This window comes from Coloeus monedula, assembly GCF_965178545.1.
Source record: "Coloeus monedula genome assembly, contig: HAP1_SCAFFOLD_84, whole genome shotgun sequence".
In the NCBI taxonomy this organism is placed as follows: Eukaryota; Metazoa; Chordata; class Aves; order Passeriformes; family Corvidae; genus Coloeus; species Coloeus monedula.
In genome coordinates, this window is record NW_028120815.1 from 40490 (window position 1) to 181387 (window position 140898).

The window sequence follows — 140898 nt, forward strand, 5'->3', positions numbered from 1 at the left end:
GCCGGGGTCATCCCCCGGCGGGGGCTGCGCACCCCCTCTGCCCCCTCCCCAAATTCCCTCCCGGGGCAGCAGGGGCTGCCTCAGGAGCCCTGTGGGCAGGGAAAAGGGGGTGACACCGGGATGGGGGAGGTCACACATGCTCTGGGGGGACACACACGGCCCCTGGGGACCCCCCCTCACCTTCTCGTGCAGTGCCAGGAGGGTGAACCCCAACATGGAGCCCCCGACCCATGGCAGCATCTTGGGGGTGGGGTCTGGTGGCAGCTTTGGGGGTCTGCGGGAGAGAGCACAACTGCCCTAAAACCCCCTCCCAGCCCCACAGCCATTCCCAGACCCCTCAAATCACCCCACAGCTCCTGGCCAGGAACCCCCCAACCACTCCCTGCATCATAAATGACCCCAAGAACCACAAAATTCTCTCCAAGCCACACAGCCCAACCAAGATCACCAAAACTCTCTCAGAGACCACCCCAAAAGGCCCCTCCAAGCACCACCAATGCCCTCAAGAGACACAAAAGCCCCTCCCAGTCCCCCAAGGAGCCCCCAGACACCCTTCCACCCCCCATGGCACTGACCAGGACAGGCTGGGGCACAGGAACATCCACAGCCCAGAGCAGCTCAGGCACTTCAGCAGTGATTTGGGCACTTTGGAGGTCACACCCCAAAGGGGGAGACCCAGGCCAGGGACTGGGACAGACAACCGGAATTCCTGGAGAACAGATGGGCTCAGGTGAACATGTTCTGTCAGCACAACTACGAGACTGTGGCCCCAATCTGCCCAGCTTCAGACCCCACAACACTCAGATCCTCCCGAATATTCCCCTGAACAGCAAAGTCACCCCCAAATTCCGGTAAAATGGTGCCGCTTTAGATCTCTTTGTTTAATTTCTTTATTTTTACCCCAATTTTGGTTGTTTCAGTAGGATTAACACAGAAGTTACTTAGGCTGCAGAAGATCTCCAAGATCATCCAGGGTTGCTTGATACCACCAGAAAAAACAATTGGACAGAGTAGATGAAAATTTAGGGTGTAAAGGTAAAAAATCAGCTCTTCCCAATGAATCTCCAATGTTGATCTGAGTCCCAATGGATGTTCCTGCCCCTGCATTCACCCAGGTGCCTACAGGGATCCAGGAGAACGTGGAGAGCACCAGCCAGGGCTCTTCCCAACCTGGATCACAGGGAATGTGGGTCACCAGGGCTCTGCCAAACGTGGTTCCTCTGATGGGAGATGGAGTTGGAGCAGAGGACAAAGCTCTTGCCACAGTCGGGGCACTCGCAGGGCTTCCCTTAGCGGTGCCTCTGTTGGTGTTGGGTCAAGGTAGAGCTCTGTGAGAAGCTCTTCCCACACTCAGGACACTCGTAGGGCCTCTCCCCGGTGTGGATGCGCCGGTGGGTGATGAGGGTGGAGTTTTGCTTGAATCCCTTCCTGCAGTCGGGGCAGCAGAAGGGTCTGTCATCTGTGTGAATCCGCTGGTGCTGGAGGAGATTGGAGCTGGTCTGAAACCTCTTCCCACACTCGGGACACTCGTGGGGCCTCTCCCCGGTGTGGATGCGCTGGTGCCTGACGAGGTGGGAGTTTTGCTTGAAGCCCTTCCTGCATTTGGGGCAGCGGAAGGGCCTCTCATCCGTGTGAATCCGCTGGTGCAGGAGGAGATGGGAGCTGCTCCGAAACCTCTTCCCACACTCGGGACACTCGTAGGGCCTCTCCCCGGTGTGGATGCGCCGGTGCTTGATGAGGTCAGAGTTGTACCTGAAGCCCTTCCTGCAGTCGGGGCAGCGGAAGGGCCTCTCATCCGTGTGAATCCGCTGGTGCTGGAGGAGATTGGAGCTGGTCTGAAACCTCTTCCCACATTCCCCACACTCGTAGGGCCTCTCCCCTGTGTGGATGCGCTGGTGGACGATCAGGTGGGAGCTCCACCTGAAGCTCTTCCCACATTCCCCACACTTGTGGGGCTTCTCCCCATCGTGAAGCTGCTCATGAACCACTAGCTCTGACCTCTGGCTGCATCTCCGGCCGCCTTCCCGGCACAGGGTGGGTCTTTCCTCCTCAGAGTACCCTGGGCTGCATTTGCAGCCCCTCCTCCTGCGGGATCTCCGGGGCTTTTCCTCCCCGTTGGATTCCTGCGCTGCGGAGCCGCTCAAAACGGCCTCTTCCACCAGGTTCTGCCGCGGGGATTTGTCCTCCCTGGGCTCCGTGCTCAGCTCCTTGTCTGGGGAGGAAGGACAAGGATGAGCACTTTGACTTTACAGGTCCTTCTGCCAAGTCCATCTCTAGAAATCACTGGGCACTGTGTGTCCAACCAAAAATCTGCTCTGAAAAAGCATCTCAGGAGTTCCCCCTCTCTGGCCTCTCTGTTTTGAGGTTCTGGGGCTCCCGCCTGTCCTGGCTGCTGGCGGTCCCTCTTTTATTTGAGTCCCCCTCTCTACTTGGTCCCCGCTCTCCCCAGGCTGCTGGGAGTCCCAGGAATCCAAAAGCTCCCCCCTTTGGTCTCCCCACTTAGGGATGCTGGGGGTTATGGGATCCCCAGGTCCCTTCTCCCCTTATTCTCTGCTTCGGGGTGCAGGGGGTCCAAGGAGTCCCCCCTGCCCCTCTCCAGGCTGTTGAGGGTCCCGCAAATGGCGGCGCTCCCCCCTCTCTGGGCTCCCCACTTTGGGGCCCTGGGGGTCACAGGGGTTCGCTCCTCCAGACTGCCGGGGCTCCCCTGCTCCCGGTACTGCCCCTCTCTGCTCGTCCCACTCTGGGGCTCCCGAGGTTCCCCCTCCGGCTCTCCCAAGGGGTCCCGCAGCCCCCTGGCTCCGGGCTGGAGGTGGCCGTGCCTGACCCACCAGCATGGGGTGGACCTGACATCCCACCACCCCCCACTGAGGCTCTGCCAGCAGCCAGCACAGGGACCCCCCAAAAACACCGCCTGGGGACCCCCCAGTATCCCCTCAAGGGGCACCTACAGCTCAGCTCTGGACTCCTGCAAGATCCAAACATCCCCCCCACAAACACTGGCCCAGGGACTCCCCAGGATATTTGGGCCAAGCTCCCCCTCCCCATCACCTGTGGGATGGGGGGGTCGATGCTCCTTGGGGTGAGGGGCCTGCAAATTCTGGGACCGCTGGACCCACGAGCTCCCTCCTCTTCCTCCACCTTCTTCTCGTCTTCCTTCATCTGTCCTCCTCCTTCTCCCTAATCCCACCTCCTGCTCCTCCTCTCTCCATCCTTTCTCCTGCTTCTTCCCCCCTTCTTGTCTTCCATCCCTCCTCCCCTGTTCCCCAAGCCCCTCACATCCCACGGGAGGAATGGGAATGGAGCCAGGACAGGTCGGGATGGGCAGTGCAGGGCTCTGGGCTGCTCCCACGCCCTGGGGTAACCTGGCCAAGGGAAAAGATGCAAAATTGGTGGGTGGAGATAAAAACTTGGTGTTGTGGTCACCCTGGGTGGGGACTTCCACCCCTCTGGTCTCATGTCAGGATGGAGAGGGGAGCAGGGAATGCAGAGACTGATGGGCGATCCCAAGGGATTTTAGGGGCAGGACGAGGGCTGCTGTGAGTTCTTGTTGGGAGAGGTCAGCCCGGAGACCCCAGAGTGTTCCCAGGGCCCTGGGATGGAGAGTTGTCACCACCTTCTGCTTCAGGTGGTGGTTCTGGAGGGACCTGGGCTCCTTGGGGCTCTTCCTGCAGCCGAGAACTTGTAGGGACCCTCCTCCAGGTGGCTCCTACAGGTGTTCCAGGGGCTTGGGGCTCACGGTGAAGCCCTTCCCAGAGTCTGGGCATCCATAGGGGCTCCCCAGTGTGGATCCCCTGGTGTCTGGGGAGGCTGGAGCTCCTATGAAAGCTTTTCCTGCCCTCCTGGCCCCTGTAGGGTCTCTCTCCTCTGAGATGGCACCTCTGGGCAAAGCTTGGGCAGACACAGGACTTCTCCCCCACTTGGATCCTGTGCTGGGAGATCAGCTCCGTGCTCCGGCCAAAGCTCTTCCCACAGGAGATCAGTCCCCTGCAATGATGGCAACTTTGGGCTTCTCCAGAACCCCTCCCACTCCTCTGGAGGTCCCACCCCCCATCTTTCCCCTCCTCCACCCTTTTCCCATCATCCCCCAATCCTCATCCACCAACGGACCCCACGAAGGGGAAGGGTCCCACTCCCTTTTTCCTCCCTCTCTCCAATATCCCCCTCTCCTTTCTCATCCTCCCCCAAAGCCTCCGTGTCCCACGTACCTGGTTTGGGGCTCTCAGTTCCCTCTCCCACTCAGTCTGGGGAGTCCGATCCCCTTTTCACTGCTCTCCCCCTCTTTAAAACGGGTCTCCCTTCCCCCCCCCCCCCTCCCCGCCCCTCACCCCAGAGCTCCTCGCCCGCGGCCGGGGGGCTCCCAGCACCACCAGTGCCACCAGTGCGGCCCCAGCTGCCCCCACCCGCCCCATGCCCAGCGCCGGGCGCTGCCCACAGCCCCAAAGCAGCCGCGCTGTGCCCTGGGGGGTCCCCAGAGCGGCCCCGCCCCGCACGGCACTGGGAGCACCAGTCCGGACCAGTGCGGAGCGCGGGCGGGCGGCATCAGCCGTGCCCGGGCAGGGCCGGGCCCCGCGGGGCTCCCGCCCGCACTCGGCCCCCGCCGGGACAGCGCGGGGGGGCCCGGCCTGGCCGCCCCCACCTCCCCCTCCCCAAATTCCGCTCCGGGGGGCGCTGGCGGCGGGGGGGGCTCAGCTGGGGCCAGAGCTGCCGGAGCCACGTGTCCCCCGCTGCCGGCACCACCCCCTCAGGATTAGGGGTGCCCCAAAACTCCCTCCGAGCTGCCGGATACCCCGCACGCCCCTCAGGAGTGGGGTCCCCCCGGCCTCATCATCCCCAACCTTCGGCTGCCTCAGCCCAGGCCCCATCCCGCCCATCCCCCTCCGCCACACTTCATCCCACCCCCCAATCCACATCCCACCCTTCCCGGGCCCCATCCCGCCCCATCCCATTTCTCCCGGCAGCCGCCACCGGGACCCCAAAAACCCCGCGTGCCGGGGGCTCCCCAATATCCCCCAAGGGGCATTTCCGACTCACATTTGGAGCCCTGCAAGATCCAAACATCCGCCTCCCCCCCCGCCCCACCAAACCCCCTTCCCCCAGGAACCAACAAAGATATTTGGGGCTCGGTGCTGGAGTCCTCCAAGCTCCAAAAATCCCCTCTCCCAAAAATAACCCCAGTGACTGCCCAAGATATTTGGGGCGAGCTGTCCCTACCCGGTCACCTGCGGGATGGGGGGAGCCGAGAGCTGCGGACACAGAGAGCGATGGATGCACGTGGAGGCCCCTCTTCCTGCCTCCTCTGTCCTGCCTCTTCCTCCCGCTCCTCCCCTTTTATCTCTCCTCTTCCTCCCGCCCCTCCCCTTTTATCTCTCCTCTTCCTGCCGCTCCTGCTCCTCCATCCGCCCTCCCCCCTCGCTCTTCCTCGTCCTCTCCTGCCCCTCCCCTCCCCTCCCGTTGTTTGTGGCTCCCATCCCGGCTTTGTCTGGCATCAGCCCTGGGGCTGTCCCGTGCTCAGCAGCAGCAGCAGCAGCAGCATCCTGTGCTCTGGTAGCACTCGCTGCTCCTTAGGGAAGGCTTTGGCATTTCTGCCGGGCACAGACACTGAAGCTCACCCCGACCTGCCCCGCTCCCATTGCTGTCCCCTGGGCGCTGGGCAGCTGCTGTGCCAGGGCAGCCAGAGACACAAAGGAAGCCAAGTCCAGCCCAGCTGCCCGGGCTGATGCAGACGAGCCCCAGGGCCGAGGTCCTGCAGAGCCCCACGGAGCCCTGGGCTCCTCGCTGGGAACGGGCTGTGCTGCGGCTGCCACAGCGGCCACAGCGAGTCCTGGGGCTCCCCCGGCGCCGCTGCAGCAGCACCCAGGTTCCACCTCCTGTGCCAGGCCCTGGCCAGGGGCCATCAGATCCATGGGCTCCGTGCCGAGGGGGAACACAACAACAGTGGATCGGATGCAGCCCCCAAGGACCTCGAGCAAATCGTGCAGGAACATCCAGACCTGGACCTGACGTTTGCAAAGCTGCAGCCGGCAGAGTTCTGTGGCGCAGGAGAGACGGCTCGGGGAGAGGAGACCTGCAGGGAGCTGCAGGAGAAACGCCCTGAGCCTCAAAGGCTGCCACAGCCTGAATTTGTGCTGGGGAAAGTTCTTCCTGTCCGGGAAGAGATCCCGGGATGAGGCAAAAGCCAAGTTCATGGCTGGTGACACGATTGCCGTGCAGGGAGGGCAGAGGAGGGACTGCGGGCGGAGACTGGGAGCCCGGGAAGGAGGGAGGGGTGGGGAAGGTGTTTCTTTAGGATTTGTTTTAGTTCTCCTTGTCCTGGTGTGATTGGTTTGGAAATAAATTCCATTAATTTCCCCAGCTTGGGTCTGTTGTGGCCCTGGCAGTGAGCAGTGAGTGAGCTCTCCCTGCCCCGATCCCAGCCCACAAGCCTTTCCTTCAGTGCTCTGTGTGCTGCAGCTGTGAGCAGAGTGCCAGAGCGGCTTTTGTGGCCCCGGGCACCCGGCCAGGGCCAGCCCAGCGCAGCGGTGCCTGCAATTCATTCCCTCGGCTGCAGCGCTGAGCGGCCGCAGGGCGGGTCCGGCTGCGCGGGCAGGCGGCTCCAGAAGCACCAACTGCGCCCCACGGGACAGGAGGAGGAGGCAGGGGGTGCCGGGGGAATCTCCTTCCTCCGAGCCGGCAGGGCCAGGCGGGAGAGACTGGAGAGAAGGAAACGGAGAGGAGGGACGAGGCTGGAGCTGTGGAGAGCTGCAGGGATCCGGGGCAGCCGGGAATTTTGTTTTCCAAATCTCTGGGGCGAAAGGAAGCGCTGTGAAATCCATCATGGAAAAGAGAGGAGAAATAGCGATTGATGGAAACCGACACCCCTTGGGACTCAGTTTCTCCCTCTGGACTGCAAAAGCTGACAGACCCCGAGTGCCGACGGACACCCGTCCCCGGCGTCACGGCCCAAGGGATCGGAGCTGCGGCTGGCGGGGCTGGAAGCTCCGTCCAGCAGCTCCGCTGCCGCCCCCAACCCTCGGGCTGGACCGTGGGGTCTGGGACACAGCCCCGTGCTGGGGGGCGGCAGCGGGAGCCGCGGGGCCCGGCCCGTGGGGGCGGCCGGGCTGGAAAAGTGCGCGGGGCCCCAGCGCGGTGTCCCGGTCTTGTTCCTCACCTTAACACAATGTCTTCAACTCCCTGCGTGCCCTTCATTTAATCAGCATTTCCTAAATGCTGACCCATCCCATCATCATCTCTACCCGGAACAGAATTTCCCAGGCCATTCCAAGTCCTTTATAGTTTTGAAAATACTGGGGCCAAGCCCTACCCGTGATTTCCCCCACCCCCGCCTCCATGCAGACCTTGTTGTCTGCCAGCACCAGGATAGTTCCCACTGCCCCAGGTCTGCGTTTAGCAAAGCCAACAGTACTTCTACCACTGCTTTCTGCAAGACCCCAATTGAGTCTTTACATTTCAACATAACCAGATGATGTCTACTTAGCATGAAATGTAGTTCCTGTCCAAGAGTTGCATGTCCCAAGCAATTTCTTAGCAGAATAAATTTTAAATCCTTTGGGTTTCAGTGTTTGGAAATCATCTGCTAGTGTATATAGCAACTTCACTACATTCTTATTTTCATTATCTCTGTAGAGCTAAGGAATTCCGATTATGAAAGGCTCTATTCTGTAAGCTCATTAAAAGTTAATATCTACCACAACACTGTCTATTTTATTGGTTCTTTGCAATTGCTTAGCAAAGAAAATAAGCACCAGGCTTTTAAAGAGAGAGACACACTTTCTTACATAGAAAGACACAATCTTGTTCCCACCAAAGCACTCACACAGGTGAAAGTCACAATTTTCCTGCCTCTTCCTTCCTTTCCAAACCAGTGCAGCATGAGAGAAAGCAGCTGTTTCCCGAGGCCGATGGGTCACAGACAGGTAAGGTGACATTGAGGCTTGTTCCTCAGAGGCAGTCAGCAAGCAGCAGATGATGATCTCAAGGATCCAGGTGACACCATCACCCTCCCAAGGGAGGAATCCTTTAAGCAAGCACATTGCTCATCACTTCCATCCTGCTTTGGTTTAATGAACCAGCTCTTCCTGGCAATGAGCAGCAAGGGGATCTAATTTGACTGTTGCTATCCTTTTACATTTTATTCAATCATTCCATCAGAACAGGCATTTTACTTTTGTTTCAGTTACTCCAGAGGACCTTGGCACAAAGCAAAATGAAGTCAAATGAGAAATAGCTAGCTTAAATTTATATACACCAACAAATCATGCTGTGTTTCAACAAGTGTAAGAGAGACGTGGGACTTTCCTTCCCTCTGAGCAGCTGCAAGCATAAAAAAAGCAATGATGCAACGTTCATTAATAAAACTTTCTTAGAAATCTCTTCTTATGGACAGATTCAACATCTGCAGGAGATACCCAAAACACACTCATTGTGCTGCACTTCCCCTTTTCCATTCACGTGTTATATATACTGAAAATATGTTACCGAGTAGCTATGAACACACCATGCTCCCAGATTTTCCCTAAGTAAAACATGTATCTGTGTATGTTATAAACGATCAAACACAAGGGAGAAAAGCCTGGCACAGATACTGCAGCAAAGGAAATTAATCACATTAAGATCTCCCCTGATACTGAGATTGGCCAGGACTTTCATCAGTGATGGGAAGGAATTTCTCATCTTCCCATTTACAGCACCTGAGGCAAGAAGGACCCAACGCCTTAAGGGGTGTCCAAGATAGCACAGAAATTTAAACAGAGCCATTTACAAAGGGCAGCAACTCATCTGGCCAGTTCACACCTCAGATAACTATCTGCAGAACCCAGAGCAACACAATACTCCAAGGAGCAGTGAGATAGCCAGAAGGTTCTCAGCTCAAGAAAATCAAGCAAGAACAGGATGTTCCTTAGCCTGGCTAACCCAGATAACATCTCCCAGCCATTAGCATGAGATGAAACAGAAAGAGAGAGGTTGAATCACTTGCAGTGTACAGATACTGCCCGAGGGAAATGTGACAGGTGACCTACAACATAAAAAATGCACTTAACTGTAAAAACTAGGAAGTGAAGCTAAAAATGAGAAAAATTAAAAGCTGTTCTTGGATATGCAGTAAAAAGCACACTGACATCATAAACGGGAGAAGGAACACAAAAGCACCCAGCTGTTCAAAAGCTGTGCAGTTAAGGTACAAAGAAATCAATGTTTTTTTAAAGAAAAAATCCCTCACAAGGTGAATGAGCTCAGTAACACTCAAAACAATATTATTTGTTAGAAAAATCATCTGCTCCAGTGCCTGAAGCAAAAGGTTTGCCATTTATTCCATCATTCCTTCAAATCCAGGGATTAGTGAGAACTTCTTAACAAATTCCTGCCTTGCCTTATGGTCCTTCAGCTTCACCAGGGCCAAAGCTTGCTGCTCAGAGTCAGTACACAAATCCCTGTGGTGTTACCATCCTCTCCGAGTGAGAAAAGCACTCGAGATGGTGAACAAAGAGATGGGGCAGTTTCCTGATGCCTGAGAAGGATGTTCTTAAGATAAACAAAATTGCCCAATCAAAATTTATAAAGAAATGACATTTATTATGCTACCGAAATATCGGTTTTAAAAGCCACGATCGAGAAAAGCAGCTCCGAGCCCGGGGTCGGAGCTGGGTGAACACGCATAGATCTGATCTCGGTCGCACCAGACCTCCCAAGTTCACGGATGCTGCTTTGGCTGGTCCCTTCTTATACATTTTTTGGGCAGAGTCCGAATTAATTCTATTCTTCTCGTCATTTTAGCATATTCATGAAGTTTTCTTGTCCCGGAGTTGGGCTGCACAAAGCCTTTCCTGGATCCCAGGAATTGTCCATCCTGGGTGATGAGTGGGCCATTTCTGCTGATGAATGGGCCATCTCTGCTTCCTGGAACAGTTATTTTTAGTTCCCGGGATGTCCGATTCCTTATCAGATGAGATGTAGATATCAGAAGGTGGCAATCAAGTAGTTATGGTGCAAATGTCCCGGTGATAAGATCTAACCCCACCTGGGTGGAATCCTCACTTATTGTGAGAGAACTTCTTTTAGTGTTGTGAAATTTTTCTCTCAGCCGGGCTGGTGAAGGGATTTTGAAACTCGGTCTCTGTAGGGTCTGATTACACTCCAATTTTATACATAATAGCACGAATTACATACCTTATTTATAACGTTCTCAACTCAGTGGCACAAAGTCTGCTTTTGTTCAGACAGGAATGAAGAGGAAAAATGGCAGAAATTCATAACAGGGACGATGAGGAGAAACATTGGGCTGTGCACACATTCAGTCCAAGCAACATCAATGCCAGGTGTGGTTTAAAATTCACGTTTGTGCTTTATTAAAGCCACGCACTGTATTTATGGCTCTCAGTGAATTCTGTATCCAAAAGGGACACGTTAGCTGATTCAAAATTAGTTGGATTTCTTTCCTTCTCCTGTAGCAGTGCCAGTAGGAGAGGTAACAAAGGCAGTTCCCTGGCCTTCAGACATTGCACAGAAGTGGGATCCATAGATACAAACTCAGGCAGCCAAACTGCAGGTATTTCATTCAGGGCCTAAGACATGAAGCTAGGCTTCTTTTAATAAATCACGGACAGGGATGAGCTCCTGACATTAATATTGCACTCCTCCCTCTTTCTGCTGAGACAGTCTGGCCAACACGAATATCCCTAATACAGATGCAGGGCTCTGGTATAACAGCCACCCCAAAAAGCCATAGTTCCAGCTACCTTTCCTTTCTTTGCATCATACCAGGAGGAATCAAAAGGAATGAAACCTATTTCATTTATTATTACAGGTGAGAACCCCTCTAAGTACATAGGAAGAGAAGTTGTAGTTTGTAACCTTGTTCTCCATCTAGAAGTAAAACAGGGGCTGGTGTGAGGCAACGAGGGGAACAGAGAAAATGCTGAAAAGAAACTGAGGAATGTGAAGCCAAATTTTCAAGCATTCCAGGCAATCACACCACTCAGGGACAGTCTACAGCTCAGCAAATCACATGCTGGAATGCAGTGGAGTATGGAGTAGGGCAATAGGGAACTGCTGAACCAAATAGGTGCTACAGCCTCTTGTGCTCAGGCTCTTAGCCCAAAGTATGTTCCAGCTCCAACTGAAGGGCATTCTGAACCAGAAGAGCACTGACCTTTTGATTTTGGCAGTTCACAGTTCTCAGACAGCAGAACGTCTGTGGCTCCTCTCATCATTATTTTTGCTGTTTTCACTACTGGCCATCAAGTTTCCTGCAGTAGCCATCCATGAACCCCGGATCACTACTACATTAATAACACAGAACATGGCTCTCAGAGTGCATTAGTGAGGTACCAAGAGAAAACCCAAATGATGATCCTCCTCACAGAAAAGGTATCAGACAAAAAAAATGAAAGTGTGAAAATACTTTTTAAAAGATGGCTGAAATGAGGCAAATTCTTAAAATTAAGTAAATGTCTGAAATGAAATTTAAGCAAATTTAACTGTTGCAAAGTATTCTGAATACACATACAGTACAATATACTAGAGTCCAAAATTAGAAAAACTTCTGGTCATGGAAATATGGGGTAAGGGATATGTTTATTTGGAACAATGAGTTCAGTAGAGGTCTCTTTGCTACAAATATCTTGAATTTAATTCTTCTGCCTTGATACAATCTCCTGAGAAAATAAAAAAATAAAATATAAATCCTACAGGAAAAACTTGTGTTGGATGCAATCTCTTCACTCATACCTGATACAAAAGTCTAATTTATTCTCTTGATTTATTGTCTTAAGGAGAATGAATTAATTATTCTTCCACTCAGAAGTCTATGGCATCAATCCTGGAGTTGAATCAGAGAAAATTCAATCTCTCATGAGTTCCCACTCCATTTACTTTTCTTGTAAGTGTTCTGTTTTGTTGAAGTGAAAGCTCCTCTGGACTCAGGCCCAGAGGGAAGCCAAAGCACAGGGGTTGAATTAAAACCTTTGGACAAGCTGAGATACATGAAGTCACACCAAAGTGAAATAGAAATACAGATTTTTTAACCTTTAGTAGAAATATATGCTAAGTGCCTTAAACATTGAAAAGCTGCAGCAGAGACCTTAAACACAGTTCTTACTGCAGCAGGGTTACCTTTTCACAGAATTCTTTACTTTAGACAAAATATGGATAGAATGACACTGTTCACATTTTTTACATAGAGCATTCACGTAAACAATAAGAGCTGATAGAAACTGCATCCACAAATCTGTGTAATACCTGTGTAACACTGGTGTGAGGCTTACGACTGTTAGAATTAGACCAGGATCGGTTAAGAAAAGGAAAACTGGAATCGTGTGTTAATCTTATTGGTCAATTAACAAATATAATCCATAATTCTGTAAGACAAAATATAGAGTCTAGAGCATATAGAGCATATAGAGTATAGAGCACATAGAGCATATAGAGCATATAGAAGAAGAAGAAGAAGCTGTTTTTGCCTGTTGTTGCTGTTGCTGCTTGCCTTTATCATGTAACCCCCTTTGAACTCTGCCTTCAAGAAAGCTGTGAGACTATGAAATACAGAACTCAGCAGAACAGCAGCCTCCTCTGCTCTCTCACCCTGGTCCGGGAAGGAAGGGTACCCCGTCCAAAGCTCAACAGCGCAGAGCCCCAAGGCTGCTGTGGGCAGCAGGGCCCAGGGGCCGTTCCCACCCGCAGCGCTCCTGTCCTGGGCTGGGCCTGCACAGGGGCTGGGGCACCATGGCTGGGGCAGCGGGGCACAGAGGGGCCACGGAGCCGCTGCCGGGGCTGACAGCAAGGCCAGGGACACACAGGGAATTTCTGGGCATTGCCTGCGCTGGGCAGGGCTGAGTGTGGGGAAGGCAGAGCTCAGCTGGCCTCGGTGGCTGCAGGAAAAGCCAAGAGCCCGAAGAGCCCCCGTGGCTGTGCTGGAGAGCAAGGCTGGAGGAGGGAAATGCGGGGCTGCTGCGGGATGGGGAGGGGGATTGAATTCCAGCAGGCACCGACGGGGGGCTGAGAGACTCAAGGGCTCCTTGGCCTGAGCCTGTCCTGGAAAGGTCTCTCAGCCCTCTGTGCCCATGAAGGGCTCCAAGGAGGAGCAGAGCTCATCTTGGCAGGACCCTCATGGAATCCCTGAGGGACAAATGCCAGTGCCTGCTCAGCCTTCCCAACGTCCCTGACACCAGAGGCCTTTTCCACATCCCTCGGTTCCAGGTCAGCGCCCAGAACACAGCACAGCCTGTCCAGGTCCTGGGGGCGATTCCCAAGGGAGGCAGCTGTGATTTCTCCCCACAGACCCACCACTCCGGTGTCTCTCTGTGCAGCCCTTGGCTGTCCTGAGCACTTTCCCTGGAGCCTCCCTGCCCTGGACGTTTGTCTGCATGTAGTTCTCAGCACAGCCCAGCAAAGAATTCAGGTGCTTTCCCAGAGGACATTACTCTGGCAGTGAAGTGGCCTCAGGGCACTGTTTGTGCCCCTGGAATTGTGCCAGCCCCGAGTGCTGCTGATGGTGTTTGTGCTCACTCGGGTTCATCTCCCCACACCCACTCGATGCACTGCTGAAGGCTCCTCAGGACACAGCAAACACGGACTGCTGGCCTGGTCACTTGGTGTCCCTCCGTGCAGGGACAAACAACCTCCTGCAGGGGAGGGCAGAGGCCAGTGCTGGGATTGCTGGTGGCAGGGGCTGGTGTGGGACACTTGCCCTGGGCACCTTCCCAGGCTGTGCCCGGAACAAAGGCACAGCCCAGGCCCTGCTCTGCTGCTCCCTCAGGTCCATCCCAGGAGCTCTGGCTGTGCCAGGACACTGCTGCCTGCCCCCCCTGCACACTCCCCCCTGCCCCTGGGCACTGGGGTTTGCTTTGCCAGGGCATTCCTGGGGCACATTCCTGACAGCAGCTCTGGAGGAGAGCGAAGCCTTCCTGCCCTGCCCCCAGGAGATGCCCTTTGCTGATGGAGCTGCTGTGCTGGAGCCCGGCTGTGTCCCAGCAGTGCCCGTGGCCTGTCCCTGCCTGTGCTCACAGCACGGACACGCAGCAGGACAGTGACCGAGCTGCCCGAGCACTCCGGCCTTGCACCCTCAGAAGGGCTGGGAAAGGGAGTGTGGAGCTGGGAAGAGCAGAGGTGGGAAGAGGCTGGGCCATTGTCCCTGGCCGTGCTGCTGTGCTGGGAGTCTCTTCCCTCCAGCTCTGCCCACAGGCACTGCCCCTGCAGAGCCAGAGAAGGGCTGAGGAACAAACCTTGGACACAAAGGTCAGGGCAGCCCCTTGTTTATATTCAAATGCACAGGGAAGAAGCCTCCTGAAAGTCTTTGTGTTTCAAAAGAAAGGTAGATGTTCATGTAGAAATGCTAGGAGTAGTACTACAGTACTTTATAAAAAGCAGAATAACACCAGAAAAAGAATAAGAAAAAGCACCAATGAAAATATGGACAAAGAGGAAAAAAAAGGCCAAGATTGTAAAGAGTTACATTCTGAAGGTTCTGGAGCAGGAAAGAGAGAGTTTATTGCTTCTGAGAAGCATCCTAGTCATCATTTTCCTTGCATGGCAGAAGAAAATAGAAAGATTTTAACTTGTGAAAAGTATCCATTTTCCTCAGGGCATCCCTGAGCTCCTGGTTCCTCAGGCTGTAGATGAGGGGGTTCAGGGCTGGAGGCACCACCGAGTACAGAACTGACACTGCCACATCCAGGGATGGGAGGAGATGGAGGGGGGCTTCAGGTAGGAAAACATAACAGTGCTGAGGAACAGAGAGACCACGGCCAGGTGAGGGAGGCACGTGGAAAAGGCTTTGTGCCGGCCCTGCTCAGAGGGGATCCTCAGCACAGCCCTGAAGATCTGCACATAGGAGAAAACAATGAACACAAAACAGCCAAAGAGCAAACAGCCACTGACAGTGATGAGCCCAAGTTCCCTGAGGTGGGATTTGGAGCAGGAGAGCTTGAGGATGTGTGGGATTTCACAGAAGAACTGGCCCAGGGCATTGCCCTGGCCCAGGGGCAGGGAAAATGTATTGGCCGTGTGCCTGAGAGCGTAGAGAAAGGCACTGGCCCAGGCAGCTGCTGCCATGTGGGCACAAGCTCTGCTGCCCAGGAGGGTCCCGTAGTGCAGGGCTTTGCAGATGGACACGTAGCGCTCGTAGCACATGATGGTGAGGAGGAAATCCTCTGCTGAGAGGAAGAAGAGAAAGAAAAACACGTGAGCAGCACATGCTGAGTAGGAGATGTGGCTGGTGCCCCAGAGGGAATTGTGCATGGCCTTGGGGACAGTGGTGCAGATGGAGCCCAGGTCGGTGAGGGCCAGGCTGAGCAGGAAGAAGAACATGGGGCTGTGCAGGTGCTGGCCGCAGGCTCCGGCGCTGATGATGAGGCCGCTGCCCAGGAGGGCAGCCAGGGAGATGCCCAGGAAGAGGCAGAAGTGCAGGAGCTGCAGCTGCCGCGTGTCTGCCAATGCCAGCAGGAGGAAGGGGCTGATGGAGCTGCTGTTGGACACTCGCCGTGTCTGGCCATGGGGACCTGTTCATGGAGAAGTCAGTGACAGCTTAAGGGAAACGTCTCTCAGCAAAATCAAAGACATGCCCCACAAATCCTTCTCCTGTCACACACTGACACCTTATGGGGATTCAGAGTGTGGCCACAGAGAAGGGCTTTGGCTGGCGTGGGGCCTTGCGAGAGACGGGGCGGGCCGGGGCCGTGTCTGGCAGGAGGCGAGACAAAGAGCAAGAGGCGAGACAAAGAGTAGGATACTTAATGGGAGATTGGGCGAGGAGATGGTAATCTGTAGCCCTTGGAGATGTAAAACATAGAACCTTAGGAGCTGAAGTTTGTAGCTGCTGAACTGCTGGTTTGAACAGTATATAAAGATGGGACTTGTGCGATAGAATTTGGCTTTGCATTCAGCCGGCCAAGTCCGTGTTCGATCACCGACAACACCCTTCTGTTTTTCTAGCAGATCTTCCTTCAGCTCCAGCCGCAGCCCTGGTTGGTGCTGGCTGAGTGTGACATGAGTTTCAGGGCAGTTGCTCCGGGGGTTTTTATAATTCAGCCTTGCTGTGCAGAAGGGGGAGGGGGACAGGGACCTGTCCTGGTGTTCCACTTTGAAAGCCCAGCTAACACAAGGGCACTCCCAGGGCCCAAGAACAGGAATGGCAAAAGCTGTTAAAGTGTTCTAGAGGTTTTTATAGCTCCTCTTCATCTCCCCTGCTGACTGTTTTTGGATGTCAGAAACACTCAGCATTTCTGCTGCCCTCGGGGAGAATAGAGCGAGTTCTGTGAGGCAAGGTGGTGAGTGGAGAGTGAGGGGAGCTGGTCTGTCACTCTGTCCTGTTCCAAGATCCTCTGGCCTTTCACCCTCCTCAGACAGAGGATAATCACCCTCCCATATTTCCCTTAAAAACCATCCCAATGCTGCTGAGAGCAGATCGATCCACCACAGCCCATCAAATGTCCATCCCCTTCTCGAGCTCTCAGCCCCACACTGGTAGCCAAATACACACATGGCTCATTTCACCAACCCAACAGCCCTTTCTCCATCATAAAACTTTTGTGTCTCACTGTGGGGCTTTCAGGTAACACCAAGATGCTACACGACCTGTTTGCGCCCTGGAGGCAAGCTCAGAGTTTAGGGGGAATCCTCAAGAAGAAAGCCAAGTGTCCTAATGATGGCATTGGATGTAGGGAGATGGAGCTCCTTCCCTGGCTGCATTGCCCACAGCCGGGCTCTGGGGACAGCGTCACCCTGAGCCAGCTGTGCCCCCTCCCAGAGCCCCCAGGGCCGGGCAGCTGCTCCCAGCCCTGTGCTCTGCAGAGGGAACTGGGCCCGGGGCTGCAGAGCTGCCCCACGGCTCTGCTGCAGCTCTGCCTGCCCAGGAGGGGCTTCACGCCTTGGACCCCCGGCCCTGAGGGCAGAGGCTTGGCTGAGGGAGAGAGGAGGGGAGGGGGCTTGTTCAGAGGGAGGGGCTGCACTCGAGGGCATCCTGTGGAGGTCTCTAAGCTCTCCCTGCCACAACATTTCTGCCTTTTGTTTTCTCTCATTGCCTGATCTTCTCTCTGCTTGCTGAAGATCTTCCTCCCGGAGGTGTTTCCCTGTGCCTGACCTCTTCCTGCCAGCACTCACAGACCCCATATCTCTGTGCACTCTCCTTGGCCCTACAGAAACCTGCCTGTGTGCAGGGCACTGGCTGGGGACAGGTTCTGTTTGCAGCTGGGAGAAAGGACAGCTCAGACTGAGCCCGGTGGGTCCAGCAAAGGTGATGCCGGTGCGGTGCATGGGCAGAGGAGTGTCTTGAAAGCACTTTAGGAAACTCCTGCAGAGCACTCAAGTTACAGTTCCGATGCCTTAGGGACTCTTAAAAATGATGAATGCCTTTATCACTTCCCCCCTCCCATTCCCCAAGAGTAGGAGACTGAAAACAGTCTCAGGAAATTTCATCCCTATAGAAAGGATTGTGTTGGAAATACTACTGGACTGAGCTGAAGGCCTGAGCATGTCCTCATGTTCTACACCAGAGATACTCAGAGAATGCACTTCCTGAATCCACAGTCAGTGGCATGTTCCAGCTTGAGGAGATCACTCCAGGAACTGCAGCTGCACTGTCCTGCAGCCAGAGGCTTCCTGTGTCAAGGGCTGGGAATGATTCTCCCCCGGTCACTTCTCAGCATCTTCCCAGCCCTAACTGATGGAACCCCTCTGTGCCTCTGTGCTGTGCCCGGGCTGGCTGCAGGCAGTGCCCCAGCCGCCGGAAAGGCAGATCCTGTCCCTCCCTCATTGCTCGGGACTCTTCCCGGGGCACTGGGATGTGGGCATGTGCAATGCCAAGGGCAGGACCATGGGGTGGCCCCTGCCATGCTGCTGAGCAGGAAAAAAGAGGCAATGAGGCCCCAGGGCTGCAAGGGTCACTTGTCTCCCAACTGGCCTCAGGGCCAGGGCCAGCAGCCCTGGCCAAAGTGCTCCAGAAGTTGCCTCTGTCAGGGCCTTTCAGCTTCTGCACACCCCTCTGCCCTCTGCAGCCCAGGCTGTCCCACGGTGTCCCTGCCCTGCGCCTCTGTCCCTGCAGGCTGTCCTCATCCCCCCGGCTGCCCCACCTGGCTGGCCCCTTCCTTTGCTGGCAGCTCTGCGTCCTGCCTGCCTCTGCCTGGGCACACAGAGCCTTGGGCTGCTCCAGACTCCTTCTGGGGGACACGTTGCACCACTGCACTGCCCGGGGAGAGAAATTCCTTTCTCCTCGTGTCCAGTTTGGACCTCCCCAGCTGCCCTTTGCATTAATTCTTTCTTTTGCCGGCTGTTCTCTACTGTGTCAAAAGGATCCACCATCTCTGAAACCACCCTTCAAGCCCTCCCAGGACTCTCCTCCGCTGTCCTCAGTCTCCACTCCACTGAGCACAGAGCTCCTTTGTCCCTGTGTAGTGATCATGTGCTTGAGGCCACGGGCACCTGGACAAGAAGGTCAGTTCTTTTCTACAGCAAGGAAACCACAGAAGCCCAGTGTTTTGAAGGCAGATGAGAGGCAGCCACCAGAGGCCAAGGCAAGCCAGACCTGTGTGTCCTTGCAGCTTCTGTCTGAAAGCAACCCTTGGACATATGGGGAGTTTTGGAGGTGGAATTCCATTTCAGCTGTGCGTGCCTGGACCGGAATGACAGTTCTTCTCGCCAGGAAGGAAAGGGCAGAGCCCCAGTGTTTCAAAGGCTGATTAGTGGTGGCTCAAGGAGGCCAAGGCCAGCCAGACCTGTTTGTCTTGGCAGCTTTTGTCTTGGAGCAATCCTTGGATAGATGGAATTTGGGAGGCCAAATCCCACTTTTGTCCATGGACGTCTGACCCATAAGGACAGTTCTTTTCCACTGGCAGAAAAGTGAGGAGCCCCAGTGTTTCAAAGGCAGATGAGAGCTGGCCCTCAGGAAGCCAAGGGAAGCTGGACATTCCTGGCAGCTTTTGTCTGGGAGCTATTCCTTGGATAGATGGAATTTCAGAGGTGGATTCCCAATTTTGGCCATGGATGGCTGGACTTGAAAGATGGTTTTTTCCATGGCAAGAAAAGCACAGCCCCCCTGTGTTTTGAAGGCAGATGTGAGGTGGCCCCTAAGAGGCCAAGGCCAGCCTGAGCTGTCTGTCCTGGCAGGTTTCACATGGGAACAATCCTCGGATAGAATCCAATTTGGAGGTAGCATCCTAATTTCAGCCATGGGTCCCTGGAGGAGGACATTTCTTTCCCACAGAAAGGAAAGCATGGAACTCCAGCGTTTCAGGGGCAGAGGAGAAGCAACCCTCAACATGCCAAGGTCAGTTGGACCAGGCAGGTGGCCCCCAGGAGGCCGAGCCAACCAGACCTGTTCCACGCTGTTTGCAGCCTTGGGGCCCTGCAGCATCACAATTTTGTTCCCCTGAGGCCCAGCAATATCACAGTGGTCTCCTTGGCTCTGCAGCGGCACAAAGGCCCCTTGCTTCCATAAGGCCTTTCTGTGTCAAAACGGTTTCCTTGGTTCCATGGGGCTGCAAAATAACACAATGGCCCACTGGTTCCATGAAGTCACAGAGTGTCACAGCGGTCTCCATGATTCCATAAGGTCCTGCAGCGTCACAGTGGCTCCTTGGTTCTATTGGGCTTCCCAGGATCACAATGGCCCCTTGGTTCCACAAGGCCTGGCTGTGTCACACTGGTCCTTTGCTTCCATGAGACCTTGCAGTGTCACAATGGTTTCCTTGGTTCTATCAGGCCCTGTGGTGTCACAATGGCCCCTTGATTCCATTGGGCCTCTTACTGTTACATAGTTCTTAGTTCTGTGACGCCCTGTAGTGTCACAGTGGTCTCCTTGGCTCCATGGTGCCACGCAGTGTCACAACGGCCCCTTGGTTCTCTGAGGCCCGGCTGTGTCACAATGGCCCCTGGCTCCCATGAGGCCCTGTGATGTCACAATGGTCTCATTGGTTCCACGAGGCCCTGCAGTTCCACAATGGCCCTTTGGTCTCACAAGGCCTTGGAGTGCCATAATAGTCTCAGCGGGTTCCCCTGCTGCTTCACAATGGCCTCCTTGGTTCCATGATGCCCCGTAGCGTAACAATGGTATCCTTGCTTCCACACAGTCAGAATGGCCCCGGGGCCTCCTGGAGCCCCACAGTGTCACTACGATCCCCTTGATTCCACCAGGCCCTGCCATGCTACAATGACCCCTTGGTTATACAAGGCCCTGCAGTGTCACAATGGCCCCTTGGTTCTGAAGTGTGCAAGAGCCTAATGCTAAGAGAAAGGCGCCAAAAAACGCTTCGTCATTATCACTGCTCAACACCAGAAAGGCTTCAAAAGTGCTTCGTCATTATGGCTGCTTATCATAATCACTTTTGAACGCCTGGAAACTACGTGCCGTACGGGCCGTGCATAGCCCGCCTGGAGGCCCATAAAAAGGAAGGCAAAACTGGTGCAAAATGTGGAAGCGAAAGCAAAAGGTAGAATCCCCGCCCTTTGCCTTTCCCCCCACCACCACCATCGCCTGCTGCCAGACACCCTGAGGCCTCCGGGAGCCGACGCCGCCCGCCTGGGGAGCACCCCCCAATCCTTCACCCCTGGACTGAAATCCCGAGGGAGTTGTGCAACCCCTAGCCCTGCTCCTTCGTCCCAGGCGCACCGAGGTTCAGCTGCAAGCATCGAGCCTGCATCTCGGAGGATGGGCCGCCACTTTCCAGCCAAACTGCTCCAGACATCAGAAGAGGCAGATAGGACCCTTCAAACAGCAGGAAAAAAAAGGCAAAAACCTCTCCACTTCCCCCACCCTGTCTCAGCAGCAACAAAGGTAGCACAGTGTGGTGCTGACTTATCCTATGCTTTTTAGAGTAACCTTGGCTTTTCTAACTTTTCTCCACTTTTCTCCTTCTTTCTCTTTGCCTCTCTTACCATTAGATAAACAGATACCCATATTTTTGGCACCAACATTTAATCTCGTTTGGTTTTAATCTCGTCTTTGGGAATATTTTGAAGCTTCAAAGTTCTTTCCTTTTATACTCAGAGATTTTGTTTTCTTTGCCCTTCTGGGTGTAAATCAGATAGTAACAAAGTGTCATAATGCTCTCCACAGTTCCATGAGGCGCCACAATGTCACAACGGACTTTTGGTTCCATGAACTTTGGTACTGTCAGCAACAGTCTCCTTGGGTCCGCAGTGTCACAATGGACCCTTGGCTCCATGAGGTTCCGTAGCGTAACATGGACGCCTTGACTCCATGAGGTTGTGGAGTGTCACAAGGATCTCCTTGGTTCTGCGGCCCTGCTGTGTGACAATGGGCCTGTGCTTCCATGAAGTTCTGTACTGTCAACCATGATCTCCTTGCTTGCACAGTGTCATAACTGACCCTTGGTTCCATCAGGTGCCTGGCCTCCAACAGCCTCTAAGAGACCCTTATGGCCCCTCAAGGCCCCTCACAGCCCCTCATGACCCCTCAATGTCCCTCACAGTTCCCCATGGCCCCTCATGGCAGCTCACAGTCCTTCATAGCCCCTCACATTTCATGGCCACTCATGACCCTTCACAGCCCCCAACAATCTCTCATGGCCCCTCACAGCACCTCAGGGCCCCTCATGGCCCCTCACGACTCCTCATGACCCTTCACAGCCCCTAACAAACCCTCAAGGCACCTCACAGCCCTTCACAGCCCCTCAAAACCTCTTGGAGATCTTCTGCAGCCTAAGTAATTTCTGTGTTAATCCCACTGAAACAACCAAAAGTGGAGTAAAAATAAAGAAATTAAGCAAAGACGCCTAAAGCTGCTTAATTTTACTGGAATTTGGGGGTGAATTTGGGGTTCAGGGGAATATTCGGGAGGATCTGAGTGTTGTGGAGCCACGAAGCCAGGCAGACTGGGACCACAGTCTCACAGTTGTGCTGGCAGAACTTGTCCACCTGAGCCCATCTGTTCTCCAGGAATTCCAGTTGTCTGTCTCAGTCCCTGCCCTGAGTCTCCCCCTTTGGGGTGTGGCCTCCAAAGTGCCCAAATCGCTGCTGAAGTGCCGGAGCTGCTCCTGGCTGTGGATGTTCCTGTGCCCCAGCCTGTTCTGGTCAGTGCCATGGGGGGTGGGAGGGGGTCTGGGGGCGCCTTGGGGGACTGGGATGGGCTTTTATGGCCCTTGGAGCGGTTTGAGGTGCTGAGACAGGGTTTGGGGGCTTTTGGGGCAGTCTGTGTGGGAGTTTTGGGGTGTTGGCAGGGCTGTGTGGCTTGGAGAGAATTTGGGTGGGTGTTGGGGGAGATGGGTTGGGAATTCTGTGGCTTTTGGGGCCATTGCTATTGCTGGGAGTGGTTGGGGGAGTCCTGGCCAGGAGCTGTGGGGTGGTTTGAGGGGTCTGGGAGTGGCTGTGGAGCTGGGAGGGGGTTTTAGGGCAGATGTGACCTCCCCCCCAGATAGCCAAACTCGCCCCCAGACCCCACCCCCAAGATGCTGCTGGGGGTCGGGGGCTCCATGTTGGGGTTCATCCTCCTGGCGCTGCAGGAGAAGGTGAGGGGGGGTCCCCAGGGGCCGTGTGTGTCCCCCCAGAGCGTGTGTGAACCCCCCATGCTGGTGTCACCCCCTTTTCCCTGCCCACAGGGCTCCTGAGGCAGCCCCTGCTGCCCCGGGAGGGAATTTGGGGAGGGGGCAGAGGGGGTGCGCAGCCCCCGCCGGGGGATGACCCCGGCCCAGCGCCCTTCGTTCAGCACCGAGCTGGGCTTGGGGCCGCAGGAGGAAGAGGCCGATGGGAAGCAGATCCTGCAGGGGGGACAGGGCTTGGGCTCAGGGCAAGGTCCTGCCCTGCACACCTGGCTCAGGTGTGAGCCTGCCCCGGGAAGGGAGCGGGACATTGCCATCCCCAGGGATCAGGGCTGGGAGCAGCGCTGGGAGCACGGACATGGAAATCCTGGGAGCCACTGGGACCGCCCTGGGGGGTGAATGATCCCCCCCAGCACCTTTCCAGGCCGCCCTGCGAGCTGAGAAATGCTCGCTGGGCCTCGGCCTTGGCCAAGAGCCCCCGGGCTCAGCTGCTCTGAGCTCAGGCGCTGCCGGCTCCCGCAGCCCGCCCAGGGCCGCCCTGCCCGTGCCGGGGCTGTGCTGGAATTCTCTGCTGCTGCTGGGCCACTCGGGGGCTCTGGCCCAGCAGGAAAGGTGACCCTGAGCCAGGAGCTTTCCTTGGCCGCAGCAAAGCCTCGGCACGGAAAGACCTTCCCAGCGCTGTGCCCTGGGCCGGGAGGGATTGTGCCACCACAGCTGTCCCTCCATTTCTTCTGCCAGGCAGCTTTAGCACAGGAGAAGTGGAGAAGCCAGAGCTGCCTCTCAGCTTTCCGCAGTCCTGCAGAGGAATCCTGTGTGGGAAGCAGCCTGGGAACAGGGTTGAGGTGGCAGGGCAGGGGAATTGAGAGCCCTTTCCTCCGCCGTGGGCCCAGGCTCTGGCCCTTGCCCTTTGCAATGGCCCTGCAGCTGCCAGAGGGGCCTTTTTGGCTCAGCTGAGAGCAGTCCTGCTGCAAGGCTGTCCTCGAGCTGCTTGGGCTGCACATGTGCCCAGGGAATGCTCATTGCTTGCAGTCTCAGGCGCTGTGGGTGTGCAGGTGTAACTACTGCAGGAGGGAACAGCTCTGCTGGGGGCAGTTCTCTTTTTCTTGGTGGTTTTTCTGTTGAATGAACGTTCCCTGCCAGCTGTGGGCAGAGCTCTGTAGCTGTATGTGCCACTTGTGTGTGGCACTGTGGCTCAGGAGGTGGCCAAGGGGAGGTTGGCCGAGGTGTGGGCAGAGGAATGGCCATCAGGCCAGGCTGGGGGGTCAGCGGCCGGTCAGTTGCGTTGCGTGGCCGCGGCTCTGGAGGCTTGTGTGGGAGCGTGTGCAGGGCTGGAAGGCTGGGGCTGCCGCCGCTGTGTCCCAGAGCCGGGAAGGCCGGGGCTGGCCCGGCCCTGGCCCGGCCCCGCCAGCTCTGGCAGCTGCCGGCGGGGACACAAAGGGCAGCTCCGAGCTGCGGCCGCTGCGCTGCGGCCGCACAAAGGCAGCGCCCGCAGAGCTCCAGGGCAAGGTCCTGGCCCTGGCTCGGGGCTGGGCCGGGGCCAGCGGCAGAAAATCAACTTGCAGCTTGGGCCCCGCAGCAGGGAGGAGCAGCAATTGCTGGCTGAGAGAGACTCTTGCCAAGGGCCTGCGGGGCCGGGCCCCAGGGAACGGCTTCCCGCTGCCCGAGGGCAGGCTGAGATGGGATGTGGGGCAGCAATGGTTCCCTGGCAGGGCGCTCAGGGCCTGGCCCAGGCTGGCCCCAGAAGCTGCGGCTGCCCCCGCATCCCTGCAAGTGTCCCAGGCCGGCTCGGCCATTGGGGCTTCCTGCCCAGGAGGGCTGGGCTGGGCTGGGCTGGGCTGGGGCTGCTGAGGGCAGGATGGGCTCTGCCTGAGACAGCTGAAGGCTGCGCATGATGAGGCCGGGGGGACCCCGTTCCTCAGTGGGTTCTGGGGTATCCTGGGGCTCCTGGGGCTCCATCCTTTCCTTCCTAAGGAAAAGAACCATCCTTCTTATCCAGGCTCCCATGGCCAAAACTGAGATTCTACCTCCCAAATTCTGTCTATCCAAGGATTGCTCCCAGACAAAAGCTGCCATGAGAGACAGGTCTGGCTGCTCTTGCCCATGGTGGCCACCTCTCATCTTCTTCCAAAACTCTTGGACTTTGTGCTTTTCTTTCATGTGGAATAAACCCATCCTTCTCAACAAGGTGCCCATGGCCAAAATTGGGATTCCACCTCCTGAATTCCCAATATCCAAGGGCTGCTCCCAGACAAACCTGCCAGGACAGACAGATGTGGCTGGCCTTGGCCTCTGGTGGCTGTGTCTCCTCTGCCCCTGAAACCCTGGGGCTCGGTGCTGCCCTTCCTCTGGAGACCACTGTGACCCTGCGTGGCCTCGTGGAACCCAGGGGCCGTTGTGACCCTGCAGGGCTGGTGGCACCAAGGGGACCATTGTGACCCTGTGGCGTTCCATGGAACCAAGGGGCCACTGTGGCACTGCTGGCCCCAAAGAACCGAGGGGCCTTTGTGACCCTGCAGGGCCCACGGAACCAAGGGAACATGGAGCAGCTCTGGCTGCCTTGGGCTCCTGGGGCCGCCTGGCAGCTCCGGCTGACCTTGGCATGGCCAGAGCTGCTTCTCACCTGCCCTGCAGCGCTGGGGCTCCGTGCTTTCCTTCCTATGGAACAGAACTGTCCTTCTCCTCCAGGGGCCCATGGCCAAAACTGGGACTCTACATCCAAATTTGATTATGTAAGGATTGTTCCCATATGAAACTTGCCAGGACAGACAGCTCTGGCTGGCCTTGGCCTCTTGGGGGCCACCTCTCATCTGCCTTTGAAACACTGCGGGGCTGTGCTGCTCTTCCCAGGGAAATAAACTTCTTTCAAGTCCAGGTGTCCATGGCCAAAATTGGGAATCTGGCTCCAAAATTCCGTATATCCAAGTACAGCTCCCAGACAAAATTTGCCAGGACTGACAAGTCCAGCTTCCCTTGGCTTCCTGAGGGCCAGCTCTCAGCTGCCTTTGAAATGCTGGGGCTATGTTTTTCTTCCTGTGGAACAGAACCACCCTTCTCCTCCAGCTGCCCATGGCCAAAATTGGAATTTGGCCTCCAAAATTCCATCTATCCAAGGATTGCTGCCAGACAAAAGCTGCCAAGGCCAACAGGTCTGGCTGGCCTTGGCCTCTGGTGGCCGCCTTTCATGGATCACAGGGATACAGTTTGTTTTATCACAGATACTGTCCATGGTTAGATCCACCCCTCGGTCTCATGCCACCTATAGGTGGCATCTCTGCCCTGATGACCTGAGGCATCATGGGCCCACGAGTAGGGCTAATGAGGAACACCAAAACAACAAGCAGGTAGATCAGGCTGCAAAGATAGAAGTGTCACAGGTAGACGTGGACTGGAAACACAAGGGAGAGTTGTTCCTAGCTTGATGGGCCCATGATGCCTCAGGCCATCAGGGCAGAGATGCCACCTATAAGTGGGCACGAGACCGAGGGGTGGATCTGACCATGGACAGTATCTCCCAGGTGATCCATGACTGTGAGACATGCGCTACGATCAAGCAGGCCAAGCGGGTGAAGCCCCTGTGGTACGGTGGGCAGTGGTCCAAATACAAGTATGGGGAGGCCTGGCAGATTGATTACATCACACTGCCTCAAACCCGCCAAGGCAAGCGCTGTGTGCTCACAATGGTAGAAGGCACCACAGGATGGCTGGAGACCTACCCTGTGCCTCGCGCTACTGCCCGGAACACCATCCTGGGCCTGGAAAAGCAAGTCCTTTGGAGGCATGGCACCCCTGAGAGAATTGAATCTGACAATGGGACTCATTTTAAGAACTGCCTTATTAACACCTGGGCTAGAGAACATGGCACTGAGTGGGTGTACCACATCCCTTACCATGCACCAGCTGCAGGCAAAGTGGAACGGTGCCATGGATTGTTGAAAACCACCTTGAAGGCACTGGGTGGGGGAACTTTCAAAAACTGGGAACAGAATCTGGCAAAGGCCACCTGGTTAGTTAACACCTGAGGCTCCACCAATAGAGCTGGTTGTACTGGGTTGAACCTGAGTTGATGGACAGTCTTTTAGACCAATGACGCTTCTCACAATTTACATATTTAAACTGCATGGAAATGCAGGACTTCCCCTTTTTGTCGGAGCTCGCCTGCTGGAAGGTGGGGGGGCTCCGAGCCTCCAGGCCCCGCCGGGCCGGGCCGGGGCCACTGCCCCTTCCCCCCTTTCCCAACGCTGTGGCACGGACCCTGGGTCGCTGGGGGGGACTGTCCCAGAGCCGCAGGCAGCTCAAACCAGCCATGGACTGCCACAGCTAAACCCATCCAGCGCGGCTTCTGGGGACAGGCGGGTCCCTCTCCTCTCCATGCGGAGCCGGCGGAGCCAGCGGGAGCCGGCGGAGCCTCCTGTCTGCAGCCAGCACACTTCGTGCTGAACTGAAGAGGACACCACGCAGCCAGCAGCACAAGGGGAGCGAGGCTTTCTCCACCGTAAAGCCCGAACAAGAACACCCTTCAACGTGGCGGCTGCAGAGTCAGAGAGGAAGAGAAGTGAGTCCTGTGGGACGGAGCTGGAAATGGCGACGGGAGAAAAGAGGGCGGTGCCGCGATTCTGGTGTGCAGCTTAAAAGAAACCTTCTTGCATGCCGTGGTAAGAAACTGTAATACCACAAACTGTTTGTCTCTTTAATCCATTTGAAGAACATGGGGGGATGGAGAATCCTCGTGTGGCCTGTGAAGATTGTGAAGAGTGCCTATGCCAGGCTATATAGAAGTAGTAAGAGGCTGCTAGAGACTTGTGGCGAAGAAAAGCCTTTGTGTGCAGGCCAAAATAACTTATCCTTAAAAAGATTAATAACCCCATGTGATGGCCCATGTTTTGCAGTGTGAAGGAACTGTGAGATTTTTTCATGGAAGAGATGCTTAATACCAGAGCAGATTGATTGTTTCCGGGCGGGTCTGCTGTTGGTGGCAGTTTGGGAACCACGTGCAACTGAAGAAAAACCCTTTTTCCCTTAAGCATAAGAGAGCGACTTTTCAAGAACTGCAACACTGACTAACATCCCATGTTCTGTTATCCTTTGTGCGAGCTGGGTAAAAGGAGAGAAGTGCTGGAAAGGGGGTGGGGGGGGATTTGCTTTAATTTCTTGCTATTTTCTCTTTACTTTTAATTCTATTAGTAATAAAACTCTTTCATTGTACTGTTTAAAGTTTGTGCCTGCTTTGCTTTCTCGTAATTCTTATCTCACTGAGGAAAATAAGTAAGTAATGAATATTTTGAACCAAAACAACTACAAAAGGTAATGAAAATGAAAGAAGGAAAGGAAGAAAAAAAGAAAGACTGAAAACATGAAACCAAAAAGAAAATAAATGTTAAGAAAAGTCAAAAAAAGAAGAAAGAACAAAACAAGGAAGAAAGAAAATGACAGAAAGAAAGACATGAGAAAAAATAAAAGTCCAAGAGAACCAAAGAAAGCAAAAAAAGAAAGAAAGACGAAAAACAGCAACAAAGAAAAGAAAAAGAAAAAAGGTAAAAAAATGAAGGAAAGAAAAAGAAGGAAAGAAAACACAAATCAACAAGAAATTTTAAAAAGTAAAGAAAAAGGGAAGAAGAAAGAAAGACTAAGTAATGTGAAACAAAAAAACTTTTTTAAAAAAAGAGGAAAGAACCAAAAAAGAAAGAGAAAAGGAAAAAAAGAAAGACACAAGAAAAAATAAAAGAAGAAAGAAAGAAGAAAGCAACAAAAAAATAGGAAAAAGAAAGAAAAAAGATGAAAGAATGAAGAAAGAAAGCAAGCTAAAAGAAATCCAGGAGAAAATGAAACCCTTGTGCCACTGCGGGACCTTGTGCAGCCAAGGAGAGCATTGTGAGAGTGCGGGGCCATGGAACCAAGGGACCATTGGGACCTTGTGGGGCCTCCTGGACTCAAGGGACCATTGCCACACTGTGGGGCCTCATGGAATGAAGGGTCCATTGTGCCACTGCAGAGCCAAGGACACCATGGTTACACTGCGGGGCCATGGAACCAAGGCACCATTGGGACACCCCGTGGCCTCATCCTCTGGAATTCCAACACATCTGAGGGATGGCAGCACCTGCAGGCAGCACGGAAGGATTCTGGGGAGAGCCTTTGATCCCTGCTCCAAAGGACATCAGAGAAAGAGCCCTGCTCAGATCAAGGCACCTTTTCCTTTTCCTTTTTCCTTTTTCCTTTTTCCTTTCCCCTTTCCTTTCCCTTTTCCTTTCAAGGTGTAAACTGTTGACCTGCCTGTAAGGTGCAGCAAAAGCTTTGCAGGGTTTGGTTCAAGGTCCCCAAGGTGGGAACAGGGAAGTGTTCAAGTCCCTTCTAAGAGAAGGCTTGGAGTCTTTGTGCCATGACTGCCTGGGATGCATGGAACAAGTGTGTTCTGGCAGACTCTGGGACCTCGAGAGCAATCCCATGCAGGAGCCAGCACTGGCCCTGCACCCTGGTGGGAGCAGCGTGGTGCGGATGGGAAACGGGCAGCTGGGTGTGCAGTGGCAACCTCGAGCCAGGTCCTAGAAGGCCAGGCTTTAGCTTTGAACAGAGCAGCACAAAAAGCAGAATGAATGACCTTGCCTAGAAATCCCTGAAGGACAAAGGGTGACCATATGGACTGATTTGAACTCTGGGTTTGCAATAATACACGCCCAGGGAGCCACATGGAAGGAAAGGGCACAGAGGTCTCCAGTGAGCACAAAAAGAAATCAGTCCCCTACTGCAGAGTGTGCCAAAGCCAGAAGAAGTGGCCCTGGTGCCCTTGTAAAGCCCATGGGTTTGGAGACTCCCCAGGTAATCCAGGGAATCCATTGGCTGACCAAACAGCTCAAGAGGGTGCTGCAAAAGCTCTCCTTGCACTAATACCTAGCAAAAACTGGAATGTTCTGCAACAACAACCAGATTCCAGTGATCAGGACAGGCAGTCAGCCCCAGCAGCAGCAGCAGCTACGGAAAATCCCAGCAGGTGATTGGTAACCCCGTGTGGGCAGGTAATTGTAGCTCCACAATTAATGTAGAACGGAACTAAAACATCAGCAAACACAGGAGGAAATGGAGAATCTGGTGGCCAGTTTACAAAGGCATCTAGTAAGCAGAAAAATGGCAAAAAATAATAGATCAGTTGTTGAGAAAGATGGGATTGGTTTTGAAGGAAGAAGGCTGCCTCCAGGGCTCGTTAAATGGGAATCACCAGGTGATTTTGGCCAACTGATTTTGCAGAAGTGCCCAGGCAGAAGGGGCACTGGCACACTTTGGCATTGATGGATCCTTTTTCTGGATGGCCAGAAGCTTTCCCATGTGGCACCAACAAGACAAGGGAAGGCTCAGAAGTTTGGCTGAAATGAATATTTAATAGCCCTGGGACTAACTCTTGTAAGCCTTAAAAGGTGCATGGTTCTCAACAGATCATTGGGGCTGGACTCGCCTGTACATCCTTTCCAACCAGGAGATGCGGTGTGCACCAGAACCTGGAATTTTGGAACAATCCAGCCAAAGTGGAAGGGACCATCTCAAGTCCTCCTGGTAACCTACCCTGCACTCAAGGTAGAAGGAATCCAACTCGGGGTTCATCACATGTGGGTAAAACCAGCGAGCACACATTAAACACAGCAGAAACAAGACTGACTGACACCATGGAGTTTGGGGTTTTACATAAATCCTATTGTTTTAGGTATTGAATCTGATTTTCTAAGGGGATACTATTTATTGGATCTGGATGGAGATGATCAATAATTGTGTATTTATAATAATAATCGAAATGATGTTCCTGACTTCTGGGAAGGGAAATGCGGTTTTCAAAGTCAGTGCGAGATGTTGGCAGATGACAGAATGTAACCCCTGTAACAGCTTGTTTGCCAACACCAACCTCTGCAGGAAATCCAGTGCCATGGGGAGCTTCAGTCAGCAATTTGACAAAAATCTGGGAACACGTGTGGGAAGGAAATAGCACCCAGGGCACCTGGACAGGGATGGAAGGAGAATATTCCTTACCATGGACACATCAGAACAATAGTGCTGAGAATTGTAACATCTCCAAACCAGATCTGGAAATTACATCAGGAAATATTGATCAGCTGACAGATTGCACTGATACCCCCTGGGGCTGTCAAATTCCAGCAGTATGGAATGGCCCTCAGACAGGACACTGGGAATGTTTGCAGCCAGTTCAGGGGTGTCTGGGCTGGGCAGGGAGCCCAGGCCTCCCACAGGACCCCTTAGAGGTGGGTATAAAATATCCTGATTTAACAAGGTCAAGGCCAAAGGATCCCAGGACCAAGGAAAAGTGGGATTGCCCTGGGACAGACACTTGAGCTGTTTGGAATGCTGAGGTCCAGCGGCTCCTGGCTGTGGCCCAGGCTCTGAGGCTGGGCTGTGTTTGTAGAAATGATTCTGCCTTTCTCAGGGACACCTGGGCTGAGCCAACAAACAAGGAGCCTTGGAGAGGCACAGAATGTCAGCAGGACACGGTCAGATCCTTAGGAGCCCCAGGATGGGTGGGAAGGGATGGAATTTGGAGCACACGTTTGCCCCTGGGAGAATCAGGAGCACCATGGACACTGGGGGTATGAACGTTCCGTCCCTCGTGCAAGGAGTCACCACTGGGAACCCGACTGTGGGGAAAGGTTAAAGGGGATGGAACTGGGAAACATCCCAGTGCGGGAACTCCAGCGGGATGGATTTTAGAATCCATCTCTGCTCCGCAAAGATCTGCCTTTAGGAACAGACCAGCCCCACACCATTGGGCTCTGCCAATGGGAACTTCAGTGAATGCAGCTCCTTTGGGGTTTGCTGAAATAAAGGAACAATTGCCAGCCCCAGCTAAAATGACCTTCCAGAGCAGATTGGCTTTAGCCCTATTGCTGCTACATGGACAGGGAGTGTGTGGATTCTTGAACTGAAACAGCAACACTTGTTGTGTGTACATTCCAAATGTGATGCTGGATTGGATGATCAGGTAGAGAGGATAAAATCGGCTGCTGCATCCAGCAGGGAATTAAGGGGAGGGTTAGGCAGTAACTGGATAAAATATTTAGAGGACTTGGATTTTCCCTGACTGATGGTTGGTGTCACTTTTGCAAAGTCTAACTGGGATCACAGCACTACTTGTGCTTATGACACTTGCTTTGAGCTGTGTAAAGAACATGGCTGTGAAAGCAGCTGAGGAACTCGTGGGATGTGAGTAAAGGAGCAGAGTGAGGCTTCTGAAGGCTTGAAGGGAAGAGAAGCTTCACAGCCCTCCAAGGGGGGGAAATTTGCCAGATGAAAAACCGTTTGCACCTGGTGGGTTCATACAATGCTTCTTCTCCAAAAGCCACTGGCCATGGACCCGCCCAAGGCTGATTCTGTGGGCAGCAACCAGCCCAGGTGTGCCAACTTTCACCAGTTCACCGGGCAGTCAGGGCTGGCTTTGGGGTCAGCGACCACCAGGGACCCCCAAGGAGACCCCCAGGGCAGAAGAAGGGATGTGCAAAGGGGTGGGGGAAATCTGCAATGATTTTGGGGCAATGATGATCGTGTGTGTGTTTCTGGTGGGACAATCTGGGAATGTGTCTGTGAAGCACAGTCTGCAAACAGGAACATTCCTGAACTCGGCACCCACGGCTTTGGGAGGGGCTCTCCCCTCGTGCATCCGGCCCAATAAAGAATGCTGCTGCTTCGTACTGCGCTGGTGCTGAGGAGGTTTTGTTTCACTGAAGTTTTGGGAACACCTCTGTGCCTGTGTCACAGACCCACAGAGCAGCTGTGATGTCAGGAAGGGGCTGTGTGACATCACAGAGTGGGCTGTGACATCACAGGGTATTTGTGTGTCATCACAGAGAGGGCTGGGCCATCCCAGAACAGGCTGTGACATCACAGGGTGGGTTGTGACATCACAGGGTATTCGTGTGACATCACAGAGTGGGCTGGGCCATCCCAGAACAGGCTGTGACATCACAGAGTGGGTTGTGACATCCCAGGGTGGCTGTATGACATCATAGAGTCTACTGTGACATCATGGAGCAGCTCTGTGACATCACAGAGTGGTGCTGTGACATCACAGATTGGGTCCTGACATCACAGGTCTGAGGTCAGACATCATTAGCAGACTATGACATCACAGAACAATTGTGACATCACAGAGGAGGCTGTGACATCACAGGGTGCTGGTGTGACATCACAGTGCAGAGTTGTGATGTCATACATGAAATCCCTATTTGTGCTTGGTCTTTGCATATTAAGTGCTTTAATTAATTAATTTTGAGTTAAATATTTTTAGATTGAATCTTAAAATTAACCCATTAGCCCAGGTACAAAAATCCAGTTCCAGTATCAGTGTTTTCAATTGTTCAGGGTGGTTTATTGGGAGAGTTCACCCTTCCCAGTTGGAAATTCCCCAGTTAGAGATCACCAGCTTGCTCCCTTTTCAGGCTTCGGGCCACTTGTGCACTGTGGGAGTTGTCTTTCCTGTGTTTGCTGTGTACTTTTGCAGGTGTTTTGAGATGTGTTGGATGTATTTTAATACTTTTTTTAGGTGTTTTTACTTGCATTTGGTTCCAAGGCCAAAAATCCCAGTTCTAACAGCCAGCAGCTATTTTTAGCCCATAGCTGTTGCCCTGGGGGCAAGCTCCACGGCAACCTGGGTTTTGGTGGGGGCATTTTAGCCCCCTTGTCTCAACTAGTACCACCCCTCTGGCAGCAATGAGCCGTTGGTGGATGGAGATGATCCATCAAAGGGAAAGCACCAATCGCTTTGGACCAAAGGGGCGGGCTGTGGGCGGGCTGTGGGCGGGCTGTGGGTGGATGGGGCGGAGCAAAGACACTATAAAAACAGCGAGGCAGGGAGGTGGGGCCTCTTTCCTCTCTTTTTCTCTGCAGGCTGTCTGTGGTAGATGTCGGTGCTGGGCATTCAAAGCCTTACTCCTTTTAAGGAGCCTTTAGTAATTTTTTTACTTTTGGACCAGCCAAAAGCCAGTCCAGCACTGCAAGTTCTTTTTCTCTACCTGAGGTCTAGTGCTGTCTCAGCCAGAAGATCTCAAATCCCTGCGCTCCTGGGGCATACCATCTACCGAGCCATAGGATCTCAAATTTTTATATTTTTCTAATTTCTGTAATTTTTCAATTTTTCTGTTTTCAATGAATTAATCTTTTTAAGAGTTGTCTCATTTCTCACATGTGACATCACAGATAGCTCTGTGACATAACAGAGGGGTCGGGCGACATCCCAGAACAGGCTGTGACATCACAGAGTGGGTTGTGACATCACAGGGTGGCTGTATGACATCAGAGACTCTACTGTGGCATCATGGAACAGCTCCATGACATCACAAGTGGTGCTGTGACATCAGAGAGTGAGCTGTGACAGCACAGATAAGGCTATGATATCAGAGGGCAGAGGTCTGACATCATAGAGTGGACTATGACATCACTGAGTGGTTGTGACATCACAGAATGGGCTGTGACATCCCAGGGTGGCTGTGTGACATCCCAGGGTGGCTGTGTGACATCCCAGGGGGTTGGATGCCATGGCAACCCTCAGCAGTTCCAGTGCCCTTGGAAACCCCCCCAGGCCCCATTGCTGCAGTCAGGCTCCGTGGCCACTTGCCCGCAGAGCTGTGGCTGCCCTCGGCTGCCATGGCAGCCCTCAGGACAGAGCGGTGCCGGGCTGGTGCCAGCTACAATTGCAGTGACACTCGCTGATGCCCTCAGGTGCCACGGCAGCGGCCACAGGGACCCGTTCCTCACTTTGGTGCCACGGACACCAACGCTTGGCCCCGCTGCCATGGGCATTGGCACGGTCACCTGCACTCAGGGCCCGTGGCCGGGCACTGCTGCCATGGACACGGGCACGCAGCCCTGGGCCACAGGCGGCTGCCGTGGCCACCAGCCCAAGGTCCCGTGGCCAGGGCCGGGGCCATGGAAAGGAACCCGTGGAGCCGTGGTGATGCTGGGTGGCCATGGGGTGCTGCTGTGGGCTGGGCCACAGGGAATTTCCTTGCCAGCCCTTTCTCTGGGGCTGTGTTGGGCTCTGTGCTGAGCACAGCGTTGCTCACACTGAGATGGTTTTGTTCTTGCTCAGCTTGCACAGAGCCAAGGCCTTTCCTGCCCCTCGTCCGGCCACGCTGGCGAGGGGCTGGGGGTGCGGGGCAGCTTGGCAGGGGTCACAGCCAGGACAGCTGACCCCAACTGACCCCAGGCATATCCCAGACCACAGGACATCATGGCCAGTGTATAAAGTGGGGGGAACAAGGAGGAAGGGGGGACATTTGGAGTGAGGGGTTTTCTCTTCCCAGGTAACACTCAGGCAGGATGGGGCCCTGTTTTGCTGGTGGGCAGGGTCAGCACCAAAGACACAGACACCAACTGAAGGGGTTGTGTAATTTATAAAATGCAAATCTGCAAAAAGTCACAAAAGCATAAGCTCAGCAAAGCACATAATCATTAGCAAAGAATCACAGCAGGAGCAGCTCAGCAATGCCCCCAATCATCCCTGCCAAAGATTGCCTGCAGTGATTAACCAAGATGCAGCCCCAGTTCCCCTCAGACTTTACCAGCACCCAGAGCCACCCATCAGCTGGGGGAAGCTGTCCCAGCCAAGGACTGGAGAGCCACTCGTGGACACTGGGAATTCCTGCAGCTGCCTCCAGCCACAGCTGAGGCTCCAACCCCGCTGGGAGAGGGCCCAGCTTTGACAGTGCTGGAGAAACAAACTGACAGCACTTCTAGTGCGGGAACATCTGCTTTCATCCTCCTCTTGGCTTCCTCCTAAGCCTGGCCAGGGCTCAAGGAGGAGCCAAGGCAGCTGCCTTTGACCATACAGCCCCAAACAAGGCCAGATGTGGGATTTCATGTCCGGTTTCTAAATACAGAAAGGTAAATCTGTGTTTCACCAATGCCTGGTTACATAGAACATATTGTTAAAAGTACTTTGTTAATGAGTTAATGAGTGGGATACAAATATAACATTTGGTTTGAATGTTCATCAGGAGGTCAGCTGTGGCCCAGGGCCTGTTGTTCAGGCCTCACTCAGGGCCTGGTGTTCAGGCCTTGGAATTTCAATCAGTGCTTTGACCTAGACATGAACTGCAACCTTCATAACAATTCTTCTAATAATGGAGTCTTAGATTTAGGTATCAGGCATAAAGGCATCACCTCTTGTTCTCCAATTAAGTGCTGCTCAAGGTCATCACTCAGATCTATAATTCACATTCCTTTTAAAACATGCCTCATTAGTTGCTATTCTCTGTTCTTTATCAAATCCCCCTTTTTCGTGAGACTGTGTCTCTTTTTAGACAAGTCTCAGTGCTCCATTTCCCAGCACAAAGTGTCACAACAGCTCTAACATGGAATCATAACACACCAAGTGCTCACACTGCAGTGATTACAGTGACTGCCACAAATGCATTTCGCAGCAGCCTCCAGTTTGGCAGCCCCAAAGCCAATCCCAGCAAGGAGAATTTTCTTCTTCCTGCCACTCTTCCACTGCTCTTTCCATCGAGGTGATTCCTGACTGTTGGACTTCAAACCCATCACTGATACCAGTGCAGCATTCCTGTCCTAGAATAGCCCAGGCTCCTCCTTGGCCAGCAGGCAGATAATCCAAGGCCATGCGGGTCTGCAGAGCCCCCGTTCGTGTTTGTTGGAGCTCACAGGATGTGCTGTTGGATATTTTAACAGTATCATTTGCTGCTTCTTCTAATAATCAATTCAGCTCGTTAATGTGAACTCCACAGGATGAGGCAGCGCATGTGGGGCACAGGGTGAACCAGAATCTTTGGCTTTCTGAAATCCAAGGCACTCTTTGGGTGGAGAATGGTCTCTTAACATGAAACTCTTCCTTGCAGTTGTTGCTGAAGCACCCTAAAGGGAGGCATCACTCTTTTTCCTCAGTCTCATTGGGGTTAGGAACAATAATTCCATTGTCCATGGAGCTGGCACCTTTTTAATTCCAGAATAATGCCCCCAAGGTCCTTTGCTGTTCAGCTTTACCGCCGTGTCTGGGGGTAACAAGGCTTGGTGGGGTCCTTTCCCCTTCGGCTGGAGAGGTGCCGGGTCCCAGTCCCTGAGGGGCACCCAGGCTCCTGGCTGGAATCCGTGTGGAAGTCACTCAGAGTCACATCAGCCTTCACATGGAGCCCCGTGGATCAGAGCATTTTCCAGAGGGGCCGTGGGGGCAAACAGGGAGATTGGGTCTGGCAGGATCTGTGAAACAATATCCTGTAACATCTCCTTGTTCTCACACAGAACACTTGGCTGCAGGGACACATTCCCATCGTTCCTGCCCGGGTTCCAGGGTTCAAACAGTGCTGTCTTTCCCCGGAGCTGTTCCTTCAGCTGCCTCGGGAGGGCCATTGGGCCTCTGGACCCACACTCGGGCTCCATTATTAGGACTGCTGGATCCAAACCCTTTCTCTCCACCAACAGTGGTCATTTGAGGTGGATCTCCTTTTTTCACAATTGTTTATAAACCTGCAGTATCAGTAATTGTGCTGGCCTGTCATGGAGTTAAATAATCCAATCTTGTTCACTATTGTTTACCAGAATTCCTTTGATTTCTCCTTGATAATCTGCATCAATTCCTCCTCCCATGACATGAACACTTGTCAAGGCCAAGCTCCAGCAAGCAGTTATCAAACCAAAGTGTCCCGGAGGAATCTGAATTCCTATTCCTGCATTGATAACTCTCCCTTGCTCCTGATTTATCCCAATTAATCCTAATGCAGGAAGGCCCAGCCCTGCAGCCTCTGGGGTGGCCCTGTCAGGGCCCATCGCACCCAGAACGATTTCCCAGGAAGTCCAAGTCTCCCTGTCCATGGGTGGATTTGCAGACTGGGTGCAGCCGGGCACACCCAGGGGTTTCCATTTCCCCAGCGGGCCCATTGTTAAGGCTATGGAGCACATCTGGGAGATGGGTTCTCCATCAGGACGGGTTCCCATCTCCGCATTTTTTCAGCTGCTCTTTTAACAACCCCTTCATCTGCTCAACCAATCCTGCAGCTTGTGCATAGCCTGGGATATGAAAAACCCAGCAGTCTTCATCACTCTCTTTTTCACAGGAACAGACAAAGCATTCCAGATCACAGTATCAGCAAACCCTATAAAAACAGCCAATTCCATCCCTTCCTCCTTTATTCATTGTATGCAATCTCACAGAGTTTACCAGTAACCTTTGGGTCCTGGCCAACCATTTTCTGGAGGGTATTTAGTGTTACATCTAATTATATAGTAGTATTATATAATAATAATAGTGTTACATCTAAAGAATTCGTATTGTCAGCACTATTTCACATTATTATTTATATACAATATAAATATTCTTTTATATATATATCAACTAGGATATTATTATTAGTTCACTTGCACAAAGACATTTGAGCTCAAGATTAAAAACTTCTTCTATTGCTCCATGTGGGAGCATTCCAACAACAATTGTTCCTTCTGTTGGTGCTGCTTCCAATACGCTGTTAACAAAATCCATCCTCCTCTTCCCAAACCCACAAGCTCTTTTCCTTTTTCCATATCCAATTTTGGGATGCATTTTAAGACATCCAGCGCTTCAGCTCCTTTTAACCAACTGCCCCACTGCTCGCACGGTGCTCCGACCGCAGCCCACTCCAGAGCCAGCGAACTCCAGGGAAGCTCTTCCCATCTGGGATTTCGGACAGGACTGATTCCTTACATTTACATTTAAAAAGTGACATTTTGGTGCGATCCAGCCAGACTACGCCAGTTTTGTTGTACCAGTGGGCAGGGCCAGCACCAAAGACACAGACACCAACTGAAGGAACTGTGTCATTTGCTACAGCTCAAAGCAGCAAAGAATCACAGCAGGAGCAGCTCAGCAATGCCCCCAATCATCCCTGCCAAAGATTGCCTGCAGTGATTAACCAAGATGCAGCCTCAGTTCCCCTCAGACTTTAGCATCACCCAGAGCCACCCATCAGCTGGGGGAAGCTGTCCCAGCCAAGGACTGGAGAGCCACTCGCGGACACTGGGAATTCCTGCAGCTGCCTCCAGCCACAGCTGAGGCTCCAACCCCGCTGGGAGAGGGCCCAGCTTTGACAGTGCTGGAGAAACAAACTGACAGCACTTCCAGTGCGGGAACATCTGCTTTCATCCTCCTCTTGGCTTCCTCCTAAGCCTGGCCAGGGCTCAAGGAGGAGCCAAGGCAGCTGACTTTGACCATACAGCCCCAAACAAGGCCAGATGTGGGATTTCATGGCCTTGTCTGGTGTCTAAACACAGAAAGGTCAATACATGTTTCACTAATGAGAGGATACATCAATCACAACGCTAATGATCATGCATATCTCGGTAATGAGCAGATACAAAGATAACCTTTGGTTGGAAGGTTCATCCAGAGGTCACCTTTGGCTCAGGGCCTCTTGTCGAGGCCTTGGCACTTCAGGGATGTGGTTTAGTGCTGGGCTTGACAGTGCTGGGTTAATGGTTGGACTCGATGAGCTCAGAGGTCTTTTCCAACAGGAAGGATTCTGTCATTCCAGGATTCTGTCTGCTGCATTCAGCCAGGTCCATGGCACCAGCATTACTTTGGTCAAAAGTCTCCTCTGGCTCAGCTCTTGTGGCCTAAGGCTTCAGCTCCTTCAGCTCCTGGTGCTGAGCTGCTCATGCTGAACGAGATGACTTGGAGAGAAGAATACAGTTCATCCAATTCCTTCTGGCACACGGAGAGGGGAGGCTGTGAAAACAGGAGCATTGTTTGCTGTGGCCTCCTCTGTGCCCTTCACGCCTTTCAGCGCTTTGAAACAGCCAAGAGCTTTCTCCAAGAGTGCAATGGAGCAGCTGTTCCTGCTCCCAGCTCTCGCCCTTCCCAGTCTCTGCCCTTGGCTGCTTTTGTCCCTCTTGCTGTGCCCTCTGTGCCCCCGGGGCTCGGTGGCTGCTGCCCAGGGCTATGGCACTGGCACAGATCCAGTGCTCGAGACCCTCCTTTCTCTGCCCTCGGAGCTGCCTGCTCACAGCAGCCTTTTCCACCTGGAAGCTCCACATGGACAGGGAGTGCCCACCTCTGCTCCTTGCACACCCTCCAGGAGCCCAGGGCTGCCATCTGCAGTCCCTGCTGGCACTGAGGGCTCCCAGGTGCCCCAGGCTGCTGTGACACCGCTGCCAATGGGAGGGAACAGCAGCAGGGGCTGTGCTGAAAGTCAGCTCCATTTGCTGCTGCTGCTGCTGCTGTGGGGGTCATTTGTCCAGCCCTGCCCCAGAGCCAGGGATCAGATCCAGGCCCTGCTGCTGCTCCCTCGGGATCAGCCACAGTTTGGGTGTTGCTGTCAGTGCCAGCAGGAGCGGGCGCTGGAGCAGCGGGTGCTGACAGTGCCCCGAGCCCCGGGGCCCGAGGGGTGCCTGGGCTGCGGGGCTGGCAGGGAGCTGCCCCTTGTTCTCCCTGTGCCTCACGCAGAGCTGGGCCGCTCACAAGTGGGGCAGCACAGCAAACAGGGAGCCTGCGAGTCTCTGCCAGCCCTGTCTGCTCAGAGATTGGGCCTTGGAGCTGCAGGGGGACAAAGGCAGCTGCTTCTGCTCCCTCTGCATGTCCCCATGTTCAGCAGTGCTGCTCCATCATTTAGGATATGTTTTCTGTTTAAATAATTAGAAAAACAAAAAAGAAAAAACCCAGAAAATATTATGAAACATAAAACCAAAACCCAAATGTGGAGTGAAAAGTCTTTTGTAACTCTAGATTAAGAGGTAACTGATCTTTTCAAAAAGACAACTCAGGTATTTGTAAATATGCTGAGGGCATTGATCCATCTTACTGACCTCAGCAGTCCTTTGTTAAAGATTTTGGGCTTTGTTTCCAACACTGTTATTTTAAATTGTGGTTGAAGCAATAGGAAATTGCTTGTGCCCTGCCAGCTCCGAGCAGGAGTGGCAATCTAAACTCTGTCCCACCCCAACTCATGGAGAAGATGCCCTTCCTTCTCACCCTGCAATGAGCTGCACATTCCCTTGGAAATTGTCAGGGGGTTCTTAAAGACACCAAGTCCCACTCAGGGCTTTTTGCTCTGCTTTGGTCGTGGAGAAGGGCGATTCTTCATCCATCAGCTCCAGACTGCACTGCCTCAGGAACACGGCCCACTCGCCAGGTTGGGCCCACTCGTGGCACTTCCAGAGGAGGAAGAAAGTGCAATGGCACAATTCCAGCCCAAAAAGAAGGAAGAGTGGGACAGACAGAACACCCTGTGCAGATCCAGGCGTTCAGCTGGGACTGTGCAGAGTTTGGGTTCTTGCCAGTGGGATGTGTGTCCCTGCCTGCAATCTCTTGGCCTGCACCAGAGTCTCACTCACCTGCAAAAGCAGAAAGCTCCGTCGCTGTGCTCGCAAGGGGCTCGTCTGATGCAAAGCTGTCAGAGCCCTGTGAGGGGAGAGCGGGCCCAGCCGTGCCCGGGGCTGAGCCCCAGCAGAGCCCTGGCAGAGCCCGGAGCAGCCTCAGCATCGGCAGAGCCCGGCTGTGAGGAGAGAAAGCAGAACCCGCCCGTCAGCTGAAGCCTCCTGTCCCCTTGTCCCAGCCGCCCGCAGTGCCCAGGCCGTGCTGGCCGTGCTCAGAGCTGGGCCCAAAGCTGCCCAGCATTGCTGCCTTTGGGAGCAGAGCAGCAGGGCAGGACATGTGCCCAGCCTGCAGCCAGCCATGGCACAGCCACCTCCTCAGCAGCTGCCCAGAGCCCAAAAGCAGCTTGGCAGCCACTGAAGAATTCCCTGCAGCCGCCCCAGCAAAGGGGGAACCTTTGGTGCCCGGCCAGGCCGTGCCATGCCCAGCTCTGGCAGCATCCCCCTGGCTCTGGACTCACCTGCACACTGGCCGTGGAGCGTGTCTTTGGAGAAGGTGCCACAATCAAAGGCCATCATCTTCAGCTGCCGCTGGCCAGCTCCAGGAAGAGGTTGTCGGCCTTGAGCTCGGCCTTGGTGGCTCCAGCAGCAGCAGCCCCACCTGCTACAGCTTCTCCAGGGGCTCCTTCTCCTTCCCTGGGGCCACACCAGGCTCTCAGCGTTCTGCCCAGGGCCCCAGCAGACAATCAATGAACCAGACAAGCAAAACCAGAGGGGATGGTGGCCACCAGGGCTTGCCAGAGCAGGCCTCCAGCTCAGCTGCAGCCCAAGAGCTGCGTGTTCCCTTCTGATGCTCCCTGCTCACAGCTACAGGCAGGACAAAAGAGTCTGCTTTGCTTTGCCACTGATTGCCAAGAGATGGGTGGGGCTGTTCCCTGCCAGGCCCCTGGATCACACTGTGCCTGTGGCTCTCTGCCATCCTCTAGGGCACATGAACACCCTGCAGCCAAGGGTCACGGAAGAGCTCTTCCAAGGACGGCCTGGCCAAGGGCTGCATGGACAAGCACCTCTTCAGAACATCCTGGCACTCTGGGCACAGAAAGCAGAAACCACCAGTCAGCTGCAGAAGGATCCCGCCCGCTTTGCCCCCCGTTCCCGTGCCCAGGCCATGCTGGCTGTGCCCAGAGCTGTGCCTAAACTTGCCCATGCATTCTGTGCTTTGGAGGGCAGCAGGAGAGCAGGACATGTGCCACCTGCTCAGAGCTGCCACAGCGGGATGCTCCTGAGCCCGCTGCTGCCTCCCAGCACTGCTATTCCCCCCGTGCCGCAGAGATGAGGTAGCCACCTGGAGAGAGCCGTTGTGGGAACAGGATCTGCCCCCAGATGATCTCCTGGCCCCTCCTGAACGGGTGCTTCCCCACCACCAGGTGGTACAGCAGGAGGCCCAGGGACCAGATCGTCGCTGCCTCGCCGTGGTAGCGTTGGTGGTGGATCCACTCGGGTGGGCTGTACAACAGGGTTCCTGTGGAACACAGACCGAGTCCATCAGGGGATGCTGCTGCTCCCAGAGCCTCGCCCCAGCATCCCTGGGCACGCAGGGGCTGCACCAGTGGCACATGGGGTGACCCGCTGCCCTCCTGCCAGCACCTGTGACTTGTGTACAAACTTGGGGTTGGAAAAGAGGCCGCTGGTGTTGGAAAAGGGCAGTGGAAGCCCTGGGGAGGCCCAACCATGACATGCAAATGAAAAACCCACCCAGTGGTGGCGAAACCCCACTCTCCTCCCTGCCTCCAGCGCCCCAAGAAACATCAAGAAGCCAAGGCAAACCAGGGCAGCAGAATAGTCCAGGCCCTTCCTCGCCTGCACACCAAACCGGCCGGTGCACGGGGTCTGAGCCCCCTCTCTGCTACCCCCACGGGAGATTTTGTTGGGCTGGCTGCCCCCGCTCCAGCCCCAGCCCAGGGCAGAGTGGGTGCTGAAGGCTGGCAGCAGGGCTGGGAACTGCCCCCTCCCAGCCCCACCCCAAAGCAACTTGGCTTAAGAATTAATCCCATCCCGGCAACAATGAGGGGAAGCCGCGGTGCCACACCCAGGCTGGGCCATGAGATGCCCAGGAGCATCCCCTGGGAGGGCTCACCTGCAAACTGAGTGTAGGCTGTGTCCTGGAGGAAGGCGCCGCAGCCAAAGTCGATCAGTTTCAGCTGCCCGGTGGCCAGGTCGAGCACGATGTTCTCGGGCTTGATGTCCCGGTGCAGGACCCCGCAGCTGGTGCAGTGCCGCACGGCCTCCAGCACCTGGCCGAACAGCCCCCGCGCCTCCTCCTCGGGCAGGAACCTCCGCTCCGCCAGCAAACCCGACAGGTCCTGACACCGCTCCGGACGCTCCAGCACCAGCAAGAAGCTGCTGGGCAGCTCAACCCACTCCAGGAGCCGGATGACACCACGGAACCCAGTGGACACCTTGTCCAGCAGCACGATCTCCAGGGGCGCACGGGCGCCGTCGGGCTGCGGGAGGAGCACGGTGCCGTCAGCGGGGCTGAGGCCGTGCCAGGGCTCTGGGACCCCTCACCCAGCCCGGGACGCTCTGCGCCCCCCGCTCAGCCCCCGCCCGCTCTCCCTCCGGGGCTCCCGGCGGCTCCCACCCCGCCGGGCCCCGGCTCCTCGCCGCCCGGCACGCCCCGGCTCTGCCGCTGGCCCCGCTCACTCACCAGCTCGCCCCAGTGCCGGACGCGGTCCCGCGGCACGCATTTGATGGCCACCTGCGAGCAAGGGGCAGCAGCGGGCTGAGCTCACCGCCCGCCCCGCCGCACCCCGGCCTTCTCCTCCTCCGCCCTCCTCCTGCACCCTCCTTCTCCTCCTCCTCCGCCCTCCTCCTCCTGCACCCTCCTCCTCCTCCTCCTGCACCCTCCTCCTCCTCCTGCACCCTCCTCCTCCTCCTGCACCCTCCTCCTCCTCCGCCGGCCCCGCCACTCACCGGGGCGCCGTCCGCGAGCCGCGTGCCCGAGAAGACGCTGCCGAAGCCGCCGCTGCCCAGCAGCGAACCCACCCGGTACCGCTCCTGCAGGGCCTCCTGCGCCTTCCCTGCGGGCGACACGCGGCCGTCAGCGCTCGGCCCGGGGCCAGACACGGCTCCCGACCGCCCCCCGACCGCCCCGGCCCGGGCATCCCCATCCGAACGGAACACCGGCGGCTCGGGGCCGGCGGCCGCGCTGCCGAGCGGCGGAGCTCGGGCCGGGGAAGCCGCAGCGGAGGCGGCGGGAGCGGCCGCGCCCCGTGTGTCCTCCGCGGGCCCCGGGAGGAGCCGGGGCCGGCGCCGAGGGCGGAGCCGAGGGCGGAGCCGGACTCCGCGTCGGGGCCGGGGCCGGGGCCGGGCTCGGGACAGGCGGAGCCAAAGGGTGGCGATGCCGCCCCAGCCCCGGGCACCGATGCCCGCCCGGCAGCGCCACAGCCACAGCGAGAGCCGGGCGGAGGCGAGACCGCGGCGGGACGCCCGGGGCCGGGGAGGGGGCGGCCCCGCCCGGGGCCTGGGGCGGGCCTGGGCCATGGCCCGGCCCGGCAGGGGGAGGGGGAGAGACCGGGAGAGGAGGGGGACACCGGGAAAGGGACACCGAGAGAGGAGGGGGACACCGGGAATGGGAGGCGCGGGGAAGGTGCGGAACAGAGGGAGAGGAGGAGCAAGAGCAAGAAACGGAGAGAGTCTGTAGAGTCGCTTGTGATCGCTGCTGCCGCTGCTGCCGCTGCTGCCGCTGCTGCCGCTGCAACTGAAGCGCCGGGGCCGTTTGTCCGAGTGTCCGCGTGTCCGAGTGTCCGAGTGTCCGAGTGTCCGCGTGTCCGTTCCCCGCTCGCCCCACGCTCCCCACGGCCGAGCCCCGCTCGCCCCGGGGGCAGCCCCTGAGTCTGTGCAAACACGGGAACTTTGCCGTGTCCAGCCCGGATCCAGAGTCCTGGCTCCTGCACGGTGGCAGAGGAATCCCCTCGGCTGCTGCTGTGCCTTGTCCCTGCTGAGGGTCAGACACTGCCGGGCCACATTCCCTGCCTGTAGAATTCGTGCCCCACCCAAGCTCTGCACTTTTGTCTCCAGCATTGCTTTCCAATAAAAACAGGGGAAGGCAAACTGTGTGCAGCTCACGGTACTTCAGAGTGTCTAAAACTTGCTAAGGCACAGATCTTAGAGGTGAGATCCATTTGGAATGCATGGGATGGAGAAGCAGTGCAACATGAAAAAGGGGAGCACAGAAATAGAGAGGAAAACACCTCGGATTGTTTCTTTCCGTTTTCATTTCACTTCTGGAAAGCTGTTTCAGTTTTCTGGGAATCTTCTCTGCAGTCCTGTCTGCTCTTTTCAAGAATCTTTCTGGGAGAATGAGGTGCAGCTCCTGTCACAAGATGTGCCACCAACTGCAGCTTCTCTTGGCTTCCCACACTGTGAGTGCAGCACGAGTGCTGCAGCAAAGCAGGACAAATGTTGGGAGAAGTTTACAAATTGTCCTTTCTTTTCCCTGTGGGCTGGGCAGTTGTGCCATTGGTGAGGTTTTCATTGTGGCTGTTCTAACCTAAGAAATCAGGAGGTGGAACCAGGAATTGTTAGGCACTGCAACCCTGGCTGAACTCAGAGAAAGAATCCCCAGAGCCTGCAGCCAGAAATGGAGAGCTGTGTGATAATCATTCCCACATCTCCGTGGACATCTGGAAAGTGATCTAGAACATGAAAATGGGCTGACAGAGGTACTTTGTTTCTGTGTTCAGTTTAGATCAGTCTACATCTCTTGCACTGCTATAAATCAAGAGCACAATCAGTTCATGCAAGCTGGACCTCTCAGACACTGAAATAATCTGAAAAGGAGAAATGCAGGGAATGATTTTGTGAACTTTGTCTTGAAGAAGGGTGATTTTTTTCTAATAATTTCTAATCCATTTCCTTTTATCCTTCCTAACAAGGCCATTTGCATCCCAGATCAAATGAGAACCCTGAGCTTGTGGAAGTGCCTGAAAGATGCCCTGTTCTTCTGCAGGGACACTCAGGCTGTAACAGGAGCCGAGCCCTTTCTTGGGAAGCCTCCTCCCAGCTGGAATTTGTGCCGTGCTGGGAGAGCAGGAGGGGGAGAGCGATGGGATGGGCGCTGTGTGGGAGGAGCAGGAGGTTTGGGCCGCAGGACGTTCCCTCTGCGCCGCTGCCCCGCAATTGGCGGCCGTGCCCAGGGCTCCAGGCTTCTGAGCATTTCAATCTCTGCTAATCATGATGCCTGTGACAAAAATACTGAGTTCACTGTCACGAAAGCACCGTGGGTAGCGCTGATCGAAAGAGGCAATTGCGGTTTTCTGATAAAATTCAGGTGGCAACCAGAAGAGGGGCAAGAGCAGCCGCGATCTCCAGTTCCCAAGGCAAAGGCAACAACAGCCCCGTGCTGTCAGCTCAGGGGGAGTAAAACCGTGCTGAGAGCAGCGCTGGAAGCCGATCCTTCCTTTTTTCTCTGAAGGCTGGCTCAGGGCAGCACAGCCGGGCCCTGAGGAATCGGGGCTGTTTGGGGGTGATGGTTGCTCTGCTCCAGAACTCCCCTGGAAAAAGCCCTTGGGAAGCCGAGGCGGGAGCGGGCGGGAAGGGCCGGCGCTGCTGCTGCTCGTGCCCGGCAGCCCCGGCCGGGCCGGGCCGGCGCCCGCTGCGCTGCGGCTCCTGCTGCTGCCAGAGCCGGGCGGGACTCGGGGACAGGGAACGGGCCCGGGGGACAGCAAAGGCTCGGGGGCTGCAGGGATGTTCGCGCTCGGGCCAGCGCCGGCACAGAGCTTCGGCCTCGGCATTAACCCCGAGGGAAACGCTGGGGAAAGGCTCCGGTTCAGCCTTTCTGTGCTCGTTGCTGTGAAGTGCCCGAAATAAAAGGAGAACAAGCAGGGCCTGACCCCTTCTCCTTGGGAGGAGCCCCGTGCCTGGGGCTGTGAGGGGCTGAGAGGGGCCGTGAGGAGCGTCAGCCCTGGCAGGAGGATGTCCTGCCATGTCCCTCCCTTCCTCCTTCCTTTTCTCTTGTTGCCTTTTTTTTTTTCTTTTCTCTTTCTCTCTCTTTTTCTCTTGTTGGAGAGGATGAAAGTTTGGTAAGAAAGTTTCACAGGTATGTAGGCTTGGCAGAAGGATCTCCGAATGTAGAAATGAAAGCAAGTTTTGATATAGAGTAAAAGATGTTTTGCTGAACCAGTGATCACTGAATAGCTGAGAAGGCAAAGGTTGGAGATGAGTTGGAAGGAGATTTTTAGAAATAGGACAAAGGCATGTGACTACGAACAAAGATGTGTTTTTCACCAAGTAAATGAGTCTCAAGAAGAGCATAAGTAAATAGAAAACAGGTTTTTACCAAAAAGAAAGATATGGCAGGCAAACAAGAAATGTTGATGTAGCAAGAAGAAGAGAGGTCTGAGAATTTTCCACTGTAAGCTTAAATTGTAACTTACTCTTGTGACTGGATAATAATGACTATAATATGGTGATGGTAGTAGCTATGATAGGCTATAGGCAAATGTAAAGGTATTGTGTGTGGTGCTTATGGGTTGTTATGTATTAAGATACTCAGCAAAGAAAAGTATCTGATGCTTTGTAACTTGAACAGCAAGCGGCTTCAGGTATGCCTACAGCTGGAGCTGGCAGCTGTAGGGCTGGCTCTGGATACCCACTCCCTGAGCTGCTGTAACTTCACCTAGGCAATAAACAGCTTTCAAGAGAGCCGCCTGAAGTCCAGACATCCTTTGTGAACCCTTCTCCTATAGGACAGATTTATTGTAGCACTGTGATTAAGCCTGCAAGCTGTAGCTAAAATTAGCCTTTAGGTTTAGAGGTATATACACTGAGTGCTTCCGAATAAAATCCTAGATTAACCCGCATTTTTGTTGGTGGTGTCCCTGATCTCTTCATGTGTCACAACGAGCAGCCAGCCTGAACAGGTCAGCTGGAGGACAGAATGACAAAGATGAAGATAATGAAGAAGTGAAGAGACTCCCTACACAGAATTACCTGAAAAGGACAGCCCTGCTCCATGAAAGAGTAGCGCTGTGAAGCAAGATATCGACTTCAGAGACGTGACATGTAGGACAGGCTGTTGGGGGGATATGAAAAATTTCTGGATGTTGAAGTGTATATAAACTGTTCTGGTTTGGCCAAATTTAGAAATATATCCTCTGAGAGAAGGCACAACCACTCCTCCCCCACCAGGTTCGGGAAAAAAATAAATTTTCCTCGAAGAAAAGTGAAGAAGATAAAACTATTTATTTAACAAACACACAGGAAAGGAAAATAATGTTAACGGGTAAAATCTTTCGCTGTAGAGGAAAAACCTGGGAAAGTGTTCGAGTCCTCCCTTTGGTCTCCTCGGAGCTGGGGCTTGGGCCGGGGCCAGGCCCTCTGTGCCTGGTGGAAAGTCCTCCTGATGTGCTCTGATGTTAAAGCAATCAAGCAGTCCAGTAGAAAAGGGAGAAAATCCAAAATTCCAGGGAAGGAAAAATTCAACTCTCAGTCTCTCTCCGGAGAACAAAGCAGCTGAACCACTGGCCAAAAAAAACTGTCCTGGGAGCAGCAAGCCGGGTGCTTCCTCCCTCCCCTGCCACAGTGGGGAAAACCAATTGCTGTCTGTGTGTGACCTTGAACAAGCAAAAACTGCTTTGAGAAAGTTTTGCTCAGTTTTTCCTTCCCCCTCTCAGGCTCAGTTTAGAGGCACAGAAAAGCACAAAAATTAATTTCTGGGCATAGGCAGCGATATGGGATACACATCATAAGGTCACCCCAAGACATTCCACCCCTTATCCCATATCATTGGCTCAATGCCCAAACTAAGATATTCTAACTCTACACACACACATCAATACATATACATATACATATATATATACAGCTATGTACGAACAGTGACAGTGGCCCTCAGCAAGCAGGGGTACCCAGGCATTCCACATTACAGATGGTTTTCACCCAACAATCAGATCTCCCTGTGGTACACAACGTGTTCTTCCATCTTTCTGCATTACCCACCATGTGCAACCAGGTCCCTGAGCAAAGACAACCCCACGGATGGGTTGGTCTGTACTCGAGGCAGAATTTATCCACACAGTCTTTCCTAACAGACCTCTGACATGCACTACTGGGGCCTTATCTCCATCTGCTGTATGCAGGGATTCAGACTGGGCTGGACCAGCTCTATTGGTGGAACCTCAGGTGTTAACTAACCAGGTGGCCTTTGCCAGATTCTGTTCCCAGTTTTTGAAAGTTCCTCCACCCAGTGCCTTCAAGGTGGTTTTCAACAATCCATGGCACCGTTCCACTTTGCCTGCAGCTGGTGCATGGTAAGGGATGTGGTACACCCACTCAGTGCCATGTTCTCTAGCCCAGGTGTTTATAAGGCTGTCTTAAAATGAGTCCCATTGTCAGACTCGATTCTCTCAGGGGTGCCATGCCTCCAAAGGACTTGCTTTTCCAGGCCCAGGATGGTGTTCTGGGCAGTAGCGTGAGGCACAGGGTAGGTCTCCAGCCATCCTGTGGTGCCTTCTACCATTGTGAGCACACAGCGCTTGCCTTGGCGGGTTTGAGGCAGTGTGATGTAATCAATCTGCCAGGCCTCCCCATACTTGTATTTGGACCATCGCCCACCGTACCACAGAGGCTTCACCCGCTTGGCCTGCTTGATCGCAGCGCATGTCTCACAGTCATGGATCACCTGGGAGATACTGTCCATGGTCAGATCCACCCCTCGGTCTCGTGCCCACTTATAGGTGGCATCTCTGCCCTGATGGCCTGAGGCATCATGGGCCCATCGAGCTAGGAACAACTCTCCCTTGTGTTTCCAGTCCAAGTCTACCTGTGACACTTCTATCTTTGCAGCCTGATCTACCTGCTTGTTGTTTTGGTGTTCTTCATTAGCCCTCCTCTTGGGGACATGGGCATCTACATGGCAGACTTTCACAACCAGCTTTCTGACTCGGGCAGCGATGTTTTTCCACTCTTCAGCAGCCCAGATTGGTTTTCCCCTATGCTGCCAATTAGCTTTTTCCCACTTTTCTAACCATCCCCACAGAGCATTGGCTACCATCCATGAATCAGTGTAGAGGTAGAGCTTTGGCCACTTCTCTCTTTCAGCAATGTCCAGGGCTAGTTGAACAGCTTTGAGTTCAGCGAGTTGGCTTGATCCACCTTCTCCTTCAGTAGCTTCTGCAACCCATCGTGTGGGACTCCATATGGCTGCTTTCCACTTTCGTTTCATCCCTACGATGCGACAAGAGCCGTCGGTGAAAAGAGCGTAGCGTGTGTCTTCTGATGGCAGTTGGTTGTACGGTGGAGCTTCTTCAGCATGTATCACTTGTTCTTCTTCATCAGTGAGACCAAAGTTTTCACCTTCAGGCCAGTTTGTAATTATTTCCAAAATCCCAGGGCGATTCAGTTTTCCGATACGGGCACGCTGTGTGATGAGAGCGATCCATTTGCTCCATGTGGCATTGGTGGCGTGGTGGGTAGAGGGAACCTCTGCTTTGAACATCCACCCCAGCACTGGTAGTCGGGGTGCCAGGAGGAGTTGTGCCTCAGTGCCAATTACCTCTGAGACGGCTTGGATTCCTTCATAGGCTGCCAAGATTTCCTTCTCTGTTGGGGTGTAGTTGGCTTCAGACCCTCTGTAGCTTCAGCTCCAAAATCCCAGTGGTCGACCTCGAGTCTCACCAGACATCTTCTGCCAAAGGCTCCAGGACAGGCCATGGCTCCCGGCTGCAGAGTAGAGCACGTTCTTCACTTCGGGTCCTGTCCTAACTGGGCCAAGGGCTACGGCGTGAGCGATTTCCTGCTTGATTTGGGCTAAGGCTTGTTGCTGTTCAGGGCCCCAATGGAAATCGTTCTTCTTGTGGGTAACCAGGTAGAGAGGACTCACGATCTGGCTGTACTCAGGAATATGCATCCTCCAAAAGCCTATGGTGCCTAGGAAAGCTTGTGTTTCCTTCTTGTTGGTTGGTGGAGACATTGCTGTGATCTTATTGATGACCTCAGTGGGAATCTGACACCGTCCATCTTGCCATTTCACTCCCAGGAACTGGATCTCTCGGGCAGGTCCCTTGACTTTGCTCTTCTTGATGGCGAAACCAGCTTCCAGGAGAATCCGGATAACTTTCTCTCCTTTCTCAAACACTTCTGTTGCCGTGTTCCCCCACACAATGATGTCATCAATGTACTGCAAATGTTCTGGAGCCTCACCCTTTTCTAGTGCAGTCTGGATCAGTCCATGACAGATGGTGGGACTGTGCTTCCACCCCTGGGGCAGTCGGTTCCAGGTGTACTGCACGCCCCTCCAGGTGAAAGCAAACTGGGGCCTGCACTCTGCTGCCAGAGGGATGGAGAAAAATGCATTGGCAATGTCAATAGTGGCGTAGCACTTCGCTGCTTTGGACTCCAGCTCGTACTGGAGCTCCAACATGTCTGGCACGGCAGCGCTCAGCGGTGGAGTCACTTCATTCAGGGCACGATAGTCCACAGTCAATCTCCATTCTCCTTCAGATTTGCGCACTGGCCAGATGGGGCTGTTGAAGGGTGAGTGGGTCTTGCTGACCACCCCTTGGCTCTCCAGCTCACGGATCATCTTGTGGATGGGAATCACAGCATCTCGAGTTGTCCGGTACTGTCGGCGATGCACTGTCGAGGTGGCAATTGGTCCTCTTTGTTCTTCCACCTTCAGAAGGCCGACTGCAGACGGGTTCTCTGATAGCCCAGGCAAAGTGTTCAATTGCTTAATGCCCTCTGTCCCCACGGCAGCTATTCCAAAAGCCCACCTGAATCCCTTTGGGTCTCTAAAATACCCTTTCCGGAGGAAGTCTATGACCAAAATGCACGGGGCCTCTGGGCCAGTCACAATGAGATGTCTCTTCCACTCATTTCCAGTCAGGCTCACCTCAGCTTCCACCAAGGTCAAATTTTGTGATCCACCTATTACACCAGAAATAGAAACAGATTCTACCCCCACATGCTGCGATGGGATTATTGTACACTGTGCACCAGTGTCAACCAAGGCATCATACTTTTGTGGTTCTGATGTACCAGGCCAACGAATCCACACAGTCCAAAAAACACGGTTTTCCCTGACCTCTATCTGGTTAGAGGCAGGGCCCCTCTATGCCTGGTTATCCTTCTTTCCCTGGGCCTGTATCTTAGAGGTTCCTTCATGGGAATTGGACATGCCATCGTCTTTTCCATCATTTCCGGCAGTTTGGCTACAGGCAACTGGAGCTACTTCCTTTTTGGTAGATCCTCCTTTCTGAGACTTGCGCTCCTTCAATTCACTCACTCGTGCTGCCAGAGCAGAAGTGGGTTGTCCACCCCACTTCCTCATGTTTTCCCCACTGTCACACAGGAAATTCCACAGCTCACTTCGTGGGATGTACCTTCTCTCTGGGGAACGTCCGCAGAGAAGGCACTCTTTAATCTCCTGGTGATTCCTTTCCATCTTATCTTCCATTTTCTGCATATGTGTTTCCACAGCTGTGATTCTTGCATGTGTTGGGCCATGCACAGAGTCTGCATATGCTTGGAGCTTCACTGCCATATCCTGCACGGTCTCATTTGCACCGCAGTCCGGTTTCATTATTGCTAAAGCAGAAGCGTATTCTGGTGGCCCAAGCTGTATGAGTTTTCGCCACATGTATGGAATAACTCTGGCCCGGTCTGGACTTCTCAATCCTGGGTCATTTGTGAAGACAACCTCTACCACCCCTAGTTCTCTCAGGCGCTGGATCCCTTGTTCTATGGTCTTCCACTGGGTTTGCTGCATGTAGAGATCATCTCCGCACATATATCTTTCAGTTACGCCTGTCCAAAGACTGGTAGAGTCAGCCCCCCTTTTCATCACTTGGTCGATCACTGGATCATGTGACAGGGATCCCAAATGCCTCACTTCAGCACCGTCCAGCATCACATCATCACCTGCAGCATCCCAAATACGGACCATCCAACTGATTATGGATTCATCGGACCGTTGGGTGTAATCCTTTCTTAGGCTGTGAAGGTCCTTTATGGACATGGACTCAGTAATGGTTTCTGTGCCTGAGTCCATTGGTGGTTTTGAGGTTCCTTCCCCTGCATCTTTTGAGGTCCCTTCCCCTGCATCATCATCATCTTTCACTGGGCGATCAGTTTTGGTTGTGTGCTTTTTCCTTGTGACAGGAGCCACTGTCATTGGCTTTGACTCTCCATCTAGTTTGGGCTTGCTGTCTGGTTTATCTGCAGCCTGAGTGACTGGGTGTCATAGGTTAGCAAGCATAGTCCCGGAAGGGACGTCCTTGCTAAGGGGTGCTTACAGTTTCCTCTGGGAACTGACAGAACCTATCAGCGGCCAGTTTGAATATGGACAATTCTCTAAACCACTTAAAGTTGTGAACACCTCTGTGATCCACATTTAAGAATAGGCAAACTCCCCCTCCAAGCTCTCTCTTGTTTCCGGCGCTGGGACAGGTGGCTGCGGGCCCCGTGTGGGGGCCAGCGGGCCCAGCCAGGCCCTGCTTGGGCCAGGCTGGGCCGGGCCACGGCCATCCTGAAGCCATGGACCTGTTCCAGCCGTGGAACCCCCCCCACTGCCTTGCCGTGGGCAGCCGGAGCGGCTCGGCTCTCCCCCCTCTCCACTGCGATAAGAAAAATTCAACATTCCAGCTGCAAAGCTGCAAGGCCGAGGTGAGATTAACCCTTTTATTGCTGTGAAGAGCTGAAAACCTGAGGGAAGAGAGAGAGGAGATGCTTAAAGCTGAAATTCTGTTGTGAAGCTATGATATATAAGAGTATCCTGTTGTAATTTCATGAAGATATGGGGGGTGGAGTGTTCAGCTCATAAGCAAAAGCACCTGCGCCGAGATAGGCAGATGCTGACGCGGCTGTAATTTCATGAGAAGTTTGGACAGGGAGAGATGGACCAGATGAGGACTTTTGCTCCAAACGGGAAAGGAGAAACCTCAGTTCCTAGAAATGCTCCCAGAGACAGTCCTAACGATGAAGATGAGGAAGACCCTTTGCTCCCAGGGAAGGAGAAGGGCCTCTGTTTTTTGTTTCTGAATGGCTCAACCTTAAAATTGTACCCCAAAAACTTCAAGAGTGGACCCTTGAAAGCAGTTGCAGGAAAAGCTGCAAGTCGGGGGAAAGGACTCACATGTGAGCAGAGAGACTCCTCTTCCTAAATGGACTGAACAATATTTGGAAGTGGGCGGCTGGCTCGTTGTGATAATGTTTTCATAGCACGAGCAAGAAGAGACTTCTCTTTGTAAATGGACTGAACAAGGTTATTATGGAAGTGGTAACAGACTGAACATCTCAAGGGTTGTCTTTTTACATTGTCAGTGGGAGAAGGGAGGAAGGTGGGGAGAGGAGGAGAGTTCTGAAGGTATGGTGTAATTTTTTTTCCCTCTTTTAGGTCTGTTAATAAACTTCTTTATATTCTTTCAAGTTTGGGGCCTGCTTTGCGTTTCCCCTAATTCTTATCTCACAGCAGATAAACAGTAATGAGTATTTTGGACCAAACCACTACACTAAATTGGTGTTTCCGCCCGGTTACAAACCCAACCAGCGACACCAGGGCTCTGCCAAACGTGGCTCCTCTGATGGGAGATGGCGTTGGAGCAGAGGACAAAGCTCTTGCCACAGTCGGGGCACTCGCAGGGCTTCCCTTAGCGGTGCCTCCGTTGGTGTTGGGTCAAGTGAGAGCTCTGTGAGAAGCTCTTCCCACACTGGGGACACTCGTAGGGCCTCTCCCCGGTGTGGATGCGCTGGTGGGTGACGAGGGTGAAGTTTCGGTTGAAGCCCTTCCTGCAGTCGGGGCAGCGGAAGGGCCTCTCATCCGTGTGAATCCACTGGTGCAGGAGGAGACTGGAGCTGGTCTGAAACCTCTTCCCACACTGGGGACACTCATAGGGCCTCTCCCCGGTGTGGATGCGCTGGTGGATGATCAGGTGGGAGCTCCACCTGAAGCTCTTCCCACATTCCCCACACGTGTGGGGCTTCTCCCCATCGTGAAGCTGCTCATGAACCACCAGCTCTGACCTCTGGCTGCATCTCCGGCCGCCTTCCCGGCACAGGGTGGGTCTTTCCTCCTCAGAGCACCCTGGGCTGCGTTTGCAGCCCCTCCTCCTGCGGGATCTCCGGGGCTTTTCCTCCCCGTTGGATTCCTGCGCCGTGGAGCCGCTCAAAACGGCCTCTTCCACCAGGTTCTGCCGCGGGGATTTGTCCTCCCTGGGCTCCGTGCTCAGCTCCTTGTCTGGGGAGGAAGGACAAGGAGAGGATGGGATTTGCCTCCGTGCCACAGGGAAGGGCAAGGAGATCCCCCCAGTCCGTCCCCGGCAGGACGGCGTCGGCAGCGGGGTTGTCCTGCAGCCGGGGGCGATGCTGGGCTGGGAGATGGAGCAGGAGAGAGGGGAAAGGGGCACTGACTTCCTCCTCACCTGCCTGGGGCTCCCGGGGCATCTTCCTCTTCCTCACAGCCTCCTCCTTCATCTGGCCAAGGGTTGGGAATGGGAAATCCTGGTCTGGGGAGAAACTAGGGATGAGCACTTTGACTTTACAGGTCCTTCTGCCAAGTCCATCTCTAGAAGTCACTGGGCACAGTGTGTCCATAAAAATCTGCTCTGAAAAAGCCTCTCAGGAGTTCCCTGTCTCTGGTCTCTCCCCTTTGTCTTTGGGGGTCCCCTCTGTCCCAGCTGCTGGGGTCCCTCTTTCATTGGGAGTCCTCCTCTCTCCTTGGTCTCCACCCTCCCCAGGCTGCTGGGAGTCCAGGAATCCAAAAGCTCCCCCCTTTGGTCTCCCCACTTAGGGATGCTGGGGGTTATGGGGTCCCCAGGTCCCTTCTCCCCTTATTCTCTGCTTCGGGGTGCAGGGGGTCCAAGGAGTCCCCCCTGCCCCTCTCCAGGCTGTTGAGGGTCCCGCGAATGGCGGCGCTCCCCCCTCTCTGGGCTCCCCACTTTGGGGCCCTGGGGGTCACAGGGGTTCGCTCCTCCAGACTGCCGGGGCTCCCCTGCTCCCGGTACTGCCCCTCTCTGCTCGTCCCACTCTGGGGCTCCCGAGGTTCCCCCTCCGGCTCTCCCAAGGGGTCCCGCAGCCCCCTGGCTCTGGGCTGGAGGTGGCCGTGCCTGACCCGGGCAGACCCAACCCCCACCACGGGGCGTACCCCACATCCCCCTGCCCGCTGCCAGGGCTCTGCTGGCACCGCCACCGGGACCCCCAGAAACACCTCCTGGGGACCCCCAATATCCTCACAAGGGGCATTTTCTGCTCAGCTTTGGAGTTCTTCATTCTCCAAACATCCCCCCAAAAAACCCAACCCAGGGAACCCCCCGGGATATCTGGGCCGAGCTCCCCCTCCCCGGGCACCTGCGGGATGGGGGGCGATGATCCCACGGGTGGGGGGCTGTGAATTCAGGGAGCGCTCAACCTCATGTGGGGAGTGACTGGGTCTGAACTGGGGCAACTGGGTTCAACTGGAACCACACTGGAAGATAATGGGAGCAGCTGTGCCCATGCTGGGGTCATACTGGGATCCTGCTGGAACTGACTGGGATGATACTGCGAGTATCTGAGAGGGACTGTGATCATACTGGAATCAGACTGCAAGGGACTGGAAAGGTGCTCGACATGACTGGAACCATACTGGAGGTGACTGGGAGCAACAGAGACCATGCTGGGAGCAAATGGGATCGTATTTGGAGGAACTTGGAGTGACTGGATTCATACTGGGAGCAACTGGGCCCACACTGGGAGTGACAGGGAGGCACTCTGGGCATGACTGGAATAATACTGGGAGTTATCTGGGAGTGACTGGGTGCAGCTGGGATCATACTGGGAATGACTGGAAGCAACTCGGAATCATACTGGCATTGAGAGGGAGCAGTTGGGATCACATTTGGGGACACTGGGACCATACAGGAAGTGACTGGAACCATACTGGCAGTGACTATGGGTCCTACTGGGATCATGCTGGGAGCCACTGGGATTACAGTGGGTGTGAATGGAACCTGACTGGGGGTTACTGGGAGCTGCTGGGCCCATGCTGGGAGGAAAATGTGGACACATTGGGAGCAACTGGGATCAACTGGAAGGTACTGGAACCATGCGGAGGGGACTGAGACTACAACTGGCATCATACTGGGAGCAACTAGGACTACACTTTGGGAAACTGACAGAAATTGGGATCATGCTGGAAGACCCTGGAAGTAACTGGGAAAGACTGGGATCATTCTGCGGTAACTGGAACCTTACTGGAGCAACTGGGAGTGCCTGGGAATGACTACAAGCATGCTGAGGGCAACTGGGATATACTGGGAGTGTCTGTAACCATACTGGGGGTGACTGGAACCACACTGGGAACAGCTGGGATCATGCTGGGGGGAAATGAGACCACGCTGGGGGCACCTGGGAGCAACTGGATCTATGCTGGGGGCAACTGGGCGTGACTGGGACTATTCAAGGGGCAACTGGGATCATACTGGGAGGAACTGGGAACAACTGGAACTATGCTGGGGGCAACTGGGATCATACCGGAATCACAGTGGGTCCATGCTGGTTGAGACTGGCATCATACTGAGGGTGACTGGAATCATACTGGGATTGACTGGGAGTGGCTGTGAGCAACTGGAATCGTGCTGAAAGCAGCTGGGAAGAAGTGGGAAGGAGTGGGAGCATGCTGGGGGTGACTGGGATATACTGGGAGAGACAGGGAGTCACGAGGATCATACTGGAGGCTACTGGGCTCATGCTGGCATTGACGGGGAGCAACTGGGATCACACTGGGGGCCACTGGCATCATACTGGGGGTGACTGGGATCATCCTGGGATTATAGTGGGTGTCAATGGGGGTTACTGGGAGCGACCAGGCCCATGCTGAGAGCCTACTGGGGATGCACTGGGAGGAACTGGGAATGATAGGATGCATGCTGGTGACAACTGGGATGTACTGGCAGTGACTGGGATAAATCTGGGGGCAACTGATCCATGCTGAGGTAACTGGGAGTGCCTGGGAATGACCACAAGAATATTCAGGGCAACTGGGATATACTGGGAGTGTCTGAGACCATGTGGGTGGTGACTGGGACCACACTGGGTGTGACTGGGAATGTGCTGGGGAAAACTGGGACCATGCTGGGGGAAACTGGGGGCAATTGTGAGTGACTGGGGCCCTGCTGGGAGAGACTGGCATCATACTGGGAGTGACTGGGACTATCCTGGGGCAACTGGGAGAACTGAGAACACACCAGACAAAAGTGGGAAGAACTGGGAGCAACTGAGACTGTGCTGGGGGCAAATTGCATCATAATGGGGAGTGACTGGGAGTGACTGGGTTCATACTGGGAGTAACAGGGATTCTGCAGGGAGTGAGGAGAAGTGACCAGGATCATACTGGGCCTGACTGGGCTCATACTGGGACTGAGGAGGAAACTAGAACCACTCGGGGAGGGAACTGGGCTCATACTGGGAGCAGCCATTTCCCAGCCCCGGGACCCCCGAGCCCCTTTCCCAGCCCCGGGACCCCCGAGCCCCTTTCCCGGCCCGGGACCCCCGAGCCCCTTTCCCGGCCCCGGGACCCCCGAGCCCCTTTCCAGCCCCGGGACCCCCGAGCCCCTTTCCCGGCCGTGCCGCCCCTGCAGCCCCCAGACCCCCCCGCCGGGGTCCCGCCAATCCCAGGGGTCCCCCCTCTCGGGCTCCCCGCTTTGGCCTTCTGGGGCTCTCCTCTCTCCGGGGTCCCGCTTAGGGAAGCCGCGGCTCTCCCGGGGCTCCCCAAAACCGGTGTCCCCCCGCCCCCGCCGGCCCCGCGCCGTCCCCACGGGGCCCCGGCAGAGCTCGGAGGGCCCGGCCCGGGAAGCCCAACCCCCACCGCGGGGGGACCCGCATCCCCCCGCCCCCGCCGGGGCTCTGCCGCCACCGCCACCCCCAAAAACACCTCCCGGGACCCCCCGATATCCGCCCCCGACGGGGCATCTGCGGCTCGCCTTTGGAGCCCCGCAAGCTCCAAACATCGCGCCGCCCGCCCCGACAGACAGCATGAAACAGCGAGCCCCAAATCGATTCCCTGCGAGCTCCAAATATCCCTCCCCCCTCCAAAAACACCGCCCGGCATGTTTGGGCCGAGCTCCCCCTCCCCGGGCACCTGCGGGATGCGGGGCGAGCGATGCTCCCGGCCCGAGCGGCTGCGGATCCAGAGAGCGCTGCCCGCACCTGGAGCCTCCTCCGCCTGCTCCGGCTCCTCCTTCTTCCCCCCGTGCCTCCTCTTCCTCCTCCTCTGGCCCGCCTCCTCCTCTTCCTGCCCTTCCTCCGTGCCTGCGGCCGCGGCCCGGGAGCTCTCGGGGCAGCGGGGCCGGGCCGGGCCACGATGGGAAAGGGCTGGGTCACCCCAGAGCGAGCTGGGGCAGCGGAGCTTTGGGGCAACAGCGGCAAAGGGGTGCGAGAGGGGGGATCCGGGCAGGTGGGACAGCGGCAAAGGGCTTCCAGTGGGGTCCCCCAGTTAAGCCCAGCACCCCCAAAGCCCGTCCCAGCCCTCCCCGTTCCCTCCCCAGCCCCGGCTGAGTGCGGGGCTCAGCCCAGGAGCCGTCGCCGTTCGGGGCTCCCCCGAGTGCAGCAAACGGGAGAGTGCCCCCCGGGTGAAATGTTGGGGTTCGCTCTACCATCGGCGCTTTAAGATGCCCCGGTAAAGTCGGTGCCCACTGTAACTCCCGTTAAAAGGGCAACACCACTCCCGTTGATTCCGGCAGCGGAGCCCCGGGGGGAGTTGGGGGTCCCGGCAGGGTTTGGGGCCCCGGGAGGGTTTGAGGCTCCTGGGAGGGTTTGGGGGTCCCGGGAGGGTTTGGGGGTCCCGGCAGGGTTTGGCGGTACCTGGGTGGTGCCGATGATGGCGATGGGGACCCCGTGCTGGGTCTGAACATTCGCGAGGGGCTCCTGGGGGGGTTTTGTGGGTCCCGGCGGTTTTTGGCGTCCCGGTGTTTTTTGGGGTTCCCGAGGGGAGTTTTCAGGGGTCTCAAAGTGGGGGTTTGGGCGATCACAAGGGGAATATTTGGGTGTCCCAAGGCTGTTTTGGGTTCCCTGCCGGTGATGGAGATGGGGACCCCGTGCCAGGTATAAACTTTCTCAAGAGGGTCCGGGGGGTGTTGGGAGGTCCCGTGGGAATTTTGGTGTCCTGAGAGGGTTTTGGGGGATATGCATGGGGCTTTGCGGTCCTGGGGAGTTTTTGGAGGGTCCCGGGGATATTTTCGGGGTCCCAGGAGAGGTTGGGGTTCCCCGGGAGGGTGTTGGGGATTCCCGGGAGGTTTTGGGGTACCTGGGCGATGCCGGTGACAGAGCTGGGGACCCCGTGCCGGGTATGAACCTTCTCGCTGCGCACGGGCAGCGTCAGCGTGTTCAGGGAGATCCTGGGGGACCCGGGGGGTTCACCCCAAATCTCAGGGGACCCCAAATGCTGAGGGACCCCTGAACTCCCCTCACCGCTGGATCTGCTGCAGGCAGGGGGGCACCAGCACTCGGCCCCCACCCCCCACTCTGACGGGGGGGCTGCAGAAGAAATCTGGGGGGCACAGACGGGTGAATGGGAACACCTGGGACCATGGTGGGATCATAGTGGGATCATCCTGGGAGTGACTGGGATCATACTGAGTGTAACTGAAAGTGACTGGGATCATACTGGGGGTGACTGGGAGCCCCAGGGCCCATGCTGGGAGTGACCTGGGCCCCACCCTGGGTGGAACTGGGGGAACTGGCCCAGCCGGGGCTCAGGGTTGTTCTCCCCCAGGGCTGCTGCCACCCCCGGCCCCAGAGAGCCAAGGGACAGGGGACAGCCGAGGGACAGGGGACAGCCAGGGAACACGGCCTGGCGCAGGGACACTGTGCTCCAGCACTCTGGGCTGTTGTGCCCGGGGCGTTGCCCTTGGGCTCCCAGGACAGGCAGAGGGGGCAGAATCCCCTCCAGGAGCTGTTGTTGGCTCGAAGCTTTGGTGTTGGACATTCTCAACCACTCAGTGATTTCATAGTCTCCTCTATGATGTCAGACCTCTGCCCAGTGATATCACAGCCTTATCTGCGATGTCACAGCTCACTCTATGATGTCACATAGCAACCCTGTGATGTCATAGCCACTCTGTGATGTCACACCACCTGTGATGTCACAGTCCTCTCTGTGATATCACACAGCTGCTCTGTGATGTCACAGCTGACTCTATGATGTCATACAGCCACCCTGTGATGTCACAGCCTGTTCTGGGATGTCACACGACCACTCTGTGATGTCACACCAGCACCCTGTGATGTCACAACAGCACCACTCTGTGATGTCACAAAGGTGCTCCATGATGTCACAGTAGACTCTATGATGTCATACAGCCACCCTGTGATGTCACAACCCACTCTGTGATGTCGCAGCCAACTCTGTGATGTCACACAGCCCCTTTCTGACATCACAGCTGCTCTGGGGGTCTGTGACACAGGCACAGAGGTGTTCCCAAAACTTCAGTGAAACAAAACCTCCTCAGCACCAGCACAGCACGAAGCAGCAGCATTCTTTATTGGGCCAGATGCACGAGGGGAGAGCCCCTCCCAAAGCCGTGGGTGCCGAGTTCAGGAATGTTCCTGTTTGCAGACTGTGCTTCACAGACACATTCCCAGATTGTCCCACCAGAAACACACACACGATCATCATTGCCCCAAAATCATTGCAGATTTCCCCCACCCCTTTGCACATCCCTTCTTCTGCCCTGGGGGTCTCCTTGGGGGTCCCTGGTGGTCGCTGACCCCAAAGCCAGCCCTGACTGCCCGGTGAACTGGTGAAAGTTGGCACACCTGGGCTGGTTGCTGCCTACAGAATCAGCCTTGGGCGGTTCCATGGCCAGTGGCTTTTGGAGAAGAAGCATTGTATGAACCCACCAGGTGCAAACGGTTTTTCATCTGGCAAATTTCCCCCCTTGGAGGGCTGTGAAGCTTCTCTTCCCTTCAAGCCTTCAGAAGCCTCGCTCTGCTCCTTTATTCACATCCCACGAGTTCCTCAGCTGCTTTCACAACCATGTTCTTTACACAGCTCAAAGCAAGTGTCATAAGCACAAGTAGTGCTGTGATCCCAGTTAGACTTTGCAAAAGTGAGGCCAACCATCAGTCAGGGAAAATCCAAGTCCTCTAAATATTTTATCCAAACAGTTACTCTCTAACCCTCCCCTTAATTCCCTGCTGGATGCAGCAGCCGATTTTATCCTCTCTACCTGATCATCCAATCCAGCATCACATTTGGAATGTGCACACAACAAGTGTTGCTGTTTCAGTTCAAGAATCCACACACTCCCTGTCCATGTAGCAGCAATGGGGCTAAAGCCAATCTGCTCTGGAAGGTCATTTTAGCTGGGGCTGCCAATTGTTCCTTTATTTCAGCAAACCCCAAAGGAGCTGCATTCACTGAAGTTCCCATTGGCAGAGCCCAATGGTGTGGGGCTGGTCTGTTCCTAAAGGCAGATCTTTGCGGAGCAGAGATGGATTCTAAAATCCATCCCGCTGGAGTTCCCGCACTGGGATGTTTCCCAGTTCCATCCCCTTTAACCTTTCCCCACAGTCGGGTTCCCGGTGGTGACTCCTTGCACGAGGGACGGAACGTTCATACCCCCAGTGTCCGTGGTGCTCCTGATTCTCCCAGGGGAAACGTGTGCTCCAAATTCCATCCCTTCCCACCCATCCTGGGGCTCCTAAGGATCTGACCGTGTCCTGCTGACACTCTGTGCCTCTCCAAGGCTCCTTGTTTGTTGGCTCAGCCCACGTGTCCCTGAGAAAGGCAGAATCATTTCTACAAACACAGCCCAGCCTCAGAGCCTGGGCCACAGCCAGGAGCCGCTGGACCTCAGCATTCCAAACAGCTCAAGTGTCTGTCCCAGGGCAATCCCACTTTTCCTTGGTCCTGGCATCCTTTGGCCTTGACCTTGTTAAATCTGGATATTTTATACCCACCTCTAAGGGGTCCTGTGGGAGGCCTGGGCTCCCTGCCCAGCCCAGACACCCCTGAACTGGCTGGAAACATTCCCAGTGTCCTGTCTGAGGGCCATTCCAGACTGCTGGAATTTGACAGCCCCAGGGGGTATCAGTGCAATCTGTCAGCTGATCAATATTTCCTGAGGTAATTTCCAGATCCGCTTTGGAGATGTTACAATTCTCAGCACTATTGTTCTGATGTGTCCATGGGAAGGAATATTCTCCTTCCATCCCTGTCCAGGTGCCCTGGGTGCTATTTCCTTCCCACACGTGTTCCCAGATTTTTGTCAAATTGCTGACTGAAGCTCCCCACGGAACTGGATTTTCTGCAGAGGTTGGTGCTGGCAAACAAGCTGTTACAGGGGTTACATTCTGTCATCTGCCAACATCTTGCAGTGACTTTGAAAACCGCATTTCCCTTCCCAGAAGTCAGGAACATCGTTTCTATTATTATTATAGAAAAACAATTATTGATCGTCTTTATCCAGATCCAATAAATAGTATCCCCTTAGAAAATCAGATTCAATACCTAAAACAATAGGATTTATGTAAAACCCCAAACCCCACGGTGTCAGTCAGTCTTGTTTCTGCTGTGTTTAATGTGTGCTCGCTGGTTTTATCCACATGTGATGAACCCCGAGTTGGATTCCTTCTACCTTGAGTGCAGGGTAGGTTACCAGGAGGACTTGAGATGGTCCCTTCCACTTTGGCTGGATTGTTCCAAAATTCCAGGTTCTGGTGCACACCGCATCTCCTGGTTGGAAAGGATGTACAGGCGAGTCCAGCCCCAATGATCTGTTGAGAACCATGCACCTTTTAAGGCTTACAAGAGTTAGTCCCAGTGCTATTAAATATTCATTTCTGCAAAACTTCTGAGCCTTCCCTTGTCTTGTTGGTGCCACATGGGAAAGCTTCTGGTCATCCAGAAAAAGGATCCACCAAATGCCAAAATGTGTCAGTCCCCTTCTGCCTGGGCACTTCTGCAAAATCAGTTGGCCAAAATCACCTGGTGATTCCCATTTAACAAGCCCTGGAGGCAGCCTTCTTCCTTTAAAACCAATCCCATCTTTCTCAACAACTGATCTATCATTTTTTGCCATTTTGGTGCTTACTAGATGCCTTTGTACACTGGCCACCAGATTCTCCATTTCCTCCTGTGTTTGCTGATGTTTTAGTTCCGTTCTACATTAATTGTGGAGCTACAATTACCTGCCCACACGGGGTTACCAATCACCTGCTGGGATTTTCCGTAGCTGCTGCTGCTGCTGGGGCTGACTGCCTGTCCTGATCACTGGAATCTGGTTGTTGTTGCAGAACATTCCAGTTTTTGCTAGGTATTAGTGCAAGGAGAGCTTTTGCAGCCCCCTCTTGAGCTGCTTGGTCAGCCAATGGATTCCCTGGATTACCTGGGGAGTGTCCAAACCCATGGGCTTTACAAGGGCACCAGGGCCACTTCTTTTGGCTTTGGCACACTCTGCAGTAGGTGACTGATTTCTTTTTGTACTCACTGGAGACCTCTGTGCCCTTTCCTTCCATGTGGCTCCCTGGGCGTGTATTATTGCAAACCCAGAGTTCAAATCAGTCCATATGGTCACCCTTTGTCCTTCAGGGATTTCTAGGCAAGGTCATTCATTCTGCTTTTTGTGCTGCTCTGTTCAAAGCTAAAGCCTGGCCTTCTAGGACCTGGCTCGAGGTTCCCACTGCACACCCAGCTGCCCGTTTCCCATCCGCACCACGCTGCTCCCACCAGGGTGCAGGGCCAGTGCTGGCTCCTGCATGGGATTGCTCTCGAGGTCCCAGAGTCTGCCAGAACACACTTGTTCCATGCATCCCAGGCAGTCATGGCACAAAGACTCCAAGCCTTCTCTTAGAAGGGACTCCAACACTTCCCTGTTCCCACCTTGGGGACCTTGAACCAAACCCTGCAAAGCTTTTGCTGCACCTTACAGGCAGGTCAACAGTTTACACCAGGAAAGGAAAAGGGAAAGGGAAAGGAAACGGAAAAGGAAAAGGAAAAGGAAAAGGAAAAGGAAAAGGAAAAGGAAAAGGAAAAGGTGCCTTGATCTGAGCAGGGCTCTTTCTCTGATTTCCTTTGGAGCAGGGATCAAAGGCTCTCCCCAGAATCCTTCCGTGCTGCCTGCAGGTGCTGCCATCCCTCAGATGTGTTGGAATTCCAGAGGATGAGGCCACGGGGTGTCCCAATGGTGCCTTGGTTCCATGGCCCCGCAGTGTAACCATGGTGTCCTTGGCTCTGCAGTGGCACCATGGACCCTTCATTCCATGAGGCCCCACAGTGTGGCAATGGTCCCTTGAGTCCAGGAGGCCCCACAAGGTCCCAATGGTCCCTTGGTTCCATGGCCCCGCACTCTCACAATGCTCTCCTTGGCTGCACAAGGTCCCGCAGTGGCACAAGGGTTTCATTTTCTCCTGGATTTCTTTTAGCTTGCTTTCTTTCTTCATTCTTTCATCTTTTTTCTTTCTTTTACCTATTTTTTCGTTGCTTTCTTCTTTCTTTTATTTTTTCTTGTGTCTTTCTTTTTTTTCTTTTTCTCTTTCTTTTTTGGTTCTTTCCTCTTTTTTTAAAAAGTTTTTTTGTTTCACATTACTTAGTCTTTCTTTCTTCTTCTCTTTTTCTTCACTTTTTAAATTTTCTTGTTTATTTCTTTTCGTTTTCTTTCCTTCTTTTTTCTTTCCTTCATTTTTTTACCTTTTTTCTTTTTCTTGTCTTTGTTGCTTTCTGTTTTTCATCTTTCTTTCTTCTTCTGCTTTCTTTGGTTCTCTTGTACTTTTATTTTTTCTCATGTCTTTCTTTCTGTCATTTTCTTTCTTCCTTGTTTCTTTCTTCTTTTTTTGACTTTTCTTAACATTTATTTTCTTGTTGGTTTCATGTTTTCAGTCTTTCTTTTTTTCTTCCTTTCCTTCTTTCATTTTTATTACCTTTTTGCTTTTTTCTTTCTTTCTTCATTTTTCAATATTTCTCTTGGTTCTTTAATTGTTTCTTGCTGCTTTCTTCTTCATTTCTTTTTTTTTCATTTTTCTTCCTGGTCTCACATTATTGAGTCTTTCCTTTATCTATTACTTTCCTTTGCTTTTTAAATTTTCGTGTTCATTTCTTTTAGCTTACTTTCTTCATTCTTCACTCTTTTATCTTTTTTTCTTTCTTTTAAATTTTTTTTGTTGCTTTGTGTTTTCCTTCATTCTCTTTTGGCTTTCTTTCTGTTCTTCTTTTGTTTTTTTCTTGTGTCTTTCTGTTCTTTTTTTCTTTCTTCCTTGCTTCTTTCTTTCTTCTTTTTTTTCTTTTTCTTTTATTTTCCTGTTGCCTTCAGGTTATGTACTCTTGCTTTCTTTGTTTATTTCTTTGTTTCTTTCTTCTTTTCTATTTTCTTCACTTTTTTCATTTTCTTGTTAATTTTTCTTTTCTTTCACTTTCTTTCTTTCCTCTTTTCTTCCTTTCTTTCATTTTTATTATCTTTTTGCTTGCTTGCTTCCTACATTTTTTAATGATTTTTCTTTCTTTTTTAATATTTTTTCCTTGTTGGTTTCATGTTATTTAGTCTTGCTTTCTTTCTTTTTCTTTTCTTTTTTAATCACTTTCATTTTCTTTTTTATATGTCTTTTGATCTTCCTTTCTTCTTTTCTTTTTTTCATTTTTATTATCTCTTTCTTGCTTCCTTCCTTCATTTTTAATTTTTTTCTTTCTTTTTTTTCTTTTTTATTATTTCTTGTTCCTCTCTTTCCTTCTTTCTTCTTTTCTTTCTTCGATTTTACTTTTCTTCCTTCCCTTCCTTCTTCCTTACTACCTTCCTTCCAAATTCCTTCCTTCCGAATTCCTTCCTTCCTTCCGAATTCCTTCCTTCCTTCCTTCCGAATTCCTTCCTTCCTTCCGAATTCCTTCCAAATTCATTCCTTCCTTCCTTCCTTCCTTCCTTCTGAATTCCTTCCTTCCTTCCGAATTCCTTCCTTCCTTCCGAATTCCGAATTCCGAATTCCTTCCTTCCTTCCGAATTCCTTCCTTCCGAATTCCTTCCTTCCGAATTCCTTCCTCAATTCTCACCCCACTGAAGGGGTGCAAAGCAGCAGGACCCCCTCCCAATTGGGATCCCCTCACCCTCCCAAAATGTGGGGACTTCACTTCAGGCCCCCAAATTGCGGGGGGTTTACAGCACCTTCCCAAAATTCACTGCAACCTCCCAGAAGCCACTTAGAGGCCCCAAAACTGCGAAAAAGCACCAGGAGCCTCCCCAAAATCAGCTCCTGTTTCCCTCCCTTGAGTCCCCCACTCCAAGTGCTCAAACCACCCCATCCCTCCTAAACTTCATCCAACCCCCACGATGCCAGCCCCACCCCATCCCATCCCATCCCATCCCATCCCATCCCATCCCATCCCATCCCATCCCATCCCATCCCACCCCTCCTGGACACCAATTCCCCTTCTGTGCTTCCTGACTCCCCACAGCCGGGCCTTGGGGCTGACGGATTGAGCCATTTGGGGCTGCCATCGACACACTGGGGCTGGCATTGAGTTGATTGCAGGCACCCGCTCAATCCCTCCATCCCAAATGGGAGCTTGGAACATCTCCTCAGCCCTTGCTGTGCCCATGGGCTCACCTCAAGTCCCAAAATGAGAGCCAGGGCCCCACCGGCCATTCAGAACCTCTCAACATTGCCAGAAACAGCAGCATCCTTCCCAAAATGGGCTCCCCACATCCCTGACAATAGGTCCCCCTTCCAAGTACCAGAGCCCCCCTCTCAAAACCCCTCCCAAAGCATTGGGGGGACCCCAAAACTGCCTCAGGACCGGGACATACCCTGACATCCCTTCAGGAATGTGGGATACCCCAGAACCCACTGAGGAACGGGGTCCCCCCGGCCTCATCATGCGCAGCCTTCAGCTGTCTCAGGCAGAGCCCATCCCACCCTCAGCAGCCCCAGCCCAGCCCAGCCCAGCCCTCCTGGGCAGGAAGCCCCAATGGCCGAGCCGGCCTGGGACACTTGCAGGGATGCGGGGGCAGCCGCAGCTTCTGGGGCCAGCCTGGGCCAGGCCCTGAGCGCCCTGCCAGGGAACCATTGCTGCCCCACATCCCATCTCAGCCTGCCCTCGGGCAGCGGGAAGCCGTTCCCTGGGGCCCGGCCCCGCAGGCCCTTGGCAAGAGTCTCTCTCAGCCAGCAATTGCTGCTCCTCCCTGCTGCGGGGCCCAAGCTGCAAGTTGATTTTCTGCCGCTGGCCCCGGCCCAGCCCCGAGCCAGGGCCAGGACCTTGCCCTGGAGCTCTGCGGGCGCTGCCTTTGTGCGGCCGCAGCGCAGCGGCCGCAGCTCGGAGCTGCCCTTTGTGTCCCCGCCGGCAGCTGCCAGAGCTGGCGGGGCCGGGCCAGGGCCGGGCCAGCCCCGGCCTTCCCGGCTCTGGGACACAGCGGCGGCAGCCCCAGCCTTCCAGCCCTGCACACGCTCCCACACAAGCCTCCAGAGCCGCGGCCACGCAACGCAACTGACCGGCCGCTGACCCCCCAGCCTGGCCTGATGGCCATTCCTCTGCCCACACCTCGGCCAAGCTCCCCTTGGCCACCTCCTGAGCCACAGTGCCACACACAAGTGGCACATACAGCTACACAGCTCTGCCCAGAGCTGGCAGGGAACGTTCCTTCAACAGAAAAACCACCAAGAAAAAGAGAACTGCCCCCAGCAGAGCTGTTCCCTCCTGCAGTAGTTACACCTGCACACCCACAGCGCCTGAGACTGCAAGCAATGAGCATTCCCTGGGCACATGTGCAGCCCAAGCAGCTCGAGGACAGCCTTGCAGCAGGACTGCTCTCAGCTGAGCCAAAAAGGCCCCTCTGGCAGCTGCAGGGCCATTGCAAAGGGCAAGGGCCAGAGCCTGGGCCCACGGCGGAGGAAAGGGCTCTCAATTCCCCTGCCCTGCCACCTCAACCCTGTTCCCAGGCTGCTTCCCACACAGGATTCCTCTGCAGGACTGCGGAAAACTGAGAGGCAGCTCTGGCTTCTCCACTTTTCATGTGCTAAAGCTGCCTGGCAGAAGAAATGGAGGGACAGCTGTGGTGGCACAATCCCTCCCGGCCCAGGGCCCAGCGCTGGGAAGGTCTTTCCGTGCCGAGGCTTTGCTGCGGCCAAGGAAAGCTCCTGGCTCAGGGTCACCTTTCCTGCTGGGCCAGAGCCCCCGAGTGGCCCAGCAGCAGCAGAGAATTCCAGCACAGCCCCGGCACGGGCAGGGCGGCCCTGGGCGGGCTGCGGGAGCCGGCAGCGCCTGAGCTCAGAGCAGCTGAGCCCGGGGGCTCTTGGCCAAGGCCAAGGCCCAGCGAGCATTTCTCAGCTCGCAGGGCGGCCTGGAAAGGTGCTGGGGGGGATCATTCACCCCCAGGGCGGTCCCAGTGGCTCCCAGGATTTCCATGTCCGTGCTCCCAGCGCTGCTCCCAGCCCTGATCCGTGGGGATGGCAATGTCCCGCTCCCTTCCCGGGGCAGGCTCACACCTGAGCCAGGTGTGCAGGGCAGGACCTTGCCCTGAGCCCAAGCCCTGTCCCCCCTGCAGGATCTGCTTCCCATCGGCCTCTTCCTCCTGCGGCCCCAAGCCCAGCTCGGTGCTGAACGAAGGGCGCTGGGCCGGGGTCATCCCCCGGCGGGGGCTGCGCACCCCCTCTGCCCCCTCCCCAAATTCCCTCCCGGGGCAGCAGGGGCTGCCTCAGGAGCCCTGTGGGCAGGGAAAAGGGGGTGACACCGGGATGGGGGGGGTCACACATGCTCTGGGGGGACACACACAGCCCCTGGGGACCCCCCCCTCACCTTCTCCTGCTGCGCCAGGAGGGTGAACCGCAACATGGAGCTCCCGACCCCCAGCAGCATCTTGGGGGTGGGGTCTGGGGGCGAGTTTGGCTATCTGGGGAGGAGGTCACATCTGCCCTAAAACCCCCTCCCAGCCCCACAGCCACTCCCAGACCCCTCAAACCACCCCACAGCTCCCAGCCACGACTCCCCCAACCACTCCCTGCAATAGCAATGGCCCCAAAAGCCACAGAATTCCCAACCCATCTCCCCCAACACCCACCCAAATTCTCTCCAAGCCACACAGCCCTGCCAACACCCCAAAACTCCCACACAGACTGCCCCAAAAGCCCCCAAACCCTGTCTCAGCACCTCAAACCGCTCCAAGGGCCATAAAAGCCCATCCCAGTCCCCCAAGGCGCCCCCAGACCCCCTCCCACCCCCCATGGCACTGACCAGAACAGGCTGGGGCACAGGAACATCCACAGCCAGGAGCAGCTCCGGCACTTCAGCAGCGATTTGGGCACTTTGGAGGCCACACCCCAAAGGGGGAGACTCAGGGCAGGGACTGAGACAGACAACTGGAATTCCTGGAGAACAGATGGGCTCAGGTGGACAAGTTCTGCCAGCACAACTGTGAGACTGTGGTCCCAGTCTGCCTGGCTTCGTGGCTCCACAACACTCAGATCCTCCCAAATATTCCCCTGAACCCCAAATTCACCCCCAAATTCCAGTAAAATTAAGCAGCTTTAGACCTCTTTGCTTAATTTCTTTATTTTTACTCCACTTTTGGTTGTTTCAGTGGGATTAACACAGAAATTACTTAGGCTGCAGAAGATCTCCAAGAGGTTTTGAGGGGCTGTGAAGGGCTGTGAGGCGCCTTGAGGGTTTGTTAGGGGCTGTGAAGGGTCATGAGGAGTCGTGAGGGGCCATGAGGGGCCCTGAGGTGCTGTGAGGGGCCATGAGAGATTGTTGGGGGCTGTGAAGGGTCATGAGTGGCCAGGAACTGTGAGGGGCTGTGAGGGACTGTGAGCTGCCATGAGGGGCCATGGGGAACTGTGAGGGACATTGAGGGGTCATGAGGGGCTGTGAGGGGCCTTGAGGGGCCATAAGGGTCTCTTAGAGGCTGTTGGAGGCCAGGCACCTGATGGAACCAAGGGTCAGTTATGACACTGTGCAAGCAAGGAGATCATGGTTGACAGTACAGAACTTCATGGAAGCACAGGCCCATTGTCACACAGCAGGGCCGCAGAACCAAGGAGATCCTTGTGACACTCCACAACCTCATGGAGTCAAGGCGTCCATGTTACGCTACGGAACCTCATGGAGCCAAGGGTCCATTGTGACACTGCGGACCCAAGGAGACTGTTGCTGACAGTACCAAAGTTCATGGAACCAAAAGTCCATTGGGACATTGTGGCGCCTCATGGAACTGTGGAGAGCATTATGACACTTTGTTACTATCTGATTTACACCCAGAAGGGCAAAGAAAACAAAATCTCTGAGTATAAAAGGAAAGAACTTTGAAGCTTCAAAATATTCCCAAAGACCAGATTAAAACCAAACGAGATTAAATGTTGGTGCCAAAAATATGGGTATCTGTTTATCTAATGGTAAGAGAGGCAAAGAGAAAGAAGGAGAAAAGTAGAGAAAAGTTAGAAAAGCCAAGGTTACTCTAAAAAGCATAGGATAAGTCAGCACCACACTGTGCTACCTTTGTTGCTGCTGAGACAGGGTGGGGGAAGTGGAGAGGTTTTTGCCTTTTTTTTTCTGCTGTTTGAAGGGTCCTATCTGCCTCTTCTGATGTCTGGAGCAGTTTGGCTGGAAAGCAGCGGCCCATCCTCCGAGATGCAGGCTCGATGCTTGCAGCTGAACCTCGGTGTGCCTGGGACGAAGGAGCAGGGCTAGGGGTTGCACAACTCCCTCGGGATTTCAGTGCAGGGGTGAAGGATTGGGGGGTGCTCCCCAGGCGGGCGGCGTCGGCTCCCGGAGGCCTCAGGGTGTCTGGCAGCAGGCGATGGTGGTGGTGGGGGGAAAGGCAAAGGGCGGGGATTCTACCTTTTGCTTTCGCCTCCACATTTTGCACCAGTTTTGCCTTCCTTTTTATGGGCCTCAAGGCGGGCTATGCACGGCCCGTACGGCACGTAGTTTCCAGGCGTTCAAAAGTGATTATGATAAGCAGCCATAATGACGAAGCACTTTTGAAGCCTTTCCGGTGTTGAGCAGTGATAATGACGCAGCGTTTTTTGGAGCCTTTCTCTTAGCATTAGGCTCTTGCACACTTCAGAACCAAGGGGCCATTGTGACACTGCAGGGCCTTGTATAACCAAGGGGTCATTGTAGCACGGCAGGGCCTGGTGGAATCAAGGGGATCGTAGTGACACTGTGGGGCTCCAGGAGGCCCCGGGGCCATTCTGACTGTGTGGAAGCAAGGATACCGTTGTTACGCTACGGGGCATCATGGAACCAAGGAGGCCATTGTGAACCAGCAGGGGAACCCGCTGAGACTATTATGACACTTCAAGGCCTTGTGAGACCGAAGGGCCATTGTGGAACTGCAGGGCCTCGTGGAACCAATGAGACCATTGTGACATCACAGGGCCTCATGGGAGCCAGGGGCCATTGTGACACAGCCGGGCCTCAGAGAACCAAGGGGCCGTTGTGACACCACAGGGCCTGATAGAACCAAGGAAACCATTGTGACACTGCAAGGTCTCATGGAAGCAAAGGGCCAGTGTGACACAGCCAGGCCTTGTGGAACCAAGGGGCCATTGTGATCCTGGGAAGCCCAGTAGAACCAAGGAGCCACTGTGACCCTGCAGGACCTTATGGAATCATGGAGACCGCTGTGACACTCTGTGACCTCATGGAACCAGTGGGCCATTGTGTTATTTTGCAGCCCCATGGAACCAAGGAAACCGTTTTGACACAGCAAGGCCTCATGGAAGCAAGGGGCCTTTGTGCTGCTGTAGAGCCAAGGAGACCACTGTGATATTGCTGGGCCTCAGGGGAACAAAATTGTGATGCTGCAGGGCCCCAAGGCTGCAAAGAGCGTGGAACAGGTCTGGTTGGCTTGGCCTCCTGGGGGCCACCTGCCTGGTCCAGCTGACCTTGGCATGTTGAGGGTTGCTTCTCCTCTGCCCCTGAAACGCTGGAGTTCCGTGCTTTCCTTTCTGTGGGAAAGAGCTGTCCTCCTCCAGGGACCCATGGCTGAAATTAGGATGCTACCTCCAAATTGGATTCTATCCGAGGATTGTTCCCATGTGAAACCTGCCAGGACACACAGCTCAGGCTGGCCTTGGCCTCTTAGGGGCCACCTCACATCTGCCTTCAAAACACAGGGGGGCTGTGCTTTTCTTGCCATGGAAAAAACCATCTTTCAAGTCCAGCCATCCATGGCCAAAATTGGGAATCCACCTCTGAAATTCCATCTATCCAAGGAATAGCTCCCAGACAAAAGCTGCCAGGAATGTCCAGCTTCCCTTGGCTTCCTGAGGGCCAGCTCTCATCTGCCTTTGAAACACTGGGGCTCCTCACTTTTCTGCCAGTGGAAAAGAACTGTCCTTATGGGTCAGATGTCCATGGACAAAAGTGGGATTTGGCCGCCCAAGATCCGTCTATCCAAGGATTGCTCCAAGACAAAAGCTGCCAAGACAAACAGGTCTGGCTGGCCTTGGCCTCCTTGAGCCACCACTAATCAGCCTTTGAAACACTGGGGCTCTGCCCTTTCCTTCCTGGCGAGAAGAACTGTCATTCCGGTCCAGGCACCCACAGCTGAAATGGAATTCCACCTCCAAAACTCCCCATATGTCCAAGGGTTGCTTTCAGACAGAAGCTGCAAGGACACACAGGTCTGGCTTGCCTTGGCCTCTGGTGGCTGCCTCTCATCTGCCTTCAAAACACTGGGCTTCTGTGGTTTCCTTGCTGTAGAAAAGAACTGACCTTCTTGTCCAGGTGCCCGTGGCCTCAAGCACATGATCACTACACAGGGACAAAGGAGCTCTGTGCTCAGTGGAGTGGAGACTGAGGACAGCGGAGGAGAGTCCTGGGAGGGCTTGAAGGGTGGTTTCAGAGATGGTGGATCCTTTTGACACAGTAGAGAACAGCCAGCAAAAGAAAGAATTAATGCAAAGGGCAGCTGGGGAGGTCCAAACTGGACACGAGGAGAAAGGAATTTCTCTCCCCGGGCAGTGCAGTGGTGCAACGTGTCCCCCAGAAGGAGTCTGGAGCAGCCCAAGGCTCTGTGTGCCCAGGCAGAGGCAGGCAGGACGCAGAGCTGCCAGCAAAGGAAGGGGCCAGCCAGGTGGGGCAGCCGGGGGGATGAGGACAGCCTGCAGGGACAGAGGCGCAGGGCAGGGACACCGTGGGACAGCCTGGGCCGGAGAGGGCAGAGGGGTGTGCAGAAGCTGAAAGGCCCTGACAGAGGCAACTTCTGCAGCACTTTGGCCACGGCTGCTGTCCCTGGCCCTGAGGCCAGTTGGGAGACAAGTGACCCTTGCAGCCCTGGGGCCTCATTGCCTCTTTTTTCCTGCTCAGCAGCATGGCAGGGGCCACCCCATGGTGCTGCCCTTGGCATTGCACATGCCCACATCCCAGTGCCCCGGGAAGAGTCCCGAGCAATGAGGGAGGGACAGGATCTGCCTTTCCGGCGGCTGGGGCACTGCCTGCAGCCAGCCCGGGCACAGCACAGAGGCACAGAGGGGTTCCATCAGTTAGGGCTGGGAAGATGCTGAGAAGTGACCGGGGGAGAATCATTCCCAGCCCTTGACACAGGAAGCCTCTGGCTGCAGGACAGTGCAGCTGCAGTTCCTGGAGTGATCTCCTCAAGCTGGAACATGCCACTGACTGTGGATTCAGGAAGTACATTCTCTGAGTATCTCTGGTGTAGAACATGAGGACATGCTCAGGCCTTCAGCTCAGTCCAGTAATATTTCCAACACAATCCTTTCTATAGGGATGAAATTTCCTGAGACTGTTTTCAGTCTCCTACTCTTGGGGAATGGGAGGGGGGAAGTGATAAAGGCATTCATCATTTTTAAGAGTCCCTAAGGCATCGGAACTGTAACTTGAGTGCTCTGCAGGAGTTTCCTAAAGTGCTTTCAAGACACTCCTCTGCCCATGCACCGCACCGGCATCACCTTTGCTGGACCCACCGGGCTCAGTCTGAGCTGTCCTTTCTCCCAGCTGCAAACAGAACCTGTCCCCAGCCAGTGCCCTGCACACAGGCAGGTTTCTGTAGGGCCAAGGAGAGTGCACAGAGATATGGGGTCTGTGAGTGCTGGCAGGAAGAGGTCAGGCACAGGGAAACACCTCCAGGAGGAAGATCTTCAGCAAGCAGAGAGAAGATCAGGCAATGAGAGAAAACAAAAGGCAGAAATGTTGTGGCAGGGAGAGCTTAGAGACCTCCACAGGATGCCCTCGAGTGCAGCCCCTCCCTCTGAACAAGCCCCCTCCCCTCCTCTCTCCCTCAGCCAAGCCTCTGCCCTCAGGGCCGGGGGTCCAAGGCGTGAAGCCCCTCCTGGGCAGGCAGAGCTGCAGCAGAGCCGTGGGGCAGCTCTGCAGCCCCGGGCCCGGTTCCCTCTGCAGAGCACAGGGCTGGGAGCAGCTGCCCGGCCCTGGGGGCTCTGGGAGGGGGCACAGCTGGCTCAGGGTGACGCTGGCCCCAGAGCCCGGCTGTGGGCAATGCAGCCAGGGAAGGAGCTCCATCTCCCTACATCCAATGCCATCATTAGGACACTTGGCTTTCTTCTTGAGGATTCCCCCTAAGCTCTGAGCTTGCCTCCAGGGCGCAAACAGGTCGTGTAGCATCTTGGTGTTACCTGAAAGCCCCACAGTGAGACACAAAAGTTTTATGATGGAGAAAGGGCTGTTGGGTTGGTGAAACGAGCCATGTGTGTATTTGGCTACCAGTGTGGGGCTGAGAGCTCGAGAAGGGGATGGACATTTGATGGGCTGTGGTGGATCGATCTGCTCTCAGCAGCATTGGGATGGTTTTTAAGGGAAATATGGGAGGGTGATTATCCTCTATCTGAGAAGGGTGAAAGGCCAGAGGATCTTGGAACAGGACAGAGTGACAGACCAGCTCCCCTCACTCTCCACTCACCACCTTGCCTCACAGAACTCGCTCTATTCTCCCCGAGGGCAGCAGAAATGCTGAGTGTCTGACATCCAAAAACAGTCAGCAGGGGAGATGAAGAGGAGCTATAAAAACCTCTAGAACACTTTAACAGCTTTTGCCATTCCTGTTCTTGGGCCCTGGGAGTGCCCTTGTGTTAGCTGGGCTTTCAAAGTGGAACACCAGGACAGGTCCCTGTCCCCCTCCCACTTCTGCACAGCAAGGCTGAATTATAAAAACCCCCGGAGCAACTGCCCTGAAACTCATGTCACACTCAGCCAGCACCAACCAGGGCTGCGGCTGGAGCTGAAGGAAGATCTGCTAGAAAAACAGAAGGGTGTTGTCGGTGATCGAACACGGACTTGGCCGGCTGCATGCAAAGCCAAATTCTATTGCACAAGTCCCATCTTTATATACTGTTCCAAACCAGCAGTTCAGCAGCTACAAACTTCAGCTCCTAAGGTTCTATGTTTTACATCTCCAAGGGCTACAGATTACCATCTCCTCGCCCAATCTCCCATTAACTATCCTACTCTTTGTCTCGCCTCTTGCTCTTTGTCTCGCCTCCTGCCAGACACGGCCCCGGCCCGCCCCGTCTCTCGCAAGGCCCCACGCCAGCCAAAGCCCTTCTCTGTGGCCACACTCTGAATCCCCATAAGGTGTCAGTGTGTGACAGGAGAAGGATTTGTGGGGCATGTCTTTGATTTTGCTGAGAGACGTTTCCCTTAAGCTGTCACTGACTTTTCTCCATGAACAGGTCCCCATGGCCAGACACGGCGAGTGTCCAACAGCAGCTCCATCAGCCCCTTCCTCCTGCTGGCATTGGCAGACACGCGGCAGCTGCAGCTCCTGCACTTCTGCCTCTTCCTGGGCATCTCCCTGGCTGCCCTCCTGGGCAGCGGCCTCATCATCAGCGCCGGAGCCTGCGGCCAGCACCTGCACAGCCCCATGTTCTTCTTCCTGCTCAGCCTGGCCCTCACCGACCTGGGCTCCATCTGCACCACTGTCCCCAAGGCCATGCACAATTCCCTTTTGGGACACCAGAACCACCTCGTAGGCAGGAGGTGCTGCACAGCCTCTTTCTCTTTCTCTTTTTCATTTCAGCAGAGTTTTCCCTCCTCGCTGTCGAGTGCTACGAGCGCTACGTGTCCATCTGCAAAGCCCTGCACTACGGGACCCTCCTGGGCAGCAGAGCTTGTGCCCACATGGCAGCAGCTGCCTGGGCCAGTGCCTTTCTCTACGCTCTCATGCACACGGCCAATACATTTTCCCTGCCCCTGGGCCAGGGCAATGCCCTGGGCCAGTTCTTCTGTGAAATCCCACACATCCTCAAGCTCTCCTGCTCACACTGCCACCTCAGGGAGCTCGGGCTTGTTGTGTTTTCCATCTGTTTAACTTTTGGTTCTTTTGTGTTCATTGTTTTCTCCTATGTGCAGATCTTCAGGGCCATGCTGAGGATCCCCTCTGAGCAGGGATGGCACAAAGCCTTTTCCACGTGCCTCCCTCACCTGGCCGTGGTCTCCCTGTGCCTCAGCACTGGCTTTGTTGCCTGCCTGAAGCCCCCCTCCATCTCCTCCCCATCCCTGGACCTGGAACTGCCAGTTCTGTACTCGGTGGCGCCTCCAGCCCTGAAGCCCCTCATCTACAGCCTGAGGAACCAGGAGCTCAGGGACGCCCTGAGGAAAGTGATGACTGGATGCTTTCCAGAAGCAAAAACCTGCCTGTTTTCAGCTCCATAGGCTAAAGTGTAATCATTAGAGGCCCAGCCTGCCTTCTCAGGTTGTTTTGGTGGTGGTGGTTTTGGTGGCTTTTTTTTCTTCTCATATGTTAAGGTTGTATCCAAAAGATTTTGTTATGCATCTTATTCACTGTTTACAGGCTGAATGTGACTGTTGGCAGGGACTGTGTCAATAAGGAGTCTGCTCTGTGGGTATTCACATTAAATAAAGGACCCATCAGCAAGGTGTCTGTTTGAGATCCTTTGGTTAAGTCCATCCCTGGAGCTGGAGGGCAGGGCCAGTGTTGCAGGCATTGGGGGGGAAGAGTCCCAGCAGAGCAGCACAGCCAGGGAGCAGCAGAGCTTGGTCTTTTCAGAGCTCCTCTCTTATTACTTCCACTCTCTCCTTTGGAGCCGCTGTGATGGTGTAAGGCCAACAGCTCTGTCCGGGTGGTGCGAGTCCTGCTGCGTGTCACAGGCAGGGACAGGCCATGGGCACTGCTGGGACACAGCTGGGCTCCGCCACAGCAGTTCCATCAGCAAAGGGCATCTCCTGAAGGCACTGCAGGAAGGCTTTGCTCTCCCTCCACAGTCACTGTCAGGAACAGGCCCAAGGACCAGACTCTAAAGAGGCTGCCTGTGTTCCTTGTTCTCCCAGGGCTCAGTGGGATGAGATCAGGGTCCCAGTGTGGCCTTCAAGAGACTCGGGTGTGCTTCAGGTTTTGCTTGTTGGTGGCCAGTGCCCACCAGATGGTGAATGGTCTGTGATGAACCTTCCTGGGGCTCTGCAGCTTGTGCCAGGGCTGATGGCAGGGGAATGTTCTTCTGGAGGGACTTGGGAGCTGCCAGCAGAACACGGGGGACCTGCAGGGACAGTGTGTGCCAGGGATCAGCAGTGAGTGGAGCTCACTGGGCACAGGCCTGTCCAGGGTGGGCTCACCCACAGATAAAGGACTGAATGTTTCCTGTGACCCATGAGAGCTCTGCAGCCCAGGGGACACAGCAGGTACAGGGAAAGGAGTCTGGGCAGTGACTCGTCTGACCCTCGGGGAACTTGCAGAGGAGGATCCAGGGCAGCCCCAGCCCATGTGCCCGCCCTGGAACAAGGCAGGCACCTCTGAGCACCCTCCATGGCCACAGCAGAGCCTGTGTGGGAGGGGGTCAGTGCAGGGAGCACCATCAGCTGCAGAGCTCTGTCTCCCAGCTTGAGCAGCAGAGCCCAGCAGAGGCAGCCCATGGCCCCGGGCAGCACAGCCCCCATGCTCTGCAGAGCAGCACCCCCAGCTCGGGGGCTCTGGGCAGTAGGGCAGAGGCTACAGCAATGGCTGCTCAGGCCAGCACAGACGTGTTCCCCTGGGAAAGGCCCTGTGGGGAGCTGGCATGGGCCAGGAGAAGAGCAGGAGCTCGTGTGTGTGCAGAGGAGCCCTGGCAAGAGGCTGCCCTGTGCCTGGGATGGCAGCAGGAGCAGCCTGAGGAGCCCCGGAGCCAACTCTCTGCTGCTGTGCTGGGCAGCGGGGCCCTGGGGCTGCACGAGCTGCCCGAGCTGAGGATCTCCTGAGCATCCCAGACACAGAGTCACTGTCCCGGACCTCCAGTGCCTCCAGTTCCTGCTGCAGGGCCAGACAGGACTGGGCTTCTTTGCAGGGCTGGGGCCGGGGCAGGGAGAGGAAAACAATGGACCCTTGATTGTAGGAGTCCCCACAGTGTCACAATGCTCTCCATGGTTCCACGAGGCCTTGCAGTGTCACGCTGGCCCCTTGGTTCCTTTGGGCCCCACGGTGTCACTATGGCGCCCTTGGTTACACGAGGCCCCGCGGTGTCGCAAGGCCCCTTTGGTTCTCCCAGGGCCCTCAGTGTCTGTTTTGCCAGTGGGCAGGGTCAGCACCAAAGACACAGACAGCAAGTTCAGGAATAGTGGAATTTATTATAATGCAAAACTGCAAAGAATCACAAAAGGAGAAGCCCAGCAAAGCACCCAATCATCACTACCCAAGATTGTGTACAGTAATCAAGAAAGAGACAGCACCAGTCACCCTCAGACCTTGCCATCATCCACATCCTCACATCAGCTGGGGGAAGCTGTCCCAGCCAAGGACTGGAGAGCCATTCCCAGACCCTGGGAATTCCTGCAGGTACATCCAGCTTTGCGGGCACCGAGGCTTCAACCTCGCTGTGAGAGGCCCCAGCTTTGACAGCGTTGAACAAACAAGCTGACATCACTTCTAGTGTGGGAACATCTGGTTTCATTCTCCTCTTTGGTTTCTCCCAAAGCCTGGCCGGGGCTCAAGGGGGAACCGAGGGAGTTTGATCCTAAACCCCCAAACAAGGCCAGATGGGGCCCTGTGCAGTTTCTAAATACAGAAAGGCAAATCCGTGTTTCACCAATGAACATAGAGCATATTGCTAATAATGCTCTGTTAATGAGCAGATAGAAATAGAACATTTGGTTGGAAGGTTCATGTAGATGTCAACTTTAGCTCAGAGCCTGTTGTTCAGGCCTCAGTCAGGGCCTGTTGTTCAGGCCTCAGTACTTCAATCAGTCCTTTGACCTAGAGACGAACTACAACCTTCATAACAATCCTTTTGATACTACAATCTTTTAGATTTAAGCATTTGAATTACTTTGTTGACAAGCCAAAATATCATACGGGAAGTGCTTTAAGGGCATCTTTTCACAATCTTCATAGGAACGCTTAACCCAGCCATGATTAAAGAGCTGTACGTGACTTTGATTCCATTTCCCTTTATACTGGGTGCAACTGAACAGTTCACAGTGTGGGTGCATACAACCTATTCCAGGAGACAACATCCATCCACAGACACTTTTTCCTACATATATTCCTCTTTATCCGATTTAGGCAAGAAATGCCTTTTCTACGAAAATGCAGCGGTCAGGGATCGCCACCCTCGGTCTAGAACCCTGTTTTTATCATGAACTGTGCTCAAGTTTCTAACCCACCGTTTGGGTTGGGCCAGATGGGCCAGCCAAGGCCAGTCATCGAATCCTTCTGGACTTCCACGCACCCAGCAATTACTGAGGTTAAATGAGTTCCCTATCTCTGCTCCTACTGTTAGAAATCTGTTTTCCCAACCAGTGCTCTGATTACAATGACAACATTAAACCAACAAGATCAACCATAGTTTCACTGTTAAGCGGTCCCTTTCTGTCTGCAGAAGTCACTCAGTGGCACATCAGTCTTCACATCGAGCGCCGTGGATCAGAGCACTTTGCAAAGGGACCATTGGGGCAAAGAGGGAGATTTGGTCTGGCAGGCTCTGCAAAACAATATCCTGTAACATCTCTTTGTTCTCACATAGAACACTTGGCTGCAGGGACATGTTCCCATCTTTCTCACCCAGGTTTCAGGATTCAAACAGTGTTGTCTTTGCCTACAGCTCTTCCTTCAGCTGGCTCGGGCGGGCCATTTGGCCTCTGGACCCACACTCTGGCTCCATGATTAGGACTGGTGGATCCAAGCCCTTTATCTCCAGGAACAGTGGTGATGTGAGGTGGATGTTCTTTTTTCACGGTTGTTTTAAAAACTGGCAATATCAATAATTGTGCTACCCTGCCGTGGGGTTGAAAAATCCAGTGTTGTTCACTGTTGTTTAACAGAACTACTTTAATTTCTCCTTGATAATCTGCACCAAGCACTCCTCCCACCATATGAACACTTGTCAAGGCCAAGCTTGAGTGAGCAGTTATCAAACCAGTGTCCCGGAGGAATCTGAATTCCTGTGCCGGTATTGATAACTCTCATTTGCTTCTGATTTATCCTAATTAATTCTAATGCGTAAAGGTCCAGCCCTGCAGCCTCTGGGATGGCCCTGTCAGGGGCCATCACCCCCAGAACAATTTCCCAGGAAGTCAGAGTGTCACTGTCCGTGGTTGTATTTCCAAATTGGGTGCAGCCACACGCATCGAGGCGGTTTCCATTTCCCCAGGGGGCCCATTGTTAAGGATATGGAGCACATCTGGGAGGTGGGTTTTTCATTGCAACAGCTTCCCATCTCCTACATTTTTCAATTGCTCTTTTAACAACCCCTTCATCTGTTCAATCAATTCTGCAGCTTGTGGATAGTCTGGTATATGAAAAACCCAGCAGTCTTACTCACTTTATTTTGCACAGGAACAGACAAAGCATTCCACGTCCTGGCATCAGCAAACACTATCAAAACAGCCAGTTTCATCCCTTCCTCCTTCATCTCTTGTATACAATCTCACACAGTTTCCCAGCAATGTTGGGGTCCTGGCCAATCATTTTCTGTAGAGTACTTAGTCTTATATCCCTGAGCAGCCAAAGCTAACAAATTGGTATTTGGAGCATTATTTCACAATGTCATTATATACATGTGAAAACATAAACATACAATTTTTATTATATTATATACATGTAGATAATTCTTTTTATTTTTATTCTTGTTGTTATTATTATTATTTCCTTTGCTCAAACAAATCCAAGCTCAAGATTAAAAACTTCTTCTGTGGCTCCATGTGGGAGCGTTTCAACAACAAGCGTTCCTTCTGTTGGTGCTGTTTCCGAGATGCTGTTAACAAAATTCACCCTCATCTTCCCAAACCCACAAGTTCTTTTCCTTTTTCCATATGCAATTTTTGGATGCATTCTAATACATCCAGTGCTTCAGCTTCTTTCAGTTGACGTCCTCATTGCTCGCACGGTGCTCCGACCTCAGCCCACGCCACAGCCAGCAAACCCTCGGGAAGGTCTTCCCATCCGGGAATTTTGGATGGCACTGATTCCTTACACTTTCATTTAAAAAGCAGCATTTTGTTGGGATCCGGCCAGACTATACCAAATTTGTTTTACCAGTGGGCAGGGTCAGCACCAAAGACACAGACACCAACTCAAGGAATCAGCGTCATTTACTGTAGTTCAAAGCAGCAGAGAATCACAAAAGGAGAAGCTCAGCAATGCACCCAATCATCACAGCCAAAGATTGCCCGTAGTGATTAAGAAAGAGACAGCCCCAGTTCCCCTCAGACTTTACCATCGCCCACATGCACACATCAGCTGGGGGAAGCTGTCCCAGCCAAGGACTGGAGAGCCATTCACGGACACTGGGAATTCCTGCAGCTGCCTCCAGCCACAGCTGAGGCTCCAACCCCGCTGGGAGAGGGCCCGGCTTTGATAGTGTTGAACTGACAAACCGACAGCACTTCTAGTGTGGGAATATCTGGTTTCATTCTCCTGATTGGTTTCTCCTCAAGCCTGGCCAGGGCTCAAGGAGGAAGCAAGGGAGTTGACTTTGACCATACAGCCCCAAACAAGGCCAGATGTCAGATTTCATGGCCTTGTCCAGCTTCCAAATACAGAAAGGTCAATCCATGTTTCACTAATGGGTGGATACATCTATCAGAGCGCTAATGACCATGCGCATTTCATTAATGAGCAAGTTCAAAGAGAACCTTTGCTGGGAAGGTTCTGATGGTGCCCCAAGCCCCGGGACTGGAGGGGCCCCTTGGCTGCGGGGCTGGCAGGGAGCTGCCCCTTGTTCTCACTCTGCCTCACGCAAAGCTGGGCCGCTCACAAGTGGGGCAGCACAGCAAACAGGCAGCCTGCGAGTCTCTTCCATCCTCGTCTCTTGGGATTTTTCACCTTTGAGCTTAAGGTCTACAAAGGCAACTGCTTTTGGTCCCGCTGGGTATCGCCACGTTAAGCAATGCTGCTCAATCCGTCTGTAGCACAGCAGCAGGGGAAAGGCCTCAGCCCTTCAGTGTCAGGAGCTGCCGGGCTCTGCCTGAGCAGCTCAGCCAGCAGGAAGGGAGCTGCTCCACACGGGAACGAGGAGCAAAGGACTGCAGCACCTCCTCCTTGGGCAGAGCCCAGATTCGGTGGGGCAATAACAGAGTTATTCTCGTGCACTGGTGCATCAGCACTGCAGCTGCTGTGCCCGCAAGCACATGGTTCGAGATCTGCAAAAGAATTCTGCAACTCTTGACTGGGTCAGGATGTCACCAGTGCTGAACTCCACTTTAGTCCAAAGCAACCAGTTTACACCTCTGCTGGTGTCTGCTAGGTTTTTTTCTTCAGGGTATCCAGACAAAAGGAAACAGAGGAGGAGGCTACATTTTCGTTGTTGAGCAGAAATGCATCTCATTTTGCTGTACAATCCTTTTTTAAGACGTGTTATCTCTTTAAAAAAAAAAAGAAAAAAGAAAAAACAGAAAAAATATGAAAGAGGAAAAAACCAAATGTGTAGTGAAAAATCTTTTGTAACTTTGGTTTAAGTGGTAACTGATCCTTTTAAAAAGAGAACTAAGTTATTTACTTTGCAAATGTGCTGATGGCATGGATCCATCTCACTGACCTCAGCAGCCTTTTTTTAAAGGTTTTGGGGTTTGTTGCCAATATTAAGTTATTTTAAATTGTGGTTGAAGCAATAGGAAATTGAAATATGGATTGTGCATGACCGTGTCTTGAGTGTAAAAATATTGCAGTTTGAAACTTGGACCTAAAGTATTGCAAAGCAAAGTTATAAATACCAATGGATTGTGTGACAGCAACAATTTCCTATAGGATGTGCAGCATCAGAAAGACTTCATCAGTGTGGCTGTGGGTGCTTTTAGCTTTGTCCTGTGCCACTCTATGATGACATGAAACAGGACTTAACCTGCCACCAGCCCAGGCCACCCTTTGCCACCCCAGCTCCTTGGACCTTGTGTCCGCACAAGCAGACACAAAGTGTTTCTGCTGCTTCCCCCTTTTGCACAAATCCACAGAGAGCTGGGATTTTCCCCGGTCTCGTGTCTCCATTGTGCCATATTCCTAAAGAACCAGCAGCCCCTCCCAATGAATACGGTGAGTTACACAGATGCTTGTCAGCTCCACTGCCTGCCTAGAAATCTTGAAACTGCTTCTAAATGCTGCTCACTTCAGCTCTTGGACACCTACTCACACAGAGCTGGGACAAAAATGCCCCGGATGCCAGCTTACAAGGTGAGTTACGCCAAAGAAGGGCTATGTGGGAAATCTCTATCCCTGCCTATCCTTTGAAGAGATCTGTACCCGGGGGTGCGCACAGATGGGTCTTGTATCTAAAGGAAGGAATGTGCCAGCAACGTGACTGACACTTTCCCTCTCCGTGTTCGTTCCGCAGCCACGGGTACAAAGACATTCTGGGAACCCTTGTGCAGCCAGAGCCTTCTATCCCTGCAGAACGGAGCGCGGCGGCTGGGGGCGGTTGGCGGGCAGCGAGCCCCGGGCAGCAGGCGAGATGCGGCTCCGCACCTGCCGGGCCCTGCTAAGGCTCAATGCCGGCTCCTCTGCAACAGCAAAGACCTTCAGCCTTGTCACTGCCCAGAGGGGCAGTGCTGGCCCGGCCGCACAGCTCGTTTTCCCCACAAGCTGCAGGAGGTGAGAAGGCAACACTTGCAAACACTGACTGCGAGCCACAGCGCCGGCTGCGCACCATTAACCTCAGCTCTGGGACCACTGTCTGCCCCAAGCTCCGGGGGATGCACTGGGAGCCCGGCTGGGCTCTGCCCTGGGGCCATCCTCCAGTGACAGCTGCAAACAGGGAGCATTTAGTTGCCACCAAGAGCCCAGCCACGCGTGGAGGGGAGCTGGTGCAGCTGCGGCCTGCGCTGTTGCCTGCTGTGCTCTGGGGCTGCTGCTCCCCGCAGAGGGAACTGCACTGCCGTGCCAGAGGAGACAGAGAAGCTTCAGCTTAAGCCGAACTGAGCTGGATGGCTGGGCTGGCAGGAGTGGCGAGGGTCAAGGGGATTCCCAGAGCTCATCCTGCTGCAAGGACGAGCAAAAGTGGCAGTGGGAAGCTAACAGTGAGGAGAGCTGAGGCCTGGAGGGCAGCTCTTGAATGACGCTCAAATCTCACCGGACCTCTGAGACATTGCTGTTCTTCTGCCAGTGAAAGGATGAGTCCCTAAACCTGGGGCTCGCTCCTCCTCGTGGTCAGGGGCATCAAGGAAGGCTACAGTGCGACAGAGACTGCCCTGAGCTGGCAACTCACTGGGGGAAAAGAGGGAGCACTTGTGAAGTAAAGGCAGGTGGGGCAGAGAACTGTGCAGAGAAGGGCTGAGCTAAAGCTTGAGCAAGATGAAAAATGTCATTTGGGCTCATCCCAGACTGATTTCATTTCACAAGTTATTGAACAAGTTTATTTTGGGCAGGGGGGTGTCATGTTTTCCCCTGGAGGCGTGCACTCTGCAGGCTTGAGCTGCGTTGCCGAAATGCTCGGGCACGTCTCTGCTGCAGCTCACACCGGTTCTTCTTTGGCTTCTTCCGGCCCGGTGCTGAGCCGCAGCAGAGCCCTGGCGGAGCCCAGAGCAGCCTCAGCATCCACAGAGCCCGGCTGCAAGGAGAGAAAGCAGAAACCGCCCGTCAGCTGAAGGCTCCCGTCCCCCTTGTCCCAGCCGCCCGCGGTGCCCAGGCCGCGCTGGCCGTGCTCAGAGCGGTGCCCGAAGCCGCCCGTCCCTGCTGCCTCTGGCAGGAGAGCAGGATGGCAGGACACGTGCCCAGCCTGCAGCCGGCCGTGGCACAGCCACCTCCTCAGCAGCTGCCCAGAGCGGGATGCTGCTGTGCTCGCTGCCATCTCCCAAAAGCCCTTATCCCAGCCGTGCCAAGAAGACGGGGACCCACCGCACGCCACCCGCCGCCGGAAGAAAAGCTGCTCCCAAGCCATGTCCTCGGCCTTCTCCAAGGCCACGTGCCATCCACGCCGCAGCTGCTCCCAAGCACTTCCCGATCCAGACTGGACACCACCTACAACGCTTCCTTGAAGAAAAACAAACAACAAATTAAAGAAAATGCATTACAGACAAAAAGGAGAAACAAGAAAAAAGCTAAAAAATCTTCTCTCTGTCAGGGGCCTGAGCAAGGCCCAACCTTCCCTACATGCTGGGGAAAAACCCACCCACAGGCGAGGGAAGCCCACGCTTTCTCCCTTCCCCCCTGCACTGCCCCCCAACAGGCACGGCGAGCCCAAAGCAAACAAGGGCAGTGGAGCAGCCCAAGCCCTTCCTTTCCTGCAAAACAAAGCAGCCCGTGCACAGCTCCTGGATTGCCACCTCTGCTCCTGCCATGGGGGCTTGTTTGTGTCGGGCTGCCAGCCCCAGCCCCAGCCCCAGCCCAGGGAACAGTGGGTGGTGGGGGCTGTTGGCAGGGCCAGGGGCTGACTCCCATTTCGTAAGCACCCCAGCCCATCCCGCCCACCCTGCCAAAAAGCAGCTTGGCAGCCGGCTGAAGGATTGGTTGCATCTGCCCCAGCAAAGGGAGGAACCTTTGCTTCCTGGCCAGGCTGTGCAATGCCCAAATCTGGGAGCATCCCCCTGGGTGTGGACTCATCTGTAAATTCGCTGTGGAGCCTGGCTTTGAAGAAGGTGCCACAATTGAAGTCCATCATCTTCAGCTTGCCAGGTGGAGGAAGAGCTTGTCATCCTTGATGTCACCCTCCATGTCTCCAGCAGCAGCAGCCGCACCTGGCACAGCTTCTCCAGGGGCTTCTTCTTCCCTGGGGCTGGAGCAGGCTGTCAGTGCTCTGCCCAGGGCCCCGGCTGTTGCTGAAGCAGGACAAGCAAAAGCAGCTGGCACGGGGGCCACCAGAGCTGGGAAGAGCAGCTCAGCTCCAGCAGCAGGGCTGCGCGTGCCCAGCTGAGGAGCCCTGCGCAGCGATTCAGGCAGGACAAAAACTCTGCCTTTCTTTGCTGCTTCTTGCCAAGGCGCGTGTGCAGCTGGAACTCACCGGCTCCCTGGCTCAAAGCGTGCGTGTGGCTCTCTCCCTTCTCCTATGGCACGCGAATATCCTGCATCCAAGGAGCACAGGACAGGTCTTCTAATGAGGGCCTTTCCGAGGAGAGCACGGATAAACACCGTCGGATGAGATCCTGGCACTCTGCGCAGAGAAAGCAGAAAGCACCAGTCAGTCACAGAAGGCTCCTGTCTGCTTTGCCCCACTCTTGCCATGGCCAGGCCGTGCTGCATGTGCTCAGGGCTGTGCCTAAACTTTGCCACCAATTCTTTCTTTTGGAGGAGAGCAGGACATTGCCACCTCCTCAGCAGCTGCCAGTGTGGGATGCTCCTGAGCCCGCTGCTGCCTCCCAGCACTGCTATTCCCCCCGTGCTGCAGAGACGAGGATCCACCTGGAGAGAGCCGTCGTGGGAGCGAGAGCCGGCCCCAGGTGCTGTTCCAGCCCCTCCTGAAAGGGTGCTCCCCGCAGACCATCTGGTGCAGCACGATGCCCAGGGACCAGACGGTCGCTGCCTCGCCGTGGTACCAGCCCAGGTGCGTCCATTCCGGCGGGCTGTAGGACGGTGTTCCTATGGAATAGAGATGGAGTTCTTCAGGGGGACGCTGCCTGCTCCCAGAGCCTCGCCCCAGCATCCCCGGGCATGCGGGGGCCGCACCAGCGGCACGCGGCCTGACCCGCTGCCCTCTCGCCAGCACCTGGGGCTTGTGTACAGACTGGGGGTTGGAAAAGAAGCCGCCGGTGTCGCAAGAGGGCAGCGGAAGCCCTGGCAAGGCCCGAGCATTCCATGCAAAGGAAAAACCCACTTGGTGCTGGGGAAAAACCACGCTTTCATCCTCCCTGCCTGCACTGCCCCAGAAACCATTCTTAAGCCAAGGCAAGCACGGGCAGCAGAGCAGTCTGAGCCCTGTCTCGCCTGCACACCAAACGGGCTGGAGCACAGGTTCTGGCCCCCCCTCTCTGCTACCCCCTCCCACGGGTGTTTCTGTGGCGCTGGCTGCCCCAGCCCCAGCGCCAGTCCTGGGCAGAGGGGCTGGCAAAGGCTGCCAGCAGGGCTGGAAGATGGCCCCTCAGCCAGCGCCGCTCAAAAGCAGCAAGGCTGAAGACTCCGGCTGCCATGACTGGCAGCAAAAGGGAGAATCCCCCCTGCCACAGCCGCCTTGGGCTGTGAGCTGTTGGGCTCTGAGATGCCGCTACCAGGAGCCTCCCCCTGCGTGGGCTCACCTGCAAAGCTGGTGTAGGCTGCGGCTTGCAGGTAGGTGCCACAGCCAAAGTCGATGAGTTTGGCCTGCCCGGTGGCCAGGTCAACCAGGATGTTCTCTGGTTTGATGTCCCGGTGCAGGACCCCGCAGCTGGTGCAGTGCCGCACGGCCTCCAGCACCTGGCGGAACAGGTGCCGCGCCACCTCCTCGCACAGGAAGCCCCGTGCCCGAATGAAATGAAGGAGGTCCTGAGACCGCTCCGGGCGCTCCAGCACCATCACCACGTTGTTGGGGAGCTCCAGCCACTCGTGGAGCTGGACGATGCCAGGGAAGCCAGCGGACACCTTGTCCAGCAGCACGATCTCCAGTGGTGCTCGGGTGCCGTCGGGCTGTGGGAGGAGCACGATGCCGTCAGCGGGGCCCATGCCGTGCCGGGGCTCGGCAAGCCCTCAGCCAGCCGGGGACGCTCTGCGCGCTCCGCTGGCCCCACGGCCGCTCTCCCCCGAGCCGTTCTGGCGGCTTCCACCCTGCCGGGCCTCGGCTCATCCCCGCCCGTCGCGCCCCGGCTTCTCGCGCTGCCCCTCGCTCACTCACCAGCTGGCCCCAATGGTGGATGCGGTTCCGCGGCACACGTTTGATGGCCACCTGCAAGGCAAGGGGAGCAGCGGGCTGAGCTCGCCGCCCGCCCTGCCGAGCCCCATGCTCCTTCTCCTCCTCCTTTGCCCCCCGCCTCCCGCGCCCGCCGCCGGCCCCGCCACTCACCGGGGCTCCGTCCGAGAGCCGCGTCGCCGCCAAGACGCTGCCGAAGCCGCCGCGCCCCAGCAGCGAACCCAGCCGGTAGCGCTCCTTCAGGCCCTGCTGCGCCTTCCGTGCCGGCGAGACGCGGCCGTCAGCGCTCGGCCCGGGGCCAGGAACGGCCCCCGAGCGCCGCTCAACCGCCCCGGGCCGGCCATCCCCACATGTTGCCTCTTTTGAAGCGGACACCGGCGGCTCGGGGCCGGCGGCCGCGCTCAAGAGCGGCGGACTTCGGAGCGGGGAAGACGCTGCCGAGGCGGCGGGAGCGGCCGCGCCGCCTGTGTCCCCGGCGGGCCCCGGGAGGAGCCGAGGCCGGGGCCGGGGTCGGGGTGGGGGTCGGGCTCGGGCCAGCTGGAGCCAGGGGCTGGCGATGGTGCCCAGGAGCCAGGCACTGATGCCCGCCCAGCAGCGCCACAGCCAGGACGGCGAGAGCCGGGCGGAGGCGGGACCGCGGCGGGACGCCCGGGGGCGGGGAGGGGGCAGCCCCGCCCGGGGCCGGGGGCGGGCCGGGGGCATGGCCCGGCCGGGCACGGGGAGAGGGAGGCCGCGGGACGGGGGGGTTGGGGAACGAAAGGGAGAGCGGGAGAGGGTGCGAGACCCTGGGAGAGGGAGAGGAGGAGCAGGAGAAGGGACTTAGCAGAGGGTTCGTGGACTCGCTGCTCTTCTGCTGCTCTTGTGCTGCTGCCGCTGCTGCCGCTGCTGCCGCTGCTGCCGCTGCTGCCGCTGCTGCCGCTGCTGCCGCTGCCGCTGAAGCGCTGGGAGCGTTTGTCCGCGTGTCCGTGTGTCCGGTGCCCGTGTGTCCGTTGCCCCCCGCGCGCCCCACGGCCGAGCCCCGCGCGCCCCGGGGCAGCACGGGCCGCTCCGCTCCGGGGCCGAGGCGGAGTCCCGGAGCATCTCTTCCTCCCGCAGCCACAGCAAACCCGCTCGGCCTTTGGGAGCATTTTTGCACACGTTTCCCTTTGAAGGGCTCCTCTCTCCTCCCATTTCCAAGGAGTCTCCCTGGGGTTTTGGCACCTGCAGCGACAGGGTAGCGATTGGGCTTCAAACTGCAAGAAAGACATGGAGGGGCTGGAGCATGTCCAGAGATGGGAATGGAGCTGGGGAAGGGTCTGGAGGACTTCTGAGGGGCAGCTGAGGGATCTGAGGGGGCTGAGCCTGGAGGAAAGGAGGCTCAGGGGGGAGCTGGCTCTCTCCAAGTCCCTGACAGGAGGGGGCAGCCAGGAGGGCTGGAGCTCTGCTGCCAAGGGAAAGGACGAGAGGAAATGGCCTCGGGGGAACCTTTGGGGTGGATGGTGGGGAAATTCTCAATCTCCATGTCTCGACAGAGCGGGAGAGGGGGAGGGGTGGGGCACGAGCTGGGGACACGGGGGTGGTGACGGTGGGCTGGGGACACGGGAAAGGGCACGGGAAAGGGCACGGGAAGCCAAAGCCCCGCTGAGCGCTGGCGCTGCGCTGGCACGGGGTGAGCCGGCAGCAGGGCCCCAGAGCCCTAAGGGACTCGCCCTGATGCCCGGGGAGTATTGATCCTGGTCTCTAAAAAATGTGACTCAATAAAATACCATTAAAAGATGCCTCCTTCTCCTTCTCCTTCTCCTCCTCCCCCATCCCTTCTCCTGCTCCCCCCGGGCCCAGCGCCCACCCTTGGCCCCCCGTTTTCCCAGCGCGGTCGCATCCCGCGGGAGGAGCCGGGATGGAGCCGGGGCAGGTCGGGCTGGGGCAGGGCTGGGCTGTGGGCCCGGCCTGGGAGCCCCCCACGCGCCCCCTCCTCAAATTCCCCTGGCGGGGGGCGCTGGGGGCGAGGGGGGGCGCAGGTGGGGTCCGGGTGGGGAGCGCTGGGCGCTGCGGGTCTGCCTGGCAACTGGTGAGTCACCAGCGCCGCGCGCTCTGATTGGCTGAAGGTTGTTCAGCGCCTTCTCTGATTCTCTGACACTCGCGGGGAATTTTGGTTGGTCCTTGGGGGCTGTGGGGCGGCTTGGGGGGGGGGTCTCTGCGCCTTTGGGGTTCGCTGGGTGGCGATTTGGGGTTGAGGTGCCTCCCAAGGACCCCCCGGGGGGGGCGACACACGGGTGACACACGGGGGTCCCATTCCCGATCCATCCTGGGGCCGGTTCCGCCCCCTCCACTCTCGGTCCCCGCGCGGGATCCCCCAAAGTCCCTTCCCACTGTTCCCCAATAAACGGGACCGGGGCGAACTGGGAAGCCTTCCTGGGAACACTGGGAGCAGCCGGGCAGGGGCAGAGTGACAGCGGGGCTGGGGGGGACACACGACCCCCCAAAATCAGTTCAGTGCCGCAGCGTGTTGTGCACAATTTCTATGCTGATAAGAGAAGGGGGTGCTTTTGGAACGTTTTCCTTCCTGACACGTCTGTCTGTGGGAGCTTCAGGTGCTTGGGCTCAGGGATACGGAAGGTGTGTGAAAGTGACTGGGCTGCGAGAATCATGTTGCACAGGGAAGAGGGAAGGTCAGCAAATGTTTCCTGTCCTGGCACATGTCTCAGTCTGAACTGCAGCTGGAGATGCTTCACTTCCACCAAGGACTCTGCCACCTTGCGAGAAGGATGTGCTAGATGGAGTTGAGAAAGAAAGTGCGTATCACGAGCTTGTTTCCTCTAGTTCCTAGACAGCAAAGGGGCTGTGAAAGGCAGCAGTGGCTTTTTGTTCTAGGACTTTTTCTTGACAAGCAGCTGCTGGATGTTAGGAAGGGCGTTTGAGATATGCAAAAATGAGAGGGTAAGATGGTACACTGAGCTTGAGAGAAAAAGCCTATCTTCAGGGATTTGGATGCATTTCAGAGGCTGTGAGTTCCATGCTGAGCAGCTGATGGCACAGAAAAGGTTCTAAAGAAAGAGGCCGTGCTGGAATTGCCTTTTCTTTTGCAGCCTAGAAACTGCACAGCCAACAGCAAAAACGATTCCTCCTCCTCTTTGCCTGCTCCATGCAGGATCCCATTCCTTTCTGTCTCCAAGAGGCAGGATGCACAGCCGAGCTCTTCCACCCACTGCTCGCACACGACTGGGGCCGCGCCAGCCAAGCGCTTGGCTTTTTCCTGGGCACTGTCAGCGCTCATGGAAACAAGCACACGATAGCGCTGCCCACTTGCAGGAGAAGGAATCACTGCGAGCCCAGCTCGAAAGCAGCCCAAGGGCAGAGGCAACTTGGAAACTTCCCTGCTCTCAAATCAACGGTATCAGGACAAAAAGATTTCCCTCATCTTCCCCTTGCAAGTGCAGACTCCTCTTTGCACCCACACTTCAAGAGCAAGATGAACTCCTTTGCCCTAACTTGCACTTTCCTTCTCAGCTCTAGGCACCATCCTAAGCCTTCCCTCTGCCAGAGTCAGGATCCAAAGACAACGGCACCAGGGACTGCTCACACACGAAAGGCACCAGGACAAAAGGCTCCCGAGCTTGGCCTTTGCATTCCCGCGGACAGCTCAACAGCTCTAAGCCTGGTGGGAGGAGCCTTTAGAATCACTCCAAGCACCTCATGACAAGGAGCTGCAGCGTGTGGGGATGAATCTCCAGCAGCCTCCTGCCCCAGAGTGTCCCCCGGGAGCAGCCATGCTCCAGGCCGTCACTGCCAGCTGCACAGCCAAAGGAGCCGGTGTTCCCCACCACGGCTGTGCCTGGGACAGAGACACGAGTGGCCACAGAAGTGGCCATGGCACTGTCCGCACGCTGTCCCTGCTGCTTCTCGCCCAGCCGTTGGCGGGGCACCAACTCCCAGCCAGCCACTCCTAAAGCCACGGGCCCACTGGGACACTGCGGGGGCTCGTGGAAGCCAGCGGCCATTGTGACCCAGCGGGGCTGCACAGAAGCCACGGTGCTTTGTGACCCGTGGCTGCCAGGAGAGCCTTTGTGATGCTGGGGACCTACACGGAACCCTGGCTCCACTGTGACACCAGCACAGAAGCTCGGGGAGCCCTGCAGACCGTGGGGATGCTGGGGAAGCTGACGGAAGCCTGGGCACCACAGTGACGCTGTGGAACCTGGTGGAATGGAGGGGCTACAGTGACACTCTGGGGCCTTTTGGAAGCAACGAGACCCTGATGGGAAGCCACGGGATGATTAATGCTGGCAGGAACCTGCTCCAGGTGGGCTCCTCTCTCCCAGCTTCCACAGGTGCTGCTAGGATGCCCCTGCGGCACTGGCTTGTCACGGGCTCACGGCTTCCTTTGGGAATGGCTCTGCTCCAGGATGGCATGCTGCAGAGAATGCAGGTAGATTTTGTGCTCCCTCCTGGCATGCAGGTGGACAAGAAAGCCTGATCCAGCCCCCCATCAGCCCGGCTGTGTCATTGGGGCAGGGGAACTTTGGCAGCAGCCCCAGCCCTGCTGCTGGTCCCGGCTGGGCACGCAGCTGCTGGGACACAGGTGTGTCCTGATGGCCGCCGTGTACTCGTTTGAGAAGGGAAGGACAGAGTGCATCAGTGAGTTTGGTGTGGCTTACATGCGGCAAGGAGAAGCTGCAGCCCAGAGCTGGCTTTCACTTGGAGAAGCTTTTGCTCTTGCGGGAGCAGCTGGTGGACATTTTCAACCGAGCTGCAGGAGTGAAAAGTGTGATGGCATGTCTATCTGAGAAGGAAGGTTCAGTGCCGCAGCGTGTTGTGCACAATTTCTATGCTGATAAGAGAAGGGGGTGATTTTGGAACGTTTTCCTTCCTGACACGTCTGTCTGTGGGAGCTTCAGGTGCTTGGACTCAGGGATCCCGAAAGTGTGCGAGAGTGACTGGGCTGCAAGAATCATGTTGCACAGGGAAGAGGGAAGGTCAGCAAATGTTTCCTGTCCTGGCACATGTCTCAGTCTGAACTGCAGCTGGAGATGCTTCACTTCCACCAAGGACTCTGCCACCTTGCGAGAAGGATGTGCTAGATGGAGTTGAGAAAGAAAGTGTGTATCACGAGCTTGTTTCCTCTAGTTCCTAGACAGCAAAGGGGCTATGAAAGGCAGCACTGGCTTTTTGTTCTAGGACTTTTTCTTTCTTTCTTTTTTCTTTCTTTTTTTTTTTATTGTTTCTTCTTACTTTGTTTCTTTTTTTCTTTTTCTTTCTTCTTTCTTTCTTTCTTTCTTTCTTTCTTTCTTTCTTTCTTTCTTTCTTTCTTTCTTTCTTTCTTTCTTTCTTTTCTTTCTTACTTTCTTTTCTTTCTTTCTTTCCCTTCCTTCCTTCCTTCCTTCCTTCCTTCCTTCCTTCCTTCCTTCCTTCCTTCCTTCCTTCCTTCCTTCCTTCCTTCCTTCCTTCCTTCCTTCCGAATTCCTTCCGAATTCCTTCCTTCCTTCCTTCCGAATTCCTTCCTTCCTTCCTTCCGAATTCCTTCCTTCCTTCTTTCCTTCTTTCCCTCCCCCCCTCCCTCACAGGCTGCTTCTCGCCACATTGAAGGGGTGCAAAGCAGCAGGATCCCCTCCCAGTTGGGGTCCTCTCACCCTCCCAAAATGTGGGGACTTCACCTCAGCCACCCAAATTGCAGGGGGTTTACGGCACCTTCCCCAAATTCACTGCAACTTCCCAGAAGCCACATAGAGGCCCCAGAATTGTCAAAAAGCAGCAGGAGCCTCCCCAAAAGCAGCTCCTGCTTTCCCTCCCTGAAATGCCCCACTCCAAGTGCCCAAACCACCCCATCAATCCCAAACTTCAACCAACCCCCATCCCATCCCATCCCACCCCTCCTGGACACCAATTCCCCTTCTGTGCTTCCTGACTCGCCACAGCCTGGCCTTGGGGCTGACGGATCAAGCCATTTGGGGCTGCCATCGACACATTGGGGCTGGCATTGAGTTGATTGGAGGCTCCTGCTCAATCCCTCCATCCCAAATGGGAGCTTGGAACCTCTCCTGAGCCCTTGCTGTGCCCATGGGCTCACCTCAAGTCCCAAAATGAGAGCCAGGGCCCCACAGCCCATTCAGAACCTCTCAACATTGCCACAAACAGCAGCATCCTTCCCAAAATGGGCTCCCTGCATCCCTGACCATAGGTCCCCCTTCCAAGTACCAGAGACCCCCTCTCACAACCCCTCCCAAAGCATTGGGGGGACCCCAAAACTGCCTCAGGAACGGGACATACCCTGAGATCCCTTCAGGAATGTGGGATACCCCAGAACCCACTGAGGAACGGGGTCCCCGGGGCCTCATCATGCGCAGCCTTCAGCTGTCTCAGGCAGAGCCCATCCCGCCCTCAGCAGCCCCAGCCCAGCCCAGCCCAGCCCTCCTGGGCAGGAAGCCCCAATGGCCGAGCCGGCCTGGGACACTTGCAGGGATGCGGGGGCAGCCGCAGCTTCTGGGGCCAGCCTGGGCCAGGCCCTGAGCGCCCTGCCAGGGAACCATTGCTGCCCCACATCCCATCTCAGCCTGCCCTCGGGCAGCGGGAAGCCGTTCCCTGGGGCCCGGCCCCGCAGGCCCTTGGCAAGAGTCTCTCTCAGCCAGCAATTGCTGCTCCTCCCTGCTGCGGGGCCCAAGCTGCAAGTTGATTTTCTGCCGCTGGCCCCGGCCCAGCCCCGAGCCAGGGCCAGGCCCTTGCCCTGGAGCTCTGCGGGCGCTGTGGAAAGCTGAGAGGCAGCTCTGGCTTCTCCACTTTTCCTGTGCTAAAGCTGCCTGGCAGAAGAAATGGAGGGACAGCTCTGGTGGCACAATCCCTCCCGGCCCAGGGCCCAGCGCTGGGAAGGTCTTTCCGTGCCGAGGCTTTGCTGCGGCCAAGGAAAGCTCCTGGCTCAGGGTCACCTTTCCTGCTGGGCCAGAGCCCCCGAGTGGCCCAGCAGCAGCAGAGAATTCCAGCACAGCCCCGGCACGGGCAGGGCGGCCCTGGGCGGGCTGCGGGAGCCGGCAGCGCCTGAGCTCAGAGCAGCTGAGCCCGGGGGCTCTTGGCCAAGGCCGAGGCCCAGCGAGCATTTCTCAGCTCGCAGGGCGGCCTGGAAAGGTGCTGGGGGGGATCATTCACCCCCCAGGGCGGTCCCAGTGGCTCCCAGGATTTCCATGTCCGTGCTCCCAGCGCTGCTCCCAGCCCTGATCCGTGGGGATGGCAATGTCCCGCTCCCTTCCCGGGGCAGGCTCACACCTGAGCCAGGTGTGCAGGGCAGGACCTTGCCCTGAGCCCAAGCCCTGTCCCCCCTGCAGGATCTGCTTCCCATCGGCCTCTTCCTCCTGCGGCCCCAAGCCCAGCTCGGTGCTGAACGAAGGGCGCTGGGCCGGGGTCATCCCCCGGCGGGGGCTGCGCACCCCCTCTGCCCCCTCCCCAAATTCCCTCCCGGGGCAGCAGGGGCTGCCTCAGGAGCCCTGTGGGCAGGGAAAAGGGGGTGAGTCCGGGAAGGGGGGGGTTCACACACGCTCTGGGGGGACACACACGGCTCCTGGGGACCCCCCCTCACCTTCTCCTGCAGTGCCAGGACGATTAACCCCAACATGGAGCCCCTGACCCCCAGCAGCATCTTGGGGGTGGGGTCTGGTGGCGAGTTTGGGGGTCTGGGGGAGAGAGCACAACTGCCCTAAAACCCCCTCCCACCCCCACAGCCACTCCCGGACCCCTCAAACCACCCCACAGCTCCCGGCCAGGAACCCGCCAACCACACTCTGCATCATAAATGACCCCAAGAACCACAAAATTCTCTCCAAGCCACACAGCCCAGCCAAGATCACCAAAACTCTCTCAGAGACCACCCCAAAAGGCCCCTCCAAGCACCACAAATGCCCTCAAGAGACACAAAAGCCCCTCCGAGTCCCCCAAGGAGCCCCCAGACACCCTCCCACCCTCCCCCATAGCACTGACCAGAACAGGCTGGGGGATAGGAACATCCACAGCCCAGAGCAGCTCAGGCACTTCAGCAGTGATTTGGGCACTTTGGAGGTCACACCCCAAAGGGGGAGACACAGGGCAGGGACAGGGACAGACAACTGGAATTCCTGGAGAACAGATGGGCTCAGGTGGACACCTTCGGCCAGCACAACTACGAGATTGTGGCCCCAATCTGGCTTCACAGCCCCACAACACTCAGATCCTCCCGAATATTCCCCTGAACAGTAAAGTCACCCCCAAATTCCGGTAAAATGGTGGAACTTTAGATCTCTCTGTTTAATTTCTTTATTTTTACCCCAATTTTGGTTGTTTCAGTAGGATTAACACAGAAATTACTTAGGCTGCAGAAGATCTCCAAGATCATCCAGGGTTGCTTGATACCACCAGAGAAAACAATTGGACAGAGCAGATGAAAATTTTAGGGTGTAAAGGTAAAAAATCAGCTCATCCCAATGGATCTCCAATGTTGATCTGAGTCCCGATGGATGTTCCTGCCCCTGCGTTCACCCAGGTGCCTACGGGGATCCAGGAGAACGTGGAGAGCACCAGCCAGGGCTCTTCCCAACCTGGATCACAGGGAATGTGGGTCACCAGGGCTCTGCCAAACGTGGCTCCTCTGATGGGAGATGGAGTTGGAGCAGAGGACAAAGCTCTTGCCACAGTCGGGGCACTCGCAGGGCTTCCCTTAGCGGTGCCTCCGTTGGTGTTGGGTCAAGTGAGAGCTCCTGGAGAAGCTCTTCCCACACTGGGGACACTCGTAGGGCCTCTCCCCGGTGTGGATGCGCCGGTGGGTGACGAGGTGGGAGTTTTGTTTGAAGCCCTCCCTGCAGTCGGGGCAGCGGAAGGGCCTCTCATCCGTGTGAATCCGCTGGTGCTTGAGGAGATTGGAACTGCTCTGAAACCTCTTCCCACACTCAGGACACTCGTAGGGCCTCTCCCCGGTGTGGATGCGCTGGTGGGTGACGAGGTCAGAGTTGTACCTGAAGCCCTTCCTGCAGTCGGGGCAGTGGAAGGGCCTCTCATCCGTGTGAATCCGCTGGTGCCGGAGGAGAGTGGAGCTGGTCTGAAACCTCTTCCCACACTCCCCACACTGCCCCACTGAGGCACTGACTTCCTCCTCACCTGCCTGGGGCTCCCGGGGCATCTTCCTCTTCCTCACAGCCTCCTCCTCCATCTGGTCAAGGGTTGGGAGTGGGAAATCCTGGTTTGGGGAAAACAAGGGATGAGTGTGTTGGGTTGGGGCTTCCTACTGCTCAAGTCCATCTCTACAAGTCACTGGTGTCCATAAAAACCAACAAGAAATTGACAGTGACTCCAAAAGAATCCTCCAGGAGTCCCCCCTTTCCAGTCTCCTCACTTTGGGTTCTGGGGGTCCCCCTTGTCAGGGCTGCTGGGGGTCCCGTGGGTCCTGGGGATCCCCCTCTCCGGGGTCCTGCTTAGGGATGCTGGAGGGCTTTGGGGGTCCCACAGGTCCCTATTTTCCTGATTCTACTTCGGCTCCCAGAGGTCCCAGGGTCCCCTCTTCAGCCTCCCTCCACTCCAGGCACTGGGGGCTCCCCCCTCTCCTCACCACCCCCTTTCAGGGCTGAGGGGTCCCAGCCCCACCTCATCTCCAGGCCCCCCCACCCCTCCAGGCTCTTTGGGGTCCCCCAGCTCTGGTATCGTCCCTCTCTGCTCTCCTCACTCCAGGGGTCCCATGTTCCAGCCCCCAGCTCTCCTGGGGATCCCCAAAGCCAACGTCCAACCCTGCAAGTACCGGGTGATCCTCACATGGACCCCCAAGGGGCAATTATGGCTCAGCTTTGGAGTCCTGCAAGACCCACATATCCCCTCTGGCCCAAAAAATCCCTCCCAGGGACATGCAAGGACATCTGGGGCTCGATTCCAGAATCTGCAAGCTCCAAACACCCCTCCAAAAAAACCCCTCCTGCTGACCCCCCCAAGGGGCAATTATGGCTCAGCTTTGGAGTCCTGCAAGACCCACATATCCCCTCTGGCCCAAAAAATCCCTCCCAGGGACATGCAAGGACATCTGGGGCTCGATTCCAGAATCTGCAAGCTCCAAACACCCCTTCAAAAAAACCCCTCCTGCTGACCCCCCGATAGATTTGGGGTGAGCTCCCCCTCCCCGCTCACCTGCAGGATGGGGGGGAAGATGCTACCGGGGCTGGGGGTGCTGCGGACACAGTGGGCGGGCGGTGGAACCTCGTGGTTCTCCAGCTCCTCCTCCTCCTCTCTCCCTCCTCTCCCTCCCGCTCCTCCTCCACTCCCACCCTGCCCCCCCTTTCCCACCCCCTCTGCCCCACGGCTGCCGCAGCACCGGCTGCTGTGTGGGGGGAGCCCCGATCAGCCCCAGGCATGGACAGGGGGGTTGGGGACCCCCCCAGTGCGGATCCCTCCCTTCCCCAGAGCCCCAGGGAATCGCTCCAGGGATCAGGTGCTGGGGGACAGGGCTGGACCCCCATGGAACCGCTCTTCTTCTGCCCCAACTCCACCTTTCCCTCCCCTCTCCTCCCCTTTCTCAGCGTTCCCCCAATCCACAGCCCCATTCCAGCTCAATTTGGGTGTCCCAGCCCCCTCCCGCTTTGTTTGGGGCTCCCAGCCCCCTATCGCCCCCCCCCCCTTCTGCACCTTCCCCATCCCCAATCCCCACCTCCCCTCCCCCGGCCTTGGTTTTGGGGGTTCCAGGCCCCTCCTGCTCACTTTGGGGGTTCCATTCCCCATTTCGCTCAATTTGGGGTCCCAGACCCGCCCCCTTTCTCACCGCTCACCCCGCGGCCGGGGGGGCTCCCAGCACCACCAGTGCCACCAGTGCGGCCCCAGCTGCCCCCACCCGCCCCATGCCCAGCGCCGGGCGCTGCCCACAGCCCCAAAGCAGCCGCGCTGTGCCCTGGGGGGTCCCCAGAGCGGCCCCGCCCCGCACGGCACTGGGAGCACCAGTCCGGACCAGTGCGGAGCGCGGGCGGGCGGCATCAGCCGTGCCCGGGCAGGGCCGGGCCCCGCGGGGCTCCCGCCCGCACTCGGCCCCCGCCGGGACAGCGCGGGGGGGCCCGGCCTGGCCGCCCCCACCTCCCCCTCCCCAAATTCCGCTCCGGGGGGCGCTGGCGGCGGGGGGGGCTCAGCTGGGGCCAGAGCTGCCGGAGCCACGTGTCCCCCGCTGCCGGCACCACCCCCTCAGGATTAGGGGTGCCCCAAAACTCCCTCCGAGCTGCCGGATACCCCGCACGCCCCTCAGGAGTGGGGTCCCCCCGGCCTCATCATCCCCAACCTTCGGCTGCCTCAGCCCAGGCCCCATCCCGCCCATCCCCCTCCGCCACACTTCATCCCACCCCCCAATCCACATCCCACCCTTCCCGGGCCCCATCCCGCCCCATCCCATTTCTCCCGGCAGCCGCCACCGGGACCCCAAAAACCCCGCGTGCCGGGGGCTCCCCAATATCCCCCAAGGGGCATTTCCGACTCACATTTGGAGCCCTGTAAGATCCAAACATCCGCCTCACCCCCCCGCCCCACCAAACCCCCTTCCCCCAGGAACCAACAAAGATATTTGGGGCTCGGTGCTGGAGTCCTCCAAGCTCCAAAAATCCCCTCTCCCAAAAATATCCCCAGTGACTGCCCAAGATATTTGGGGCGAGCTGTCCCTACCCGGTCACCTGCGGGATGGGGGGAGCCGAGAGCTGCGGACACAGAGAGCGATGGATGCACGTGGAGGCTCCTCTTCCTGCCTCCTCTGTCCTGCCTCTTCCTCCCGCTCCTCCCCTTTTATCTCTCCTCTTCCTCCCGCCCCTCCCCTTTTATCTCTCCTCTTCCTCCCGCCCCTCCCCTTTTATCTCTCCTCTTCCTGCCGCTCCTGCTCCTCCATTCGCCCTCCCCCCTCGCTCTTCCTCGTCCTCTCCTGCCCCTCCCCCCCTCCTCCCGTTGTTTGTGGCTCCCATCCCGGCTTTGTCTGGCATCAGCCCTGGGGCCGTCCCGTGCTCAGCAGCAGCAGCAGCAGCAGCAGCAGCATCCTGTGCTCTGGCAGCACTCGCTGCTCCTTAGGGAAGGCTTTGGCATTTCTGCCGGGCACAGACACTGAAGCTCACCCCGACCTGCCCCGCTCCCATTGCTGTCCCCTGAGCGCTGGGCAGCTGCTGTGCCAGGGCAGCCAGAGACACAAACGAAGCCAAGTCCAGCCCAGCTGCCCGGGCTGATGCAGACGAGCCCCAGGGCCGAGGTCCTGCAGAGCCCCACGGAGCCCTGGGCTCCTCGCTGGGAACGGGCTGTGCTGCGGCTGCCACAGCGGCCACAGCGAGTCCTGGGGCTCCCCCGGCGCCGCTGCAGCAGCACCCAGGTTCCACCTCCTGTGCCAGGCCCTGGCCAGGGGCCATCAGATCCATGGGCTCCGTGCCGAGGGGGAACACAACAACAGTGGATCGGATGCAGCCCCCAAGGACCTCGAGCAAATCGTGCAGGAACATCCAGACCTGGACCTGACGTTTGCAAAGCTGCAGCCGGCAGAGTTCTGTGGCGCAGGAGAGCCGGCACGGGGAGAGGAGACCTGCAAGGAGCTGCAGGAGAAACACCCTGAGCCTCAAAGGCTGCCACAGCCTGAATCTGTGCTGGGGAAAGTTCTTCCTGTCCGGGAAGAGATCCCGGGATGAGGCAAAAGCCAAGTTCATGGCTGGTGACACGATTGCCGTGCAGGGAGGGCAGAGGAGGGACTGCGGGCGGAGACTGGGAGCCCGGGAAGGAGGGAGGGGTGGGGAAGGTGTTTCTTTAGGATTTGTTTTAGTTCTCCTTGTCCTGGTGTGATTGGTTTGGAAATAAATTCCATTAATTTCCCCAGCTTGGGTCTGTTGTGGCCCTGGCAGTGAGCAATGAGTGTACTCTCCCTGCCCCGATCCCAGCCCACAAGCCTTTCCTTCTGTGCTCTGTGTGCTGCAGCTGTGAGCAGAGTGCCAGAGCGGCTTTGGTGGCCCCGGGCACCCGGCCAGGGCCAGCCCAGCGCAGCGGTGCCTGCAATTCATTCCCTCGGCTGCAGCGCTGAGCGGCCGCAGGGCGGGTCCGGCTGCGCGGGCAGGCGGCTCCAGAAGCACCAACTGCGCCCCACGGGACAGGAGGAGGAGGCAGGGGGTGCCGGGGGAATCTCCTTCCTCCGAGCCGGCAGGGCCAGGCGGGAGAGACTGGAGAGAAGGAAACGGAGAGGAGGGACGAGGCTGGAGCTGTGGAGAGCTGCAGGGATCCGGGGCAGCCGGGAATTTTGTTTTCCAAATCTCTGGGGCGAAAGGAAGCGCTGTGAAATCCGTCATGGAAAAGAGAGGAGAAATAGCGATTGATGGAAAGCGACACCCCTTGGGACTCAGTTTCTCCCTCTGCATTGCAAAAGCTGACAGACCCCGAGTGCCGACGGACACCCGTCCCCGGCGTCACGGCCCAAGGGATCGGAGCTGCGGCTGGCGGGGCTGGAAGCTCCGTCCAGCAGCTCCGCTGCCGCCCCCAACCCTCGGGCTGGACCGTGGGGTCTGGGACACAGCCCCGTGCTGGGGGGCGGCAGCGGGAGCCGCGGGGCCCGGCCCGTGGGGGCGGCCGGGCTGGAAAAGTGCGCGGGGCCCCAGCGCGGTGTCCCGGTCTTGTTCCTCACCTTAACACAATGTCTTCAACTCCCTGCGTGCCCTTCATTTAATCAGCATTTCCTAAATGCTGACCCATCCCATCATCAGCTCTACCCAGAACAGAATTTCCCAGGCCATTCCAAGTCCTTTATAGTTCTGAAAATACTGGGGCCAAGCCCTACCCGTGATTTCCCCCACCCCCGCCTCCATGCAGACCTTGTTGTCTGCCAGCACCAGGATAGTTCCCACTGGCCCAGGTCTGCGTTTAGCAAAGCCAACAGTACTTCTACCACTGCTTTCTGCAAGACCCCAATTGAGTCTTTACATTTCAACATAACCAGATGATGTCTACTTAGTATGAAATGTAGTTCCTGTCCAAGAGTTGCATGTCCCAAGCAATTTCTTAGCAGAATAAATTTTAAATCCTTTGGGTTTCAGTGTTTGGAAATCATCTGCTAGTGTATATAGCAACTTCACTACATTCTTATTTTCATTATCTCTGTAGAGCTAAGGAATTCCGATTATGAAAGGCTCTATTCTGTAAGCTCATTAAAAGTTAATATCCACCACAACACTGTCTCTCTATTTCATTGGTTCTTTGCAATTGCTTAGCAAAGATAACAAGCACCAGGCTTTTTAAGAGAGACACACACACACTTTCTTACATAGAAAGACACAATCTTGTTGCCACCAAAGCACTCACACAGGTGAAAGTCACAATTTTCCTGCCTCTTCCTTCCTTTCCAAACCAGTGCAGCATGAGAGAAAGCAGCTGTTTCCCGAGGCCGATGGGTCACAGACAGGTAAGGTGACATTGAGGCTTGTTCCTCAGAGGCAGTCAGCAACCAGCAGATGATGATCTCAAGGATCCAGGTGACACCATCACCCTCTCAAGGGAGGAATCCTTTAAGCAAGCACATTGCTCATCACTTCCATCCTGCTTTGGTTTAATGAACCAGCTCTTCCTGGCAATGAGCAGCAAGGGGATCTAATTTGACTGTTGCTATCCTTTTACATTTTATTCAATCATTCCATCAGAACAGGCATTTTACTTTTGTTTCAGTTACTCCAGAGGACCTTGGCACAAAGCAAAATGAAGTCAAATGAGAAATAGCTAGCTTAAATTTATATACACCAACAAATCATGCTGTGTTTCAACAAGTGTAAGAGAGACGTGGGACTTTCCTTCCCTCTGAGCAGCTGCAAGCATAAAAAAAGCAATGATGCAACGTTCATTAATAAAACTTTCTTAGAAATCTCTTCTTATGGCCAGATTCAACATCTGCAGGAGATACCCAAAACACACTCATTGTGCTGCACTTCCCCTTTTCCATTCACGTGTTATATATACTGAAAATATGTTACCGAGTAGCTATGAACACACCATGCTCCCAGATTTTCCCTAAGTAAAACATGTATCTGTGTATGTTATAAACGATCAAACACAAGGGAGAAAAGCCTGGCACAGACACTGCAGCAAAGGAAATTCATCACATTACAGATCTCCCCTTATACAGAGATTGGCCAGGACTTTGATCAGTGATGGGAAGGAATTTCTCATCTTCCCATTTACAGCACCTGAGGCAAGAAGGACCCAACACCTTAAGCGGTGTCCAAGATAGCACAGAAATTTAAACAGAGCCATTTACAAAGGGCAGCAACTCAGCTGGCCAGTTCACACCTCAGATAACTATCTGCAGAACCCAGAGCAACATAATACTCCAAGGAGCAGTGAGATAGCCAGAAGGTTCTCAGCTCAAGAAAATCAAGCAAGAACAGGATGTTCCTTAGCCTGGCTAACCCAGATAACATCTCCCAGCCATTAGCATGAGATGGAACAGAAAGAGAGAGGCTGAATCACTTGCAGTGTACAGATACTGCCCGAGGGAAATGTGACAGGTGACCTACAACATAAAAAATGCACTTAACTGTAAGAACTAGGAAGTGAAGCTAAAAATGAGAAAAATTAAAAGCTGTTCTTGGATATGCAGTAAAAAGCACACTGACATCATAAACGGGAGAAGGAACACAAAAGCACCCAGCTGTTCAAAAGCTGTGCAGTTAAGGTACAAAGAAATCAATGTTTTTTTAAAGAAAAAATCCCTCACAAGGTGAATGAGCTCAGTAACGCTCAAAACAATATTATTTGTTAGAAAAATCATCTGCTCCAGTGCCTGAAGCAAAAGGTTTGCCATTTATTCCATCATTCCTTCAAATCCAGGGATTAGTGAGAACTTCTTAACAAATTCCTGCCTTGCCTTATGGTCCTTCAGCTTCACCAGGGCTAAAGCTTGCTGCTCAGAGTCAGTACACGAATCCCTGTGGTGTTACCATCCTCTCTGAGTGAGAAAAGCACTCGAGATGGTGAACAAAGAGATGGGGCAATTTCCTGATGCCTGAGAAGGATGTTCTTAAGATAAACAAAATTGCCCAATCAAAATTTATAAAGAAATGACATTTATTATGCTACCGAAATATCGGTTTTAAAAGCCACGATGGAGAAAAGCAGCTCCGAGCCCGGGGTCGGAGCTGGGTGAACACGCATAGATCTGATCTCTGTCGCACCAGACCTCCCAAGTTCACGGATGCTGCTTTGGCTGGTCCCTTCTTATGCATTTTTTGGGCAGAGTCCGAATTAATTCTATTCTTCTCGTCATTTTAGCATATTCATGAAGTTTTCTTGTCCCAGAGTTGGGCTGCACAAAGCCTTTCCTGGATCCCAGGAATTGTCCATCCTGGGTGATGAGTGGGCCATTTCTGCTGATGAATGGGCCATCTCTGCTTCCTGGAGCAGTTATTTTTAGTTCCCGGGATGTCCCATTCCTTATCAGATGAGATGTAGATATCAGAAGGTGGCAATCAAGTCGTTATGGTGCAAATGTCCCGGTGATAAGATCTAACCCCACCTGGGTGGAATCCTCACTTATTGTGAGAGAACTTCTTTTAGTGTTGTGAAATTTTTCTCTCAGCCAGGCTGCTGAAGGGATTTTGAAACTCGGTCTCTGTAGGGTCTGATTACACTCCAATTTTATACATAATAGCACGAATTACATACCTTATTTATAACGTTCTCAACTCAGTGGCACAAAGTCTGCTTTTGTTCAGACAGGAATGAAGAGGAAAAATGGCAGAAATTCATAACAGGGACAATGAGGAGAAACATTGGGCTGTGCACACATTCAGTCCAAGCAACATCAATGCCAGGTGTGGTTTAAAATTCACGTTTGTGCTTTATTAAAGCCACGCACTGTATTTATGGCTCTCAGTGAATTCTGTATCCAAAAGGGACACGTTAGCTGATTCAAAATTAGTTGGATTTCTTTCCTTCTCCTGTAGCAGTGCCAGTAGGAGAGGTAACAAAGGCAGTTCCCTGGCCTTCAGACATTGCACAGAAGTGGGATCCATAGATACAAACTCAGGCAGCCAAACTGCAGGTATTTCATTCAGGGCCTAAGACATGAAGCTAGGCTTCTTTTAATAAATCACGGACAGGGATGAGCTCCTGACATTAATATTGCACTCCTCCCTCTTTCTGCTGAGACAGTCTGGCCAACACGAATATCCCTAATACAGACCCAGGGCTCTGGTATAACAGCCACCCCAAAAAGCCATAGTTCCAGCTACCTTTCCTTTCTTTGCATCATACCAGGAGGAATCAAAAGGAATGAAACCTATTTCATTTATTATTACAGGTGAGAACCCCTCTAAGTACATAGGAAGAGAAGTTGTAGTTTGTAACCTTGTTCTCCATCTAGAAGTAAAACAGGGGCTGGAGTGAGGCAACAAGGGCAACAGAGAAAATGCTGAAAAGAAACGGAGGAATGTGAAGCCAAATTTTCAAGCATTCCAGGCAATCACACCACTCAGGGACAGTCTACAGCTCAGCAAATCACATGCTGGAATGCAGTGGAGTATGGAGTAGGGCAATAGGGAACTGCTGAACCAAATAGGTGCTACAGCCTCTTGTGCTCAGGCTCTTAGCCCAAAGTATGTTCCAGCTCCAACTGAAGGGCATTCTGAACCAGAAGAGCACTGACCTTTTTGACTTTGGCAGTTCACAGTTCTCAGACAGCAGAACGTCTGTGGCTCCTCTCATCATTATTTTTGCTGTTTTCACTACTGGCCATCAAGTTTCCTGCAGTAGCCATCCATGAACCCCGGATCACTACTACATTAATAACACAGAACATGGCTCTCAGAGTGCATTAGTGAGGTACCAAGAGAAAACCCAAATGAGGATCCTCCTCACTGAAAAGGTATCAGACAAAAAAAATGAAAGTGTGAAAATACTTTTTAAAAGATGGCTGAAATGAGGCAAATTCTTAAAATTAAGTAAATGTCTGAAATGAAATTTAAGCAAATTTAACTGTTGCAAAGTATTCTGAATACACATACAGTACAATATACTAGAGTCCAGAATTAGAAAAATTTCCAGTCATGGAAATATGGGGTAAGGGATATGTTTATTTGGAACAATGAGTTCAGCAGAGGTCTCTTTGCTACAAATATCTTGAATTTAATTCTTCTGCCTTGATACAATCTCATGAGAAAATAAAAAAATAAAATAAAAATCCTACAGGAAAAACTTGTGTTGGATGCAATCTATTCACTCATACCTGATACAAAAGTCTAATTTATTCTCTTGATTTATTGTCTTAAGGAGAATGAATTAATTATTCTTCCACTCAGAAGTCTATGGCATCAATCCTTGAGTTGAATCAGAGAAAATTCAATCTCTCATGAGTTCCCACTCCATTTACTTTTCTTGTCGTGTTCTGTTTTGTTGAAGTGAAAGCTCCTCTGGACTCAGGCCCAGAGGGAAGCCAAAGCACAGGGGTTGAATTAAAACCTTTGGACAAGCTGAGATACATGAAGTCACACCAAAGTGAAATAGAAATATAGATTTTTTAACTTTTAGTAGAAATATATGCTAAGTGTCTTAAACCTTGAAAAGCTGCAGCAGAGACCTTAAACACAGATCTTACTGCAGCAGGGTTACCTTTTCACAGAATTCTTTACTTTAGACAAAATATGGATAGAATGACACTGTTCACATTTTTTAGATAGAGCGTTCACGTAAACAATAAGAGCTGATAGAAACTGCATCCACAAATCTGTGTAATACCTGTGTAACACTGGTGTGAGGCTTACGACTGTTAGAATTAGACCAGGATAGGTTAAGAAAAGGAAAACTGGAATCGTGTGTTAATCTTATTGGTCAATTAACAAATCTAATCCACACTTCTGTAAGACAAAATATAGAGTCTAGAGCATATAGAGCATATAGAGTATAGAGCATATAGAGCATATAGAGTATAGAGCATATAGAGCATATAGAAGAATAAGAAGAAGCTGTTTTTGCCTGTTGTTGCTGTTGCTGCTTGCCTTTATCATGTAACCCCCTTTGAACTCTGCCTTCAAGAAAGCTGTGAGACTATGAAATACAGAACTCAGCAGAACAGCAGCCTCCTCTGCTCTCTCACCCTGGTCCGGGAAGGAAGGGTACCCCGTCCAAAGCTCAACAGCGCAGAGCCCCAAGGCTGCTGTGGGCAGCAGGGCCCAGGGGCCGTTCCCACCCACAGCGCTCCTGTCCTGGGCTGGGCCTGCACAGGGGCTGGGGCACCATGGCTGGGGCAGCGGGGCACAGAGGGGCCACGGAGCCGCTGCCGGGGCTGACAGCAAGGCCAGGGACACACAGGGAATTTCTGGGCATTGCCTGCGCTGGGCAGGGCTGAGTGTGGGGAAGGCAGAGCTCAGCTGGCCTCGGTGGCTGCAGGAAAAGCCAAGAGCCCGAAGAGCCCCCGTGGCTGTGCTGGAGAGCAAGGCTGGAGGAGGGAAATGCGGGGCTGCTGCGGGATGGGGAGGGGGATTGAATTCCAGCAGGCACCGACGGGGGGCTGAGAGACTCAAGGGCTCCTTGGCCTGAGCCTGTCCTGGAAAGGTCTCTCAGCCCTCTGTGCCCATGAAGGGCTCCAAGGAGGAGCAGAGCTCATCTTGGCAGGACCCTCATGGAATCCCTGAGGGACAAATGCCAGTGCCTGTGCAGCCTTTCCAACGTCCCTGACACCAGAGGCCTTTTCCACATCCCTCGGTTCCAGGTCAGTGCCCAGAACACAGCACAGCCTGTCCAGGTCCTGGGGGCGATTCCCAAGGGAGGCAGCTGTGATTTCTCCCCACAGACCCACCACTCCGGTGTCTCTCTGTGCAGCCCTTGGCTGTCCTGAGCACTTTCCCTGGAGCCTCCCTGCCCTGGACGTTTGTCTGCATGCAGTTCTCAGCACAGCCCAGCAAAGAATTCAGGTGCTGTGAAAAGCGAGGTTCACTCTCCTGTTAGAATTTAAAGAGTTTAATATAAAGACAATAAGAGACACGTAAAATAAAGCAAAGGGATAACGGCCAGGTGCCTTGGCGCTCTGCCAAGAGCACACCTGATGCCCGAGGTGAGTCTCTTTTATACCATTTTTACTGTCTGTTCTCTATTCATATTAAAACTTTTCCAGGAATTGATCTGCATGGCCACTCCTTGGGTCCGCCTTTTTAGAGCATGCGTAGTCTTCTGCCTTGTGGTTTTATTTCTTTTGATTTCTTGGGGTTGGGCCCGCTAGGTAAGAGTCGATGGTGGGGTGGATCTCTTAATTCTCCAGACAGTCAGGGCTGATTGCAGCTTTGGACCTCTTTGCCCCCCGGGCAGAGCGGTGATAGCAGCTCTCGGACCCTCCTGGCTGCCCGTTCTCCGGGCGGAGCAGCCTTTGGGCCCTTTTGTTCTCTGGACAAAGTGTTGATTAGCAGCTCCTTGGGCCTCATCCTCTGCTCCCTTGGAGGTTATCTTACTTGCTCACACTTGCTAACATTCTTGCTAAAACGAGAGAAAACTACATCCACACAGCAAAAAGCATTTCTAACATTATATAATATCTACTTTAATACTTTGCGAGAAGCCAATACTATAATATATGTTTATAACAGGTGCTTTCCCAGAGGACATTACTCTGGGAGTGAAGTGGCCTCAGGGCACTGTTTGTGCCCCTGGAATTGTGCCAGCCCCGAGTGCTGCTGATGGTGTTTGTGCTCACTCGGGTTCATCTCCCCACACCCACTCGATGCACTGCTGAAGGCTCCTCAGGACACAGCAAACACGGACTGCTGGCCTGGTCACTTGGTGTCCCTCCGTGCAGGGACAAACAACCTCCTGCAGGGGAGGGCAGAGGCCAGTGCTGGGATTGCTGGTGGCAGGGGCTGGTGTGGGACACTTGCCCTGGGCACCTTCCCAGGCTGTGCCCGGAACAAAGGCACAGCCCAGGCCCTGCTCTGCTGCTCCCTCAGGTCCATCCCAGGAGCTCTGGCAGTGCCAGGACACTGCTGCCTGCCCCCCCTGCACACTCCCCCCTGCCCCTGGGCACTGGGGTTTGCTTTGCCAGGGCATTCCTGGGGCACATTCCTGACAGCAGCTCTGGAGGAGAGCAAAGCCTTCCTGCCCTGCCCCCAGGAGATGCCCTTTGCTGATGGAGCTGCTGTGCTGGAGCCCGGCTGTGTCCCAGCAGTGCCCGTGGCCTGTCCCTGCCTGTGCTCACAGCACGGACACGCAGCAGGACAGTGACCGAGCTGCCCGAGCACTCCGGCCTTGCACCCTCAGAAGGGCTGGGAAAGGGAGTGTGGAGCTGGGAAGAGCAGAGGTGGGAAGAGGCTGGGCCATTGTCCCTGGCCGTGCTGCTGTGCTGGGAGTCTCTTCCCTCCAGCTCTGCCCACAGGCACTGCCCCTGCAGAGCCAGAGAAGGGCTGAGGAACAAACCTTGGACACAAAGGTCAGGACAGCCCCTTGTTTATATTCAAATGCACAGGGAAGAGGCCTCCTGAAAGTCTTTGTGTTTCAAAAGAAAGGTAGATGTTCATGCAGAAATGCAAGGAGTAGTACTACAGTACTTTATAAAAAGCAGAATAACACCAGAAAAAGAATAAGAAAAAGCACCAATGAAAATATGGACAAAGAGGAAAAAAAAGGCCCGGATTGTAAAGTTACATTCTGAAGGTTCTGGAGCAGGAAAGAGAGAGATTATTACTTCTGAGAAGCATCCTAGTCATCATTTTCCCCGCATGGCAGAAGGAAATAGAAAGATTTTAACTTGTGAAAAGTATCCAGTCCTCACTTTCCTCAGGGCATCCCTGAGCTCCTGGTTCCTCAGGCTGTAGATGAGGGGGTTCAGGGCTGGAGGCACCACCGAGTACAGAACTGACAGTGCCACATCCAGGGATGGGAGGAGATGGAGGGGGGCTTCAGGTAGGAAAACATAACAGTGCTGAGGAACAGAGAGAGCACGGCCAGGTGAGGGAGGCACGTGGAAAAGGCTTTGTGCCAGCCCTGCTCAGAGGGGATCCTCAGCACAGCCCTGAAGATCTGCACATAGGAGAAAACAATGAACACAAAACAGCCAAAGAGCAAACAGGCACTGACAGCGATGAGCCCAAGTTCCCTGAGGTGGGATTTGGAGCAGGAGAGCTTGAGGATGTGTGGGATTTCACAGAAGAACTGGCCCAGGGCATTGCCCTGGCCCAGGGGCAGGGAAAATGTATTGGCCATGTGCATGAGAGCGTAGAGAAAGGCACTGGCCCAGGCAGCTGCTGCCATGTGGGCACAAGCTCTGCTGCCCAGGAGGGTCCCGTAGTGCAGGGCTTTGCAGATGGACACGTAGCGCTCGTAGCACATGATGGTGAGGAGGAAATCCTCTGCTGAGAGGAAGAACAGAAAGAAAAACACGTGAGCAGCACATGCTGAGTAGGAGATGTGGCTGGTGCCCCAGAGGGAATTGTGCATGGCCTTGGGGACAGTGGTGCAGATGGAGCCCAGGTCGGTGAGGGCCAGGCTGAGCAGGAAGAAGAACATGGGGCTGTGCAGGTGCTGGCCGCAGGCTCCGGCGCTGATGATGAGGCCGCTGCCCAGGAGGGCAGCCAGGGAGATGCCCAGGAAGAGGCAGAAGTGCAGGAGCTGCAGCTGCCGCGTGTCTGCCAATGCCAGCAGGAGGAAGGGGCTGATGGAGCTGCTGTTGGACATTGGCTGTGTCCGGGCATTGGGTTCTACCATGGAGAAAAACACAGTGAAGAGTTAGAGGAGATCTGTAACCACAACCAAAGCCATTTCCCATCCACCCTCCCCTGGAACACACACAGACACCCTTTTGTGTTTAAGAGTTCTGAGGTTTTTTTTTCTAACTCCCCCCATATCTCTCTTGGTATTCTTGGGTATCAGAAATCCTCAGCATTTCTGCTGCCTTCAGGGAGAAAAGAGCAACTTTTGCAAGGCAAGATGATGAGTGGAGACTCAGGGGAGGTGCTCTGTCATTCTGACCTGCTCAGAGTTTCTCAGTTTCACTTCTCTCAAATGTAGAATGTTCACCCTCCCATGTTTCCCTTAAAGATCACCAGGTGCTGCTGGGAGCAGATGGATCCACCACAGACCCCCAAATGTCCGTCCTTCTCTCAAGGTCTCAGCACCACATTCGTAGTCGAGGACACCCCTGGCTCATTTCACCAACCCGACAGCATTTGCACACTTGTAGCATCTCTGCTTTTCTCCTCTCTCTGGGCCTTTCAGATAACACAAAGATGCTCCAGGACACGTTTGCATCCTGGAGGAAACTCCCAGCTTGGAAGGAAACCTCGGGGAGAGAGCCAAGAGTCCCAGAGCGGGCACTGGATGAAGGGAGATTGAGCTGCTGCCCTGGCTGCACTGACAGCCCTGCCCACAGCTGGGCACTGGGGCCAGCGTCACCCTGAGCCAGCTGTGCCCCCTCCCAGAGCCCCCAGGGCCGGGCAGCTGCTCCCAGCCCTGTGCTCTGCAGAGGGAACTGGGCCCGGGGCTGCAGAGCTGCCCCACGGCTCTGCTGCAGCTCTGCCTGCCCAGGAGGGGCTTCACGCCTTGGACCCCCGGCCCTGAGGCCAGAGCCTTGGCTGGGGGGCACAGGAGGGAGGGGGCTTCTTCAGAGGGAGGGGCTGCACTGGAGGGGATCCTGTGGGGATCTCTAAACTCTCCCTGACACATTGCTGGCTTTGTTTTCTCTCCTTCCCTGATCTCCCCTCTGCTTCCTGGGGATTTTCCTCCTGGAGCTTTTCCCTCTGCCTGATCTCTCCCTGCCAGCACTCACAGACCCCAAATCTCTGTGCACTCTCCTTGGCCCTACAGAAACCTGCCTGTGTGCAGGGCACTGGCTGGGGCAGGTTCTGTTTGCAGCTTGGAGAAAGGACAGCTCAGACTGAGCCTGAGGGGTCCAGCCAAGGTGATGCTGGTGCTGTCCATGGGCACGGGAGTGGCTGAAAGCACAGGAGGCATCTCCTGTGCACCTGCTGATCACTGAAAGGAACAGTTTGGATGTCCCAGGGACCTGACAAAATTCATCACACCTTTAATATTTATCCACCCTCCCCACCATTCTCCAATGGCAGGAAACTGAAAACAAAGTCTCAGGAAATTTCCTCATTTCTATCAAAATCCTTGTATTGGAAATATTCTGGGAGTGATCAGAAACCCTCAGCCCGTCAGAGGCTCATGAGCATTTCACCTCCCCTGCACTCGAGATGCTCCGAGTTGTACTCACAGAATCCGTAGGCAGGGGGATGCTGCAGCTTTAGGAGATCCCTCCAGGAGCTGCAGCTGCCGTGTCCTGCAGCCAGAGGCTTCCTGTGCCAGGGGCTGGGAGTGATTCTCCCGCAGTCACTTCCCAGCCCCTTCCCAGCCCCGGCTGAGTTTCAGCCCTGTGTGCCTCTGTGCTGTGCCCGAGCTGGCTGCAGGCAGTGCCCCAGCCCTGCTGGGCTGTGCCCAGGAGCTGCTCCTGGCCAGAGCTGTCTCTCTGCAGCGCTGCCGCTTGCCAGGAGCTGCCTCTGTGCCAGGAGCCCGGCCCAGCTCAGCAGCACACACACAGCACAAGGACTGCAATGACCCTCTTGGGCCTTGGTGCTGAGGCCCTGAACATCAGGCCCTGACAGCGACTGGCACAAATCTCCCAAGAATTCCAGCCAGAATTGAACTTCAAAGTTTCTGGAAGTTTTCATGGGTCCCAGTGAGGGACACGACTGAGAAAGTGTCCCCAGGCTGCAGTCAGAGCAGAGAACTGGAGGCAGGGATGACAGGGGGACAAAGAGAAGCCAAGTCTTGGTGCCCTGGGGCACAGCAGCATCTGGGCCACCAAGGGCTGGGAGGAGACACCTTGTCCTGAGGCCCTGGGGCCTCCTGGCACAGCCCCAGCAAGGCTGGGCACTGTCAGCCCCTTGTCCTGCCCTCAGCATCCCCCCACATCCCAGTGGCCTCAGGGATCTGCTGGAAGGAGTCCCTGGGGAGCCTTGGTCAGGAATGGCCCTGGGGGCTCCTCAATGCTCCCAGGGACTGCAGGGTTTTCAAAGGACTTTGGCTTTGGCTTTTGCCTGGGAGTCTCTGAGAGCTTTGTGCAATCCTGGCCCCCAATTCTCTCCTCCAAGGAGTCCATGAGGAGCCTGTGGCGGGCATGGAGCTCAGTGGGACCCATTGATGCCTCGACTGTGGAAATCATGTTTTTACTAGAAAATGGACATAATGTGAACCAGCCATAAAACAGAGGAAACAGAGCACGTAAGACAGAAGGACTTGAGCACCTACACAGGGGAAGAGTCCATGGGGAGGTTGTGAGAAAGGAACAAGCAGCACTGGGGAGGATGTGAATGAGGAACAAGCAAAGGAAGAAAAGGATAAGAAAAGGCAAACTGAAGGACAGTTGTGACATACACGACAGACAATGTGACACACAGACAAGAGCCAATCACAAAGCATAAAGCAGCGTGTGAAAATAGCCCTGAACCCATAATAATTATGCACGATCGCGTGTAGGGAAAGCAAGAACTGTATATGAGGGACAGTAGGTCATCAATAAAATGGCTTCTGCCTGATTCACACCGAATCATGTAGAGTCCATTGTTTGTCTCCGCAGCCACCAGAAGAAACAATTGGACAGAGTAGATGAAAATTTTAGGGTGTAAAGGTAAAAAATCAGCTCATCCCAATGGATCTCCAATGTTGATCTGAGTCCCGATGGATGTTCCTGCCCCTGCGTTCACCCAGGTGCCTACGGGGATCCAGGAGAACGTGGAGAGCACCAGCCAGGGCTCTTCCCAACCTGGATCACAGGGAATGTGGGTCACCAGGGCTCTGCCAAATGTGGCTCCTATGATGGGAGATGGAGTTGAAGCAGAGGACAAAGCTCTTGCCACAGTCGGGGCACTCGCAGGGCTTCCCTTAGCGGTGCCTCTGTTGGTGTTGGGTCAAGGTAGAGCTCTGTGAGAAGCTCTTCCCACACTGGGGACACTCGTAGGGCCTCTCCCCGGTGTGGATGCGCCGGTGGGTGACGAGGTGGGAGTTTTGTTTGAAGCCCTCCCTGCAGTCGGGGCAGCGGAAGGGCCTCTCATCCGTGTGAATCTGCTGGTGCTGGAGGAGATTGGAGCTGGTGTGAAACCTCTTCCCACACTCAGAACACTCGTAGGGCCTCTCCCCGGTGTGGATCCTCTGGTGGATACGTAGGTTGGAGATTGTGACAAAGCTCTTCCCACATTCCCCACACTCGTAGGGCCTCTCCCCGGTGTGGATGCGCTGGTGGATGATCAGGTGGGAGCTGTACCTGAAGCTCTTCCCACATTCCCCACACTTGTGGGGCTTCTCCCCATCGTGAAGCTGCTCATGAACCACCAGCTCTGACCTCTGGCTGCATCTCCGGCCGCCTTCCCGGCACAGGGTGGGTCTTTCCTCCTCAGAGCACCCTGGGCTGCGTTTGCAGCCCCTCCTCCTGCGGGATCTCCGGGGCTTTTCCTCCCCGTTGGATTCCAGCACTGTGGAGCCGCTCAAAACGGCCTCTTCCACCAGGTTCTGCCGCGGGGATTTGTCCTCCCTGGGCCCCATGCTCAGCTCCTTGTCTGGGGAGGAAGGACAAGGAGAGGATGGGATTTGCCTCCGTGCCACAGGGAAGGGGAAGGAGATCCCCCCAGTCCGTCCCCGGCAGGACGGCGTCGGCAGCGGGGTTGTCCTGCAGCCGGGGGCGATGCTGGGCTGGGAGATGGAGCAGGAGAGAGGGGAAAGGGGCACTGACTTCCTCCTCACCTGCCTGGGGCTCCCGGGGCATCTTCCTCTTCCTCACAGCCTCCTCCTCCATCTGGCCAAGGGTTGGGAATGGGAAATCCTGGTTTGGAGGAAAACAAGGGATGAGCACGTTGAGTCTGAAGGTCCCTCTGCCCAAGTCCATCTCTAGAAGTCACTGGGCACTGTGTGTCCATAAAAATCTGCTCTGAAAAAGCCTCTCAGGAGTTCCCTGTCTCTGGTCTCTCCCGTTTGGTGTCCGGGGGTTCCCCCTGTCCCAGCTGCTGGGGGTCCCTCTTTTACTGGGGTCCCCCTCTCTCCTTGGTCTCCACCCTCCCCAGGCTGCTGGGAGTCCAGGAATCCAAAAGCTCCCCTCTTTGGTCTCCCCACTTAGGGATGCTGGGGGTTATGGGGTCCCCAGGTCCCTTCTCCCCTTATTCTCTGCTTCGGGGTGCAGGGGGTCCAAGGAGTCCCCCCTGCCCCTCTCCAGGCTGTTGAGGGTCCCGCGAATGGCGGCGCTCCCCCCTCTCTGGGCTCCCCACTTTGGGGCCCTGGGGGTCACAGGGGTTCGCTCCTCCAGACTGCCGGGGCTCCCCTGCTCCCGGTACTGCCCCTCTCTGCTCGTCCCACTCTGGGGCTCCCGAGGTTCCCCCTCTGGCTCTCCCAAGGGGTCCCGCAGCCCCCTGGCTCCGGGCTGGAGGTGGCCGTGCCTGACCCGGGCAGACCCAACCCCCACCACGGGGCGTACCCCACATCCCCCTGCCCGCTGCCAGGGCTCTGCTGGCACCGCCACCGGGACCCCCAGAAACACCTCCTGGGGACCCCCAATGTCCTCACAAGGGGCATTTTCTGCTCAGCTTTGGAGTTCTTCATTCTCCAAACATCCCCCCAAAAAACCCAACCCAGGGAACCCCCCCGGGATATCTGGGCCGAGCTCCCCCTCCCCGGGCACCTGCGGGATGGGGGGCGATGATCCCACGGGTGGGGGGCTGTGAATTCAGGGAGCGCTCAACCTCATGTGGGGAGTGACTGGGTCTGAACTGGGGCAACTGGGTTCAACTGGAACCACACTGGAAGATAATGGGAGCAGCTGTGCCCATGCTGGGGTCATACTGGGATCCTACTGGAACTGACTGGGATGATACTGGGAGTATCTGAGAGGGACTGTGATCATACTGGAATCAGACTGCGAGGGACTGGAAAGGTGCTGGACATGACTGGAACCATACTGGAGGTGACTGGGAGCAACAGAGACTATGCTGGGAGCAAATGGGATCGTATTTGGAGGAACTTGGAGTGACTGGATTCATACTGGGAGCAACTGGGCCCACACTGGGAGTGACAGGGAGGCACTCTGGGCATGACTGGAATAATACTGGGAGTACCTGAAACTGACTGGGGGCATACTGGGGGTGACTGTTACCATACTGGGGTGATTGGGTACAACTGGGATCATACTGGCATTGAGAGGGAGCAGCTGGGATCACATTTGGGGACACTGGGACCATACTGGAAGTGACTGGAACCATACTGGCAATGACTACGGGTCCTACTGGGATCATCCTGGGAGCCACTGGGATTACAGCGGGTGTGAATGGAACCTGACTGGGGGTTACTGGGAGCTGCTGGGCCCATGCTGGGAGGAAAATGTGGACACATTGGGAGTAACTGGGATCAACTGGAAGGTACTGGAACCATGCTGAGGGGACTGAGACCACAACTGGCATCATACTGGGAGCAACTGGGACTACACTTTGGGCAACTGACAGAAACTGGGATCATGCTGGAGGACCCTGGAAGTAACTGGGAAAGACTGGGATCATTCTGCAGTAACTGGAACCTTACTGGAGCAACTGGGAGTGCCTGGGAATGACTACAAACATGCTGAAGGCAACTGGGATATACTGGGAGTGTCTGTAACCATACTGGGGGTGACTGGAACCACACTGGGAACAGCTGGGATCATGCTGGGGGGAAATGAGACCATGCTGGGGGCACCTGGGAGCAACTGGATCTATGCTGGGGGCAACTGGGCGTGACTGGGACTGTTCTAGGGGCAACTGGGATCATACTGGGAGGAACTGGGAACAACTGGAACTATGCTGGGGGCAACTGGGATCATACCGGTATCACAGTGGGTCCATGCTGGGTGAGACTGGCATCATACTGAGGGTGACTGGAATCATACTGGGATTGACTGGGAGTGGCTGTGAGCAACTGGAATCGTGCTGAAAGCAGCTGGGAAGAAGTGGGAGGGACTGGGAACATGCTGGGGGTGACTGGGATATACTGGGAGAGACAGGGAGTCACGGGGATCATACTGGAGGCTACTGGGCTCATGCTGGCATTGACAGGGAGCAACTGGGAACACCCTGGGGACCACTGGCATCATACTGGGAGTGACTGGGGCCTTGCTGGGATTAGCGTGGGTGTCAGTGGGGGTTACTGGGAGCGACCAGGCCCATGCTGAGAGCCTACTGGGGATGCACTGGGATGCACTGGGAGGAACTGGGAATGATAGGATGCATGCTGGTGACAACTGGGATGTACTGGCAGTGACTGGGATAAATCTGGGGGCAACTGATCCATGCTGAGCTAACTGGGAGTGCCTGGGAATGACCACGAGAATGGTCAGGGCAACTGGGATATACTGGGAGTGTCTGAGACCATGTGGGTGGTGACTGGGACCACACTGGGTGTGACTGGGAATGTGCTGGGGAGAACTGGGACCACGCTGGGGGAAACTGGGGGCAATTGTGAGTGACTGGGGCCCTGCTGGGAGAGACTGGTATCATACTGGGAGTGACTGGGACTATCCTGGGGCAACTGGGAGAACTGAGAACACACTGGACAAAAGTGGGAAGAACTGGGAGCAACTGAGACTGTGCTGGGGGCAAATTGCATCCTAATGGGGAGTGACTGGGAGTGACTGGGTTCATACTGGGAGTAACAGGGATTCTGCAGGGAGTGAGGGGAAGTGACCAGGATCATACTGGGACTGACTGGGCTCATACTGGGACTGATGAGGAAACTGGAACCACTCGGGGAGGGAACTGGGATCATACTGGGAGCAGCCATTTCCCAGCCCCGGCACCCCCGAGCCCCTTTCCAGCCCCGGCACCCCCGAGCCCCTTTCCCGGCCGTGCCGCCCCTGCAGCCCCCAGACCCCCCCGCCGGGGTCCCGCCAATCCCAGGGGTCCCCCCTCTCGGGCTCCCCGCTTTGGCCTTCTGGGGCTCTCCTCTCTCCGGGGTCCCGCTTAGGGAAGCCGCGGCTCTCCCGGGGCTCCCCAAAACCGGTGTCCCCCCGCCCCCGCCGGCCCCGCGCCGTCCCCACGGGGCCCCGGCAGAGCTCGGAGGGCCCGGCCCGGGAAGCCCAACCCCCACCGCGGGGGGACCCGCATCCCCCCGCCCCCGCCGGGGCTCTGCCGCCACCGCCACCCCCAAAAACACCTCCCGGGACCCCCCGATATCCGCCCCCGCCGGGGCATCTGCGGCTCGCCTTTGGAGCCCCGCAAGCTCCAAACATCGCGCCGCCCGCCCCGACAGACAGCATGAAACAGCGAGCCCCAAATCGATTCCCTGCGAGCTCCAAATATCCCTCCCCCCTCCAAAAACACCGCCCGGCATGTTTGGGCCGAGCTCCCCCTCCCCGGGCACCTGCGGGATGCGGGGCGGGCGATGCTCCCGGCCCGAGCGGCTGCGGATCCAGAGAGCGCTGCCCGCACCTGGAGCCTCCTCCGCCTGCTCCGGCTCCTCCTTCTTCCCCCCGTGCCTCCTCTTCTTCCTCCTCTGGCCCGCCTCCTCCTCCTCCTGCCCTTCCTCCGTGCCTGCGGCCGCGGCCCGGGAGCTCTCCGGGCAGCGGGGCCGGGCCGGGCCACGATGGGAAAGGGCTGGGTCACCCCAGAGCGAGCTGGGGCAGCGGAGCTTTGGGGCAACAGCGGCAAAGGGGTGCGAGAGGGGGGATCCGGGCAGGTGGGACAGCGGCAAAGGGCTTCCAGTGGGGTCCCCCAGTTAAGCCCAGCACCCCCAAAGCCCGTCCCAGCCCTCCCCGTTCCCTCCCCAGCCCCGGCTGAGTGCGGGGCTCAGCCCAGGAGCCGTCGCCGTTCGGGGCTCCCCCGAGTGCAGCAAACGGGAGAGTGCCCCCCGGGTGAAATGTTGGGGTTCGCTCTACCATCGGCGCTTTAAGATGCCCCGGTAAAGTCGGTGCCCACTGTAACTCCCGTTAAAAGGGCAACACCACTCCCGTTGATTCCGGCAGCGGAGCCCCGCGGGGGTTTGGGGGTCCCGGCAGGGTTTGGGGGTCCCGGGAGGGTTTGGGGGTCCCGGCAGGGTTTGGGGGTACCTGGGTGGTGCCGATGATGGCGATGGGGACCCCGTGCTGGGTATGAACATTCGCGAGGGGCTCCTGGGGGGGTTTTGTGGGTCCCGGGGGTTTTTGGCGTCCCGGTGTTTTTTGGGGTTCCCGAGGGGAGTTTTCAGGGGTCTCAAAGTGGGGGTTTGGGCGATCACAAGGGGAATATTTGGGTGTCCCAAGGCTGTTTTGGGGTCCCTGCCGGTGATGGAGATGGGGACCCCGTGCCAGGTATAAACTTTCTCAAGAGGGTCCGGGGGGTGTTGGGAGGTCCCGTGGGAATTTTGGTGTCCTGAGAGGGTTTTGGGGGGTCTGTGTGGGGCTTTGCGGTCCTGGGGAGTTTTTGGAAGGTCCTGGGGATATTTTCGGGGTCCCAGGAGAGGTTGGGGTTCCCCGGGAGGGTGTTGGGGATTCCCGGGAGGTTTTGGGGTACCTGGGCGATGCCGGTGACAGAGCTGGGGACCCCGTGCCGGGTATGAACCTTCTCGCTGCGCACGGGCAGCGTCAGCGTGTTCAGGGAGATCCTGGGGGACCCGGGGGGTTCACCCCAAATCCCAGGGGACCCCAAATGCTGAGGGACCCCTGAACTCCCCTCACCGCTGGATCTGCTGCAGGCAGGGGGGCACCAGCACTCGGCCTCCACCCCCCACTCTGACGGGGGGGCTGCAGAAGAAATCTGGGGGGCACAGACGGGTGAATGGGAACACCTGGGACCATGGTGGGATCATAGTGGGATCATCCTGGGAGTGACTGGGATCATACTGAGTGTAACTGAAAGTGACTGGGATCATACTGGGAGTGACTGGGAGCCCCAGGGCCCATGCTGGGAGTGACCTGGGCCCCACCCTGGGTGGAACTGGGGGAACTGGCCCAGCCGGGGCTCAGGGTTGTTCTCCCCCAGGGCTGCTGCCACCCCCGGCCCCAGAGAGCCGAGGGACAGGGGACAGCCGAGGGACAGGGGACAGCCAGGGAACACGGCCTGGCGCAGGGACACTGTGCTCCAGCACTCTGGGCTGTTGTGCCCGGGGCGTTGCCCTTGGGCTCCCAGGACAGGCAGAGGGGGCAGAATCCCCTCCAGGAGCTGTTGTTGGCTCGAAGCTTTGGTGTTGGACATTCCCGCGGAGCCACCTGCAGTGGCCGGAGCCCGGGCGGTGCCCGGTGCCACCAAAGCCGCTCCGTCAGTGCCCTCCTGCCCCGGGCAGGGCAGAGAACACCGAAGGAAAGGCCCGAGCTCGGCTCGGGGCAGGGAGAGGGCACTCCCCTGGCGCTGCCACGGGCACCACAGACCCGGCCTGGGGAAAGGATTGGGATTTATGTCCCAGCGAGTCGCAACAGGGATCGCTTCTCATTTCACTGCTGTCATTTGATTGGCCATAAATTCCAATCATTTCCCCATGGAATTCCCATGGCAATGGGCTGGGGGGAGATCCATCCATGGAATTGTCACCTGACTGGGGTGAGAGTGAGATCTGCCCGTGGAAATTCCATGGGAATTCCTGCATTCCTAAGTGCCCCATTCCTGAATCCCACATTCCCGTAGGAATTCTCCTCCCCCTCCCACACCCACCTTTGTGCTCCAGAGCCTCCTGACCACATCCGATGTATTTTGGGAGCTCTTCCACACAGGTGTGTCCCAGGTAATGCTTCATCTGCTCTGCCAGGATCCCTTGGGATTCCCAGCACCTCTGGGGGATCCGGGTGGCACCGTCGGACACCGCAAAGCTCCCGGATGCCAGCTGGAAGGAGATGAAATCCCACCCGTCGTAGCCGTGCCGGTGGGATCCATGGACGCTCCGTTGGACAGGAGGTCGCAGCTGGAAACCACCTGCACCGTGGGGAGACCTGGGAACGAGGAGAGAACGGACCCATGGAGTCGTGTCCCAGCCCCACGGAGCCCCTTGCAGCTCCCTGCATTCCTATGCCAGGCACGCAGATCCCATCCCACTCCCCCAGATCCCATTCCCACAGATCCCAGCCCAGCCCCCGGCTCCCCCCACTCCCCCCGCTCTGGTTGTACCGGCCCCGTCTCCAGGTCACTGTCGGCCGCGTGCCGGTTCCTCTCCTTGAGCCGGGTCTGGCCATCCCAATATCCCGGGTCTGGCTATCCCAATACCCCGGGTCTGGCTATCCCAATATCCCGGGTCTGGCCATCCCAATATCCTGGGTCTGGCTATCCCAGTATCCTGGGTCTGGCCATCCCAATATCCCGGGTCTGGCTATCCCAATATCCCGGGTCTGGCCATCCCAATATCCCGGGTCTGGCCATCCCAATATCCCGGGTCTGGCTATCCCAATGTCCTGGGTCTGGCCATCCCAATATCCCGGGTCTGGCTATCCCAATATCCCAGGTCTGGCTATCCCAGTATCCCAGGTCTGGCTATCCCAGTATCCCGGGTCTGGCTATCCCAATATCCCGGGTCTGGCTATCCCAGTATCCTGGGTCTGGCTATCCCAATATCCCGGGTCTGGCCATCCCAATATCCCGGGTCTGGCCATCCCAATATCCCGGGTCTGGCTATCCCAATGTCCTGGGTCTGGCCATTCCAATATCCCGGGTCTGGCTATCCCAATATCCCAGGTCTGGCTATCCCAGTATCCCAGGTCTGGCTATCCCAGTATCCCGGGTCTGGCTATCCCAATATCTCGGGTCTGGCTATCCCAGTATCCTGGGTCTGGCTATCCCAATATCCCGGGTCTGGCTATCCCAGTATCCCGGGTCTGGCTATCCCAATATCCCGGCTCAGCTCCCGCTCCCATCCCCGTGCCTGCGGCTCCATCCGGCCCCGCTCGCTGTGGCAGCGCTCGGAGGGGGTCCCGTCCACGTCCCCGTGATCAGGGACTGGGGGACCCCCGGGCCGGGCCCTGACAGCGCCACTTCCAGGTACTGCAGGGGGTGGAGAACTGGGGGGACACAGAGATCTGGGGGGTGGGAGTTTGGGGATCCAGGGGGTCTGCAGGTCAAGGAAAGGGGGCGCTTGAAGAGCTGGGAGAGCTGGGAAGGAGGTTCAGGGGCTCAGAGTCAAGGAAAGGGGGTGCAGGGACTGGGAGAGGTGGGATGGGGTGTCCAGGGAATCCTGTGCCCAGGAAAGGGGGTGCCAGGGGCCCTCAGTGTGAGGAAAGGAGGTGCTGGGGGGCTGGGAAATGCAGGAATGGGGTCCCAGGGGTCCCAGGGTAAAGGAAAAGGGTGGGTCTGGGGGCTGGGAGAGGGGGGTGGCCAGGAAAAGGCTGTGTTGGTGCCGGATAAGGGGGTGCAGGGGGGTCTCAGTGCCGGGCAAAGGGGTAAAAGGGCATCTCGGTTCTCAGGAATGGGGGTCCAGGGGGGTCTCAGGGCCGAGGAAATGGGGGGCAGGGACTTGGAGAGGCAGAAGGGAGTTCCAGGGGCTCCCTGTGCCCAGGGAAGGGGGGTAACAGGGTGGGGGCACCCGGGAAGGGGGAGTTCAGGGGGTCTCTGGTTTTGCAGAAAGGTGGGGCTGGGGGCTGGGAAAGGCAGGAATGGGGGTCCGAGGCGTTCCAGGGCATCCCAGGGTCAAGCACACGGGAGGTCTGGAGGCTGGGAGACATGGGATGGCCGGGAAAAGGGGAGCAGGGGGGTCCTGATGTCCGGCAGTAGGGGATTCAGGGGGGTCCCTGTGCAGGATGAGGGGTTCAGGGGGGTCCCGGGGGTGCTGGGGTCCCAGTCCCCCCTCGCCGCCCCAGGAGCCCCCAGCCCCAGCGCTGGAGCCATCGCGCTGCTCCGGGCAGATCCCGGCGGCGCAGGCTGGGAGATGCGGCAGTGCCCGAGGGAGGGCGGGGGAACGGGGGGATCACTTCCAGCTGTCCCAGGGAAGGCTCTGTAAATCCCAGTCAATCCCAGTCGCTCCCAGTGTGTTCCCAGCCACCCCAGTATGGTTACAGACACTCCCAGTACATCCCAGTTCCTGTCAGCGTGCACCCTGTCACCCCCAGCATGCTCCCAGTCACTCCCACCTCCTCCCAGTTGCTTTCAGCATGATTCCAGTTGCTCACAGCCACTCCCAGTCAATCCCAGTAGGATTCCAGACACCCTCAGTGTGATCCCAGTCTCACCCAGCATGGTCCTGGTTGTTCCCAGTCTGGTTCCAGTCACCCCCAGTATGGTTACAGACACTCCCAGTATATCCCAGTTACCCTCAGCATGTCCGTAGTCATTCCCAGACACTCCCAGCGGCCCCAGTGAGGTGTTAGCTATCCCCGTATGATCCCAGTCATGCCCAGAATATCCCAGTTGCCTCCAGCATGCATCCAGTCATTCCCAGTTATTCCCAGTTGCTTGCAGCATCATCCCAGTTTCTCTCGGTTGTTCCCAGTAGCCCAAGGTGTGATCCCAGTTGCTCCCTTTACAACACCAATATGATCCCAGTCACCTCCAGTATGATCCTTGTCACATGCCAGCATTGCCAGTATGGTCCCATTATCATCCCAATTGCTTCCAATCACTCCCAGTATGGTTCCAGTTGCTTCCTAGATCAACCCAGTCAGTCCCAGTATGATGCCATTTGCCCCCAGCGTGCTCCCAGTTGCTCCCAGTCACCCCCAGTAGGGGGGATGATATGCATGGTGTGTTCCCAGTCACTCTCAGATACTCCCAGTATTAGTCCAGTCGCTCCCAGTATGATCCAAATGTGACCCCAGTGTGCTCCCAGTCACTGCCAGTATGAACCAGTTGCGCCCCACATGGTTCCAGTTGCTCTTTCACCCTCACTTTAGTTCCAGTCACTCCCAGTCTCTCCCAGTTCCCTCCAGCATATTCCCAGTCACTCCCAGTTCCTTCCAGCATGATCCCATTTGCTCACAACCACTCCCAGCCAGTCTCAGCATAGTCACACTCACTGCCAGTATGATCCCAGCCACCTCCAGCATGATCCCAGTTATCCCAGTTCATTGCAGTATAAGCCAAGTTGCTTCCAGTCATGCCCAGCATGCACCCAGTCACTCCCAGTTCCTCCCAGTTGCTCCTAGCATGATCCCAGTTGCTTACAGCTGCTCCTGGATACCCTCAGCATGATCCCAGTCACTCCCAGTGTATCCCATTTGCCTCCAATATGGTCTCAATCGCCCCCTGCAGGCTCCTACTCACTCCCAGTATGATCCTAGTATGATCCCAGTACAAACCAGTCACTGCCAGTGGTGCCACTCCTGGGATCCCCCAGCCCTCTCTGCGTTCCCCCCTCCCGGCTCTCCAGGCTCCCCAGAGGAGCCCCAAGGGCTGCAAGTCCCCACCCAGGGCCCCCAGAAGGGCCCAGTTTGGATGTGCAGCCCCCAGTTTTCCCAGTTTCCCTCTCCTTTCCCCGGGCCGGGTTCCCCCGCCCCCAGCGGGTGGGAGCAGCCGAGAGCCCCGCGCTGCCCATCCCGACCTGTCCCGGCTCCATCCCCGCTGCTCCCGCGGGCTGCCAGGGGCTCGGGAACGGGGGATCCAGGGCGTGGCTGGTGCTGGGGGAGGAGGAGGAGGGATGGGAGAGGAGGGAGGATGAAGAAGGAGAGCGAGAAGGGATGGAAGCAGGAGAAGGAGGTGGGATTAGGGAGGAGGAGGGATGGGAGAGGAGGAGCAGGAGGAAGAGGAGAGACAAAGGAGGATGAAGAAAAGGAGAAGGATCCACGAGGTCGAGCGCTCCCTGAATTCACAGCCCCCCACCCGTGGGATCATCGCCCCCCATCCCGCAGGTGCCCGGGGAGGGGGAGCTCGGCCCAGATATCCCGGGGGGGTCCCTGGGTTGGGTTTTTTGGGGGGATGTTTGGAGAATGAAGAACTCCAAAGGTGAGCAGAAAATGCCCCTGGGGGAACACTGGGGGTCCCAGTGGCGGCTGCCAGCAGAGGCAGTTTGGAGGAGACCCCTGTGACCCCCAGGGCCCCAAAGTGGGGAGCCCAGAGAGGGGGGAGCACCGCCATTCGCGGGACCCTCAACAGCCTGGAGAGGGGCAGGGGGGACTCCTTGGACCCCCTGCACCCCAAAGCAGAGAATAAGGGGAAAAGGACGCATGGACCCATAACCCCCAGCATCCCTAAGTGGGGAGAGGGAAGAGGGGGAACTTTTCAGATTCCTGGGACTCCCAGCAGCCTGGGGAGAGCGGGGACCAAGTAGAAGAGGGACTCCCAATACAAGCGTGACCCCCAGCAGCTGGGAGAGGGGGGAACCCCCGAACACCAAAGGGGAGAAACCAGAGACAGGGAACTCCTGAGAGGCTTTTTCAGGGCTGAATCGTGGTGTTGGGGAGGTTTATATGGACCCCAGATGCCCAGGGACTTCCAGAGATGGACTTGGGCAGAGGGAATTTCAAAGCTAATATGCCCACACCTTGTTTTCCCCCCAGACCAGGATTTCCCATTCCCAGCCCTTGGCCAGATGGAGGAGGAGGCTGTGAGGAAGAGGAAGATGCCCCGGGAGCCCCAGGCAGGTGAGGAGGAAGTCAGTGCCCCTTTCCCCTCTCTCCTGCTCCATCTCCCAGCCCAGCATCGCCCCCGGCTGCAGGACAACCCCGCTGCCGACGCTGTCCTGCCGGGGACGGACTGGGGGGATCTCCTTGCCCTTCCCTGTGGCCCGGAGGCAAATCCCATCCTCTCCTTGTCCTTCCTCCCCAGACAAGGAGCTGAGCACGGAGCCCAGGGAGGACAAATCCCGGCGGCAGAACCTGGTGGAAGAGGCCGTTTTGAGCGGCTCCACGGCGCAGGAATCCAACGGGGAGGAAAAGCCCCGGAGATCCCGCAGGAGGAGGGGCTGCAAACGCAGCCCAGGGTGCTCTGAGGAGGAAAGACCCACCCTGTGCGGGGAAGGCGACCGGAGATGCAGCCAGAGGTCAGAGCTGGTGGTTCATGAGCAGCTTCACGATGGGGAGAAGCCCCACAAGTGTGGGGAATGTGGGAAGAGCTTCAGGTGGAGCTCCAACCTGATCAACCACCAGAGGATCCACACTGGGGAGAGGCCCTAAGAGTGTGGGGAGTGTGGGAAGAGCTGCAGAGACAGCTCCAGCCTGATGAACCACCGGCGCCTCCACACCGGGGAGAGGCCCTACGAGTGTCCCCAGTGTGGGAAGAGCTTCTCACAGAGCTCTAACTCTACCCAACACCAACGGAGGCACCGCTAAGGGAAGCCCTGCAAGTGCCCTGACTGCAGGAAGAGCTTTGTCCTCTGCTCCAACTCCATCCCCCATCAGAGGACCCACATTTGGCAGAGCCCTGGTGACCCACATTCCCTGTGATCCAGGTTGGGAAGAGCCCTGGCTGGTGCTCTCCACGTTCTCCTGGATCCCTGTAGACACCTGGGTGAACACAGGGGCAGGAACATCCATCGGGACTCTGATTGAAATCAGAAATTCATTGGGAAGAGCTGATTTACTGACTCTGGGATTCAGGAATGGGGCACTTAGGAATGCAGGAATTCCCATGGAATTTCCACGGGCAGATCTCACTCTCATCCCAGTCAGGTGACAATTCCATGGATGGATCTCCCCCCAGCCCATTGCCATGGGAATTCCATGGGGAAATGATTGGAATTCATGGCCAATCAAATGACAGCAGTGAAATGAGAAGCGATCCCTGCTGCGACTCGCTGGGACATAAATCCCAATCCTTTCCCCAGGCCGGGTCTGTGGTGCCCGTGGCAGCGCCAGGGGAGTGCCCTCTCCCTGCCCCGAGCCGAGCTCGGGCCTTTCCTTCGGTGTTCTCTGCCCTGCCCGGGGCAGGAGGGCACTGACGGAGCGGCTTTGGTGGCACCGGGCACCGCCCGGGCTCCGGCCACTGCAGGTGGCTCCGCGGGAATGTCCAACACCAAAGCTTCGAGCCAACAACAGCTCCTGGAGGGGATTCTGCCCCCTCTGCCTGTCCTGGGAGCCCAAGGGCAACGCCCCGGGCACAACAGCCCAGAGTGCTGGAGCACAGTGTCCCTGCGCCAGGCCGTGTTCCCTGGCTGTCCCCTGTCCCTCGGCTGTCCCCTGTCCCTCGGCTCTCTGGGGCCGGGGGTGGCAGCAGCCCTGGGGGAGAACAACCCTGAGCCCCGGCTGGGCCAGTTCCCCCAGTTCCACCCGGGGTGGGGCCCAGGTCACTCCCAGCATGGGCCCTGGGGCTCCCAGTCACTCCCAGTATGATCCCAGTCACTTTCAGTTACACTCAGTATGATCCCAGTCACTCCCAGGATGATCCCACTATGATCCCACCATGGTCCCAGGTGTTCCCATTCACCCGTCTGTGCCCCCCAGATTTCTTCTGCAGCCCCCCCGTCAGAGTGGGGGGTGGGGGCCGAGTGCTGGTGCCCCCCTGCCTGCAGCAGATCCAGCGGTGAGGGGAGTTCAGGGGTCCCTCAGCATTTGGGGTCCCCTGGGATTTGGGGTGAACCCCCCGGGCCCCCCAGGATCTCCCTGAACACGCTGACGCTGCCCGTGCGCAGCGAGAAGGTTCATACCCGGCACGGGGTCCCCAGCTCTGTCACCGGCATCGCCCAGGTACCCCAAAACCTCCCGGGAATCCCCAACACCACCCCGGGGAACCCCAACCTCTCCTGGGACCCCGAAAATATCCCCGGGACCCTCCAAAAACTCCCCAGGACCGCAAAGCCCCACACAGACCCCCCAAAACCCTCTCAGGACACCAAAATTCCCACGGGACCTCCCAACACCCCCCGGACCCCCTTGAGAAGGTTTATACCTGGCACGGGGTCCCCATCTCCATCACCGGCAGGGAACCCAAAACAGCCTCGGGACACCCAAATATTCCCCTTGTGATCGCCCAAACCCCCACTTTGAGACCCCTGAAAACTCCCCTCGGGAACCCCAAAAGACCCCGGGACGCCAAAAACCCCCGGGACCCACAAAACCCCCCCAGGAGCCCCTCGCGAATGTTCAGATCCAGCACGGGGTCCCCATCGCCATCATCGGCACCACCCAGGTACCGCCAAACCCTGCCGGGACCCCCAAACCCTGCCGGGACCCCCAAACCCTCCCAGGAGCCTCAAAGCCTGCCGGGACCCCCAAACCCTGCCGGGACCCCCAAACCCCCCCGGGGCTCCGCTGCCGGAATCAACGGGAGTGGTGTTGCCCTTTTAACGGGAGTTACAGTGGGCACCGACTTTACCGGGGCATCTTAAAGCGCCGATGGTAGAGCGAACCCCAAAAATTCACCCGGGGGGCACTCTCCCGTTTGCTGCACTCGGGGGAGCCCCGAACGGCGACGGCTCCTGGGCTGAGCCCCGCACTCAGCCGGGGCTGGGGAGGGAACGGGGAGGGCTGGGACGGGCTTTGGGGGTGCTGGGCTTAACTGGGGGACCCCACTGGAAGCCCTTTGCCGCTGTCCCACCTGCCCGGATCCCCCCTCTCGCACCCCTTTGCCGCTGTTGCCCCAAAGCTCCGCTGCCCCAGCTCGCTCTGGGGTGACCCAGCCCTTTCCCATCGTGGCCCGGCCCGGCCCCGCTGCCCCGAGAGCTCCCGGGCCGCGGCCGCAGGCACGGAGGAAGGGCAGGAGGAGGAGGAGGCGGGCCAGAGGAGGAGGAAGAGGAGGCACGGGGGGAAGAAGGAGGAGCCGGAGCAGGCGGAGGAGGCTCCAGGTGCGGGCAGCGCTTTCTGGATCCGCAGCCGCTCGGGCCGGGAGCATCGCCCGCCCCGCATCCCGCAGGTGCCCGGGGAGGGGGAGCTCGGCCCAAACATGCCGGGCGGTGTTTTTGGAGGGGGGAGGGATATTTGGAGCTCCCGGGGAATCGATTTGGGGCTCGCTGTTTCATGCTGTCTGTCGGGGCGGGCGGCGCGATGTTTGGAGCTTGCGGGGCTCCAAAGGCGAGCCGCAGATGCCCCGGCGGGGGCGGATATCGGGGGGTCCCGGGAGGTGTTTTTGGGGGTGGCGGTGGCGGCAGAGCCCCGGCGGGGGCGGGGGGATGCGGGTCCCCCCGCGGTGGGGGTTGGGCTTCCCGGGCCGGGCCCTCCGAGCTCTGCCGGGGCCCCGTGGGGACGGCGCGGGGCCGGCGGGGGCGGGGGGACACCGGTTTTGGGGAGCCCCGGGAGAGCCGCGGCTTCCCTAAGCGGGACCCCGGAGAGAGGAGAGCCCCAGAAGGCCAAAGCGGGGAGCCCGAAAGGGGGGACCCCTGGGATTGGCGGGACCCCGGCGGGGGGGTCTGGGGGCTGCAGGGGCGGCACGGCCGGGAAAGGGGCTCGGGGGTGCCGGGGCTGGAAAGGGGCTCGGGGGTGCCGGGGCTGGGAAAGGGGCTCGGGGGTCCCGGGGCTGGAAAGGGGCTCGGGGGTCCCGGGGCTGGGAAATGGCTGCTCCCAGTATGAGCCCAGTTCCCTCCCCGAGTGGTTCCAGTTTCCTCCTCAGTCCCAGTATGAGCCCAGTCAGTCCCAGTATGATCCTGGTCACTTCCCCTCACTCCCTGCAGATTCCCTGTTGCACCCAGTATGAACCCAGTCACTCCCAGTCACTCCCCATTAGGATGCAATTTGCCCCCAGCACAGTCTCAGTTGCTCCCAGTTCTTCCCACTTTTGTCCAGTGTGTTCCCAGTTCTCCCAGTTGCCCCAGGATAGTCCCAGTCACTCCCAGTATGATGCCAGTCTCTCCCAGCAGAGCCCCAGTCACTCACATTTGCCCCCAGTTGCCCCCAGCATGGTCCCAGTTCTCCCCAGCACATTCCCAGTCACACCCAGTGTGGTCCCAGTCACCACCCACATGGTCTCAGACACTCCCAGTATATCCCAGTTGCCCTGACCATTCTCGTGGTCATTCCCAGGCACTCCCAGTTACCTCAGCATGGATCAGGTGGCTCCAGATTTATCCCAGTCACTGCCAGTACATCCCAGTTGTCACCAGCATGCATCCTATCATTCCCAGTTCCTCCCAGTGCATCCCCAGTAGGCTCTCAGCATGGGCCTGGTCGCTCCCAGTAACCCCCATTGACACCCACTCTAATCCCAGGATGATCCCAGTCACTCCCAGTATGATGCCAGTGGTGCCCAGGGTGTTCCCAGTTGCTCCCTGTCAATGCCAGCATGAGCCCAGTAGCCTCCAGTATGATCCCCGTGACACCCTGTCTCTCCCAGTATATCCCAGTCACCCCCAGCATGCTCCCAGTCCCTCCCACTTCTTCCCAGCTGCTTTCAGCACGATTCCAGTTGCTCACAGCCACTCCCAGTCAATCCCAGTATGATTCCAGTCACCCTCAGTATGATGCCAGTCTCACCCAGCATGGACCCACTGTGATTCCGGTATGATCCCAGTTGCCCCCAGCATAGTTCCAGTTGTTCCCAGTTCCTCCCAGTATGATCCCAGTTGCCCCTAGAACAGTCCCAGTCACGCCCAGTTGCCCCCAGCATAGATCCAGTTGCTCCCAGGTGCCCCCAGCATGGTCTCATTTCCCCCCAGCATGATCCCAGCTGTTCCCAGTGTGGTTCCAGTCACCCCCAGTATGGTTACAGACACTCCCAGTATATCCCAGTTGCCCTCAGCATGCTTATAGTCATTTCCAGGCACTCCCAGTTGCCCCAGTAAGGTTCCAGTTACCGCAGAATGATCCCAGTCTTTCCCAGTTACTACCAGGGTCCTCCAGCATGATCCCAGTTTCTGTCAGTCTCCCAAATTGTGGTCCCAGTTGCTCCCAGTATGATGCCAGTTGTGGTCTCAGTCCCCTCAGCGTGGTTCCAGTACCTTCCAGTTGATCCCAGTTACTCCCAATGTGTCCACATTTTCCTCCCAGCATGGGCCCAGCAGCTCCCAGTAACCCCCAGTCAGGTTCCATTCACACCTGCTGTAATCCCAGTGGCTCCCAGGATGATCCCAGTAGGACCCGTAGTCACTGCCAGTATGGTTCCAGTCACTTCCAGTATGGTCCCAGTGTCCCCAAATGTGATCCCAGCTGCTCCCTCTCAATGCCAGTATGATCCCAGTTGCACCCAATCACCCCCCCAGTATGATCCCAGTCACTCCAGGTACTCCCAGTATTATTCCAGTCATGCCCAGAGTGCCTCCCTGTCACTCCCAGTGTGGGCCCAGTTGCTCCCAGTATGAATCCAGTCACTCCAAGTTCCTCCAAATACGATCCCATTTGCTCCCAGCATGGTCTCTGTTGCTCCCAGTCACCTCCAGTATGGTTCCAGTCATGTCCAGCACCTTTCCAGTCCCTCGCAGTCTGATTCCAGTATGATCACAGTCCCTCTCAGATACTCCCAGTATGAGCCCAGTCAGTTCCAGTAGGATCCCAGTATGACCCCAGCATGGGCACAGCTGCTCCCATTATCTTCCAGTGTGGTTCCAGTTGAACCCAGTTGCCCCCAGTTCAGACCCAGTCACTCCCCACATGAGGTTGAGCGCTCCCTGAATTCACAGCCCCCCACCCGTGGGATCATCGCCCCCCATCCCGCAGGTGCCCGGGGAGGGGGAGCTCGGCCCAGATATCCCGGGGGGTTCCCTGGGTTGGGTTTTTTGGGGGGATGTTTGGAGAATGAAGAACTCCAAAGCTGAGCAGAAAATGCCCCTTGTGAGGACATTGGGTTCCCCAGGAGGTGTTTCTGGGGGTCCCAGTGGCGGTGCCAGCAGAGCCCTGGCAGCGGGCAGGGGGATGTGGGGTACGCCCCGTGGTGGGGGTTGGGTCTGCCCGGGTCAGGCACGGCCACCTCCAGCCCGGAGCCAGGGGGCTGCGGGACCCCTTGGGAGAGCCGGAGGGGGAACCTCGGGAGCCCCAGAGTGGGACGAGCAGAGAGGGGCAGTACCGGGAGCAGGGGAGCCCCGGCAGTCTGGAGGAGCGAACCCCTGTGACCCCCAGGGCCCCAAAGTGGGGAGCCCAGAGAGGGGGGAGCGCCGCCATTCGCGGGACCCTCAACAGCCTGGAGAGGGGCAGGGGGGACTCCTTGGACCCCCTGCACCCCGAAGCAGAGAATAAGGGGAGAAGGGACCTGGGGACCCCATAACCCCCAGCATCCCTAAGTGGGAAGACCAAAGGGGGGAGCTTTTGGATTCCTGGACTCCCAGCAGCCTGGGGAGGGTGGAGACCAAGTAGAGAGGGGGACCCCAATAAAAGAGGGACCCCCAACAGCTGGGACAGGGGGAACCCCCGGACACCAAAGGGGAGAGACCAGAGAGAGGGAACTCCTGAGAGGCTTTTTCAGAGCAGATTTTTATGGACACACAGTGCCCAGTGACTTCTAGAGATGGACTTGGGCAGAGGGAGCTTCAAACTCAATGTGCTCATCCCTTGTTTTTCCCAAACCAGGATTTCCCATTCCCAACCCTTGGCCAGATGGAGGAGGAGGCTGTGAGGAAGAGGAAGATGCCCCGGGAGCCCCAGGCAGGTGAGGAGGAAGTCAGTGCCCCTTTCCCCTCTCTTCTGCTCCATCTCCCAGCCCAGCATCGCCCCCGGCTGCAGGACAACCCCGCTGCCGACGCCGTCCTGCCGGGGACGGACTGGGGGGATCTCCTTGCCCTTCCCTGTGGCCCGGAGGCAAATCCCATCCTCTCCTTGTCCTTCCTCCCCAGACAAGGAGCTGAGCACAGAGCCCAGGGAGGACAAATCCCTGCGGCAGAACCTGGTGGAAGAGGCCGTTTTGAGCGGCTCCGCAGCACAGGAATCCAACGGGGAGGAAAAGCCCCGGAGATCCCGCAGGAGGAGGGGCTGCAAACGCAGCCCAGGGTGCTCTGAGGAGGAAAGACCCACCCTGTGCTGGGAAGGCGGCCGGAGATGCAGCCAGAGGTCAGAGCTGGTGGTTCATGAGCAGCTTCGTGGCAGGGAGATGCCCCACAAGTGTGGGGAATGTGGGAAGAGCTTCAGCCGGAGCTCCCACCTGATCCGCCACCAGATGATCCACACAGGGGAGAGGCCCTACGAGTGTGGGGAGTGTGGGAAGAGGTTTCACACCAGCTCCAATCTCCTCCGGCACCAGCGGATTCACACGGATGCGAGGCCCTTCCGCTGCCCCGAATGCAGAAAGGGCTTTGGGTACAACTCTGACCTCATCAAGCACCGGCGCATCCACACAGGGGAGAGGCCCTACGAGTGTCTCCAGTGTGGGAAGGGGTTTCAGACCAGCTCCACTCTCCTCCAGCACCAGCGGATTCACACGGATGAGAGGCCCTTCCGCTGCCCCGACTGCAGGGAGGGCTTCAAACGAAACTCCCACCTCGTCACCCACCAGCGCATCCACACCGGGGAGAGGCCCTACGAGTGTCCCCAGTGTGGGAAGAGCTTCTCACAGAGCTCTACCTTGACCAGACACCAACGGAGGCACCGCTAAGGGAAGCCCTGCGAGTGCCCCGACTGTGGCAAGAGCTTTGTCCTCTGCTCCAACTTCATCTCCCATCAGAGGAGCCACGTTTGGCAGAGCCCTGGTGACCCACATTCCCTGTGATCCAGGTTGGGAAGAGCCCTGGCTGGTGCTCTCCACGTTCTCCTGGATCCCCGTAGGCACCTGGGTGAACACAGGGGCAGGAACATCCATCGGGACTCAGATCAACATTGGAGATCCATTGGGAAGAGCTGATTTTTGACCTTTACACCCTAAATTTTTCATCTACTCTGTACAATTGTTTCTTCTGGTGGTATCAAGCAACCCTGGATGATCTTGGAGATCTTCTGCAGCCTAAGTAATTTCTGTGTTAATCCCATTGAAACAATAAAAATTGGCGTAAAAATAAATTAAACAAAGAGGTCTAAAGCGGTGCCATTTTACCAGAATTTGGGGGTGAATTTGGGGTTCAGGGGAATATTCGGGAGGATCTGAGTGTTGTGAAGCCATGAAGCCAGGCACATAGGGGCCACAATCTCATAGTTCTGGGGGCAGAACATGTCCACCTGAGCCCATCTGTTCTCCAGGAATTCCGGTTGTGTGTCCCAGTCCCTGGCCTGGGTCTCCCCCTTTGGGGTGTGACCTCCAAAGTGCCCAAATCGCTGCTGAAGTGCCTGAGCTGCTCTGGGCTGTGGATGTTCCTTTCCCCCAGCCTGTCCTGGTCGGTACCATGGGGGGTGGGAGGGGGTTTGGGGGCTCCTTGGGGAACTGGGAGGGGCTTTTATGGCCCTTGGAGCCACTTACAGTGATGGGATGGGGTTTAGGGGGATTTTGAGGCAGTCTCTGAGGGAGTTTTGGGTGCTGGCAGGGCTGTGTGGCTGGGAGACAATTTGGGTGTGTGTTTGGGGCGATGGAAAGGGGATTTTGTGGCTTTTGGGGCCATTTCTATTGCAGGGAGTGGTTGGGGGAGTCCTGGCTGGGAGCTGTGGGGTGGTTTGAGGTGTCTGGGAGTGGCTGTGGAGCTGGGAGGGGGTTTTAGGGCAGTTGTGACCTCCCCCCCAGACCCCCAAAGCTGCCACCAGAACCCACCCCCCGAGATGCTGCTGGGGGTCGGGGGCTCCATGTTGGGGTTCACCCTCCTGGCGCTGCAGGAGAAGGTGAGGAGGGGTCCCCAGGGGCCGTGTGTGTCCCCCCAGAGCATGTGTGACCTCCCCCATCCCGGTGTCACCCCCTTTTCCCTGCCCACAGGGCTCCTGAGGCAGCCCCTGCTGCCCCGGGAGGGAATTTGGGGAGGGGGCAGAGGGGGTGCGCAGCCCCCGCCGGGGGATGACCCCGGCCCAGCGCCCTTCGTTCAGCACCGAGCTGGGCTTGGGGCCGCAGGAGGAAGAGGCCGATGGGAAGCAGATCCTGCAGGGGGGACAGGGCTTGGGCTCAGGGCAAGGTCCTGCCCTGCACACCTGGCTCAGGTGTGAGCCTGCCCCGGGAAGGGAGCGGGACATTGCCATCCCCAGGGATCAGGGCTGGGAGCAGCGCTGGGAGCACGGACATGGAAATCCTGGGAGCCACTGGGACCGCCCTGGGGGGTGAATGATCCCCCCCAGCACCTTTCCAGGCCGCCCTGCGAGCTGAGAAATGCTCGCTGGGCCTCGGCCTTGGCCAAGAGCCCCCGGGCTCAGCTGCTCTGAGCTCAGGCGCTGCCGGCTCCCGCAGCCCGCCCAGGGCCGCCCTGCCCGTGCCGGGGCTGTGCTGGAATTCTCTGCTGCTGCTGGGCCACTCGGGGGTCTGGCCCAGCAGGAAAGGTGACCCTGAGCCAGGAGCTTTCCTTGGCCGCAGCAAAGCCTCGGCACGGAAAGACCTTCCCAGCGCTGGGCCCTGGGCCGGGAGGGATTGTGCCACCACAGCTGTCCCTCCATTTCTTCTGCCAGGCAGCTTTAGCACAGGAGAAGTGGAGAAGCCAGAGCTGCCTCTCAGCTTTCCGCAGTCCTGCAGAGCAATCCTGTGTGGGAAGCAGCCTGGGAACAGGGTTGAGGTGGCAGGGCAGGGGAATTGAGAGCCCTTTCCTCCGCCGTGGGCCCAGGCTCTGGCCCTTGCCCTTTGCAATGGCCCTGCAGCTGCCAGAGGGGCCTTTTTGGCTCAGCTGAGAGCAGTCCTGCTGCAAGGCTGTCCTCGAGCTGCTTGGGCTGCACATGTGCCCAGGGAATGCTCATTGCTTGCAGTCTCAGGCGCTGTGGGTGTGCAGGTGTAACTACTGCAGGAGGGAACAGCTCTGCTGGGGGCAGTTCTCTTTTTCTTGGTGGTTTTTCTGTTGAAGGAACGTTCCCTGCCAGCTGTGGGCAGAGCTGTGTAGCTGTATGTGCCACTTGTGTGTGGCACTGTGGCTCAGGAGGTGGCCAAGGGGAGCTTGGCCGAGGTGTGGGCAGAGGAATGGCCATCAGGCCAGGCTGGGGGGTCAGCGGCCGGTCAGTTGCGTTGCGTGGCCGCGGCTCTGGAGGCTTGTGTGGGAGCGTGTGCAGGGCTGGAAGGCTGGGGCTGCCGCCGCTGTGTCCCAGAGCCGGGAAGGCCGGGGCTGGCCCGGCCCTGGCCCGGCCCCGCCAGCTCTGGCAGCTGCCGGCGGGGACACAAAGGGCAGCTCCGAGCTGCGGCCGCTGCGCTGCGGCCGCACAAAGGCAGCGCCCGCAGAGCTCCAGGGCAAGGTCCTGGCCCTGGCTCGGGGCTGGGCCGGGGCCAGCGGCAGAAAATCAACTTGCAGCTTGGGCCCCGCAGCAGGGAGGAGCAGCAATTGCTGGCTGAGAGAGACTCTTGCCAAGGGCCTGCGGGGCCGGGCCCCAGGGAACGGCTTCCCGCTGCCCGAGGGCAGGCTGAGATGGGATGTGGGGCAGCAATGGTTCCCTGGCAGGGCGCTCAGGGCCTGGCCCAGGCTGGCCCCAGAAGCTGCGGCTGCCCCCGCATCCCTGCAAGTGTCCCAGGCCGGCTCGGCCATTGGGGCTTCCTGCCCAGGAGGGCTGGGCTGGGCTGGGCTGGGGCTGCTGAGGGCGGGATGGGCTCTGCCTGAGACAGCTGAAGGCTGCGCATGATGAGGCCGGGGGGACCCCGTTCCTCAGTGGGTTCTGGGGTATCCCACATTCCTGAAGGGATGTCAGGGTATGTCCCGTTCCTGAGGCAGTTTTGGGGTCCCCCAATGCTTAGGGAGGGGTTCTGAGAGGGGGGCTCTGGTACTTGGAAGGGGGACCTATTGTCAGGGATGTGGGGAACCCATTTTGGGAGGGATGCTGCTGTTTCTGGCAATGTTGAGAGGTTCTGAATGGGCTGTGGGGCCCTGGCTCTCATTTTGGGACTTGAGGTGAGCCCATGGGCACAGCAAGGCCTGAGGAGAGGTTCCAAGCTCCCATTTGGGATGGAGGGATTGAGCGGGTGCCTGCAATCAACTCAATGCCAGCCCCAATGTGTCGATGGCAGCCCCAAATGGCTCGATCCGTCAGCCCCAAGGCCCGGCTGTGGGGAGTCAGGAAGCACAGAAGGGGAATTGGTGTCCAGGAGGGGTGGGATGGGATGGGATGGGATGGGATGGGATGGGATGGGATGGGATGGGGTGGGGCTGGCATCGTGGGGGTGGGCTGAAGTTTGGGAGGGATGGGGTGGTTTGAGCACTTGGAGTGGGGCACTCCAGGGAGGAAAACCAGGATTTGCTTTTGGGCTCTGGGCAGCTGCTGAGGAGGTGGCTGTGCCATGGCTGGCTGCAGGCTGGGCACATGTCCTGCCCTGCTGCTCTGCTCCCAAAGGCAGCAATGCTGGGCAGCTTTGGGCCCAGCTCTGAGCACGGCCAGCACGGCCTGGGCACTGCGGGCGGCTGGGACAAGGCCATGAAATCCCACATCTGGCCTTGTTTGGGGCTGTATGGTCAAAGGCAGCTGCCTTGGCTCCTCCTTGAGCCCTGGCCAGGCTTAGGAGGAAGCCAAGAGGAGGATGAAAGCAGATGTTCCTGCACTAGAAGTGCTGTCAGTTTGTTTCTCCAGCACTGTCAAAGCTGGGCCCTCTCCCAGCGGGGTTGGAGCCTCAGCTGTGGCTGGAGGCAGCTGCAGGAATTCCCAGTGTCCGCGAGTGGCTCTCCAGTCCTTGGCTGGGACAGCTTCCCCCAGCTGATGGGTGGCTCTGGGTGCTGGTAAAGTCTGAGGGGAACTGGGGCTGCATCTTGGTTAATCACTGCAGGCAATCTTTGGCAGGGATGATTGGGGGCATTGCTGAGCTGCTCCTGCTGTGATTCTTTGCTAATGATTATGTGCTTTGCTGAGCTTATGCTTTTGTAATTCTTTGCAGATTTGCATTTTATAAATTGCACAATTCCTTCAGTTGGTGTCTGTGTCTTTGGTGCTGACCCTGCCCACCAGCAAAACAGGGCCCCATCCTGCCTGAGTGTTACCTGGGAAGACAAAACCCCTCACTCCAAATGTCCCCCCTTCCTCCTTGTTCCCCCCACTTTATACACTGGCCATGATGTCCTGTGGTCTGGGATATGCCTGGGGTCAGTTGGGGTCAGCTGTCCTGGCTGTGACCCCTGCCAAGCTGCCCCGCACCCCCAGCCCCTCGCCAGCGTGGCCGGACGAGGGGCAGGAAAGGCCTTGGCTCTGTGCAAGCTGAGCAAGAACAAAACCATCTCAGTGTGAGCAACGCTGTGCTCAGCACAGAGCCCAACACAGCCCCAGAGAAAGGGCTGGCAAGGAAATTCCCTCTGGCCCAGCCCACAGCAGCACCCCATGGCCACCCAGCATCACCACGGCTCCACGGGTTCCTTTCCATGGCCCCGGCCCTGGCCACGGGACCTTGGGCTGGTGGCCACGGCAGCCGCCTGTGGCCCAGGGCTGCGTGCCCGTGTCCATGGCAGCAGTGCCCGGCCACGGGCCCTGAGTGCAGGTGACCGTGCCAATGCCCATGGCAGCGGGGCCAAGCGTTGGTGTCCGTGGCACCAAAGTGAGGAACGGGTCCCTGTGGCCGCTGCCGTGGCACCTGAGGGCATCAGCGAGTGTCACTGCAATTGTAGCTGGCACCAGCCCGGCACCGCTCTGTCCTGAGGGCTGCCATGGCAGCCGAGGGCAGCCACAGCTCTGCGGGCAAGTGGCCACGGAGCCTGACTGCAGCAATGGGGCCTGGGGGGGTTTCCAAGGGCACTGGAACTGCTGAGGGTTGCCATGGCATCCAACCCCCTGGGATGTCACACAGCCACCCTGGGATGTCACAACCACTCAGTGATGTCATAGTCTGCTTTATGATGTCAGACTTCTGCCCTGTGATATCACCGCCTTATCTGCGATGTCACAGCTCACTCTGTGATGTCACATAGCAACCCTGTGATGTCATAGCCACTCTGTGATGTCACACCACCTGTGATGTCACAGTCCTCTCTGTGATGTCACACAGCTGCTCTGTGATTTCACAGCTGACTCTCTGATGTCATACAGCCACCCTGTGATGTGACAACGCACTCTGTTGTCGCGATAGAGGGGAAACCCAGATGCTCAATATGAGTGATCAGCAGGAATCCGATTTATTGATTGTACCAGAACTCCTTATATACTAACAATAATAGGCTTTATGCATATTCGTAACGGCGCATTCTAAGTGGTTCACGTCGACTAAGCTGATTCTAAACCCCTCCTTGGACCCCCTTTCGTGGTCAGCAGTTCTGCCTTTTTCCCTGGCCTTCTAACCACAGATGTCCATTGTTTTGCTGCCAAAACCTAACCTTGCTGGCTCTGCAAATAAACCCATAGTTCAGCAGTAAGGCTCAATGGTGGTTCAGTTACTGAGCAAGATACATGTAATATTCTGTAACTTCAGTTGTTACACAGGATGTGTGGTGCATTGTCTTATGAGACCTTGCTCAGCTAGCTGCAAGGGTCTATGTGCCCGTTCTCACGCAGCCAGCTTCTCAGATCAGTAAGCTGCAAAGAATCTGTATATCCCGAATCTATATGTCCCTTTTCACGTAACCAATCTCTCACAATTCCCCCGTTTATATTAGTTTGAGCAAGCAAAGCTCCCTGAGTTAGTTGATCTACACGTTTGGCTAAACAAGAAAATATAATGCGTGCTCCAAGCAATAGCAAAAGTATGATGCCGACCCATCTGAGACCTTCTTTTATGAGACTTACGGCCCAAACTCCAAGTCCTCCAAAGGTCCCTTGAAACCATCTATCAAAAGGACTGTCCTGAACAGTGAGCTTTTTGGTATGTTCAATGAGCCATTGAAGCTGAGAGTGGATTGATTTACTGTGATCTGATAAGTTAAAGCAGCACATTCCTTCTATGTCTTTGCATCCATGTCCATGTGCTAGCAGTAAGAAATCAATGGCTGCACGATTTTGCAGTAAGGCGTGGCGTAAGCTATCCACGTCTGCAACAAACTCACCTATCAGGTGTGGGGTGACATTTGCTTGCTTGCCTGTCCAACATGCCAGCCTTCTAAGCTGAGTGAGGGCACGTGCTGATGCAGCTCCTGGGGCTAAAAGAGAAGCAAAAAAGACAGCAGGAGTTTTCCATAACTGCACATCGTCTCTGCAATTAGGATCTAATGGAAGAGCGCTTTGTCGTGCTTGCTTGTGTGTAATATTTAACAGTTGCTGAATGCTAGGGGCAAACATTGTTAGTTTCCCAAAATAGCGCGGTCCTCCCACTGGTTTAGACGGCACTCCTGGCCATGCCCTGTCCCCACAAATGAGGAAAGTTCCTGAGGGCAAAGCCCTAGGTTCTTGTGGAGGATTATCAACTGGCCATACTGAGCCATTGCAGTACACTGTGATGTTAAAGTACCATGAGGTGGTAGGGCTCAGCCATGTACTGTCTTTGTTTGGCCT

At 56.2% G+C, this 140898-nt stretch overlaps 3 pseudogenes across 3 annotated transcripts; 1 reads left to right on the forward strand and 2 right to left on the reverse strand.

The window, feature by feature from the left end:
• Window positions 1–14500: 14500 nt before the first annotated feature.
• LOC309585626 (olfactory receptor 14J1-like) lies at window positions 14501–69570 on the reverse strand (annotated as a pseudogene). The gene is made up of 7 exons: window positions 69511–69570; window positions 43944–44131; window positions 43734–43785; window positions 43402–43518; window positions 40484–40598; window positions 15900–16025; window positions 14501–15491 (listed from the first exon to the last, which is right to left on the reverse strand). The product of its transcript is annotated as an olfactory receptor 14J1-like (transcript).
• Window positions 69571–75378: 5808 nt separating this feature from the next.
• Window positions 75379–77343, forward strand: LOC309585627 (olfactory receptor 14J1-like; annotated as a pseudogene). The gene is made up of 2 exons: window positions 75379–75400; window positions 76362–77343. The product of its transcript is annotated as an olfactory receptor 14J1-like (transcript).
• Window positions 77344–110490: 33147 nt separating this feature from the next.
• LOC309585628 (olfactory receptor 14J1-like) lies at window positions 110491–111458 on the reverse strand (annotated as a pseudogene). Its single transcript has one exon. The product of its transcript is annotated as an olfactory receptor 14J1-like (transcript).
• Window positions 111459–140898: the final 29440 nt, after the last annotated feature.